At 37.4% G+C, this 144,179-nt stretch overlaps 1 protein-coding gene across 1 annotated transcript; it reads right to left on the bottom strand.

The window, feature by feature from the left end:
* Window positions 1–33,453: 33,453 nt before the first annotated feature.
* On the bottom strand, window positions 33,454–34,672 carry Pdia6l1 (protein disulfide isomerase family A, member 6 like 1). Its single transcript, NM_001109459.1, is given in 1 exon segment — window positions 33,454–34,672. A coding segment is annotated over 1 exon segment (420 nt). The 5' UTR covers window positions 34,556–34,672; the 3' UTR covers window positions 33,454–34,135.
* Between the last annotated feature and the right edge of the window lie 109,507 nt (window positions 34,673–144,179).

Raw genomic sequence — 144,179 nt, 5'->3', positions numbered from 1 at the left:
TCTTAGTGAGTGAATGCATTGTTTCTTGGTTCCTGTTGTCCTTTCTGGTTCTTTTGGCCTATGGTGGTTGGGTATTGACTGGCAGGAAATTCTTCTGCGATTCTGCTGGTGATAGACACTGGATTCTTTGTAAAATCTGATTCTAGGTATTGAAAGCTGATACTTGGTAGTGGGAGTGGGCTCAGAGGAGATCTTGAAGATGTCCACAGAAGGGACTAAAGAAAGATGTTTCAGTAGGATTCATTTAGGTTCCTCAGAATGGGAGCAAAGAGGGAAGAAAGGGCACAAGAGAGACTCTGCGACAGAGATGAGAATGAGACTAGGGGAGTAGAATTGGCAGAGGGTTGAGAATGAAGATCTGAAGCTTACCCATCTCTTACCTAACTGCTTGCTTCTCTAGTGGTCTTTTCTTCAAGAATCCTAGGAAATATCTCCTGGAGTTGGGTCATAGAATAATAGGATTGTAGGGGAAAGTTATGAGGAGAAGATCTGCATAATCCACTGGACATGGGGATAGGGAGGATGAGGAGGCTGTAGCAAATGGTCAGCTACAGTACTAGGGGTGAACATGGCATATATGTTTTGAGAAAAGGAGAGAGAGGTGAAGATCTGCCATTAGCCTACCCACTTCCTTGGCCAGAGTAGGTGATGTGTCCTCAGAAAATGCTTGCTGTAGCTGGGGATGAAGGAATGAGTGAGGAGAAGAAAGTTTGGAGGGGAAGAGCTATGTGAGGTGACCTACAGGTGTAGAGGATGTAGCAGCAAGTAATCTGACAAAGACCCAGGCATGAGCCTGGGGAACTGATTTTGAAGAAAGAAGATTGAGGTGAGGACAATCTACCTATTTTCCTGGCATGAGTCATGGGTTTTTGTTTTGGGTGGGGTGTGTGTGTGTGTGTGTGTGTGTGTGTGTGTGTGTGTGTGTTTTCCAGAATTTTTACTTTTAACTGCTATTTTTTTAAAAACCTACAATATTTCATTTCACTTTCATTTTCTGGAAAAGCAATATAAATTATAACTATATTCTACTAAAAATGGTTAGGTGATATCTCTGTGCATAAAATTTTACTAGAAATTTAGTGTATAGTCATTTGTTTTTGCTATAAAAGAGAACTGTAATCTTTGCTTTTTCATATAATGAATAGGTTCAATGTAGGTGTGAGAAGAGTGACCCAGGTTTCAATGATTTGAAATGCTAAGTTCACATTGCATTTCCAGTTCTATTTTGTGAGTAGGTCATTGTCAACTTGAACAAATTTTACTTAAAATGAATTGAATAACAGTATACCATATTTTACTCAGATTTCTGTCACTAAAAAATAAAGAGAAAACATACTTTAAAAGCAAAAATTTTACTTTACCTTTTGGGGATTTCCATCTATCACCCTTTGGCCCCAGTAATATCCCTCACAGATGGTGAGGTACAACATCTGTGGTAGAGAGAACAAAGCATTTGCTTCTCTACCAGAAAGCAAAGGGTAAAGAAGGAAGAGTTAGGGTAACAGGATTCTCTTCAAAATGCATTGCTGATAATCTGAAGACCTCCCAATGGACTCTTTATTAAATGTTTTTCCACATGCTAATAGAACTGTGCTGTGGATTGAAGACTGAATTGTGCAGAGTTCTAGAGTTCACTCTGCATTCAAACTATAGCAGTCATCCACATTTACCTATATACCTGCATCTGCAGCTGCATCCACACCTGCGTCATCTATAGCTGTGTCATACCTACTATAATACATCATCTACTATACATATACAAAATAATGTAATATAGATTTTATATATTTTCTAAATTAACTACATATTTCCTATGATAATAGTAGAGAGCTTCACTATGATTTGACATGTATGTATTCTATATGATTTGTTCAATTGTTGGCTTAAGTAAAAATATTTTGAAACTTTATCAGAAGAATTATTTAGGGGAGCCTATAAATTATTTAAAAATGAAATTCAGGCTTTCTACTAATTAAGTAAATATAAATTATAAACAATGTATTTTGTATGTTCTTGGTATTTAATGGCAAAATTTTATACTAGACATCTGTTAGGTGGTAGAAAATCAGAAATAAGGGAAGTGTGTTCATTAGTGTGGCTATTTTGTAGAGCAATTTGGTAAGACCTAGAAGAGTCAGAGGAGTGTACACTGCATTGCTGTCTAACTTGTTCAAAGCAATAATTATTCATAAAGGTAATCAAGCCCAAGTGGAATAGGAACAATAGGTGACAAATGAATGGAAATAGTACATTATGTTTATACAAGGAAATGTAGTGTATTTACATAATGAAGTGCAATGCACGGTGCAGTCATTAGCGGTTGTATGTGTTACCATGAATATATTGCATTAAAATAAATGAAAAACATCAAGTTGAAGAATGACAAAACCTAACAGCAATTCTAAGCTTTAAAATAATTCAAATGGTCCTTATTGTCATTTATATTAAAATACAGCCAACGTAGAAGAAAAGAAAGTATGGGGAGGAAGGATATACAGCAATGTGTGGACATGAGCTTTTCTACTCAAAATGATTTCAGATGATGGTGAATGGGCTCATATACATAATAAAGAACTTAACTTACCAAAAAACTGTTCATCTTTAAAATTACTGACTCAGAGGAAATACCTTAAAGCTTTATAATTATCAACTTGGAGATTAAGATTATTTGGCTCTAGATTAGCACTCGCTAATATTTGCATTGTTTTTTCTTAGAATAGAAAATAATATTAACTATGAAGATGCCATTTCTCTTTACAATGCAGTTTTAATTCCTTAACGTATTGCTTATTCCTTAACTTATTGTATGGTTTAAGTATCATCAGAGAGTATGATAGTGTGAGCTTTAACATTTTCTGTTTCATACATACATACATATATACATACATAAGTACATACATACATATATACATACATACGTACATACATACATACATACAATGGATCGTAATCATAATCACACATATTACCCTCTCATATCCTCTGCATACTCCTTTTCCCAAGTATCCCTACTACTAATTTCATCCACCCATGTGTTATGTATCTGTATGTATGTGAATATATGTGTGTGTGCTAATATGTGTGTATGTTAGTATGTGTGTGTATTTATATGTGTTTTATATGTATGTTTATGAATGGTATATGTTAGTGTGTACATATGTATGCATATATGCCTGTGTGCATATATATGTGTATGTTAGTATGTGTGTATGTATACTAATGTATTTGTATATATGTGTATGTGTACATATGTGTAGATATATGTGTTAGTATTTTCTTAGCTTTTCATGTCTGTTTATTAACATGTCTGTATTAATATGTGCGAATGTGTTTATGTGTGTGTTAGTGAGTGTGTACATGTATATGTATGTGTGCATGTGTGCACATTTCATGTGCAGATAATATAGTTGTGATGTGTTCATAATTTCAATGGTAATGTCCCACTGAGAAGGTAGCCTTTCATAGCTCTCTTCTTATCCACCAGTTCATACAATCTTTTTGTCCCCTCTTAAACACAGTCTATGTGACTTAGAGGATTGTTATTGATGTTCCCTTAAGGCTATGGACTTAAAACTTATTCTCAGCACTTGGACCAATTCAATTATGAGTATGAGCTTTAACCTTCACCCTCTGCAAAAAGAAACTTCTTTAATCAATGCTGAGAGCAGTGCAAATCTATGAATATAATCATATTAGAGGGCACTTTGATAACATGTTCATTTATCAAAACATCACTTCTAAATTTCCTCTCTATGACATGCATCACCAGTCATTAACTTTTGATTAGGTTTACAATACCAATTTACAGTACCAGATATATATTGTGTTATGTGTAGCAGGCCTCACATCTAATCAGAATGTGGGTTTTAACTCCCCAAACAACCATTCCCATGTTAAATACATTAGTACATTTTGCCTCCAGGACCTTCGGGTATGCACAATCCACAGTTAGGTAAAACTGCTAGCAAATTTTCTTCACCAGAATGCTACATAGTATATTCTGTTTCTATGAAATATAGCAAGCAGACATGAAGCTTCCAAGTCAAGACAAATTTAATTTCTGTGTTTCGTATTCAAAATGTATGACATCTTTAGCAACTGATCATTGCCTCAACTTTTAATGGACAACCAAGAGTGGGGGCAATAGCCTATATTGCTTTGAGAGCTCTGGAGGTTCCCTAGTCAATAACTCATAGGGAGGCAACCCATATTTACTACTAATATTTGTCTACCCATGCAGGAAATTTACATTCAAACTTTCTTAATTGCTGTTATATTTTAGTTATAAATTCATAGACTCCTAAGCTTGATACATCTTAAGTTTAGGCTAATCTTGTCCCTAGCCCTAATCTTTTTTGACTTATATTCACCCATCCCAGTTTATAATCTCACACTCCAGGTATGTCAGCATTCCACATCTGTCTACTTTCAATTATGGTTTTTCAATTGTAGACATAAGAGAAAGCAACAATCACTGGATATTAAAGCTCTTTTTTTCAGGGTTTAAAAATCTCTGATATGAATGATTTTGCTTTGGTGAGGAGAAATGAGTTGGGTATTAAAGAGAAACACATTTATCACTAATTTAGTCCATTTATTTTTCAACAAAACAAATTAAGATGTAAAGTGGTCACATGACTTCCCAAAGCCCTGTCATTTTACCCTGGGCTTTCTTCCCAGCACTCTCTTACATTTAATACCCTAGAATATTTCTACGACTTCGAATTTAGCTTCCTATATTTACATAATTAGTCTTCCATTTACATAATTGGTCAAATCAGCATTTTGTCTTTTGCTTTAACCAATATATTTACCTAGGTAGAAGTGTAGTTTAAGGTTCAATATTTGTGATTCTCATAGTAATGAATTTCCCTGTTTTTCAAATCTTTTCACAAGATAAAAGAGTTTGGTATTCCTTAACTTTCAATGTGGTTTCAATATAGGTTTGAAACTAGTGAGTTGTGTTCAAATTGTTTATATGTGTCACTTCTTAGTGTCCTTTAGGTAAATTATAATTATGTGTCACTGTCATCAGAAATCAATAGCAACTTCTTGGTGCAAGCTTCCTCATCCTGGTAGCATTTACATCAACTGTAGTAAAAGTCATGCCTTCTTTCAGTCTCTTTCCAAAGAAAACTATCACGTTAAAATTTTTGTGATTGTTCCTATATAATAACCTTTCCATGCAAGACACGGGCTATATACAAAGTAGAGTTTTACTATCTCCATGAATGTTATTTGATATTGTTGCACCGCCCTGTATAATAAAATATAGTGTCTAAATAATGAACAGACATAATTAAACATGTTTAAAATATTGTCCATTTTTTGCAAAAGCTAATCAAAGGTAAGAATGTTTTGTAGAATAAAGCTACACCATGTTTTCCTGGTGTCCGTTATAGGGAAAATAAGATAAAAATTAATGAAAGTATTATTAGAGGTTAAGTGGTCATTTTTTAGGTCATAGTATATTTTAAAAAATTAAAAGCATATATGTTCATATATTTATATATATGTATACATATTTATTCAAGAATTTAATATGTTTAATTTCTTACATTGTAACCTGTTGCTTAGCAACAACATGATATTGAGCTTTTAAAATAAATGTAACAGTAAAAGTTGATGTCAGTTACATTATTTCTCAACTATTAAATATCATCATATGCCATAAGCTCTAAAATATCACTCTAAGTGCCATTTGTTCATTCCTTTAAAAGTTAAAAGAAAGCATCTTAGAAGACTGCACTCACTAGTAATTGTTATTATTGTAGTATTACTATCTTATCCTATTGAAAACCAGGAGACAAGAAAAATGTGGTGCTTAGTAAACTGTTGATGAACTTATGAGTTTTCTGTGTGATTTATATGCAGTTTTAGCCACTGTGAATGTGGAGGATGGACTCAGAGAAGAAGAGAAAAAGAGAGCCTCGGGTGTGGCCCTTGGTCATAACATGATTTCAGCGCTCCTTAGCAACTCAGTTGGCTTTATGTCAAATAAATGCTTCATTTGGAGAGTTAGATATTTGTGTGTGTGTGTGTGTGTGTGTGTGTGTGTGTGTGTATGCACACACATGTGATTATGTTTCCTTCACGTATATTAAAACATAAAGCATAAGGGAAGTAAATAATTGACCTTGGTAGAGACAATCAAAGGATATTAAATGTTTTGTTTTGCTTCTTAGGAAGTAGCAAATCAGTTGTCAATAAATTTTAACTTAAAAAGACACCAGGCAAATAAGGCCCCATTAATCAATAGTGCAGAACTTATGTGAACTCACAGAGACAAAAACAGCAAGCACAGGGCCTGCTCAGGTCTACACCATCTTCTCAGTACGTATATTACAGCTTTCAGCGTAGGAGACATGTAGGGTATGAGTAAGAGGGTCTGATCCACGTGTCTGTTCTTAGGGCTGTTTTTCTAGGGTTGCCTTGTCCCGTTTGGATATGATGGGTTGTTTATCTTATGATATTTTATTTTTCATGGTTGGACATCTCTTAGAAGGCTATTCTTTTCTAGTGAGAGAAAGAGATGGAGTAGATCTAGAAGGGAGGGGAAGCAGGGAGGAACTAGAAGGAGTAGAGGGAGGGAAAATTTTAGTCAGGATATATCATAAGAGAATTTATTTTTTAATTAAAAAGTAGAAAAGAAAGTGGACAGTCAACTCCTACTCACCCCTAACATTATTGTGCAAAACAGCTCTAATATGAAAATTGAGTATTCATGGCTCTATATCAATAAAACTATTTACAAATGAAAAAATGGATTGTGTACATGTACAAACTTTTCAAGGAATAAATAAAAATAAATACTGGAACTTCATAACTCAGCATGTTAATATAGCAATTCTGAGACTATTAAATATTTGAAAACATGTGATCAAGCCTACTAAAAGAGGAAAAACATCCAGTAAGAAAAAAAATCAATAAACTGACGTTTTAAGGGAAATATAATCTTCATTTCGTATCTGAATTAACAATTGGAATTAGTGTACGGAAGCACAAAGCAAATGACTCTGCTGTAATCGGCAGAGTGACACGTGGGCTGTTCACCCCCAAAGGAAATTAGCGCACAAAATAAATTTGAAGAAGTAATTATCTTAAGTAAAAAATTCGATATTTCTTCGCATACTGAAACAAGGACATTTCCCTAGTAAATTCTGTTAACAGTGAGCAAATGAAATCCCCTACACTCTGTTATTTTTAAGGAAAATGTAGTTTCCTTACTCCATGCATTATAAAGAAAAAGAAAATGAAAAGGGAAGACACCCATAGCCATAAAATGGGAGGAAGGAAATCGTGTAAGGTCTCAACACTAACCAAGTAACTACAGGTAATTAAAGAATACTGAGAGGGAAATAGGCCTTCCCAAGACAGAACACACCAATAAAAAATTATAAAGTCTATAGAACTGGAAATCTACCACAGGTTACAGGACCTGAAACCCAATGGGCAAGTTGGACAATTAATGGTTACAAGAAAAAAATAAGTGAAATTATCCTTCTTAAAGTTATTTTGTTCAGGTGACTTTTCACAGGTTAAAAATGTTAAGAAATGGTGGTCAGATGCTGTCTTTAATCTGATTCTGCAAACCCTTAAAAGGCTGGTAAGTTTAGTCAGTTGAAATTCCAAATAACTATCTATCCATTATATTATTCTTGAAATTTTGTTTCCTTTTTTGGCATTAATTAATTAATTAAAATTAATTAATTAATTAATTTTACACTCCAGATTTTATTCCCTTCCCAGTCGAACCACCTGCTGATAGTCCTATACCCCATAACTCCTCCTGGACCCCCGCACTCCCGACTCACAGTCTCCACAAGGATGTCCCCAACCCATTCACCCATCAGACCTCTAAACTTCCTGGGGCCTCCATCTCTTGAGGTTTGGGTGAATCTTCTCTGAACCCAGACCCGGGAGTCCTCTGCTATATATGTATTGGAGGCCTCATCTCAGCTGCTGCATCCAGTCTCTTGAGGGTTAGGTGCATCTTCTTTGACTGAATCCAGACCCGGAGTCCTCGCTGTGTATATGTTGGAGGCCTCTTCTTAGCTGCTGCATGCTGCCTGGCTGGTGATCCAGTGTCTAAGAGATCTCAGGGGTCCAGGTTAATTGTGACTGCTGATCTTCTTACAGGGTTGCCCTCCTCCTTAGCTTTCTCCAGCTTTTCCCTAATTCATCCAGAGAAATCATCGGCTTCTGTTCGTTGGTTGGGAACAGTCTGCATCTGACTTCTTGAACTGCTTGTTGGGTCTTTTGGAGAGGAGCCATGGTAGAGGTCCCTTTTGGTGAATGCCCAACAGCTTCAGTAATAGCGTCAAGCCTTGGAGCTTTCCCCTTGAACTGGATCTCACTTTGGGCCTGTTGCTGGACCTCCTTTGCTTCAGGCTCTTCTCCATTTCCATCCCTGCAGTTCTTTCAGACAGGAAGAATTGTAGGTCAGAGATTTGGCTGTGGGATAGCAACCAGATCCCTCACTCGATGTCCTGCCTTTCTGCTGGAGGTGGGTTCAATAAGCTCCCTCTGCCCACTGTAGGGTCTCTCATCTGGTGCACCCCCACCCCTTTGAGTCCTGAAAGTCTCTCCCTAATATTTAATTAAAATTTTATACATCATGTCTATTATAACATGGAGTGCTTGAAAATACATGGCTTGAATGTCATACTTCAAAAAATTGACACGTATATGGATTAAGAGGAATTAATGCAAAAAAGGGCCATGACTTTGAAGTAGAGCAAGGAAAATTAAATTGAAGAAAAGTATAGCACAGGATTATGTAGTTATATTCTAATCTCAAACTATAAAAGAAATAATTTTAAATGTTTTAATAAGGCCTGGGAGCAAGGCTGTCTCTCTTAGCATACAGCATTTTGTGAGATCACATCTATTGGTGATTTAATAACTCCAATTCTTTCTATGAAGAATCCACTACTCACTGTGAGCCTTGTTACGTTTTCCCCTAAGAGTCTTACATCAGTGTGTTTATGAGCAACTAACTGTCACTATTGCCAAACTGTTTTAGCTTTGCTGTTTAGTTCTTCCAACAGCCTAACCAGGTCCCAGATGTGAGTCCTTTGCATTACACATCTATGGGCTCTTGTCTATCCTGAAGGACAAGAAACCTCAAGAACCACACTAAGACTTACGGAGGTATGGTAGAGCTTCTTTAGGGCATATTCCCAGGATCCGTATAGCTGGGTCTTTCTTAAGGTAGATCTATTACCAACTTTATGAGAAACCATCAAATTGATTTCCAACATGATAGTACAGGTTTGTACTCCCACTAAAAATAGAGGCGTGTTCCCTTGTGCCACATCTTCAGCATGATCCGTGTCATGAGTTTTTTTTTTTTATCTTAGCCATTCTGACTGCTGTAAGATGGGATTAAAGAGTTTTTTTGATTTACATTTCCCTGATGACTGAGGAATTTGGTTATTTGGTTTGTTGATCTCTAGTTCCTTGAATTCTTTATATAGTTTGGACATCGGCCCTCTGTCAGATGTGGAGTTGGTGAAGATCCTTTTCCATTCTGGAGGCTGCCTTTTTGCCCTTTTGATAGTGTCCTTTGCCTTACAGAAGCTTTTCATGGAAATGATTGGAACTAGAGAAGAACATCCTCAGTGAGGTAACCCAGACCTAGAAAGATAAACACGATATGTTCTCCCTTACAAGTGGATATTAGTCATAAAGCACAGCATAATCATGCTACAAACCACAGACCCAAAGAAGGTTACAGGGTGAGCCAAAGAAAGGAAGCGTGGTTCTCACTGGGAAAGGGAGATAGATTACACATCTGGGGAGGAAGGGAGGAGGAGTATTGGTGGGGAAGGGGGTGAGGATGGAAATAGAAAAGAAGCACTGGGAACCAGATGGAGGAAGACAGTATTGTAAAAGACAAGTGGATCGGGTGCAGGAGGCAGGGGCGGGGACTACGGAATGAGCTAAAAACTTAGGACAATGGAAATTCCCAGGAATCTGTGAAAATGGCCCTAACAGAGCCTTCTAGCTCTAGCCTCTAGAGTCTGAACCTGTCATCTCTTTAACCAGGCAAGACTTCCAATGTGGAGGGATTAGAACACCAACCCAGTCACAGAACATTAGACTCCACATTCTCCTGTATACACGTTGTGCCGTGGAAAAAATGGAGCAGAATTTGAGGGAATAGCTAGTCAATAACTGGCCCAGCTTCAGTCCCATATCTTGAAAGGAAGCCCACCCATGACACTATTAATGACATTCTGCTACACTTGAAGATGAAGCCTAGCATATCTGTTATCAAAGAGGCTTCACCCAGAAATGATGAAAACTGATAGAGACCCACAGACAAATATTACATAGAGCTTAATCCTGCAGAAGAGGTGGTAGGACAAAGACACCAAAAGAAAACCTTACAGAATCAACTAACATAGTCCCACAGTGGCTCATAGGGACTGGACTGCCTAAACGAGAGCATGAATGAGACTGACTTAGGCCCTCTGTATATATGTAGCAGTTGTGCTATTAGATCTTCATGTGAGATTCCTGAAGTGGGAGCAGGGGCTGTCTCTGACTCTATTGCCTGCTATGAATCACTTTCCCCTAACTGGGCTGCCATGTCTAGCCTCACTAGAAGAAGGTGTGCCTAGTATTACTGCGACTGATATGCCGAGGGAGGTTGGTATGCATGGGAGGTGATCCCTTTTCTGAGGTGAAGGAGAAAGGGATGGGCATGGCTAGAGGGAAGGTCAAAGGCAGGGACTAGGAGGAGAGAAGTAAGGGAAGCAGCAATCAGTATGTAAAGTAAATAAATAATAGGAAAAATTCAAAGAAAAAGTTTTTACTGAATATCTATACATAATGTAAAATATTTTGATGTGTTGGGAACATCTCAATATATCCATATTCTACATACTATCCTTGAATGGTAAAATCCAACATGAAGTACTCTTCCCACTTAAGTTACCCAGATCACTGCAGTCTATACATAAGCTAATAAGGTTATTGTTTCTTTGCTAGAAATGATATTCTTTTGCTGTTTCTAGAAGACCTATAGAAAAGCTGTAATACATACATGAAAAAAACTCTTAAGGTGCTTGACATAGTAGACGTTGAATGCATTTAAAATTAGAATTGCATGGGACAATTGGTGATCAAAGTTTTCATCTCTATCTGTCTAAGTAGCATGTAAAGCCTAGCCACCTAAAAGTTTACCTAACTAACTTTGACTTGGGTATATGAAAGTTGACTGTTGAAGCCTAAGAATTTTAAGTGTTATGAATAATGGGTAGCAGTATCTTATGCAAAAGAAGATATAGAAAAAAACATAGAGAAATGTATTGCATTAGGTTGTAACTTTGTCCTATGAGGAAGTCTAGTTGAAATAAAGGAAGTCAACAGAAACTAACTAAAACAAAGAATAAGACTTCTGCGCCTAGTGTTGAGATCTCTAAATGATAGCCTTAGTCACATATTAATATTTCATCTTTGTCAGAGATGTAAAGTATGTCACCCAAACTCTCAAAGAAGAAAATAGGTTTCTAAAAAAAAATCTTAACATTATTGCAAAATACAAATTCTAGAGGCTTCTCTCATGGCTAAAGGCAAACTGTGAGATAAGTGGTCTTAATTGGGGGAAAGGGTAGCTTATACCTCAAAGAGGTACCAATCCAGATGGAGAGAAGTTGTAACATTTGAGACAAGGAGTATACTTAATAAAATAGAATTGGGCATAGGTACTTGAGAAAAGAACTAAATCAGAAAGTTTGAGCTTAGAATTCACTGGTCTTAGAGGAAAATATCATATGTTTAATCTTTTGTTTTTCACATTTTATTTTTTTAATTTTATTTTTCTAGGATATTTTATGTATTTATATTTCAAAACAGGTTGAAATGCAGGTTTCTTTAAATTCCTCCAATGAACATGGCTAGGCAGTTATACATATAATCTCAGAAGAGAGCCCTGGGCAATTACTTAGCTTCCAGGCCTGACTTAGACCTCGTATACACAAATCACAATAAAGTTAGTATAGAGAAGATATCAGGATTCCAAAGAAAATCTCGCTCCCACCGTATGTAATGCAGGAACGATCTGTAAAAAAGACAGCTTAAAAACAAAAATCTAGATCAATGTAACATGAGAAAATGTAGTCACATACGCAATATAAGGGTTTTATGAATGAAGAGGAAGGAGAGGGTTGAAAGTGTCCCTGAGGTTTAATATCATAGGAACTTTTGGTTGGAGGTCTGTAAAGAAATGATGTGTGCACCAAGAGAACAAATGCACAGTGGGGTTTAGAAAGGTTTCAGAACTTGGGATATAGGTGGAAGACAAGAGAGAATTCCATAGGTAGAATGAGGTTTTGCAGTTAGGGAGAAATTTTCAGTTTAGTCTAGTTAGAATAGTGGATACAGTGAAGAAAGAAAAAAAACTGATAGTGTTCTTACAATGGCGAACACACGCACGTGCGCGCACACACACACACACACACACACACACACACAAAATTGAAATGTATTTATTTGCATGCATGTGAAGAAGCCACAGAGTTTGTGACATTTATAGGTGTTGAAAATATACGATACATCAATGTATGATGCATTTGAAGCAAGATAGAGCTTCAAATAGAGAGCAACATAATAAAATGTAGGAGATCGGGATGGCCTGAAATAAGCTGGAGATACTTTGAAAATAAAGAGCAAACGTTCTCTTTGTGATTCAGCATTCTTTAGGGAGAGTGACAGAAAGAGCATGTAGGTGGCTTTCAGCATTGAATTCAGTAATATGGCGTGACTGTTTTTACAGCACATTAAGACGTTGGGATACTTCTAGATGTGCCTCCATGCAGGCGCGGCTTCCTAACACACTGTCCTTTCTTCAAAGACTCACCCGCATCCATTGCCTGAGGAAGCCATCAAAATTAAAGGCTCTATTTCTTCTCTAGGGCATCAAAGTTTTTGATTTTTTTAGGAGTTCAAACTTTTGAATATAAAAAAAAATACTAGAAACCTTAGAACTAGCGTAATACATACTTCATTTGAGAGAATGATTTTATTATTCAAGCAGGCTTGGGGAGATTGTAAAAGAAAGGTAACCCAAAAGTCAGTTGCTTAAACATGGTGTATTTCACTTTTATAAGAACATAAAGCCACAGTACAGACTAACACAAACTTTGTGATTACCTGAGTCTTGACTTTTTGGTGTTTCTTTAAGTAGAATTTTGATTTGGAGTTAACAACCACTCAGTGTTTTCACCTTTGAGAGACCTCATATTATCTCTTCAAACTAGATGGCTGGCAATGGACAATGGGTAGTCTCATTTGTAAACATGTGCTCATTTCCATTTCCTCTTTGCCTTAAAGCTAAGTTGTGTCCTGATTTCTTAACTGAAGAACTGAAGATTTTTTAACTCTGCTAAATTTAAGTTTTATACCAATTTCATTAAGTTCCAAACATATCTTTTCGGATGCTGTCATGATATAAAAACATCCAAAAGAAAACAAAAACAGACAAACAAAAAAAGAGAACAGGAACATAACAGACAAATTACCTGGTTACAGACAAAACAAGTAGACATCTATCTTTCTTCCTTCCTTCCTTCCTTCCTTCCTTCCTTCCTTCCTTTCTTTCTTTCTTTCTTTCTTCTTGCCATCAATAATAAATTTACTTATTTTTTTAAAAAATCCAAATGCCGGCATTGTCCAGAAAATTTTAACACGTTTAATTGTTATAAAGTTGAACTGTTGAAATGTGTTAACTGAAACATTTTGCTTGCATTAATGCTTTACATCTTGCATTTATATTAAAAATCCACACACAAATGAACATGGAGAAACTGCCAAAACCTGATTCTGTCCCCTATGTTTCCACTCGTATTCATAGACTTAGGTACCTTTGACCTCATGGAAAAAATTATTTAACATTCAGAACTACTGATAGCAGGAAGAAGAAGAAGAAAAAAAAGTTTGGGAATGAAATGTTTCCCCTCATAGTGGATTTTTAAGCACGTTCTCTGCATTTGCGGCATGCTAGCTGGATAACTTGCTTGCTTGCTTATTTATTTATTTATTTATTTATTTATTTATTTATTTATATTTATTTATTTATTTATTTATTTTTCCATTTTTAAATTGGGTATTTCTTATTTACATTTTTGATGCCATAAGGAGCAAATGCCTATAGAGACATTGGAGATGTTCCGTAACCTCACTGTTGTTAATTGCACACTTGCTAAAGCAGTCTGGGAATTTACTAAAGCTATGGCCCTGTTTTCCATTGTGCTACTTCATATCTAACTAAATGATTTTACTGTAACATTTTCATTGGTAACTTGCCTACAAAGTCTTTGATCTTTTTGATGGTCTTTGAACTATTTCTAGCACCTTGCTTCTTGCCTTGTTAATAAGTATTTTCATTAAAATATTTAACTCACAGTTGCTCTAGTGCTATGATATTTTATCTTCTCAAAAATAACTTCTTGGCTAAGGATAAGCAATCTTATAATGTCACAATAAAAGAGTTGTTCAGATCATACCTCTTTGCATATCTTTGGTCACATACTATGGTACCTCAAAAAAGACTAAGAAACAGTTACTCTTTTATGAATGCTAAGCTCTACAATTAAGATTCAGATAATTTCATAACTGAGAAAGAGAAAATTGATATCAAGGGTCATCTACCAGTTTATAATTATAAAATATAACTCACTTCTCCCACTTAAGTAGAAATGGGATTTCTCTGGGTGACTTTAAAAGGTTGTTAAATGAAGGAAATGCTGAATTCTGGGCTTACCTTCCTGTAAGAAGCTCTAGTATAGCCAGGAGTGGATGTCACAAAGAAAGAGAAATGGCACAGTGGCATTAAGTTGGGTAAATCCAAGGATGGATTTTTGCACCTATGCCTTGAAGTCTGCTAGTGTTAGCCCATGTTTAAATTGTGTATTTATTGCAGAGCAGAGAGAACTTCATGAGGGATATGAAGAAACAAACGTGCACACACAAATACACACATATCTGAAATGACACAGTATTTTATCTAGGTCACAAATAATAATTACATACTCACCTGTTACTTATATTAATAAAAAAGAAGTTCTCAACCTGTATTAGGGTTAGCTAAATTAATCAGATCCTCGCTTGTGTATTACACATTAGGAGTTATTTAAGAATTAGCTTCTTAATTATTTGTTGGAAAACTTTACTTACAGCTTGATTTAAATACTTTTTATGTGACATATGCCATATACAATGGTAACTCAAAGTTCTAATAAACAGTCCTACTTCCAAAATAGTTAAACCAGAATATAATGAAGGGGCTGAAACTCATTTAATTGAAGTATTTTCTCAGTTTGGTTAATATTGCTCTAATGTCAGATAGAGTTATACACATTTTTCTTGCCAATTTTATTTTGAAATCAGCTACAGTAAAAGTTGAGGTACATCAAATTACTACCCTCACTTGTGAGTGTCTCAATTAACCTCTGTATGTCTGTCCACCTACAAATATTTTTTTTAATTTTTGGAATTTATGTATTCACCAGTGCAGTCAATACAGTATATATATGCCTCAAGTCATTTTTTTAAATTAAACACCATGATTTACTTAAGTTATTGAATTTAAATAGTCCTGAAATTTCAAAATTCTCCTGTAATTATCTTTAGACATTAGTGTAAATTAGGAATTCTTATATGGCTCACCTTCAACATACTTTGTGATGTTGACCTTAGAAATCATTACTGCACTTTATAGGTGAAGTTCACTTATGTGCAGTATACACTAATTTTAGAACTTTCTTTGGTATTTAATGACAAGATTTCTTATTTTATTCTTCATATTACAAATTAAAAATAATCTTCTAAATGTTCTTCTGTTAAAATAGCACTTTTTATTACTTAATGATGCTATCTCTTCTGAAACTCACTGAAAACAGATTTTGTAAAATAAGTATATTTTATACATATGTATGCTGACTGAGACAGATGCAGATACTTAAAGCCAACAATTGGACACAAGTGGGTGGCCCTTCTGGAACAGTTAGAAGAAAGACTCAAGGAGTTCAATGGATTGCATCCCCATAGGAAGAACATCAATCTTGACCCCCTCAGAACTCCCAGAGACTAAGCAACCAACCAAAGATCATACAAGGGCTGGTCCTTGGCCCCTGGCTCATACACAGCAGAGGTCTGTTTTGTGTGGACTCAGTGGAAGAGGATGAACATAATGCGCTAGGGAAAGGGGTTGCTGGCGGAGCTGAGGTAGGGATGGGAGGTTGGGTGCATAGGGGAGCATCCTCTCAGAAACCGAAGGAAAAAGAGAGGGATAAAGAATTCAGGGAAGAGGAAACCAGGAAAGTGGGACAACACTTGGAATATTAATTAATTAATTAATTAATTAAGGTGCCTAATTCAAATTAAAACTTTAAAAAAGAAAAAGAAAAAAGTCCATGCCACCATGCTTGGGTCTGATGGTCAATTCTTTAGTAGCATAGCTTCAATCCATTTTAATATTGCCTCCCTATCAGTAAGGTTTTTTTTATATTTATATTACCTAAATCTGAAAGGTTGTCTACTAAACATTTCTGTTGGGGGCATGAGTCCAATTTGCAACTCTATGGTGCTAATGGACTCAAAATAAAACACCAATATGTGAATAAACCAGGTACTTTGGTCATTGAAGTAAGAGAGTGCACTCACCAGCAGTTTCAACATGTGTATTGTTAACATTTTGGCAAAACTCCAGAAATATTACATTGTGGTTAATAGCAGTAGAAAAATTACAGTTCCAAGTTACAATGAAAGTAATTTTATGGCTAATGTTCACCACAACATGAGGAATTGTATTAAAGGATCACAGCATTAGGAAGGTTGAAAACCAATGCCAAAGAAGATACTAAAACTCTAAGTAAAACAGTTTCAAGATTTAGGTGACTGACATAATTTAACAAGCACTTAAACATGCGGGCACTCCATTTGAATACTTCAGTCAGCACACAGTGATCTTCTATGACTTGAATATTGAGAGACTGAATCAAGTAATAAGCTAAGGTGGGAGACTTCCAATAGAGATTCCAACTTGCAAACAACTACCAGAGATAGCAGAACAATGACTGTTTACTAAATAAAACAGTGCATGACCTTTAATCATTCTACACTTCTGATTCTGACTGCTCATTAATGACTTGATAAAAACTAGAATCATCTAGGATCCAAGACTGTGGACATGCCTGTGAATGATTATCTAGATTAGACTATGGGAATACCCATGTAGAATCATTTTGACATTATTGACAGCAACAGGATATCTACACAACATAGCATGTTTTGCTAACTCTAGAGAAAGTAAGGGGGTGAGAGAAAAAGAAGAGGAAGCACAAAGGGAACTTTGACTTATTATTCTCATAATTCTCTGATTATCTGAATATTTATCTTGATATTGGTAGAGAATTAACAAGAGGCTGAAATTTTTACATCAGATTAGATATGTTAATGTTTCAAAGCAGGTACTATTTCAAACATATTAAACTGAAAAATCATACTGTCTACTTCTAATAGGAAAATAGTTACAAAGAAAGTACAGAATATATATGATATAGGTATTGAATGTAAAGTTGGTAATATTTATTTCTCTCACACACTTCTTGATTCAGTGAGAGTATGGCATAGGTCTTCCTTTTATTTGTGAATATATTTCATATCATAAAAATAATATTTTAGCACAGCTTGCAAGTCAATAATATAATTTTAATTATTGCTAAACCATGTAAAATTTCCTCATAAATCAAAATATTCTTTGCTGTTGCCGAACATAAATATCGTTATTCTTTTGCTCAGTCCAGGCTGCAGAAAAATGTTAGATGGAAAACTTGTCTTAAGTATAGTTCTCTGGAGACATAAGTGCCAGCTAGATAGTATCTCTTGCTTTTGATACTTCTTTAGTTGTCCACATAAGGCTGATGATCAGATTGTTATATATTTTAATAGGCTGCAACATTCTTGAAATTAATGTTCAGACAATATTGACTCAGGGCATCATGTCAGAACATACCTCAGGTGATAAAGTCTTTTGTAATACACTGGCACACAGTTCTCTCTTCAATATTCCATCTGTATAAAAGGCCCCTTACCTTTTCTAATCTCATAGAGATTTAACATATATTTTCTAGTTGGGCCTGTCACTGAACCTCATTTTCCGCAGTCTGTTCTCCATTTTTGTCCCTGAAGTTTCTTTAAACAGGAACCATTCTGGATCAGAAATTTTGACTGTGGGGTAACAATGCTATCCCTCCACTTGATGACCTGTCTTTCTACTGGAGGTGGAGTCTATAAGCTTCATCTCCCCACTGTTGGGCATCTCAACTATGGCTGCTCCCTTTGAGTCCTGAAAGTCTCTCACCTCCAAGGACTCTGGTACTTTCTAGAGGGTTCCTTTACCTACAACCTCCTGAGGTCACTTATTTCTACTCATTCTGATGGACCTCAGGGCTTCTCTTCTGTCACCCACCAACACTTGACCCTGTTCCCCTTTTCCCCTTCCTCTCCTCTCTGTCAAATAGGTCCCTCCCTACCTTTCCCTCCCATGGTTGCTTTCTTCTCCCTCCCATGTGGGATTGAAGCACCCTTACTTGGGCCCTTCTCCTTGTTTACCTTCTTGAGTACTGTGGATTATATCCTAGGTATTCTATACTATTTTGGCTATTATCAACTTATTAGTGAGTACATACCATGCATGTAGTTTTAGGTCTGAGTTACCTCACTCAGGATGTTATTTTTTTTAGTTCCATTCATTTGCCCGCAAAACTCATATCCTCATTCTTTTTTTTTTTTTATTAACTTGAGTACTTCTTATATACATTTCGAGTGTTATTCCCTTTCCTGGTTTCCAGGGAAACATCCCCCTCCCCCCTCCCCTTCCTTATGGGTGTTCCCCTCCCAACCCTCCCCCCATTGCCGCCCTCCCCCCATAGACTAGTTCACTAGGGGTTCAGTCTTAGCAGGACCCAGGGCTTCCCCTTCCACTGGTGCTCTTACTAGGATATTCATTGCTACCTATGGGGTCAGAGTCCAGGGTCAGTCCATGTATAGTCTTTAGGTAGTGGCTTAGTCCCTGGAAGCCCTGGTTGCTTGGCATTGCTGTACTTTTGGGGTCTCGAGCCCCTTCAAGCTCTTCCAGTTCTTTCTCTGATTCCTTCAATAGGGGACCTATTCTCAGTTCAGTGGTTTGCTGCTGGCATTCGCCTCTATATTTGCTGTATTCTGGCTGTGTCTCTCAGGAGCGATCTACATCCGGCTCCTGTCGGTCTGCACTTCTTTGCTTCATCCATCTTGTCTAATTGGGTGGCTGTATATGTATGGGCCACATGTGGGGCAGGCTCTGAATGGGTGTTCCTTCAGTCTCTGTTTTAATCTTTGCCTCTCCCTTCCCTGCCAAGGGTATTCTTTTTCCTCATTTAAAGAAGGAGTGAAGCATTCACATTTTGATCATCCGTCTTGAGTTTCGTTTGTTCTAGGGATCTAGGGTAATTCAAGCATTTGGGCTAATAGCCACTTATCAATGAGTGCATACCATGTATGTCTTTCTGTGATTGGGTTAGCTCACTCAGGATGATATTTTCCAATTCCAACCATTTGCCTATGAATTTCATAAACTCGTTGTTTTTGATAGCTGAGTAATATTCCATTGTGTAGATGTACCACATTTTCTGTATCCATTCCTCTGTTGAAGGGCATCTGGGTTCTTTCCATTTTCTGGCTATTATAAATAAGGCTGCGATGAACATAGTGGAGCACGTGTCTTTTTTATATATTGAGGCATCTTTTGGGTATATGCCCAAGAGAGGTATAGCTGGATCCTCAGGCAGTTCAAAGTCCAATTTTCTGAGCAACCTCCAGATTGATTTCCAGAATGGTTTTACCAGTCTGCAATCCCACCAACAATGGAGGAGGAGTGTTCCTCTTTCTCCACATCCTTGCCAGCATCTGCTGTCACCTGAGTTTTTGATCTTAGCCAATCCCACTGGTGTGAGGTGAAATCTCAGGGTTGTTTTGATTTGCATTTCCCTTATGACTAAAGATGTTGAACATTTCTTTAGGTGTTTCTCAGCCATTCGGCATTGCTCAGCTGTGAATTCTTTGTTTAGCTCTGAACCCCATTTTTAATAGGGTTATTTGTTTCCCTGCAGTCTAACTTCTTGAGTTCTTTGTATATTTTGGATATAAGGCCTCTATCTGTTGTAGGATTGGTAAAGATTTTTCCCAATCTGTTGGTTGCCGTTTTGTCCTAACCACAGTGTCCTTTGCATTACAGAAGGTTTGCAGTTTTATGAGATCCCATTTGTCGATTCTTGATCTTAGAGCATAAGCCATTGGTGTTTTGTTCAGGAAATTTTTTCCAGTGCCCATGTGTTCCAGATGCTTCCCTAGTTTTTCTTCTATTAGTTTGAGTGTGTCTGGTTTGATGTGGAGGTCCTTGATCCACTTGGACTTAAGCTTTGTACAGGGTGATAAGCATGGATCGATCTGCATTCTTCTACCTGTTGCCCTCCAGTTGAACCAGCATCATTTGCTGAAAATGCTATCTTTTTTCCATTGGATGGTTTTGGCTCCTTTGTCAAAAATCAAGTGACCATAGGTGTGTGGGTTCATTTCTGGGTCTTCAATTCTATTCCATTGGTCTATCTGTCTGTCTCTGTACCAATACCATGCAGTTTTTATCACTATTGCTCTGTAATACTGCTTGAGTTCAGGGATAGTGATTCCCCCTGAAGTCCTTTTATTGTTGAGGATAACTTTAGCTATCCTGGGTTTTTTGTTATTCCAGATGAATTTGCAAATTGTTCTGTCTAACTCTTTGAAGAATTGGATTGGTATTTCGATGGGGATTGCATTGAATCTGTAGATTGCTTTTGGTAAAATGGCCATTTTTACTATATTAATCCTGCCAATCCATGAGCATGGGAGATCTTTCCATCTTCTGAGGTCTTCTTCAATTTCTTTCCTCAGTGTCTTGAAGTTCTTATTGTACAGATCTTTTACTTGCTTGGTTAAAGTCACACCGAGGTACTTTATATTATTTGGGTCTATTATGAAGGGTGTCCTTTCCCTAATTTCTTTCTCGGCTTGTTTCTCTTTTGTATAGAGGAAGGCAACTGATTTATTTGAGTTAATTTTATCCCCAGCCACTTTGCTGAAGTTGTTTATCAGCTTTAGTAGTTCTCTGGTGGAACTTTTGGGATCACTTAAATATACTATCATGTCATCTGCAAATAGTGATATTTTGACCTCTTCTGTTCCGATCTGTATCCCTTTGATCTCCTTTTGTTGTCTGATTGCTCTGGCTAGAACTTCAAGAACTATATTGAATAAGTAGGGAGAGAGTGGGCAGCCTTGTCTAGTCCCTGATTTTAGTGGGATTGCTTCAAGTTTCTCTCCATTTAGTTTAATGTTAGCAACTGGTTTGCTGTATATGGCTTTTACTATGTTTAGGTATGGGCCTTGAATTCCTATTCTTTTCAGGACTTTTATCATGAAGGGGTGTTGAATTTTGTCAAATGCTTTTTCAGCATCTAATGAAATGATCATGTGGTTCTGTTCTTTCAGTTTGTTTATATAATGGATCACGTTGATGGTTTTCCGTATATTAAACCATCCCTGCATGCCTGGGATGAAGCCTACTTGATCATGGTGGATGATTGTTTTGATGTGCTCTTGAATTCGGTTTGCCAGAATTTTATTGAGTATTTTTGCGTCGATATTCATAAGGGAAATTGGTCTGAAGTTCTCTTTCTTTGTTGTGTCTTTGTGTGGTTTAGGTATAAGAGTAATTGTGGCTTCGTAGAAGGAATTCGGTAGTGCTCCATCTGTTTCAATTTGTGGAATAGTTTGGATAATATTGGTATGAGGTCTTCTATGAAGGTTTGATAGAATTCTGCACTAAACCCGTCTGGAACTGGGCTCTTTTTGGTTGGGAGACCTTTAATGACTGCTTCTATTTCCTTAGGAGTTATGGGGTTGTTTAACTGGTTTATCTGTTCCTGATTTAACTTCGATACCTGGTATCTGTCTAGGAAATTGTCCATTTCCTGAAGATTTTCAAATTTTGTTGAATATAGGTTTTTATAGTAAGATCTGATGATTTTTTGAATTTCCTCCGAATCTGTAGTTATGTCTCCCTTTTCATTTCTGATTTTGTTAATTTGGACACACTCTCTGTGTCCTCTCGTTAGTCTGGCTAAGGGTTTATCTATCTTGTTGATTTTCTCAAAGAACCAACTTTTGGTTCTGTTGATTCTTTCTATGGTCCTTTTTGTTTCTAGTTGGTTGATTTCAGCTCTGAGTTTGATTATTTCCTGCCTTCTACTCCTCCTGGGTGTATTTGCTTCTTTTTGTTCTACAGCTTTTAGGTGTGCTGTCAAGCTGCTGACATATGCTCTTTCCTGTTTCTTTCTGCAGGCACTCAGCGCTATGAGTTTTCCTCTTAGCACAGCTTTCATTGTGTCCCATAAGTTTGAGTATGTTTTATCTTCATTTTCATTAAATTCTAAAAAGTTTTTAATTTCTTTCTTTATTTCTTCCTTGACCAGGTTATCATTGAGTAGAGCATTGTTCAATTTCCACATATATGTGGGCATTCTTCCCTTATTGTTATTGAAGACCAGTTTTAGGCCGTGGTGGTCCGATAGCACGCATGGGATTATTTCTATCTTTCTGTACCTGTTGAGGCCCGTTTTTTGACCAATTATATGGTCAATTTTGGAGAAAGTACCATGAGGAGCTGAGAAGAAGGTATATCCTTTTGCTTTAGGATAGAATGTTCTATAAAGATCCGTTAAGTCCATTTGGCTCATGACTTCTCTTAGTCTGTCTACATCTCTGTTTAATTTCTGTTTCCATGATCTGTCCATTGATGAGAGTGGGGTGTTGAAATCTCCCACTATTATTGTGTGAGGTGCAATGTGTGTTTTGAGCTTTAGTAAGGTTTCTTTTACGTATGTAGGTGCCCTTGTATTTGGGGCATAGATATTTAGGATTGAGAGTTCATCTTGGTGGATTTTTCCTTTGATGAATATGAAGTGTCCTTCCTTATCTTTTTTGATGACTTTTAGTTGGAAATTGATTTTATTTGATATTAGAATGGCTACTCCAGCTTGCTTCTTCTGACCATTTGCTTGGAAAGTTGTTTTCCAGCCTTTCACTCTGAGGTAGTGTCTGTCTTTGTCTCTGAGGTGTGTTTCCTGTAGGCAGCAGAATGCAGGGTCCTCGTTGCGTATCCAGTTTGTTAATCTATGTCTTTTTATTGGGGAGTTGAGGCCATTGATATTGAGAGATATTAAGGAATAGTGATTATTGCTTCCCGTTATATTCATATTTGGATGTGAGGTTATGTTTGTGTGCTTTCATTCTCTTTGTTTTGTTGCCAAGACGATTAGTTTCTTGCTTCTTCTAGGGTATAGCTTGCCTCCTTATGTTGGGCTTTACCATTTATTATTCTTTGTAGTGCTGGATTTGTAGAAAGATATTGTGTAAATTTGGTTTTGTCATGGAATATCTTGGTTTCTCCATCAATGTTAATTGAGAGTTTTGCTGGATACAGTAACCTGGGCTGGCATTTGTGTTCTCTTAGGGTCTGTATAACATCAGTCCAGGATCTTCTGGCCTTCATAGTTTCTGGCGAGAAGTCTGGTGTGATTCTGATAGGTCTGCCTTTATATGTTACTTGACATTTTTCCCTTACTGCTTTTAATATGCTTTCTTTATTTTGTGCGTTTGGTGTTTTGACAATTATGTGACGGGAGGTGTTTCTTTTCTGGTCCAATCTATTTGGAGTTCTGTAGGCTTCTTGTATGTCTATGGGTATCTCTTTTTTTAGGTTAGGGAAGTTTTCTTCTATGATTTTGTTGAAGATATTTACTGGTCCTTTGAGCTGGGAGTCTTCACTCTCTTCTATACCTATTATCCTTAGGTTTGATCTTCTCATTGAGTCCTGGATTTCCTGTATGTTTTGGAGCAGTAGCTTTTTCCGCTTTGCATTATCTTTGACAGTTGAGTCAATGATTTCTATGGAATCTTCTGCTCCTGAGATTCTCTCTTCCATCTCTTGTATTCTGTTGGTGAAGCTTGTATCTACAGCTCCTTGTCTCTTCTTTTGGTTTTCTATATCCAGGGTTGTTTCCATGTGTTCTTTCTTGATTGCTTCTATTTCCATTTTTAATTCCTTCAACTGTTTGATTGTGTTTTCCTGGAATTCTTTCAGGGATTTTTGTGATTCCTCTCTGTATGCTTTTACTTGTTTATTAATGTTTTCCTGTGCTTCCCTAAGTGTGTTCATGTCTTTCTTGAAGTCCTCCAGCATCATGATCAAATATGATTTTGAATCTAGATCTTGCTTTTCTGGTGTGTTTGGATATTCCATGTTTGTTTTGGTGGGAGAATTGGGCTCCGATGATGGCATGTAGTCTTGGTTTCTGTTGCTTGGGTTCCTGCGCTTGCCTCTCACCATCAGATTATCTCTAGTGTTACTTTGTTCTGCTATTTCTGACAGTGGCTATACTGTCCTATAAGCCTGTGTGTCAGGAGTGCTGTAGACCTGTTTTCCTCTCTTTCAGTCAGTTATGGGGACAGAGTGTTCTGCTTTCGGGCGTGTAGTTTTTCCTCTCTACAGGTCTTCAGCTGTTCCTGTGGGCCTGTGTCTTGAGTTCACCAGGCAGCTTTCTTACAGCAGAAAATTTGGTCTTACCTGTGGTCCCGAGGCTCAGGTTTGCTCGTGGGGTGCTGCCCAGGGGCTCTCTGCAGCGGCAGCAACCAGGAAGACCTGTGCCGCCATTTCCGGGAGCTTCAGTGCACCAGGGTTGCAGATGGTCTTTGGCTTTTTCCTCTGGCGTCCGAGATGTGTGTGCAGGGAGCAGTCTCTTCTGGTTTCCCAGGCTTGTCTGCCTCTCTGAAGGTTTAGCTCTCCCTCCCACGGGATTTGGGTGCAGAGAACTGTTTATCCGGTCTGTTTCCTTCAGGGTCCGGCGGTGTCTCTGCCATATCCTCATTCTTAATAGCTGAATAGTATTGTATTGTGTAGAGGAACCACAGTTTTTCTTTGTTTTTTGGTTTTTGGTTTTTTATCCATTCTTCCATTGTGGGACTTTTGCATTGAGTCCAGCTTTTGGCTATCACTGGTAAAGATGATATGAACATAGTGGAGCATGTGCCCCTATGGTATGGTGGGGCATCTTTCAGGCTTCTGCTGTGTCTGAAGACAGATGCAGTGTACACTACAGTGCATATACATTAAATAAATAAATCTTTAAAAAATTAAAAATAAGTCATTTTATACATATACAGGTACACAGATATATACATATACATTTCCAATGCTATCACTCCTTAAACAATAATTTGAGTTCCCAATTAATATAAATCTGCTAAAATGCTTGGGATTATGAAGGGTAGATCAAATTTCCAATCAGTGACTAAGAAGAAATTAAAGGTGTAGTACAGAAAGTGATGATGCAAAGTTCCAGTGTATACAAAGGTCTCAGAATGAAGCAAAGTGAATGTTTAAACTACTCCCTGTAGACTTGATATTTAGTAAAATATAACATAACCTATTAATTACATAAGTGTATACAGTCATATTATTCATTAGAATTTCAGCTAGAATAACTTTAAGGGATGTATATGTCACTTAAAATATTTCTTTAACATAAAACATCCTTTCAGTTGTCATGAATTTTATTTGCTATTACACTCAATATATATAGATAGATATATAGATAGATTTATTTAGATAGATAGATAAATAGATAGATTTATTTAGATAGATAAATAGATAGATTTATTTAGATAGAGAGATAAATAGATAGATAGTGTATGTATATAAATATAAATATTCTTAATACATAATTGGGCTCATTGAATGTACTGGATGGTAAATATTCAATATATTCACAAAGTAGTTTTTTGTTAGCTGTTCTTTTTTTTTCCTCATTATTAACTTGGGTATTTCTTATTTACATTTCGATTGTTATTCAAACATTTGGGCTAATATTCACTTATCAATGAATGAATACCATGTGTGTTTTTCTGTGATTGGGTTAGCTCACTCAGGATGATATTTTCCAGTTCCATCCATTTGCCTATGAATTTCATAAAGTCATTGTTTTTGATAGTTGAGTAATATTCCATTGTGTAGATGTACCACATTTTCTGTATCCATTCCTCTGTTGAAGGGCATCTGGGTTCTTTCCAGCTTCTGGCTATTATAAATAAGGCTGCTATGCACATAGTGGAGCATGTGACTTTGTTATATGTTGGGGCATATTTTGGGTATATGCCCAAGAGAGGTATAGCTGGTTCCAATGTCCAATTTTCTGAGGAACCTCCAGACTGATTTCCAGAATGGTTGTACCAGTCTGCAATCCCACCAACAATGGAAGAGTGTTCCTCTTTTTTCACATCCTCACCAGCATTTTTTGTCACCTGAGTTTTTGATCTTAGCCATTCTCACTGGTGTGAGGTGAAATCTCAGGGATGTTTTGATTTGCATTTCCCTTATGTCTAAAGATGTTGAACATTTTTTAGGTGTTTCTCAGCCATTCGGCATTCCTCAGCTGTGAATTCTTTGTTTAGCTCTGAACACCATTTTTAATAGGGTTATTTGTCTCCCTGTGGTCTAATTTCTTGAGTTCTTTGTATATTTTGGATATAAGCCCTCTATCAGTTGTAGGATTAGTAAAGATCTTTTCCAAATCTGTTTGTTGCCATTTTGTCCTAACAACAGTGTCCTTTGCCTTACAGAAGCTTTGCAGTTTTATGAGATCCTATTTGTCGATTCTTGGTCTTAGAGCATAAGCCATTGGTGTTTTGTTCAGGAAATTTTCTCCAGTGCACATGTGTTCGAGATTCTTCCCCACTTTTCCTTCTATTAGTTTGAGTGTATCTGGATTGATGTGGAGGTCCTTGATTCACTTGGACTTAAGCTTTGTACAGGGTGATCAGAATGGATCAATCTGCATTCTTCTACATTATAGCCAAGGTTAAATATAATCACACAACATTTCTCTCTGCTTGCTCTATTACTATCAAGATAGTGCATCTTCTAATTGCATAACATGTTTGAAGCCTTGAATCTATGCAGAATCTAAGCTTCAAAACAAAGGTTTGTATTTCTAACTTGCAGAGTATTTGATTTTAAAATTTGTTTAGAATGTTGTTTCATTGCTCTAAAAATTTCTTTATGCTTATAAATTAATATTGTAACCAAGCTCAAATTCATTCAGGCTGTACATCACATAACTGTATAATATTTTTATTAACATTTTCCTGTAACAAAAATATACATTATGTAGTAGTTCTTCTGTAAATTTATCATACTATCTGAATGTTAAACAGTTCACCAGCATGTTGCTCTGCCTTTTCATTGTAATAAAACAAAGAACCGTACAACCAGCACCACCATCCTGAAGGAGAGGGACGAAGGAATCCTTCCAGATAATTACCTTTATGGAAAAACTGGAAGCTTTCTATTTTCAGCTTTTTTGGCAAAAGACTCATCAAGCCTCCAACAACAGCAAACAATCACCTAAAATATATCCTCTTCCCCTGTGTTTCCTCATCTTCCCTTCCCTTCCCTTTCCCTCTGCTTACCTTCCTTTCTTCTCCTCTTTCTCCTCCTCGTTCTCTTCATCTTCCTCCTTCCTCTTCCGTTCCTCCATCTCTCTCTGTCTTTCTGTCTCTCTCTAGGTATATTCAATCTATCAACTGTCTTCTATTTCTGTCTCAGTCTCTGTCTCTCTGTCTCTCTGCCCGTCATCTCTCCGCTTCTCTCTCCCCTACCCATCTGTCAAAATCAGTATTGGCCTCAGGTGACTTTACTCAATAAATCCTTAATATAACTTTTTGTTTGTTTTTATGTATGATTTGTTTAATCCTAACCCCATTTTCAAAGTCCACTTTGCCTATGGACATAATCGTAGGTATAGCAGATTAAGAGGTGGACTATAATAAGAAGTAGTACATTATTCACATTTATGAAACAATAACAATTGTTCTTTACATGAGAAATAATGGTAAAATTTTAGTTTAGGGGCTAATGGGACGATGGATCATTCAGTAAAGAACTTGCCACAGAAATGTGAGGACTTGAGTTTAGATACCTTAAACCTACATACAAAACCAGGAAATGGGACTTATATCTGTAATCAGCACTAAAGACAAGATGGAGATAAATGGATACCTGAAGCTCCTTGGGCTATTAGCAGAGTCAAATTGTGGAGTTCCAGCCTCAACAGGAGGCAGTATCTCAAAAGGTATGGTGGAGATGGTCGATGCTGATATCTACCTCTGCTTTTACACATATTCAGGCGTGTGCTCGAACACACACACACGCGCACACACACACACACACATACACACACAGGCACACATGCACACACACATGCACTTGAGCACACACACATATACAAAGATGGGGGAGGGGCAGGGAGGGAAAGAGAGGATGGGAGAGGGGTGGGGAAGGGAAGGAGAAAAAAAAGAGACAGACAAAGAGACAGAGCAGGGGAGAAGGGAAACAAAATTTAGAACAGTAATTAGAAGATTTTACCATAATCAAGCTATTCAAATTAGAGTTTAGATTCACAGTATGAGACTTTGTATGCTAAAAATATTTGTTAGTAGTCTGAAACTGACATTTTTTAATTCATGAAAAATTAGGAAAATGGAAACCTTAAATCCATTATATTTCAGGCTATTGAGGACTAGCTGGAAGTTTGAGCAGCACTAAGTTCTCTAAAACATAATTTTTGAACACTGCCTCTGTGGAGCTCAGTACTACAGTAATACTCCTGGACTCTTGGAGAAACTAACTAAGGCTAAACATTACCCATAGGGCCATTTCAAAACTGATAAACAGATTTTATTTTGAAATAATGTCTTAAAGTATACCCATTGCCAGGTCTCTCTCTCTCTCTCTCTCTCTCTCTCTCTCTCTCTCTCTCTGTCTGTCTCTGTCTCTCTCTCTCTCTCTGTCTCTGTCTCTCTGTCTCTGTCTCTGTCTCTGTCTCTCTCTCTCTCTCTCTCTCTCTCTCTCTCTCTCTCTGTGTGTGTGTGTGTGTGTGTGTGTGTGTGTGTGTGTGTGTGTGTGTTTATCTGGAATTTTATCATGTTACTGTCACAGACTTTCTTATTTCTTGGCCTGATTTTTTAAACATTTGTTCCTGAAAATAAAAGAATTTGCTTGAGTGAGAAAAATGTCCATTTTTGGTTTATTGGATCAGTGATTTTCAAACATGCAGTTCCTGACCCCCTTTATGTGACCATAAATGAGCTTCTTAGGAGTGTAAGTGTATATGTAAGAAAGCATATGTCTGTGTGCATGCACATGTGTATGCTAGAGTCCAGGACAGTGGACAGTAATGAGTGTCTTTCCTCCCCAGGTGACATCTACATCATTTTGTGACACAGGGTCACTAACAGGGCCCTCTGGATCGAAAACCATGTTTTGAGATAAGTTATATATAAAAATAACATGTTGGCAATTTAAACTGACCATTTAAAAATATTTTGGTACATTCTATCTCCTTACCAGCACATTAAATTTAATGCCCACAGCATGAGTGGAAACTTATACTTGACAATGCTAAAATTGCAAGAATCTGAGATTTGATAGGTCTCCGGCCTACAGAAAACTTTACTACTACTCAGCTATCAAAAACAATGACTTTATGAAATTCATAGGCAAATGGATAGAACTGGAAAATATCATCTTGAGTGAGGTAACCCAATCACAGAAAAACACTCATGGTATGCACTCATTGATTAGTGGATATTAGTCCAAATGCTCAAATTACCCTAGATGCACAGAACACTTGAAACTCAAGAAGGATGACCAAAATGAGAATGCTTCACTCCTTCTTTAGAAGGGGAACAAGAATACCCTTGGGAGGGAATAGGGAGGCAAAGTTTAATCAGAGGCAGAAGGAACACCCATTCAGAGCCTGCCCCACATGTGGCCCACACATATACAGCCACCCAATTAGATAAAATGGATGAGCCAAAGAAGTGCAGGCCTACAGGAAACGGATGTAGATCTCTCCTGAGAGACACAACCAGAATTCCACAAATACATAGGCAAATGTCATCATTAAACCACCAATCTAGAACGGGAACCCCGTTGAAGGAATCTTAGAAAGGACTGAAAGAGCTTGAAGGGGCTCGAGACCCCATATTAACAACAATGCCAAACAAACAGAGCTTCCAGGGACTAAGCCACTACCCAAAGACTATACATGGACTGACTCTGGACTCCAACCTCATAGGTAGCAATGAATTGCCTAGTAAGGTCACCAGTGGAAGGGGAAGCCTTTGGTTCTGACAAGACTGAATCTCCAGTGATTGTTGGGGGGAGGGTGGTAATGGGAGGAGGATGGGGAGGGGAAGCTCATATAGAAGGGGAGGGGGAGGGGTTAGGTGGATGTTGGCCCAGAAACCGGGAAGGGAAATAACAATTGAAATGTAAATAAGAAATACTCAAGTTAATAAAGATAAAAAATTAAAAAAATTACTACTATTATTCTAGGAAAAGGACAATCAAATGACTCCTAAGGACATAGCACCAGTCCCATAGATAAGTGCATTACTCAGCCTTCATCAGACAAGTTCCTTCTTGCTTGGATGGAAATTAACAGAGAAATTCATAATTAAATAATGTGCAGGCAGTTGTTAATTAACGAACTCAGTCCCAAATGGGATGACTTTAACAAAGCACTCTTTTCAAGGTTCATGGATATATGCTGATTTGAAGACAGAGAGATTGTAGGATCCAGAAGTGGTGAGTGACTCTACTCCAAGAAAACAGATTCTTCTGGACACAACCATAGCAGTGCACATATAAGCTCCCAAGATTGTGGCAACATGCACAAAACTTAAACAGGTTCAAACCAGACAAAATTCCAGAGAAGGAAGAATGGATATAAAACACCACCCCTAACCTGGAAGCTATTTGCAATGGTTACCTTCTAGAAAGGAAATAGCAATTTTCTTGAATGAAGTGTCAGAGTATACCATCACACTTCAAGGTAACTCCCATGTCCAAGAACAGTTGGTTAATACAAAATGAACTCCTTGGTTTTGTGTGTGATTTATGTTCATTTTACTTTGGTATTTTTTGTTTGATTTTTTTTCTTTTGGTGTGTTTTGGTTTTGGTTTCTTATTGTTTTCTCTTTTGCTTTTGACAAAGATCATGAATTTGGGCAGAAAATAGGGAATATCTGGAAGAAGTTGAAGGAGGGGAAACATATTTTATGAAAAAGTTGAGTAAAAATATTTTTCTAACTAACTTTAAATAAGAGTAAACTCACCATGTTAATACAATTAGACTATAGTATAAGAAATATATTTTCTAACCCAAGAAAGTAATTTTATCAGGTTTGAAAAATCTATGCAGTAAATGAAAAAGTAGGTATGAGGAAATCACATGGTTTCTTGGAATATTCTGAAAACAAGAATTACATCACAAATCCTCTGGAAAAATCCTAATGACCACACTTTGGTAACTGCTGGGCTAGTGTATGAAAGGTAGTCGGTGTGTGAAGATACCGCATGATATCAAGGCCATGTTTGTGTTGTATTGTTGAAAGTACTATTACAGAAAGGAAGCTTTAAAATGCCTAGAGTGCATTTGCTAGTGGTAAGCCTTTGCTTTGACTAAATAATTCATGTTCCTTCTAGAAAACATGTGTTGAGAGGTAGGAATTTATAATAGAATAATTTTTGTAGAATATCAAATATGAGCCTTCCATTTATATTATCTCTACCATTTTTCTTTCTTCTAACTTTTTCTCTGTCCTATTCCTTCTTGAATTTATCACTTCTTTTTTAATTTGATATATATATGTATGTATACATATACAGATACATTAATATATATATATATACATACATACTAATGTATACTGTTGAGTCTCATTGATGTTGCTTATGTGTGTGTGTTTAAGCCTGACCACTGGGGACTGAATAACCTGTCAGGAGTTTTGTCTCTATTCCTCTCTCAATAGTCATTGACTGATTATAACTTCATCTAAACATAGGGCTTTGTCACATTTCTCCAGACATGTTGGTTCATCAAGTAGTGTTGCCATTTTGCAAATCTGCTTTAAGTGATGTTAATTTACATACACAAACTCTATGCTAGCCACTGTCAATGCCTTCCTTTGCCCTCCTACCCTCTCCCTTCTGCATGTAGTGAGCTGACAGGTGACAGGCATTTTGATTGTGGATTTTCTGCTCTCTAGAATGGCAAATTAATAAAGTTTATTCATTATAGACGCATCAGCTTCTCATATTCTGTTATGTCAGCAAGAAATAGACTCAGGCAATGAATAAAGAGAAAAAGACAAGTAATAATAATTCAAAATACAGAAATAAAAACCATTTGGAGAAAAGACCAATGAGATTGAGTAAAATGTCTCTCTCTGTCTCTCTGTCTCTGTCTCTGTCTCTGTCTCTCTCTTTCTCTCTCCCTCTTGTGTGTGTGTATGTGTGTGTGTGTGTGTGTGTGTGTGTGTGTGTGTGTGTGTTCATTCCAAAATCTTTTTAAAACACTTGGCATCTCCAAAAACAAGAAAAAATATATAAAGCAAAACAAAACAAAAAACTCACAGCAATACTGTAAAACTAAATGGTACACTTTAATTCATCAATGGAAAATGAGAGAGCCCTTGGTATCAGAACCTTGCATATGATAAATTGGATGTGGTACTTTATGCAGCACAAGTTGAAGTCATGGTTCTACCACTCTGTCAGTGATGATGGGCACAGAGATGGATTCCATGATCTTCCTTTTATTACCTATAAAAGATATTATCAAATAGGCAGCATACTTACAAGAAGAACCAAATACATGGTCTGCATTTGTTAACTAAAACCTTGAAGAAAAATGATACACTGAAAATTCATCCAATAAATTCCTTATTATAATTATAAATGTTGCAATATATTATAATATGTTTAAGTTACTTTTTAACTAATTCACTCTTATTTTTTGAAGATTAATTCATTTTGTGGCTAAATTTAAATTTTTATACATTTATTAGCATTGTCCAAAATATAATTTTATTATTTAATGGGAAAAGACATTATTTGTCAAAGGAATCACATTTTAAAAACCTTCCTTATTCATAAGAAACAGCCTCCAAGAACATTCAAGCAGCAGTCAGGAGGAAAAAAAAATCTTTCAATAGCCCAGTTTTCTTTATAATATGCCAGAGAATACAATCCAATTCACTGCTACAGTTCATTGAATTCTTCAGTGTTTTCTTGAGACTCTGTGGTTCAATGTTGGCAGTTTCTAGTGACTGCCGAGGGCTGCTGGGAAAGGCCAGTGACAGACAGCTGACCAGAAGAACTTTCCCTTCTGGAAAACTGCTCACTTTCAAGGAAAGACATTTGAAGGTTGGGGTGTGGCCCTCAGAATTCATCCTTCTACAGGTCATCGAGTTCCACATCATTGAGGTCAATGATACCCTCCACAAGAAGCTCACCATCCTTGCCATCCCAGGGCTCCCTGGTGATGATGGTAGGGAAAGAACCACACCTCACAGGTGCTGTGGAGCCATGACCATACGACAGTTCCCTGAGAAACTCATTGACGCCTTGTTCACTGAAAGACCCTTTGTGAAGAGCAAACTGTGTCTTGCATGCGTTGATGGCTATCATTACAGGATGTCCAAACCCTCCAACCTCTAGTGCGTTCTCCAGTTCATACTGGGCTCCAGCTTCTGTCCACAGCCACCCCCACATTTCCTTCTTGTACTTATCAGCCAGTTTCAGAAGAACCTCCAAGTAAGAGTTTCTGCCTGCAGCTCCGGTGCCCAGGATGTGAGGCAGCATGGCCACGACACAAAGCTAGTGCTCCTTGCATATCTTCTTGGCTATGTCTTTGTTGATTATCTCAAGCACCTCGGGAGGTGGAACATTATCAGAGAAAAAATTCAGGGTCCTTGACACTATGTCAGATATTGTCCGTCCACCATCACAGTCCACAGAAGACTTGATTTTCTAAAATATCTTGATTGTAGGAATTCTTTAATCCTGCATTGGCTGGCAAAAGACTGATTCATGGTAGCATCTATGGTTACCAGTTTCAGCGTTTCATTTGTTTGTTCCTTTACCACTTTACCACCATTCTGGCTCCAAGTTTATGTCCACACCATGGAACATAAAATCCAACCACACAAGCGTCTTCACCACAAGGACATTATAATCAAAGGTGTCATCTGTCAGCTCTACCATGTCCTTCTTACAAGAACTATCACCTTTGCCCTGCTTTCCAGAACAGTACACACTACTGTGCCTACCGAGGCAATCCTTCAGGAGCTGGTGCAAGGCACTGAGGGCCACATCTACAGTGGCTTCTCTAGTCCTGCCACCCTGGTAATATTCTGGTTTGGTTTTGCTAGCTCCAAAAATCTTGATCGTAGGAAATCCCTGGACACCATACTGATCTCCCAGGGACTGATGTCTACCTGCATCTACTGCCCTGACTTTAACATCTCTCAATACAGTTGCTGCTTTCTTCCATTCTGGTGTTAACATCTGGCAATGACCACATCATAGTGAATAAAATTCTACAAGCAGCGGCAGACTATCACTCTGAATATCATCTCTGCTGAAATTTTATGGTGTTTACTTGATGAAATCATCACTATAGGAATAAAGACCACTGACTGCTAGAAAGAAGGTACAGTTCACCAAACCAAGCACCAGGCAAGCCACGCAGATCACTCACATTCTGTCCGCGCGGCTAACACCTCACATCTATTTAATTTGAAGAGTCCATCTCTGATAATGATGAAATCCATGATGTCATAATAATCCCATTTCCAAAATAAGTTAAATTACTGGAGTAATCTTGCATACACATGCATGCTTGCCTGAACGCGTGCGTGGACACAAAACACACACACACACACACTCGCACGCACGCACCCACACACACGGGAAAAAGACATTCATATTCAAAGATCCATAGAGTTCCTCCCTGAAACCATATATATATATATATATACATATATATACATATATATATATGTTTACAAACAACAAAACTGGACTCATAAGGTTGTATTTATGTATTAATGCAGAGAGAGAAAGAGAGAAATAATATAGATGATAGATCGATAGATAGATAGATAGATAGATAGATAGATAGATAGATAGATACAGAGAGACAGGGAGACACAGAGAGGTATCAATAATATTTAAAGAAAACAAGGCTTGCTTGTTTTCTTGATTACTGAAATCACAACTATCTAAGGGCTCAGTTTTTTTCAAAGTTATTTGGACTATAATTCCTAGGGTATGTCTGTGTGTGTGTGTGTGTGTGTGTGTGTGTGTGTGTGTGTTACATAAACAAAAATACTAAGTAAAAGATGTGTGTATCATGAGAAAGTTGATAAGTGAACATCAAAAGGTTAGATGTTTAGATTGTGGATACTTTAGTATAAATATGTTGATTACTTTATAAAAAAAGATTGAGTCAAGATAAAAATTTCACTGATATATATTGTTTTATTTTTTACAAAAGAGATCCTGAATGTGAAGTAAATAACCACTTAAATGGTCAACATAACTGATTAATTCACACATAGCAAATGATTAGTGACCATGAACGAAGAAATTATTTTAAGTAGTTATCTGTGTGATGCAAGCAATATCGAGAAGAAAAGTACATACTATTAAGAATCTGCCAAGTGATTCAGTCTGTTTTTAATTAAATTATAAGAGAAGGAAGTCAATGCCAAAGATGGGATCTGAAAACGCAAAGATCTACCTGAAAAAATTATTTGAGTTTACAGAACAGCAGATTTAACTGAGATTCTACCTCACACCACTCAGAATGGCTAATATCAAAAACTCAAGGGACAGAATGTGGAGAAAGAGGAAGACTCTTCCATTGCTGGTAAGATTGCAAACTGGTACAACCACTCAGTAAATCAATCTGGAGATTAATCAGAAAACTGAAGATCCAGCTATACTACTCTTGGGTATATACCCAAAAGATGCCACACCATGCCACAAGGGCATGTGTTCCACTATGTTCGTAATGGACTTGTTTGAAAAAAGCCAGGAACTGGAAACAACCCAGATGTCCCACAACAGAAGAATGGATGCAGAAAATGTGATACATTTACACAATGCTATGAGAGTCAGGATATCATGAGTTTTATAGGCAAATGGATGGACCTAGAAAATATCATCCTGAATGAGGTAATGACTCCCAAAATGGCATGCCTAGTATGTACTCACTGGTATTTATTAGCCAAAAATTACAGAATACCTAGGATAAAACCCACAGACACTAAGAATAATAAGTAATAAGCAGGAAGCCCCAAGTGAGGATGCTTCAATCCCACTTAAAAAGGGGAAGAAAATAATCACAGGAGGCAGAGGGAGGGAAGGACCTGGGTGGGAGAGGGGAGGTGGGGAAAGGGAACAGGAAAGTCAGGGACGAGAGAAGCCCAGAGGGCCAGGAGAATGAATGGAAATAAGCAGCCTCTGGGTATGGGAGATGGGGAAGGGGCCTCTAGAAAGTACAAGAGACCTTGGATGTACTCTCAGGACTCAGTGAGGGGTGACCTTAGACAAAATGGTCTAAGGTCATTGAGGAAAGGGAACTTGAAGAGTCTACCTCCAGTAGATAGAGAGGGCCTCAAGTGGAGAGACAGGGTCACTAACCCACAGTCAAAATTTCTGACCCAGAATTATTCCTGCCTAAAAGAACTGCAGGTACAAAAATAGAGAAGAGACTGGAAGAAAGGTGGTTCAGTGACAGTGCAACTTGGGATCCATCCTGTGGGCGGGCACCAAGGCCTGACACTATGACTGATGATGTGACTTGCTTACAGCCAGGAGCATTGCTGTCTTCTCACAGGAGTAGCTGACTGAAACAGATGCTGTTACTTAAACACCCAACCATTGCACTGAAGTCAGGGCCTCCTATGGTTGGATTGGGGGAAGAATTGAAGAAGCTGAAGGGAAGAGTTACCCCATAGGAAGACCAAGAGTGTCAACTAACCCAAATCCCAAGCAGCTCCCAGAGAATGAGCCACTGACCAGGCAGCATACATGTGCTGGTCGGAGGCACCTCACACATATATAGCAGAGGTCTGCCTGGTCTGGCCTCACTGGGAGAAGTTGGGCTTAATTCTCCCAACAGTTGAGGCCCCAGGGAAGAGAGAGAGCCAGGGAGGAGGCAACATCCTCTAGGAGGCAAATGAAGGAGGAATGGGATGAGGAACTGTGGGAGGGAGGACCAATGACTGGAATGTAAATTAATAAAATGGAAAAGAAAATGAGTCAAATTTTCCTTGTAAAAATGAGATGGTCAATCATTTTTTAAATTTTTTATTAGATATATTTCTTTATTTACACTTCACATGTTATTCCCTTTCAATCTTAAAGAAATATCAGAGAAGCAGAAAGGGAAAGTAGCAGAAGAGAAATTAATAAAGATAAACACTGTACTGATTGCTTAGCAGTAACAAAGCACACACAAACACAGAAATTACCTGTTCATGCTGAAAATACAGGTAATAAAAACCAAACAAAATACAATTTTACATGAAAGATGAATTTGAAATGAAACCAAATGAAAGTCGATTTATGAGAAGCCTTTTTGTGAGCTCTCACATGTCACAAACAATCCTAAAATATGTTTTACAGATTAAAGGATATATTAGAAATTTAGAACTCCATCAGGAAGTTGGTTATTTATATAACTGTTTTATATTTTCTTGGTATGTACATATAACACACATAAGCATAGCATAAACAAAATGAGATCGTTAAGAGCTAAAACCTGGATCATTTCATCATTGAAGGGTCAATATTAAATACACCAAGTAAAAGTGGTCTCAAGAATGCAATAAAACAAACGTGATGTATGAATTAAAAATTGATGACACTGACAATTCAAAATAAAACATGATTAAATGTATATAAAACAATTTATACACATAGTTGTAAACTTGACATTTTCCTATAGTGATTCACAAAACAAATGGGAAAAGGCAAAAGATAAAGTTTTACAAAACATTTCAGTTAGTAAATGCAATAAATAAACAAACAAATAAATAAATAACCTCAGAGCTCCTAGAGTCTAAGTCACCAACCAAAGAGCAGGCATAGGCTGATCTGCACATAGGTAGCAGGGATCTGCCTTGCCTGGCCTCAGTAGAAGAAGATGCGTCTACTCCTGTAGAAACTGGATGCCCAGGAAAGGGCATGACATGGGGTGAGGGGGTGGTGTGGGAAGAACACAGTCTTAGAGACAAAGGGGAGGAGGTGAAGAAATCTAGGGGCAGGGACAGGGAAGAAGGGCAACATTTAGAATGTAAATAAATAAAGGAATTTAATAAAAATAAACAAAGGTTATTAAAGCCTAGGATATGTCATAGAGATGTCTCATAAACTTCAAATAAAATATATTTGAATAAATTAACAGCCTACATACATTACCTCTAGTCAAGATACTAGCAAATCCAGGATCAAATCTGACTTTGATATATAACTTGTATAAATAGTTTAAATGTAGTAAAAGGCACATAGCTAATTGAATAATTCAAAATAAATGGCCTACCTATTTTAATTATTGATAATAAAATCTGACTTGCAGAAATTAGAGTGGTCATACTAGTTATCAAGTAAATGGAAACCATCAATATACAGAATTAAAACCAGCATTCATCATCAGAATAGATTTTAAAAGGAAACTACATAACTTTGATTGGAAGTAAATTTTTAATACAATATATAATGATAATGGTTTGCTCCTTCCAACCTCCTCTCAGATCCCCCTCAATTTTCTACTCAGCAAAATCCAAACCTTTTCTATCTCTTTATCATTAAAATACAAGGTGGGCATCTTAAAAAAAATAATAATGAAATGAAATTATATACAAATAAAAAGCAAAGCAGTATAGGTCAAAACAAGCAAACAGCAACAACATCCAAAAAAAAAATGAAAATCAAACAACAACAAAAAGAAAAATGGACCAAAGAAAAAGCTTGAGAAACACATACACAGAGAGACACAGTGTCAGAAATTCTGTGAAAACACAAAGCTGTAATATATATATGCAAAGCACCTGCAAGGTTGAAATCAAGAATCATCCCTGGCAAAGCATATGAGAGAACATGAGACAAAGAACCTTTCAAAATGCCACTGAGTTCATTTTGTGCTAAGCATCCACTACCGGACATGGGGCCTGGCTTTTAAAATGGTTTGTAAACTCAGAGAGACTCCACTGGAGAAAAATCAATTTTTCATCTGTGATCAGTAATCAGTTGGATATACTTTCTCAGTTAGAGATGTGGGTTTGTGTTCATTTCTTTGCTCAGTGCTGGGACCCATCAGGACCTGACCTGTGCAAGCCTTGTGCATGCTGCCTCCATCTCTGAGAGTGCATGTGTGCATCGGTCCTGCTGTGTTTAGAAACCTTTGTTTCCTTGGGATTCTTCATCCCTCCTGGCACTTACAACTTTTCCATTTCCTCTTTTGCAGGGTTCCCTTAGCCCTGGGGGAGACATCCCATTCAGGGTTGAGTGTCTCACATTCTGCATTTTGTCTGTCTATGGGTCTCAGTATTTATTCCCCTCTACTATGGGAGGAGGTTTCTCTGGTCATAGCTGAGTAAGACTGACTCTTTATGAGATAGCAGAATGTCAGTTTAGGAGTATTGTATGTTCCTTTATAAAACCACTAGTAGTTGTTTGTTTTCTGCAGGCTCATGGCCTAGTTAATCTCAAGTTCTTGACCACCTCAACAGTGTCACCCTTCCGGTTCCATCTCGTGAAATAGGCCTGTCTTTGTCAGTGTTTCTATTGCTATAAAGAGATACTATGTATGCGATAACTTTTATAAAGGAATACATTTAATCGGGGCTGACTTACAGTATCAGAGGTTTAGTCCATTACCTTCTCAGGAAGCATGACAGACATGGCATTGGAGAAGTAGAGGCAGCGGGAAGTAAATGAGGCACTGGACCTTGCTTGAGGTTCTAAAACGTCAAGCCCACCCCCAGCAACACGCTTCCTCCAATAAGACCATGCCTCCTCCAATAAGGCCACACTTTCTAATAGTACCACTCCCTATGGACCTGGAGGGGTCATTTTTATTGAAATCACTGCAGGGTCTTAAATCAAATCAGATATTAGTTGGTTCTTCCCACAAGTCTTGTGCCAATATTGCGATAACATATCTTGTAGATGGGTTATCACTGAAGATCGAAGGTTTTGTTGCTTGATTGGTGTTTGTTTCTCTTTGGGTAGCATTCAGAGTAACTTCCAGTACCATGCAGAGAATGTATGTAGACCCCACCTCACTTTTCCATATTCAGGGAGTTGTGCAGGCGTTGTCTTCAGCAATAGGGACTTCTAGTCAGTTGGTGGAGGGCAAAGAGCAGACTTGGCAACAGCCCCTTTGGAAAACAAATGATAGAATTCCCTTCTCACCACTGGAAGATTCCTTTAGTGACACATGATACCCAGCTAGGGCTCCATGTCCTTCATTAATCAAAGATTCCTCTTAGATCACCTTCATGTACATGTATATTTTAGAAAGCTTTTTTCCAAGAGGAAAGCCATTATTTTCTCTTGGCTTTGTACATCAGATTGCCAGCAGGGTTTTTCTGTCTTTGGCACTAGGATTTTCATCAGTGGCCCTGTAGTTTCTTAGGCCTTTTCCTTTAGAATTGGAGTTTATCATTGTGTGTGGCTTTAAAATAGCCCTCCATTTTTTTTTCAGGAGCTCTACACAGACTCATATTTATTTCAATAAGTTTCCCTACTAAATTTCTCTCATGTTTAGTTTCTGGTACATACTCTGTTATCGCTGTTATCCTCAAAAAGCCAGACCAACACAACTATGCAACTTTCAATATTATAAAATGCCCCTACACTGTAGACCTTACAGTGGCCCACTTCTGTTTCCCACTCGGCTCTTAAGTCATTTTGTCAAAATTGCCTCCTACATGTTATTAGCAGTTTCATTCGCAAAAGATTCTGCTTCTCATATAAAATGTCAGCTGTTGCTCTGGACTTACCTATCAATTGTATTTTTAGAACGTGTTTTTTTCCCCTGTGACTTACATCCTCTGATAGGTTAAAAACAAAAGTCACTGGCGGTACAGAATTTTCTCATTATAAAGCTTCAGCAGACATACAAATCTTCATGTGTTGGATAAAATCAAAAATCCCACAACCTGTTTTTGAACCGAAAATGATCTTTTAAGTGTGGGAATCTGTGAATAATAATTTTGGTTTTATGATAATAAAATGTATGCTGTTTCATAATGAATTCATCACATTCATTCTTTAATGTACATTTTCATCAAAGCGAGCTGCAGATGAGCAAAGGTCTAATTATAAGTGGTTCTAAAGTAGATAAACATAATGCATTTTTCAGTGCGTTTTTCATATTTTTAAACTCATTTTAGTCTGTGGCATAATTTCCATTTGAAATTGGAAAAAAACAGGTCCAATAACCATAACAAAGGAAGGCTGATGTGTTTCTCATCCTTAACATGGTGTTTACTTCTTTCTGAACAAATCAGGCCCAGAAGATTTGCATAGCACAGCCAAGAATTACTCCTTGGATCACTGTCACAGAAAGGAAATTTAAAAATATACCTAGGGATTTCTCCACAGAAATATGCTTTTAGGGAAAAGGAACTTTATGAAATCTTAGGCCAGAGAACAATGTTGTTTATCAGAATTTTATTCCTTCTAGGTCCTCATGCTGTGGGAATAAAGTCTAAGAACTCCCTCTCAAGCCACATGTAGGCATCTGCGAAACTTTCTGCTGCTCCTTGCCACCAAGCTTTGCGAGATTTGACTTCTGTTTATCTCTCCAAATTAATTTTATAGACTTTGCTTAAATTCATTTCCCTCTACTCAGGAACGGAATAGAGTTCAAGGTACTTTTGAACACCTTTAGGTGATGGAAGAACCGAGTCAATATCAGTCATGACTCAGGTAGTCTTTGAAATGTCCCGACCTGAAGAACTCTGGGTAAGATGTCAGATTAAATCCTTTACCTTGGTATCTGGATGAAGCAAAGACAAAAGCACCACAGATTTATTCACAGAAGAAAAACAACTGAAGAAAACAGAACTAAGGCAAGATTGACATTTCTTCAATGAGAGCATACATGTTGACCTTGACGCTTACTTAGCATAGATGCTTACCCCACCGGCCAGCAGCAGCAATGCTTGACAGCAAAGTGCTTCCAAGGGCTGTGCAGCAAATCAAGAAAGACAAGGTCAGTGCTTTGGGAAAGACACAGGCTGAATAAGGCATGTTTAAACATAGAGTGTAGATGCTGAAGTGGGTAATAGATGAAGTGAGGAGCTCAGGAAATAGAACCTGAGACCAGGAGATATTCACCAGAAAGAAAAACTGTGTGTGTGCCTGCATGTACACACACACACACACACACACACACACACACACACACACACACAGAGATCTTTACCACTGCTAGGGACAGCTACATGGCATTAATCATTGCCTGAAGGTCTAAGAGCCAAGTTTCTACTGTCTGAATCTTATGGATACACAGTAGCCTCCTACTGCTTGTCTCCTGCTGCTGTTACAATTTTATATCTGGTAACAGATCTACCTTTCCCTAAATATAAGTAGGAAACACAATTCCAGCAAAGACAATGCACCCGGGGGAATTATGTGAAATAAAACAAATTTTGAATGTGTGAAAAAGAAAGCAGACAAGAGAACTGATCTATCCCCAACACTTAAACAAAACAGAAACAAAAAATAAACTGTGAGACAACAACATATCAAGGCAACCCCAGTATACAACTCCTCAATTCTAGGAAGCAAAGACAATATGATCCTGGGTCTTAAGCCTGTAACATTTTCAAACTTATAATAGGAAGGGAAGAGATATATTGTGGAAGGCTCCATAAAACCTCTCTCTCTCTCTCTCTCTCTCTCTCTCTCTCTCTCTCTCTCTCTCCCTCCCTCCCTCCCTCTCTCTCTCTCTCTCTCTCTCTCTCTCTCTCTCTCTCTCTCTCTCCCCCTCCCCCTCTCTGAGAGTAGAGTTGTATTCCTTTTGAAACTTCTTGAGAATAATGTTTCATATATATGGAAATAGTGTATGTATGTATGATTATAGTAAGATTTTTTGAGTGAATATTAATGGGGAAAAGTTATCACAAACTGTTTTGCTCTCAGCTCAAAACGTAGAACATTTTTAAGTGTAGATGTATGGGTTTTACCTTAGAAGGCAAAGAGTTTAATGTTGTAGCATAAACTTTTCATTAAATAAAACAAGCATTTGGTGCAGTATTTCCTCTAAGAAGTTGTAAAATCGTTATCTACCTGAAAATTTCATGAAGAGGGTTTTAATTGAATCACATATATCATTTTCTAAGATGTAATAGTTTTACAATGATAGTTAAATGGCACTCCTGAATTTTGTAATTACATGGCAACTCAGATCTCATTTCAAACTGTAGTAATTGATGCAATAGTGAGATTTAGCCCATGGTTAAGGAAGACAATAGCATTTACAACTAGAATAAATGAAAGCAAATGAAAAGGAAAATCTTATTCTGTGTAATATTGAATTCATTATAGTCCTTAGTGACTATACTAAGTCATGCTTCTAAAGGAGTATAAGGTATAGGGAAAATTGTGAATTAAAAATTTTATCACCAAAAACATAACCTATGTTTTACAGGCAGAAAAACTGTTATAACCTTTGTGAATTTCTCAAGAACGTTAAGTATTTAAAACTATGAATTGCAGACCTGGGGAGACAAGTCACTGGTTAAAAACACTTTCTATGTAGCCATGAAGAATTGGATTTAAATCACCAACAACCACTTGACTAAAGGCCAGGTGTGGTCACATCACCTTAACTATTGAGATGTGGGGTATGGAGACAAAAGGATTACCTGAGCTTGCTGGCAACCATCCTATGTCCAGATCCAGTGATTGCCAAAATCCACGTAAATAAAAAAAACTTAAGGTGGGGAATGTCCTTGTAATCCAATTGCTAGGGAGGCAGAATAAGGGTGATCTTTGGGAGCCTGCTAGGCACCCCGTCTAGCCTATTGGATGAATGCCCCACCAGTCAGAAATCTTATCTCAAAAAAGTAGATAAATAAATGTGAACAGCTTCTGAAGAAAAATACTTGAGAACAGCATCTGGCCTTCACATACAATTGTACACACGTACATGCAAGCACACATAGGAACAAACAGAGAATCACTATTCCCAAACATTCTTGTTAGCCTTTAGTCAATGTTCTGGATTTTTGTTATTCTTTTAGATGTATAGACAGAGCTAATTATTTTAATTTGCATTATGCTAACTTTGTTTTCCATATGTAGTTCTTTTTTGATTATCTATTAAAGACCTATTTATGAATTAAGTTGTTTACTTTCTTCTTGTTAAGTTTAAAGTACTAGTTTTATAACTTTGGCAGTGACCTATTCTCAGAAGTACCTCTTTAATTATTTCCTTCAAATCTGTAATTTGTCTTCTTATTCTTTTGCTAGCATGCTTAAAATGGTATAACTTTACATGTAGAAAAAGCGGGATACAAGAAAGATAACTATGCTTACTAAGCAATATCTTGAGGATTATTACTTTGGAGTTATCAAGTAGTTGCATATAATAACTATTGAGCAATGGTTACACAGATTTATATCATCAGTAAAATTAGATTAACACATGCAATGAATACATACAAATGCACACAGTAAGTTTATAATGATAAATAATTTTAAGGAACTATAAATCAAGTACAGTATTATACATATCTGTTTTTATGATTTTGATACTCTATTGGTTATATAAAGAATTGCCATTGAGAGAAACAGAACCAATAAACAGGACTCACTAAGTACATAGATGGGTTTTCTTATAAGAATGAATAATTTGAAGTTACTAGTGTTACAAAGAAATTATTGTCACTCCAAACCCTAAATACTTATGCATAAAAGAATGCAACCAACAATTTCTATAATCAGATATTTTTTATCAAAAAAAAATTCATTACATATAATATCATCTAATGGTGTTCACAACTGAGTAAAATATGACCAGTTCTCAGATCAGAAAGACTGGAGTTAGGTCAGGTTACAATACTAGAATGTCGATGATTGGGTGACTTAAACAACAAATGCTAGTTCCTTAACATTCTCGGGATGGGTCCTCTGAAAAAGTAAGTCCCTAGCCTTTCCGCTGTCTGGTGAAGCTCTGCTTCTTGTTTTAGAGATGTCTTATTTTTTCTGTAAATTCACTGAAAGCAGAGAAATAGTAAACCTTCTTCCAATTTTGTCTTCATGAACCTCCATGTACTATTTATTTCCACAAATCTGATTTCCCAGTGCTTCCCCATTAAAGTTTAAGATTTCAGAGAATAAATTTGAGAGATGTGCAAACAGCCCATCATACAAACAACTTAAAGAGAGCGGTATCTCACCCCAACTCCTGAGGGTTTTTTTATTGTCCTCCCCCAAAAGCACTGTATAATAGGGGAATTAAAGATCTAATAGTTTTAATAAAACTGTATTTAAGTATTGTTACACAATCATTTTTCTATGCATTGATTCTTTTGTTGGTTTGAATATGCTTGGCCCAGAGAGTGGAATTATTTGGAGGTATAGACTTGTTGGAGTATGTGTAGCCTTGCTGTGGGAAGTGTGTCATTGTGGGGGTGGGCAGTGAGATCCTCCCCTAATCATGTTGTGAGAGTCAGTCTTTTTTCCTAGCAGCCTTCAGACCACGATGTAGAACTTTCAGCTTCTACTGTACCATGCCTGCCTGGTAACCCAGCGCAAATTACAGGTTGTCCTTATAAGAGTTGTATTGATCAACTTGGCTCTTCATCACAATGGAAACAATAACTAAGACAATTCCTTACTACATAGTTACTGAGCAATACTATGTGGTTAATTGAAGCATGACCTAACAAATGTACTGAAAGAAATTCCTATTGCTAGAAAGATGTTAAACATATAATCAATTCAGTTACTCCCAGTGTGAACAATAAAAAAATATAATACATAAACCAATACTAAGCAGTATCTTACAGGTATGAAAGAAAGAAAGTCAACTGAAGGTATGGGGAATCAGGGAACAATGAGGCAACAACATCCTTGGGTTGATTTTTGTTTGTTTTTGTTATTGTTACATACCATGATCCAAAACAAATACTAGAGAAACTGACACTATTGAACTATCATCAGGTAAAGAAAAGACACCCCTTAAACAAATCCCAAAATCATGTTTTCTAAGCAGAGATACCATGAAACAACCTATTCAGTAAGAAAGAAAACTTAATGAGAAACAAGTTCATGCTAGTCAGAAACCATGGACTCACCCACGCCAGATGCTCAATGGGAGCCTTAAACTTTGAATCTTGTGGGCTGTAATGGAGCATGCTTATTTCCTCCAAATGGAATAAAGTCTTCGAGGCCTAATAATGAGGGAACTACTGGAAGAATACTTCAGTGACCCTGGAGGCTGAGTGGGAACAGCCACTTACTGCCTCTCCTCCATCTGCCAAAGAAGGAAATGAAAGGACTTAATGGGCATTGTAATTGTTACCACCAAGCAATAAGAAGGAGTCCCTGAACCAACCCTGGGCCAACAAAGACTGAATCTAGGCTACTGCCCACTGCTAGCATGAATGACGCATTTCCCATTTTTTCCTGTAACATTATCACATACACAGAAATAAAAATGGAAGCCTGTTGAAATCCAAGATTTAAAAAGACCTAAGTTTTACATTAAATACTCAACTGTCCAGGGTCAGTCAAAAGCCTTTCATCACATCAAGAACCAGAGGTTTAGTTAACATAAGCAAAAGCAATCCGAAGATACCAACAACACATTGGCACCGCTGTTAAAATAATCTTACGCGATTCTGAAGTGGTGATCATAAATATTCTTCAATAAAAATGTCTAAGCCCCCAAAGGAATAAGCCTACTGAATTGCATATGAAGACATCATAGTGAGACTTCTGAAAATAAAATCAAAGAAATAAATTTGAAAGAAACAGAGAAGAGAGAAATGACATTTTATCCCCCAGGGAAAAACATCACAAATGGCATGAGATTTTAAATCAGATACCACAGAACACAGAAGAAGTTGACGTAATCCTGTTTTCAAATGTTGAAAACAAACAACAACAACAACAACGACAACAAAAAGGTCAGTGCAGAAGTCCACATCCAGTAACAATATCTTTCCTGCACAATGATTGTAAATATCATTCAACAGGGATAAAGAAGGAGAGTGAAAAATGAGAGGCTATCAATCATAATTTGTTACACCTATTTGAAAGATTTTATGGGAAAGTTCTTCAAATAGAAAGAAATTAATAAAACAAAGCACCCAGGAGCATGGAAATGAAACAGCACATGAAGCAATAAGGCTTTGAAATAGAGAGCTTTTTTATCAATTTTATTCCATAAATTCCAAGTTATCTAAAGCTGAACATATAGTATCATGACTGCAATTGTAAATGCATGTAAAAGAAATCCTTCAGATATTTACAGTATAAAGAACATAAAGGTAAAACTTAGAATTTACTGTAGCTCAAGGAAAGAGTGGCACTATGGATAGAGTTCTGTGTACATACATGCACGGTTCAGTGTAGAGATTTAGAATGTGCGTATAAAGCACAGGGAAACATAAAGAACCATATGGTTTGAATTCTTCTTAAAAATTCTTTTTGAAAATAAGTAATCCATCAGACTTTCAGTCTTAAAAGCAAGTGATTAACTGAATCACAAACCAGTTCTTCACGCTGCTTCCTCAAATCCTGAAACACTCTGCTTCACTTCGCTCAGTAAATTTGTTGAAATTGGTTAATGTATATCATCACAGGGAAGAAGAAATTGAGTAAGTGAGAGGGGATGTTAAATGATTACTAGAAAACTTGAATTATTTATTTTTTAAGTTGTGATTACTTAACTCAGGAGTTGGCTCCACAGACTAGTCACAGAAACACAACTTCTGTATTTCTAAGCATACACAGGGTATATTCTAACACTTTCATCCTAGGAATAAGGTCAATTTACTTTATTTCTAAAATAGACATGTATATTCTATCTCGTTAAATATTAACCAGTCTGAGATAAGGTAGCCTTAATCCAAAATAATTTTCTGTTATGTGACTCATTGCTTAGATTTCTCTGAATATTTTCTTCTTTTCTTACTTTTCAATTTAGTCAACTGAAAGGTTTACGTCAGGTTTCCAACTTCTGATGATAATTACAGGTATTGATTTCTTCTGTTTTACATATTCAGAGTGGATTATAAGGCAGGATAAGGTTCTGGACTCCTAAGTCCAATGAGTTCATAGGTCTAAATATCATGTAATGAGCCTATTTTTTTTAACAAAATTAATTTGGAAACTTCACCATATAAACTACATAGATACAACTCTTTAATGGAAAACAGTAGTGATATAGTGTTCATTATTTACTTTATTTCTAAATTTTAATTACAAACGGGACAGGAACAGAAAAGTAGGATCTTATGCATGGAGACCTGTCAGGTATTTGGTGTTTTTCTTCTTGCACTAAAATATAATTAGAACACAGTCCTAGGTAATACAACTAAAGCTACCATTGGCCACAAATCAAAAAATAATTGACAAAAAAAAAACCCTCTGGAAAGAAGAAGACCCTAGAATAGAATGAAATGCAGTAATTACTGGTAGAATCCAAGAGAGATAATAATATCGGAAATAAATGGGCAAAAAGGATGCCAAAAGGTACAGGTGAAAAAAATATGAACTACAAGTTTAAAATTAGCTCCAAATTAAATATGTTTAATTATTACATGTCAGTTTAAACATATACTTAATATCTGGATTTCTTTTGTTTTGAAACGAGGTCTCGTGCATCTCGGACTGGCTTTCAAGTCTCTAGGTACCTGAGGCTGATTCTGAACTTCTGCTCCTCCAGCCTGTGCATGGTGAGGGCTACAGTGACCAGCCTGTGCACTGCGCTCAATTTGATGCAGTACTAATGATCAAACCTACAGCTACGTGCTTACAGGGCAATGACACAACAAATGAACTGCATTCACAACCCTGTCTAAATATATTTAAAAACTGAAATGATAAGAAAAAGACAGAGCATCCTAAAGTTAAGTTACTAATATTTCCCACATATATCATGTAGATTCTTCTCTTTTCACGTATTTCTAGTCTATTTCTAGTGACACATGGTGTCTTATCTAAAGGTTATTTTTAAATATTTTTCTTGTTTGCTGCTATCATTTCCCTTTATTTTTAATTTTGTACTATTTTGCAAATATAACGCAATGGTCACTTCTCCCTTCCCTTTCTTTCCTCAAAACCCTCCCATTTACCTGTCCTTGCTTCTTTTCAAGTTCATCATCTCATTTTTCAAAACGTGTATGTGTGTGTGTGTGTGTGTGTGAGAGAGAGAGAGAGAGAGAGAGAGAGAGAGAGAGAGAGAATGTATGTTTCTTCTAGTGTTTATATTTTATGAAGCAAAGATTGTGGTTTTCATTTAAAGATAATTGTACACTTCCGGTCTCTCTATGATTTGATTAGGTATTATGCTATTATGTCTAAGAGTATCTAGATCTTGCCACAAGTTGTATTGATCTGGTGTTGTTAGTTAGGTCAAAGTCTGTATGTATAGTTAGTTCACAGACTGTATGTATCACAGTTTTAACTTGAGTACATCAAAAATCTGTTTTTATCTTCTTGGTTGAACATTCCTTATAATTCATTCAGATTCTTCCTATTCAAAACAGAGCAAAGATGCTAAATTGAACTTTAAAACTATTTCTAATTATACATAACAATCAATAAGACAAAAATAACAAAGCAAATAATAATATAAATAAATCATGTAGGAAAAGAAAAAGACAAAAATCATGGAGTCTTCACTGGACTGTGGTTGACTCACCAAAACTCCATTGGAGAAAACTGGCTTTCCCTCTCCCAGATATCTACTGAAACCTGCTTGGTCACATAAGTGACAGTGTGCCATGGCTTCCTGTCCCTGGAACAGGAATGTGGACAGTTGCTTGGTCTAAACTCTTTGTATATTTTACTTTAGGCTCCTACTTAGGGGAATGTCCTCTCTGCCAAGGTTAATGACTCCATGATAATCAGAGACGTACAGTTTGAGTTCCAGAGGTGAGGGTGTGGCTAATGCCTCAGCCTCGGCAAGGTGGTAAAAGCTGAGACTCCAGGACAGTCCTCAAGGCTGTCAGAAAGAACTCTGAAAACGAGTTCAAAAATACATAATTTCTCAACTATGTAAAACATAAAGACGTAATATGAATTGTATAAAGAGCTTTACAGATCTAAAAGAATAGAGACAGCTGCACTATGAACCAGCTTTGTCAGACAGATGCTAAGACAGGCAAGGAAGTGATTAAGGAAGTAGTGATCCCACCCAGCTAAAATTTTTGTCTGTGCTTTACAGATCTCTGAATTCTTTTGCAATGTTAAAAAAAAAAGAAAGAAAAGAAAAGAAAGAAAGAAATGCTGTCTCTTTCTAAGAACAAAGGGTTGGGGTCTTGGGATGCTGATTCATGGGCTAATTGCTATGTAAACAAAAGACTGTGCTTTTGATAGGCAAAAGATGAGATATCCAGAGAGTTTTTAGAATTCAAGGGAAAGCTGTCTGTAGTAGAACATAGGCCATCAATTTGATAGCCAGGATTTGACTTGGCTACTCTCAAACACCCCTTCCTCAGTCCTTGGCAGATATCAATTGCAAATAGCTTCTTAGTTATTGGTGGGATTTTGTAGTCACTACACCTTCTTTGTGCTGGGATTTTGTTGGTTCGTTCCTGTTCAGATATGTGCATGTGGTCTTGGCTTTTTGTACATTTTGTGCTATATTATTTGTTTGTTTTGAGAAAGAGAGAGAGAGAAAGAAAAAGAAAGAGAGAGAAATTGTGAAGGTAGCTGGATAGACATCTGGGAGGAACTGAGAGGAGTGAAGGGAGAAAAAATATTATCAAAGAATATTTTTTAGAAAAATTTTAAATAAAAAGGAAATTCTTGAAACTATTACAAAAATTAAAATTATATAAAGACAAAAATGAAATATAAATGGTGGAATATTGGGGAAACATTGAGGGAAACATGAGGAAGAGGAGAGTTGATTTGATCATATTTCATTTTATATATATATATATATATGTGCAATAAGTTCTCAAGAATAAAGAAAATTATAATTTAAAATTGTTAGAGACATAGTATTTCTTATTATATTTTTAGAATACATTCTCCACAATAAGTTCAGACCTGCATCTCTAAATCAAAATTTATGGAGTCATTATCCTCCATGTTCTAAGGATACTATCCAGTGTATACTGAAAAAAATTCAAAAATAATCAAGATGCAGTAGATTTTAACTCTGTGATGTTGACTATTGTAATGATACTTTTCAATAAATATATCTCTGTAAATGGCAATGGATCAGCTGAGCTAAAATTTGTTTATAATTTGGAAGATAATAGTGAAGTAGTTTCTGAGAAGTATAGCACTGACTATTGTTTCTTTTGAAGTATGTAATAGACAGACATACACAGAAGAAATAGAAACTGTAGTCTGTCCTTCCTTCTGCATCTATACTTGCCTTCATCATGATTTTCACTAATAACACTGGAGTATAAGGGATATTTTCCAATAAATTCCCCTTCACTGTGTATATGCATATGTTGTGTGATATGTGTATGAATGCTGGTATGTGTACTGCCCAAATGTGGAAGTCATAGGACAACATGGATACCTGCCACCATCTACGACATTGCTTGAGACACGGTCTCTGATGGTGTGCCCCAATATATATAGTTAGCCAAGAATTCTTGGTTTTCTGCCTAGAATCTTCCTGTAGAGAACACTGGGAATGCAGTCACTTGTGAGTCCTGCTTTTATATAGATCCTGGGCATCCAATCACATTTTGTGAGGATTGTATGGTAAGTGCTTCACCAACTGCGCAATCCCCCAGTACCAAAGATGAACATCCTTATCTTTTCAGATCATCTGGGAATTCTGACATGTCCATAGATTTGCAAGCTTCAAGACAACTTGACAGGAAGACTCCATTGCTGAAGAGACCACACCACATACTTGACTAAGAATATGGAGATATCAATATCTTGTGTTGATGTGGAAGCTTACTCACTTTATGTTCAACCAGAGGGAAAGAAAGCAATCATTGGTCTTACTCAACCATAAACACTTGGAGCTACTAAAATGACTGGACTTGAAAACATTCTACTGGGACAAATATAATAGGAGTAAGTGACCTTCAACCTAGATTTACGCCCTGCTCTACAAGATGTAGCCCATACCTGGCATTATTGGAGATAAGAACCAGAGAAGAGACATGCTATAGACCCTAGGGCAGGACCTTTTATTCTTTTATTCTGCTTACCCTTTGTAATCATAAATCATCTCTTAACAACTTGTCATTAGACTCCTAGATTGTCGCATCTCTCAACCCTCATCAGAGAAGATTTTATTTGCAGTGGATGGTGATCAAAGCAAGACTCCCAACTAGTCAAATTATAGAAAATAAAAGACTGCAGAATGCACATCCTTAAATATGACGTTTATATCCCATTCCCTCCTCCAAAGGCTTGGGGATTGTTTTCAGAAGACAAGGAAAGAGAATAACAAATAAAGCGGTGGCCAAAAGGAAAAGGTGTCTTTAGACAAAACAAAATAGTATTACAGATGCACATATATACTCATAGCACAGAATACACAAGAGCTTCAAAAGCTCAAGCCAGACAGAATCCCAATAAAAGGATGGGAAGTAGGAATGATATCCCACACATATGTGAAGAGATGTTGTAATTGATAGCTACTGAGAGAGGGAGAGGGAGTTATGGAGTTATCCATTATACCATGGTAAGGTGAGCATGATCCATTGGAAAACCACATATCTCAAGGTATATGGGTAACAGAAGTTAAAAGAAGAGTTGGGAGAGGGGTGTATATTATCAAAATTCTTTTCAGATAATTCTTACGGAATTAATCTAAAAAAATTAAAGAGTAAAGATAAATAAAGTGCATGACTTTTCTCAAAAGTTTCATTTCTTGTCTTAGTAATCCTCCACCCAAAGCTCTCTTTTAACCAAGTACAACATATTACTTACAAGATATGCCTCAGTCCTCTAAATAGGACAACTTTCCAAACAGATCCCAAAATATTCAGATGGATTTTAGTCTCTTTGTCCCTATAATACTTTTCAATTTCATAAGCTATTTTTATTGAGTTCGTTTATTTACTTCCTTAGAAGGAAGCAGGTGTACCACATGTGCTAGCAGAGGTTGGGAACAATTACCTGGAGTGAATTCACTCCTTCCTCAGTGTGAACTCAAATACCAGGCTTGGCAAGTACCTATATTCACTGAGCTATCTCACTAACCTACGAGTTTTTATTTATACCTGTGGTGAAAATATAATTTCCTTAACAAATACATTTGTTCAGTAAATTATTTCTTTCATTAAAATATTCTCTACCAATATAAATACTATATAACTATTAGACGTCCTCTGTATAATATCTGTCATGTCTTCTCCTCTCCTCCATCTATAATTGCCCTGGGGAAAAATGGAATATATACCAGAGACACTTTTGTCATTCTCTTTGGCTATCAGACTGCTGTAACAATAGAGCCCCCAAAATTTCAATTTCCTCAGAAATCTCATGCTGGGAGAAAGAAAACGCTGAAGCTTTGTCTGAGCCAAAGAAGAAACTTGTCTCCCAGAAAGAAAATAACAGTTTATGTTACCTCATAAAAGAGGCTGGAGCAGAGACAACAATGCTAGACAATGCTGGAGGAAAATTACATCTTGACCAGGACCACTTACTTATACATTCTGCCTTCTATTTAAATCTTAACCTTATTTTAAGACACCGAACATATACATGGGATGGGGTTGAGAGGATCTCCTCCTCTTTCTAATATGCCCATTAAAATACTTTCTTCTGGTTATCAGTATTAATTTTATTTAATTGTTCTGTTAAGGATGAAGTTGAGCCCACCTTTATACAGCAGTCAGGGACTAAGTTCAGATGCCATCGCTTCAACATGTCTAATTTGTAGACTCTACTTGCTGTTCCAAGACAAAGTTTATGTTTCCATAGACTCTCTAAACATCTGTCATCAATGATATTGATCTTCCTACCTCTCACCTCTCTCTCTCTCTCTCTCTCTCTCTCTCTCTCTCTCTCTCTCTCTCTCTGTGTGTGTGTGTGTGTGTGTGTGTGTGTGTATGTGTGTGTGTGCATGTGTGTGAACAATGAAACATACCAAGAAAAATCTTAATGCAGTTTTAGATACACAGACCTTAAGCAAAGGGTAGAGGGATATGTAAGAGCAGACCAGTAATATCCTAGAATGAGCACAGGCTTCTCAAAAGACAGAGTCAATATTTGGTTTTACTTTGTTTTTCTATTCACTTAATTTTTCAAACAAGACACTAGCCTCTAACACAGAAAGTCCACAAGCTCTTACTGAAAACTCCACAAGTTCTGAGATTACAAGATTCATTCTACTTCCATTTGTCCTTTTTTTTTAGTAAGGATTCTTTATTGATAAAATGATAGCTACTTCAGTGAAGTGCTGAGTAGTTCATGCTTTAAAAAAAGTGCTAGGGGTCTTCTCTGATGTGTTTCATCACCCAAAAGTACAGATAGTATATTGAAAATATCGTACAATTTACTTGGGGCTTTTAGAAATGAAACTAAAATTCATCTAGAAGACTTATTGGAGGACTAGTTCTTAGTATCCAAAGTACTGTTTCCCAGCCTAGTAGGAATGAAATAATTAGACATACCCAGCTGAAATTCATATGAATCACAACAATGACACCCTGGCAAGATGTACACAATCTTATAGTAGTGGTGCTATTATATTGGGGTAACCAAGAGCTTTGTAACTGGACTTGAGGATAGCGTAATAGGATTACATGTCTGATGTTGTAATCCTAGAGAACTACTAATGTCTGGAGACATTGCAGATGTCTAAAGGAGAGCCTACTTAGGCATTTCATGAATAAACATAATTTGAAACTATACTTTTAATATGTATCCCTTTTCCCTTTTACTAATTCTTCTCTCATATATTACATCCTGACTGCAGTTTCCCCACCCTATCCTGCCCCAGTCTCTCCAACCCACCTTAACCTTCCCTTGGATCCAGTCCCACTTCAATTCCTCTCAGAAAAGATCAGGCCTTCCAAGGACATCAACCAAATATGACATCACAGTCTACAATATGGCCATGGATATATTCCCACTTCAAAGCTAGTCTAGGCATCCTAGTAGGAGGAAGTGTCCCAAAGGCAAGCAAAAGAGCTGGAGACAGTCCCTAGTCCTACTGCTAGGAATCCCACAAGAACATTGTGTTATTCAATGATCAAAGATATTCCAAGTACTTCTCTCAACTGTGCTCATAATAGCTTTTTTCATTATTGCCAGAAACTGAAAACAATTTAGATGGTCCTCAACCAAAAATTTGACTTAAAAAAAAGTAGTACACTTATCAATGAAGTGTTGCTTAGCTTAGCTGTTAAAAATTCAAACTATGAAATTTGTTGACAAATAGATGGAACTAGCAACAGTCCTGAGTGAGGTAATACAAACACAGAAAGACAAAGATGTACTTACTTATAAGTACATATTAGCTGTAAACCACAGACCCAGAGAAATTAAGTAACAAAGTGAGCTTAAAGGGGAGAGGGGACACAAGGATCTTCCTGGGGAGGGGAAATAAAATAGATTGTTTTGTGAGTAGACTGAGGACAGGGGGGAGTTGGAATAGGAGGAGTAAGGTGGGGGCCAGATAGAGGAAGATGAAAGTTACATTACCCTTACTTTGCAGTTTATCTGCAGACAAACGTGGTTATAGCTGACCTTGAAAAAGCACTTCCACAAGGGTACATAAGCAAATTCTGTTCAATGGTTTAGGTTGGTGGCACAGTTTATACTGATGTTCTATCTTTGACAGTTTCACACATGTATATATACAATCTATTTGAATTATATTGAGTCCATTTTCCTCTCTAGGTCCTCTCCCACCTCTGATAACTCCTTCTTCTTCTTCCCAGTCAGCTCTTCTACTCTTGTGTCTTTTCTTTGCATGTAAATCTTCTACAGGCATCACCTTTCAACTTGAAACTTGATAAAAATCAAGCTATAAGTCTTGTAAGGTAAGCCTAAAACTACACTATCTAAAAATGAGAGACAATAGTATTAAATTGGGAGAGAGAAAAAGGAAGAGAGAGAGAGACAGAGAGGAAGAGAGAGAGACAGAGACAGAGACAGAAAGACACAGAGACAGAGAGACACAAAGACAGAGAGACACAGAGAGACAGAGACAAAGAGAGACAAGGAGACAGAGAGGACACAATAAAATAAGTCAGTTGATGTCATCACAATGGCTCCTCATTCATGATGCTTAAGGAACCCAGAGAATTTTTGAGTTGTCTATTAAAACAAGGAATTGATTATACTCCATTAGATATTTCATAAGTACACATGGTTTTGCTGAAGAATAAAAATATATTGATTAATAATATGCAAATTAATTTATAATATTTAAAAGAAATCCATTTGAGAGTTTTCTTAACAAAAGTTTTTCAGTAGATGCTTTATAAAAATAACAATTTCATAGTATTCCTTTGCATAAATGTATGTTGTACTGCTGGTATTAATAAATGTGGTACATTTGCTAGAGTTTACTTTTTTAGGCAAGCTATATTTTATAGTCTATTATCCAATATTGTTTTGAAATTATATAAAGCTAAGATATCTTCTATTGTTTATCAAATTCTAATGTATATTCAAATAATATATACATACTTATATATAATTCAGTATATATAGAATGCTATATAATATATATTAAGATATACAAATTATATCTTCACAACTAATTTTTGTTTCCCAGATATTAGACCATGTGTTTCTGTATAGGAGGGTTAATTAGCATTTCTACATGAAGTACTAAATAGGTTATAAAGGTTGGGATTCAAGTTAGGAATTAAAACAGGAGCAAATGATGGTTTTGCTGCAGCCTTTCATTCCTTATCTATTACTGCTTATACTTCACTCTGTACTCAAACATCCAACGTAACTGATGCAGTGTGCTGTGTTTCTACAATATGTTTATCCCAAAAGAGTCTGGCATTTTGGTGCTACAGCGTCCCAGACACTCAACGGACCTATCTGCTAAGATTTCAATTTGCTTAGAAAGGTGTTTATAATACAAATTGTAAAATGCTATTTTAATCAGAGCAGCATAGCATGTTTAAAAAGTTTGACCTCTAAAATTCTATTCAAGTAATTTTCATTCTTTTAAATAGAAAATATTCACATTTCTCAGAGACAGATAATATGCGTATAAGTAACCTAAAAAGAATTTGCTGAAAAAACTTTGCAGTGAAACTTGTGACATGCTCTGAACAAATGACCACACCTGCATTTGCAAAGGTCATTCAAGCTCTAAGGAGCAATTCATCTCTTGCACCCATCTGGCTCCAGTTTCTCAAAGTTCTGTCTTCTTGCAAAATTTAACTAAGTAATTAGTGGCACAGAACTCTGAAAGATGAGATATATTTTGCCATTTACTTTTCTAAAAGTAATTTTAGATATTAATTTCAAACAATGGTGCATGATTTTTTTTTTTTGTATCTTTCTCTCCCAGGTCCTTCAATTAATATAGTTTTACATTTAAGTGTTCTCTATTTGAGTTTTCATGTAAAGATCTACATATGAAAGGAAATCATAATTCTCTTCATCAATCCTCTAGTTTAGTAAATTTCAGAGGGAAATTCCACTGTTTAAAGTTTTGAAATATAAATGTGAAACCTTGTTTGGAGTAAATGTGAAATATTGTCAGGAAATGTCATTGGACAAACATAAATGAGAATGGAAGCACGCGCTGTATTGAGGGATTAGCAGGTGACAAATGTGCCGATTCAAAATGTGCAAAAGAATCTGGCCAGCAAATTGTGTAGAAACTATTTGATCTACCTGGAAAAATAAAATTAGAAGAATATCTAGTGTAGATTGGTACATGAAATAGAAAATAGACAATATCATTAGAAGACTGCAATAGTAGACTTTTCAATGAGCTTAAACTTAGAAAGACAAAAGTTATTTCTAAAGTAAAATCAAATTAAATAAAGTGCTTTTCTAGCATGCACAAAGCCCTGAGTTCTATCCTCGGCACTGTACGAAACCATATATTTTAGTCCATCTGTGTTATTCTAGACCTCCTTAGGTAGATTCAAGGAAATCAGAAGTTCTAGCAGACACAGAGCATGTTGGAGTCTAGTTTGCACTACAACAGTGTTTTAAAAATAGACTCATTCACGGGTCCAGAACAACTAGAGCAGAGGCTATTCTAGCTGGGCTGCCTTACCTGGACTCACTGGGAGAGTAAGCACCTAGCATTGCAAAGAGTTGATGTGCTAGGGTGTGGAGATACCCAGAGCAGTCTCTACCTGCTCAAAGGAGAAGGGTAGGGGGAATGCGGAAAAGGACTGTGGGAGGATGTGACTGGGAATGAGTGGGATGTACAGTGAATAAGTAATAAGTAAATAAATATATTTTTAAAATAAATAAAGTGTTTCTCTGTGTCTGTATCTGTTCTTCTCTGACTCTCGCTCTCTGTCACTCTCTCTGTCTCTCTCTCTCTCTGTCTCTCTGTGTCTCTCTCTGTCTCTCTGTGTGTGTCTGTGTGTGTGTGTGTGTGGTATGTGTGTGTATGGTGTGTGTATGTGTGTGCGCGTGTGTGCGCGTGTGTGGGGGGGGTGGGTGGGTGAGTGGGTGCATGTAATGGAAAAATAAACTGACTCCTTATGCTAGCTCTGGAATAACTGTACACACACACACACACACACACACACACACACACACACACACACAGAGAGAGAGAGAGAGAGAGAGAGAGAGAGAGAGAGAGAGAGAGGGTCATGAATAAGAATTTAGTAATAAGTACTTCAGCCAATCTAGTAATCAATTTTATATATTAAAATGACACGATCTTTAAATTAGTCCTCTATATGCCTTACTGATTCAATTCAGGATAACAGATCTTGATCTTTCTAGGTGAGTGACATTCCTCAGACAGCAGGGAAGGAATAGACATGGCCACTACATTTCTTCTGTTTCTCTTAAGGAACAGCTATTCTTTGATAATGAAAATGATATTTTATCACCTAATGTTCATTCATTTGTGTAATAAATTATATTTTAAGAAGCAATTTATTTTTCTAATCCTGGATTGTATTCAATAAATTAGATTGTTCTCTAACATTTCCAAATTTGGGGAAAGAAAGCAGATAAGAGGGATTTTGGTAAGCATAGCTGGTATCAGCGATTGGACAGAGTCTTCCAATGTGGTTCTGTAACTGTGGGTCAAGAATATCTGTTAAAGCCTGTCATCACTCATCACATTTCCTGTATTGTATGTGTCCCAGGATAAAAGAAACAATAATATTACCAATGATAATATTAGACTGCTTTTTAAATTATTCCCATTTATTTAATTTGAAATGTCAGTTTTGAAAAATCTCTACTATTTTCAAAGCTTGAAAGCATCACTTCCACATACTTGTATATGTGAATAATATTTACATCATATATATACAATAATAATTATTTCAAAGTGATTGAAATAATTCACATATATTCAAATAATATTCAAATAATTCAAAGTGATTGAAATAATTCAAATAATATTCACTTTTGATTTCAAAGTGAAAGAGTGTTGCTTCTGTTGATGTCCTAGTGGCGGGGTCCTCTAAAGAATTATTGTGTCTTTTCTTTGTTATTGTTAAAGAAAAATTCTCTTTGGTATATCAAGCTGTAGTAAGACTAAGCACATCATCTCCTATTGAAGTTAGATAAGGCAGACGAGTAGGCAAAAAGTCCAAAAGGCAGGGTACAGAGTCAGAGAAGGACCCTGTTCCCACTAATAGGACTCCCCCATGAAGACCAAGTTGCCCAACTGTTACATATCTGTAGAGAGTCAAAGCCAATCTCATGCATGCTTCTTGATTGGTGGTTCAGTTTCTGTGAGCCCCTATGAACTCAGGCTAGTTGATTCTGTAGATTTTCTCATGATGTCCTTGACACCTGGAGCCTTCCTTTCCCTCTTCTCCAGGATTTCCCAAGCTATGCTTAATGTTTGGTTCTGGGTCTCTGCATGTTCCCAGCAGTAGGTTTTCTGAAGAGACAAGAAAGAGAAGTCTGTGGGAGCAGGGGAGATTGGAGGAAAGGACTGGAAGGAGAAGAGACTGTGGCCAGGATAGAAATTTAATTAATTAAACAATTAATTAATTTAAAAAGAATATAGAGAAACATGAAAATGTTCTGGTAGTCTTTAAATCAGGCAAAATAAAATGGTCTAACCACAACAAAAAGAATCTGCTTCGTGAGGCCAGGAGCTATGACATCAGGGTCCTGAAAGAATGAGGTCTCCATACCAATGAGGAAGATTCTTTTGTGTAAATGGTAAAAATCATAGAACTAAAATTTCTTTAATGCCAACTCAATTCCAACGTTTCATAATTTCATTTATAAAATTGTTTGTGTTCACACATTTGTATGTGTGTGTGCTGATGCAGAAGTATTTGCGTGCATATGGAAGCCAGAGGAAAAACTTCAATTAGGTGTACCTTTGTTTGAAGAAAGACTGTGTCACAGGGTTGGTACTCTTTGAATAGGTTAGGCTGGTGCCTGGAATACCCTGTCTTGCCCTCTTAGTTGTGGAATTACAAGAGCATGGAATTACATACAGCTTTTTGATGTGAGTAATGAGGACTAAATTATAGCTCTTACTTTACTGACTGAGTTCTTAAGGGTCAGCAATTATAAGAAGAGACCTCATGAAACTAAAGCTTCTGTACAGCAAATGACACCATCATTCAAGTAAAAGTACAGCTTACAGAATGGGAAAAACATCTTTTGCATCCAAATATAATTCAGAGTCTTAGTATCTTGAATATTTTTAAAAACTCAAAAGACTAAACTTCAAGAAAATAACCCATTTTAAAAGTGGTGCACAGAACTAAACACTTCTCAGAAGATGAAATACAAACTATTGAGAAACAATTTTTAAAGTGTTCAAAATATTTAACCATCAAGAAAACACAAGTTAAAATTACTTACAGTGAAATTTTATCTTAACTCTCTCTGAATGGTTAAGATGAATGAGAAGGAAGAGAGGAGAAGGGGGGGAGGAAAAAGAGAAGGAGGAAGGAAAACCACTATTAATGATAAATGCTGACACACTGTGGCAAAATCAGAACTCTTGGTAGAGGTAAAAACTGGTACAACTGCTATGAAAATTAATCTAGAGGTTCTGCTGAGAGATCGGGATTTAAACTAGCTCAAAACTCAGCAACAGGATCTGACTCAGGAAGACAGATGGTTAAAAATGCAGGAGGACTGGTGCTGACTCACTGACCCTCCGGATGTCACCAGACTTGAGTAAATGAATAATGGGTTCTGTTCTGCCCTTGTGATGTTTGTTCAAGCCCCCATCATGCTCTACAGATAATGTTCCAGCCATTGTGTCCTGCAGATAGTATTTCAGGGCCAAAGCCTAACCAGATGTATATCAGATGAAGATGCTTCGTCAACTCTGACAAACATTTACCCTAAAGGATAGGAATCAAGATCTGTTCTCAGGAGAATGAGGGCTTGACCATTCCCCTGATTTAAACCCTAGCGTCTTAAGAACAAGACTGTGACTTTGAGAGTTTCCCCTTGTGACATTTTTGGTATTTCCTTTTGACATCCCTTCATCTCCTGGGGCTTGTGGCTTCTTCCTTTAAATAGCCCTTCTCCCAGCCATTCAGGGTCGACTCCTCTGTCTCCAGCGTGGGATATGTGTCGACCCGGAGCTCCGAAATTATCCTTGCCTCTGCATATTGCATCAAGATTGGTCTCTCATGTGTCTGGGGTCTGCAACTTCCCGAGACTTGAGTGAAGGTCTCCCTTCGGGGATCTTTCACTTCAAAACTCTAAAACTAGAACTTTGGTATGATCCAGATATACCACTTTTGACACAACCAAGGATTCTATATTACTACTCACCCATGTCCATTGCCACACTATTCAAAAGAGTCAGGAAATGGAAGCAACCTAGATATCCATCAACTAATGAGTGGAAGATGCAAATATGGTATACTGGCACAATAGAATATCATTCATCTCTCAGTAAAAGCAAGAATAAGCATGTGAAATCTGCAAGTGCATGCAGCAGAAACAATGATTCTGAGTGAAGTAACCTAGATACAGAAAGATTAAGGTTGCATATTTTCTCTCACTTGTGAAATTCTCTTTGAATCTTGAGCTATTTATGTTGTGGTTTGCCCTGTATTTTAATGCTAATTCCACTGGCCCAAGGACAGCTGCCTAGTCCCATACTCAGGAATCAGGTGACTTTACCAGAAACTTCTCCCCATTGAATTTGTAAAATACAGGTGAGGGGCAGGTACAGGATAGAAGGAGGCCTGTCATTGGAGGAGAAGGAAGGGTAGGAGAGAAGTTGGACAGAAGAGAAGGAGACCAGAACTGAAAGGAGGAGAGGAGAGAGACAAAGAGAGAAAGAGAGAAAGAGAGAAAGAGAGAGAGAGAGAGAGAGAGAGAGAGAGAGAGAGAGAGAGACCATGGCAGGACAATATGGCGGGTGATGTTAAGATTACACGCTGTACCTTTACAAGTTGTTACAAATGTTCTTAAGGGATGGATGGTACTGGGCTTCATATGTCTAGGTGGGCAATTATATCTTACCAATTGGGTCAAAGATTATTGTGTTGTGTGTTCTTTTATGTGACGATTTGAGTGTAGCAAAGTATGTGGCAGCAGAAGACACTGGGACACTGAGGAGTTGGGATATGTTTCTGCCAAGATATCTAGCAGATATCTTGGGTCACCCTGGTGCCAGACCAAGTGGGATAAAAGACAACCGTACTTTTTTTAATTTTTATATCTTTACAACAACATATTTATGCTTCGTTTAGAATAGAAACAGATGTGAGGGGTTTAGTAAGGGGCCACAGTGCAGAAACTTTCCATAGAGAGGAGACAGAACCATGTATACAGATTGTGTTTCATGGCTTAAATAGTTTATTGAATGGACCACTTTGATCTAACATTCAACAACAACAACAAAAAAATCTACAGAAGTGCTTAGACTTTTATTCCCACAAATACACTTCCTATATGGTAACTGATCCTTCCTTAAAGTATGATCAAATATGTGTATTATCATCCTCTAAATGTCTTGAATTCTGGGAGCAACAATGTAACCCATTACTGAGTAAATCAGAGATAATCATTAATTTGCACCAACTTTTCCCCAAAACACTTCTGTTTTTTTCAGGAATTAAATAAAGAAATGGTGGTAAATCGGTGCAAAACAACTTTACATGACCATGTAATAAAACATTTCATTATTAGATCTAATCCATTGTACAAACTTCAACATTTATTAATCCTTTAGCTTCTCGATTTTGCATATGAAGAAACAGATATTTTGATGTAAAATTACAACAAATGCCTGAAATGACACCTTAAAATTTACACTTGTTTTCATTTTAACTTACGTGGGAAATTATATCACTAGTTCTATTACTACTATGTAAACAAAACAAAACAAAACAAAACAAAACTGCCCCACTCAGCATGAGTATAGTATCTGTTGGGTATCAAGCTTTCGGGGTTTACTGATCACCAAATTGCTTTTCAAAAACTGACATGGATATAATTAATGATGAAAGCAATCTTGATTTATTCCATCATTAAACAATATTGCTACATTTATAATTCTGCTCTGGATGTCTACATAGTATCGAGTTATATAAATTGTCCCCACTTACAACTTTACTGTTAAACTAGTCATTGACTCAGAGAGACATTGAGTGCTTTTACACCAAGTGAATGAAGCTCCAATATGTTATCTTAAAATGTTTCTACTGCCCTGGACATAATTGGAGGTTTATGACTTCATGACAAAATTGTCAAACCCATTAACATACCTGCCAAAGAAATGCACAGTTCATACTATTTTCCTTATTTGTTTTTTCATTTCATGTAAGAATTCAATTTTATATCTGCATTTGTTGCCTTCCAGCAAAGCTGATGAAACCACTCGTTGGTCTTCTCTGGATTCTTTTTAGCATGTCACCTCTGCTCTCCCAATTTATATTATCTCCTCGGGTATATTGGAAAGCCAAAAGAGGCAGCAACCTAAAACATTTGAAAAATGGAATGTTCAGATATGAAAAATTGGCACGTGAACAAAATATTGCCTATTTAGACATATTTCATCAGCTGTCATATGTCACAATTATAAATGCAAGACAATTTGAAAATCTTTTCAAGCATGTCAGTATAAAAATCCAGAGTTTTGAATTGGATATATTTTAAGTCTGAAGGAAGTTATTAGAAATTGCATTTAGTCATCTGTGAGCAAGACTGACAGCTGATTTTGTTAACAAATACTGTTTTGTCTCGTTGAGGTTATAAAGATCCAAGGTGAAAAGCAAAGCTTCTAAGCAAAGTATTTTAATTTCTAGTTAAAAACAAAAGGAAACAAGATTTATTTAATTTAAGGCAATCAAACATGGGCAGAGGAGATCATTCAGGAAGTAAAGGCACTCATTTCCAAGACTGTAAAGTTGAGCCTGATCCCTGAAACTCACAATGTTTAGGAACAGACCAATTCTAGCAGTAGTTATCTGATGACCACAGGCATGATATGAATCTTTGAGCAAGAATTTTGCTGCATAACATGATTAGAAAAGGGTGAAGAAAGTAAGAGCAAAGAGTAAGAGTTAAAGCAACTTTGAGATTAATGAAAAAGAGAGGTTTACTTTCAAATACTTTTGAATATTAAAGTTTTCAATAGAGTTTAATCTGAAGTAATCTAAGGTGCAAAAATTAGATAAATCTGTATCTATATGCATATCCATATCTAAAAAACAGAAATAAAGTACACATATATATATATGTATATCTATAGATGTACTCATAACATATTTTTATATATTGTATATATACAATATATTTAAGTATAAATACGTGGTTTCTAAGCTGGTGCCCAAACCTCACTGATCTCAGCCCACAGCTCCCTGCTCCCAAACCCCATGGGAGAGAGAGCCCATCTGCCAAACGTATAGGCGCTACTGAGACTGCATGCCAGGAGAGACCGTCACTTCTGTCCACATCCCTAGCCCAAGAGGAAACTTATAGGCCCTCTGGGAACAGGAAGACAGGGGCAGTCAAGCTGCAGGAGCCCTGCAGTCCAGATTGTGCCCGGATCTGAAGGGACCCAGTCGAACAGCTCCTGCACACAAATCCCATGGGAGGGAGAGCTATACATTCAGAGGGGGAGACACACCTGGGAAAACAGAGGAAAATACCTAGCGCCATCAGGGCCAAATGAGCACAGGGACCCAGAAGTAGGGGCAGGCCCTTCTGGTTGCTGCCCTCACAAACAGCTGAAACCCAGCCCCGAGGAGCTACTTCAGGCCTGAGACCAGAGGTAAGACCAACTTTTCTGCTCCAAGTGACCTGCCTGGTAGACTCAGGACACATGCCCTCAGGAACAGCTGAAAGCCAGTGGACAGGAATGACTACACGCCTGAAATCAGAACACTTCGTTCCCGTAACTGGCTGAAAGAAAACAGGAAAACAGGTCTACATAACTCCTGACACACATGCCTAAAGGATGGTCAAGCCCCTTTCAGAAATAGCAGAACAAGGTAACCACAGAAACAGAAACAACCTGATGGAGAGAGGCAAGCACAGGAACTCAAGCAAAAGAAACCAATTCTGGCATCATCGGGGTCCAATTCTCCCACCAAAGCAAACACTGAATATTCAAATATACCAGAAAAGCAAGATCTAGATTTAAAATCACATTTGATCATGATGATGGAGGACTTTAAGAAAGACATCAAGAACTCCCTTACAGAAATGCAGGAAAACACATTAAACAAGTAAAACACAAGTAAGCAAGAAGCCTTTAGAGAGGAAACACAAAAATACCTGAAAGAATTACAGGAAAACACAATCAAACAGGTGAAGGAATTGAAAATGGAAATAGAAACAATAAAGAAAGCACAAAGGTAGACAACCCTGGATATAGAAAACCAAAGGAAGAGACAAGGAGCCGTAGATACAAGCATCACCAACAGAATACAAGAGATAGGAGAGAGAATCTCAGGAGCAGAAGATTCCATACAAATAATCAACACAACCGTCAAAGACAGTGTAAAACAGAAAAAGCTAGTGGCCAAAACAGACACGAAATCTAGGACACAATGAGAAGGTCAAACCTAAAGATAATAGGTGTAGAATATAGTGAAGACACCCAAATCAAAGGACCAGTAAATTTCTTCAACAAAATCATAGAAGAAAACATCCCTATCCTAAAGAAAGAGATGCCCATAAACATACAAGAAGCCTGTAGAACTCCAAATAGATTGGACTAGAAAAGAAACTCCTCCCGTCACATTATAGTGAAAACACAAAATGCACAAAACAAAGAAAGAATATTAAAACGAGTAAAGGAAAAAGAACAAGTAACATATAAAGGCAGACCTATCAAAATTACACCAGGCTTCTCACCACAGATTATGAAAGCCAAAAGATCCTGGGCAGATGTCAAACAGAACCTGGGAGAACACAAATGCTAGCCCAGGTTACTGTATCCAGCAAAACTCTCAATTAACGTAGATGGAGAAACCAAAATATTCCATGACAAAACCAAATTTACACAATATCTTTCTACAAAGGATAATAAATGGTAAAGCCCAACAAAAGGAGGCAAGCTACACCCTAGAAAAAGCAAGAAACTAATCGTTTTGAAACAAAACAAAGAGAAGACAAGCACACAAACATAATCTCACCTCGAAACATGAAGATAACAGGAAGCAACAATCACTATTCCTTAATATCTCTCAATATCAATGGAATCAACTCCCCAATTAAAAGACACAGATTAACGAACTGGATACACAATGAAGACCCAGCATTTTGCTGCCTACAGGAAACACACCTCAGAGACAAAGACAGATACTACGTCAGAGTAAAAGGCTCGAAAACAATTTGCCAAGCAAATGGTCTGAAAAAGCAAGCTGGAGGGGTTGGGCATTTAGCTCAGTGGTAGAGCGCTTGCCTAGGAAGCTCAAGGCCCTGGGTTCGGTCCCCAGCTCCGAAAAAAAGAACCAAAAAAAAAAAAAAACAAAACAAAGCAAAACAAAACAAAACAAAAAAGCAAGCTGGAGTAGCCATTCTAATATCGAATAAAATCGATTTTCAACCAAAAGTCATCAAAAAAGATAAGGAAGGACACTTCATATTCATCAAAGAAAAAATCCACCAAGATGAACTCTCAATCCTAAATATCTATGTTCCAAATAAATGAGCACCTACATACATAAAAGAAACCTTACAAAAGCTCAAAGCACACATTGCAACTCATGCAATAAGAGTAGGAAATTTCAACACCCCACTCTCATCAATGGACAGATCATCAAAACAGACATTAAACAAAGACATAGAGGGACTAACAGAAGTTATGAACCAAATGAACTTAACAAATGTTTATAGAACATTCTATCACAAAACAAAAGAATATACCTTGTTCTCACCACCTCAAGGTACTTTCTCCAAAACTGACCACATAATCGGGCACAAAACAGGCCTCAACAGATACAGAAAGATAGAAACAATCCCATGCATCCTATCAGACCACCACAGGCTAAAGCTGGCCTTCAAGAACAATAAGGAAAAAACTCCCACATATACATGGAAGTTGAACAAGGCTCTATTCAATAATAACCTGGTAAATGAAGAAATAAAGAAAGAAATTAAAGACTTCTTAGAATTTAATGAAAATGAAGGTACAACAAACACAAACTTATGTGACGCAATGAAAGCTGTGCTAAGAGGAAAACTCATAGCTCTGAATGCTTGCAGGAAGAAACAGGAGAGAGCATATATCAGCAGCTTGACAGCACACCTTCAAGATTTAGAGCACAAAGAAGCAAATACACCCAGGAGGAGTACAGGGCAGGAAATAAGCAAACTCAGAGCTGAAATCAAACAAGAAGAAACAAAAAGGACTATACAGAGAATCAACGGAACCAAAAGCTGGTTCTTTGAGAAAATCAACAAGATAGATAAACATTTAGCCAGACTAAACAGAGGACACAGAGAGTGTGTCCAAATTGACAAAATCAGAAATGAACAGAGAGACATAACAACAGAATCAGAGGAAATTAAAAAAAAAACCATCATATCCTACTACAAAAGGATATATTTCACAAAACTTGAGAATCTGGAAGAAATGGACAATTTCCTACACAGATACCACATATCGAAGTTAAATCAGGAACAGATAAACCATTTAAACAACCCCATAACTCCTAAAGAAATAGAAGCAGTCATTAAAAGTCTCCCAACCAAAAAGAGCTCAGGTCCAGATAGGTTCAGTGCAGAATTCTATCAGACCTCCATAGAAGACCTCATACCAATACTATCCAAACTATTCCACAAAATTTAAACAGATGGAGCACTACCGAATTCCTTCTATGAAGCCACAATTATTCTTATACCTAAACCACACAAAGACCCAACAAAGAAAGAGAATTTCAGACCAATTTCCCTTATGAATATCGACGCAAAAATACTCAATGAAATTCCTGCAAAGTGAATCCAAGAACACATCAAAACAATCACCCATCATGATCAAGTAAGCTTCATCCCATGTATGCGTGCATGGTTTAATATATGGGAAACCATCAACATAATCCACTATATAAACAAAAGGAAAGATAAAATCTACATGATCATTCCATTAGATGCTTAGAAAAAATTTAACAAAATTCAACACCTCTTCATAATAAAAGTCCTGAAAAGAATAGGAATTCAAGGCCCATAGATAAACATAGTAAAAGCCATATTCCAGTAACCAGTAGCTAACATTAAACTAAATGTAGGGAAACCTGAAGAAATCCCATGAAAAATCAAGAACTCGACAAGGCTGCTCACTCTCTCCCTACTTATTCAATATAGTTCTCAAAGTCCTAGCCAGAGCAATCACAAAACAAAAGGAGATCAAAGAGATACAGTTTGGAAAGGAAACAGTCAAAAAAATCACTATTTGCAGATGATATGATAGTATATTAACATGATCACAGAAGTTCCACCAGAGAACTACTTAACCTGATAAACACCTTCAGCAAAGTAGCTGGGTATAAAATTAACTCAAATAAATCATTAACATTCCTCTACACAAGAGAAACAAGCGGAGAAAGAAAGAAGGGACCCCTGATAGTAGTCCCAAATAATATAAAATACCTCAGTGCGATTTTACCCAAGCAAGTGAAAGATCTGTATGATAAGAACTTCAAGCCTCTGAAGAAGAAATTGAAGATCTCAGAAGATAGAAAGATCTCCCATGCTCATGGATTGGCAGGATTCATATTGTAAAAATGGCCATATTACCAAAAGCGATCTATAGATTCAATGCAATCCCCACAAAAATTCCAATCGAATTCTTCATAGAGTTAGACAAAACAATTTGCATATTCATCTGGAATAACAAAAAACCCAGGATAGATGAAACCATCCTCAACAATAAAAGGACTTCCAGGGGAATCACTATCCCTGAACTCAAGCAGTATTACAGAGCAATAGTGAAAAAACTGCATGGTATTGGTACAGAGACAGGCAGATAGAACAATGGAATAGAAGTGAAGACCCAGAAATGAATCCACACAACTATGGCCACCTGATTTCTGACAAAGAAGCCAAAACCATCCAAGGGAAAACAGAGAGCATTTTCAGCAAATGGTTCTGGTTCAACTGGAGGTCAGCATGTAGAAGAATGCAGATCGATTCATTCTTATCACCCTGTACAAAGCTTAAGTCCAAGTGGATCAAGGACTCCACATCAAAGCAGATACACTCAAACTAATAGAAGAAAAAGTAGGGAAGCATCTCGAACACATGGGTACCGGAGAAAATTTCCTGCACAAAACACCAATGGCTTATGCTCTAAGATCAAGAATTGACAAATGGGATCTCATAAAACTACAAAGTTTTGTAAGGCAAAAAACACTGTTGTTAGGACAAAATGGCAATGAACAGATTGGGAAAAGATCTTTAACAATCCTACAACTGATAGAGGTCTTATATGGAAAATATACAAAGAACTCATGAAGTTAGACTGCAGGGAAACAAATAACCCTATTAAAAATGGGGTTCAGAGCTTAACAAAGAATTCACAGCTGACGAATGTTGAATGGCTGAGAAGCACCTAAAAAAATGTTCAACAACTTTGGTCATAAGGGAAATGAAAATCAAAAAATCCTGAGATTCTACCTCACACCAGTCAGAATGGCTAAGATCAAAAACTCTGGCGACAGCAGATGCTGGCTAGGATGTGGAGAAAGAGGAACACTCCTCCATTGTTGGTGGGATTGCAGACTGGTACAACCATTCTGGAAATCAATCTGGAGGTTCCTCAGAACATTGGACATTGCACTACCTGAGGACCCAATTTTACCTCTCTTGTGCATATACCCAAAAGATGCTCCAACATATAACAAAGACACATGCTCAACTATGTTCATAGTAACCTTATTTATAGTAACCAGAAGCTTGAAAGTACCCAAATGACCTTCAACAGTGGAATGAATACAGAAAATGTGGTACATCTACACAATGGAATACTACTCAGCTATCAAAAACAATGACTTTATGAAATTCATAGGCAAATGGATGGAACTGGAAAATATCATCCTGAGTGAGCTAACCCAATCACAGAAAAACACACATGGTATGCGTTCATGGCTAAGTGGATATTAGCCCAAATGCTCGAATTACCCTAGATGCACAGAGCACATGAAACTCAAGAAGGATGACCAAAATGTGAATGCTTCACTCATTCTTTAAAAGAGGAGCAAGAATACCCTTGGGAAGGAATAGGGAGGCAAAGTTTAGAACAGAGGCTGAAGGAACGCCCATTCAGAGCCTGTCCCACATGTGGCCCATAAATATACAGCCACCAAACTAGATAAGATGGATGAAGCAAAGAATTACAGCCTGACAGGAACTGGATGTAGATCTCTCCTGAGAGACACAGCCAGAATACGGAAAATACATAGGTGAATGCCAGCTGCAAACCACTGAACTGAGAACAGGACCCCTGTTGAAAGAATCAGAGAAAGGAGTGAAAGAGCTTGAAGGGGCTCAAGACCCCATATGAACAACAATGTCAAGCAACCAGAGCTTCCAGGGACTAAGCCACTACCCAAAGACTATACATGAACTGACCCTGGGCTCCAACTGCATAGGTAGCAACAAATAGCCTAGTAAAGGTACCAGAGGAAGGGGAAGCCCTTGGACTTGCCAAGCCTGGTCCCCCAGTGAACAGGATTCTTGGGGGGAGGGCAGTAACGGGGGGATGGTGGGGAGGGGAACACCCACATATAAGGGGAGGGGGAGGGACTAGGGGGATGTTGGCATGGAAACCGGGAAAGGAAATAACATTTGAAATGTAAATAAGAAATACCCAATTTAATAAATTTGGGGGAAAAAAGGAAAAAAGAAAACAAAAGAAAAGGAACATATATTTGCCACTTATTTTATATTAATCTTTGTTTACACATTGGGGGCAATAAAATATGATTGATGCCTTGTAAAACAAAAGATTAAAAATGTATAAATACATATTAAGAATATATTTTAAGTATGTACATATAAATATATGTTTATATATACTTATTTATCTATACCTTGTATATTTTATGTATGATACATAAAGAAATATTTATATGTATATATTTAATATGCTATATAGGGATATTACCTTAATCTATATATGTAATGTTTCCTAAACATTTTCTGTATCGTCCTTGACAATGAATATTACTATGTTTATAAAGAAATGCAGAAATTAAAGATTTCAAATTTGCATTCACCCATAGCTTATCAATATGGCATCTTATGTGTTAAAAATTTAAGAGATCCCAAGAATCAGTACAATAATTCTTCTGCTAGGAAATTTCAGTAAATCTCAAAAGACCTATAACTCCATTACATTTTTAATACCCAGAAATAAACATAGTGGAAATGCAGCTAAAATGTCTGTTAATGAAAAAGTATTCCAACATTGAACAGAAAACTCACGTGGAGCCAATAGTTTTCTTACTACTTTTGTTCATCCCAATCTTATAGCCCAACCAATGCATATAAATAACTTGTACAGGCATATCACTGCTAATTAAAAATGCCTAGTAAAATCTGTAAATTGATTTTCTCAGTTTTATAATCGTACAATTATTTTCAAGATGAAAATCCAAATACCCTTGCTATATTTTGAAAAGATTTTAAATTTCACATATGTAATGGAAATCTCTAGAAGTATCCATCTCACAAAAATGGAAACATAATGCTTGCATTGCTAATTCTCCATGTAAAAAATAATGATCCTCTAACACAAATCCTGATTAACTTTTGGGTGGACTTCTGAGGTCATAGTCAGCTCTCATAATGCTCCTTGGGGCAGTCATTGGTTGGCTAAGTTCATTGTATATCTCAAGTTCGAAACATTTCCAAGAAGAGAAAGACTCTATTCATTCTATAGACATTAAACTCTCCTTTGGGGAGAGTCTCCTTTGGGACCACACACACACACCTTCTGAAGTCTTCTTCTTTCCCAGATTGTCTCTTTTTCTCTAAACTCCTGTACTTGATGTCTATTTAAAACATCTTTTAACAAACTGTAACTCTTGTTTGGGAAGACCACATTCACTTATCTCTGTTGAAGCTACTAATGTTAGCTTTGTCTCAATTGGAGATTTTTAAAGTTAAGGGGAGCTCTCAGGCTGGGGCTGTGGAGCTGTGCCTCTGGTTCTTCACTGAAGACAAATTTCACACCTCAGTTTTCAGAGTTCCCTTTTGAGACCCTTCTTGTCTACTCTGATATCAGTAAACAGATTTCCTTCTCAGAGGGTCTGCTGGGATTGTCCATAGCATCTACAGGCTTGAGTTTTCTATCTTTCTCTCTCCTGTTTATGGACAAAAGTTACATCCTGTTCGTAATATTGGGAATCAATAGTATATTTCGCAAGCCAGATTTCTTTAGATTGTTCTTAACCAAAGTCCTGCCAAAAGATAGTACTTCCTTCTCTTCTCCCTTTAATTGGGTGACTAAATGATGCAGTTAACGAGGCCTAGTATAAGAAGGGACAGGCAGTGAAGGGATACCAATGCTACAGTAAGAGGTATGTGAGAATGTAAGCCATCAAAAGAGAAATCTTGCTATTGTGTACCATATGCTGGCAATCTGAACTCAGAGAGCCCCACATTTATTTTCAAATGCATTGATTTTTACCTACAGCTCTTGGTGAGAAAGCTTACACACACTCATACAAAAGCCTTGTTTAAAAGTGTCTCAAAGGAAAAAAGTAGAAAGAGTAGCCTTGACTTAATATCTGTGTATAATGAAAATTTCATCTTTCCTACCCATCCAACATCATGAAAAGTGAGCATGGCATTCTCTCCTGAGTTGCAGACTCTGTTCTCTTTCATGGTTAAAACCTGAAACTGAATTCTTGGACACCAAACTGAGGATAATTAGAACCAACTTTCCCTATAATATTCGAGACAGACCATATGGCCTACCAGACCAAAGCACTGATTATGTGCTTACCCTAACTTGTTGAAAAAGCATCTTAATCAGGCCCTTAATCTAGCCAAGCATGTTTATGGCAAGTCTAACACCACATTTGCATTTCAATTATTTCAGGCACATATAGCAGTCCATGGCCCATAAAGTATACAGAGCAGGCAATAGGCAGCAGCCCCCCAGTTGCCAAGTCTTCCAAAGTTACCTCATTCTTGATATATGCATTCTTCCCTTTTACTAATAAAATCACTTCTAGGAGAAAAACAAACAATATTTTCACAAGAAAGAATTGAACTGGCAATTCAGATGCTCTGGATTTTATGAGAGTATTTTAACTGTACATCTGCATGACAGAGGTAAATGAACGGGTGACTTCTTTGTAACATCAGAAGGATTTTGCAGATACATGTGGGAACTCAAGAATATCATCCTGAGTGAGGTAACCCAGGACTAGAAAGACACATATGGTATGTAGTCACTTAAAAGTGGACACCAGCAGTAAAGTACAGGACAAACATGCTATAATCTACACACACAAAGAAACTGGAAAACACGGAGGTAGCAAAGGAGGCTCTGAGAATCTCAGAAGCGGAAATTAAATAGTCATTGGAGGTGGGTAAAGAGAGGGAACTGGGTAGAAAAGATGCTGAGGAGGGCTGCAGGGAGGTGATCATATGTAGGGAGAGCAGGGGTGAGACAGGGCTGGGGTAAGACTGGAAATCTGTTCAGGGATGGGCATCTCTGGTGACCAGCTAGAGGTCTGGCAAGGAAGAGGTTACAAGGAATCTATGGACGTCAACCTAGTAGATATTCCTCCCAGAGGGGGATATAGAGACTACTGAAGTGACTACTTCCTATTGCCAGGAAGGACTTCCAGAGGAAGGAGGTTACATCAACCCACACCAAACCTTCAATCCTAAATTTGTCTTGTCTATAAGGTGTACAGGAATACAGATGGAGCAGAGACTAAGGGAACAGCCAATCACTGCCCCAACTTTAGACCCATCCCACATGAAAGAGCCAACCCTTGACACTATTATGATACTCTGCTATGCTTGCAGACAGGAACCTAGCATAACTCTCTCCTGAGATGTTTCATCTAGCAGTAGATGGTGGCAGATGCAGAGACTCGCAGGCAAAACATCAGGGAGAGCTCAGGGAGTCTTTTACAAGAGTGGCAAATAGAAGTGAGCAAGGTAGATGGGTCAAGAGTTCCACAAGAACCCAAAGTCAACTAAGCTGATACCATGGAGGCGTAGAGAGGCTGGGCCACCAACCAGGGAGCATGCAGGGACTAGACCTAGACCACCTACATATTTGTAACAAATATGCAGCTTTGACTTCATGTGGGTCCCTAAAAAGCACATCAGAGGCTGTCTTAATCTGTTTCTTGCCTTTGGATTCCCCTCCCCCTACCTGAACTTCATGATTGGGCCTCAGTGGGAGAGGATGTGCCTAGTCCTGCTGGAATTAGATGTCCCAGGGTAGAGTGGTATGGTGTTGGGGGATACTCCCCTTCTCTGAGCTGTTGAGAAGAAGGTAATGGAACGAGGGATATGTAAGAGTGAGACTGAGAAGAGAGAACGATGAATGACTGTGATTGGGAGGTAAATTGAATTTTAAATAGGGGGGATTAATGAATTTTAGGGAAGTAGAAAGAACTGGAGATTATCATGCTAAGCAAAATAAGTCAGATACAGAAAGGCAAATATCAAGTTTCCGTTCACATTGAAAATCTTAATTTACAAAACAAAAAAAAGAAATGTAGGAGGACTTTGGAGAAGAAGAGGGGGCTAGTGGTAAGTGGGTTAGGCAGACAAGAGAAGGTAGTGGGGAAAGTATATTGTAGTAAGTATACAGTATACATTATATACTGGCATGTAAATACCACAATAAAGCATGTTCTTTCCAAGAAAGAAAAAATGTCTTATTGGTTCAATGTGATATATTTTTTCAAGTTGTTGAGATTTCTATCTGATGAAATCTACCAGTAACTTGCTGAAATAGTTGTCTGACCTTTAGTAGCTGTAGCATGCAGAGCATGTTGGAACTATTCCATCCATGACTCTTGTGATTATCATTCATATGCAATAAAATTAAATAAACAAAAGTGCCTGCCAATGAAATCAATGTTTTTTAGTCAATTAACACAAAGGTATTTTTAATATATTCACTTCAACAAATCATGATCATTTCTTAAGAACACAACTATAAACAGTTTTTATTTAAAAATAACATTTGTGGGCTAGTGACGGATCATGTGATAAAGGAACTACTTGCTGAACTCAATTACTTTAATTCAATCTGCAAACAACATGAAGAAGGAGAAGAAAACCAGAGTGTGTGTGTGTGTGTGTGTGTGTGTGTGTGTGTGTGTCATACATATGTATCTACACACTTATAAACTTTAAAAAGTAAAATTAATATTCATATATATGAAACAAATCCATACTGACCATCCCCGTGACAATGAAGTATAGAAAAAAGTTATTCTTGAAAAACTTGTGGTTCTAGGTGAAGAAGAAAGACAGAAGGGCAAAGGGAAAGAAAAGGGTGGAAGTAAGAAGAGAAAAACAAAAGGAATGCAGTCTGCACAAATATGTCAATATTTCTAAAGGCATGTAAGTCCTGATGCTCCTATTCATGTCTGAGGAAAACTAAACCTAGACTCAGTATGTAATTTTGATGAAGCAATACATTGTTCTTTTACATAGGCATTTTAATATAGTATATTATATAGTATATTGTGGAATATTTAATATGGTATATTAAACATTATTTAAGTGCTCAGAAAAAAAGGAAAGTGGGTATAGGTCCACATGCTGTCTCACTGCTGGGGTCTGTGAATGCTGCTCAGGCAGATGCAGGACTAGGCTACATTCTATGCTCTCCACCATGGTGATCCTGGGCTAGTAGAATGCCTACACCCGCTCAGGGGTGGCAGAATAAAGACTAGGATGGAGTTCCCATTCTGGGTGATAAACAATGCAGACTAGGGCTAAAGCTGTGGTTCCCTAACTCCCAAACACCCAGGCGCCTCTGGGAACTGAGAGGAGTCAGAACAGAGGGAGCCTGCACATTGAGCCAAAGTTGGGGGTCGGGGAATCAGGCTTAGCTCAGGGGAGATTGTGTAGAGAGCAGAGGGTCCTTAGGTGGGAGACTTAATCAGACCCACTATATATAAAGAAGCCCCTCCCACGCCCCATGGCCTTTCTTAATGAGAAAGATAGCCCTTGCTTGTCCAAATGGTTTATTTATAGTTTATTTATAGATAGATGAATGTAATTGACTCAAGATAGACCAGAGATTAGACACCTTTTACAGGAGGGAATGTCGGGGAAGAGTTTATCAGCTAAACCCTCAGGAACCATCTATATACCTCATTAGCATGGAGAAGTCTGCCCCACGTGACTAGTTACCACGATTCTCAGGTAGGGTGTCCTGGTCATACAAACCCGGTTGGGAATAGATGAAAGGTCTACCACTCTCAGCTATGAGAATTACTGTCTTTCTGAATCTGCTCAACCTTCCCAATTTTTGTCTGGTAACACAGACAAAAACTTACAATTAGGGGTTGTGCCTTCAAGCCTATCAGAGAGCTGATTTCTACAGACACCATCTTTTGATATTACAAGTTAAGGACAAGTATTCTTTTCATTATAACTTTGAGACCATTTTACTTCATACTTTGTTTTTAATGCATTTTAAATTAAAATATATTTCTATCACTTTCCCTTTCCTTTTGTTATTTCAGTCCCTCCCAAATATTCTCCCTGTGAATCTGTCATTTGCCCCGACTCTCAATTTGATAGACCCTTTTTATTTGATTATTATTGTTACATATATCTATATACTTGCATCTATAGTAGCTGTAAGTATGCAGAAATTGTGCATGTATAGTTTCAGGGCTGGCCATTTTGTATTGGGTGACCAGATAGGAGGCTCATCCCTGGGAGGCTAATTCTCTGACTCTTAGCAGGCATTAATCATGGGTAGTTCTTTGTCTAGGCTGGGAACCCGTGAGATTTTTCCTCCTTATTGACTCACAGAAATTAACTTGAGGCTTTACATTTTAGCTTCTAAAATTCTAAAGTAACTGAACAGCTAATTAGTTTTATGGAAAGATAACACTGAGTCTTTCAGTAATATTTTATACTGTATGCTGAAGCAAGGAACTAATAGGTCAATATGCTTAAGGTTCTAAAAGAGCCAAATTTGTTAAAGGCAAGACTACATAATTATCGTTTAAATGCTGAAGAAATATAAAAAAGATCCCACTCCTCTTGGCAAACTTATAACTCAATCAGAAACATTAACTATCCATTTTATCATCACATGCAGAATAATTAGGCATTGACTAGAGGGCATCAGCAGCACAGATCTTAAGAATGGTACAAATTTTTGTTAGTTTAAGTCCTCTGGGCACCTGTCTGATAAAAAGACCTTGCACTATGAACAACTTTCAAAAGACTAAAAAGAACTTTATGACACAGGGGACTTAGGAAGAAACAATCATTTAATCTAAATTTTGAACACTAGCTGGCCTGATGATACTCCACATCTAAAGATTTGAATTGTCACTACTCGATTTTGCTCATTATTGTTAAAGAAAATATAATTAGGGTCTCAGGATATTCCCCAACATTTACAACACTTACCAAAGCAACCTAAGCTCTTAATTAATACAATTTTGTAGTGCTTTCAATTTCATGCTTACTGTTTCTGCCTACACTAAAATTTAAACACACACACACACATATAGAGTCAATCTATCCTGGGCATATAAGCATATAAACAATCTATATGAGTAGATACTGAATTGTACATTATATCACAATTATTTACCTTATATAATGGAAACTTTATACTTATATACCTATACTTATATATACAATATATATAATTCCTTGGTACCTGATAGACATGATTTCTTCTATGAGTCTTGCCATTTTGAATACCTGATCTAAGTGAAATCATGAAATATCTGTTGTCTTGACTAGCTTATTTACTTAGCATACATACTTCATATGCATCTATACTGTTTAAATGATATTCTCCCTTTATTTAAAAGGCTGACTAGCATTCGGCAGCATTTACATACCACACATTCTTTATTCCTCCACCAATAGACGTTTGGGTTGTTCCTCACTCTTTGTATTATGGGTAAAACATCGATGAACATGGGGTTATGAAATAAGGATTTCCATTATTTTTTGCTAAATACCCCTAAGTAGAGTCAGTTCCTATGATGGTTATTTTTCTGGACTCTATACTGCTTGCATAGCGATTGCACCATTCTACATTTCCAAGAAAAACAAATAATGGTACAACTTGCAGATACAATTTCTTGAGGTCAGTCCTTTAGTCCTATGAGAGCAGACCACTGATGCTTTAAAAAGAACTGAGACTGTGAGATGTTCAGCAGAGCAAACTTGTGAAGACCTGAATGGCAATTCAATACTTTTTCACATGTATAAATGATCAGACCTACTGAGACCAACCTCATTTGTGCATTTTCCTTAGATTATTTTTTAATGATATGGGGAGAGAGGTCATAGGGAATATATTGTTCCTCACTAGGAAAAATGTGCACTCAATTACATACCTATCTTCAGTAATCCCAGTAATCCATCTTGCCTCCATCAGAAATGTTTTTCAAACTCGACATTGTAAATTACTAACATTAATGCAAAATAACTCTTGCCTTTGAAGCCATAGACAAATTCTGTCAACCAAAACAAAAGTGGACACTTAACTTGAGCAAAATTCATAAATATATACATTTTTAAATTCATCTTTGAAGGGGACTGTCATTTTAAGTTAAATGAAATCTTTAATAGATGCCTATTTTATATTTGTATGGAAGTCATGTTTTTTGCCCTTTTCTGAAAGCTATCTTTTAGCAAATGCATTAGTGTTCCTGCTGTGCTCAAACACTGAAGGAGAGTGGCTCAGAGAAAGTGTATCTTAGGCACTAGTACAATGTGGAGACCATCAGCCAATTATAGTTCTGGCAGGAAAAGATTTGAGTATTACATTTCAGTGGCCACCTAGGTCATATAAATGCATTGTAGATAATGAATTTCATTGAGTATAAAACACATGTAATGTGTCTTTTTTCCCAAGCTAAGTTCAAATCTTAATGTTTGTTATTAACCCCAAAAACACTAGAAACATTAGCAGAAAAACTAATTGTCATAATAGATAGTTCACTTATTGAGGTGCTAGTATATGTTTATTACATATACTAAGTAAGTACATCATACTTCTTCTGTCCAAAAGATGAGATTTTATGATCCTGGTAAATAATCTGAAACAATTAAAATCAAAACACCACACACAGACACACACACACACACACACACACACACACACACACACACGTGCATGCCACTATCCAAGTTTCTTTTACTAAAAAATAAACAAACATTGCATTGTGATGCAGAATATAGTTTGCAACGTTTTCCAAATCTGAAGGACATTTGTTAATACAATTTCCATAAATCTGTCACAATATTTTAAGAGCATGACATTAAATTTGATAGGATTGTTGTTGCTTATTAATGTACACCATAACAAATTTCTTTTTTGTTTGTTTGTTTTTCTTCTAGATACAAAGTTCTGGCTTACACAAAATTAATCATGAGCATGGCTTGCTTATGATGAATTAGTGGATTCTATTAATTTTGTGCTTTTCTTTGATGGAAAAGATCAAAGTTTTCAGAAGAATGAAAATAGCAAGTGAGGTTAGGGAGTAGAAGAAAATGAAATGCTGCTCTAGGAAATGAAATGCAGTATTACAAAGTGGATTATCTGCCTATGAATACACAGTATCTAAAAACAGCAAAGTTAATTTTCCAACATTAACATTTTCTGTAATCTTTATTTTATAAAAGAAAGAAAATAATACATTTTTATTAACATTTTAATTTATTCTTCTCCCAAGCACAGTTTCCCCTCCATCTACTCCTCCCTGTTTTTCCCCTCTCCCCTCTGCCCAACATCCACCACTCCTCAGTTTCCAGTCAGAAAAAAGCAGACCTCCTAGGGATATAAACCAAACATGTTGTAACATAAGACAATAAGACTAAGCAACAAACCCTCATGTTATGGCAGGGTGAGGTAACTCAACAGGAAGAAAATTGTCTCAAGAACATAAGAAATAGTCACAGGCACCCCAACTGCCATGGTCAGAGAAGTTCTGCAAACATACCAAGCTAACATCCATAACATAGACGCACAGGACCTGTGGCAGACCCATGCAGGCTCTGTGATTAGTGCTTCAATTTCTGTTACCTCTTGGAGCCCTGCTTAGTTGATTTTGTGGGACCTGTTCTCCTGGAGTCCTAGACCCCTCTGACTATTATGATTCTTCCCCATCACCAGTTCCCCTGAGTTTTCTAAGCTCCAAGGGGAGTGAACCCATGGATATCTCTAATTTGGTTCCTCTTTCTGCCTAATACTTGGCTGTGTCTCTGCATCTGCTCCTGTAGGCTGCCAGAGGAAGCCTCCCTAATGGTAATTGGGCTAGACACTGATCACTGAGTGTAGCAGAATAACATTAGAAATCATTTTATTGATTTCTTATCATAGGTCTCTGGGCTATCTAGCTTCTGGTTTCTAGTCATCCAGACAGTGTTGGGTATAAATGCCCTTTCATGGCATGGGACTCAAAACAGGCCAGTCATTGCTTGGTCCCTTCCAAGTTCTGCAACTCCATTGCTCCAACAATTTGCCAGCAAGATAGATTTTAGGTTGAAGGTGTTGTGTCCCTGTGTGAAGGTTAGGTGGATTGATGTCCCTGACCCATCACTGGAAGTTGCCTGGTTATGGAAGATGCATTGTTTCAGGAATCATTAGAAGTCCTCCGTAGGGTCACCCTTTTACGATTCTGGGAGTTTTACACTGCACTAGGTTTTCCCTTCACCTCCAATTCAGTCCTATCTCCATTAACCCCCATACTTGATCCCTCCTGGTCCCATTCTCACCCACACCAGTACATCTGCAGAATCTATTCTATTTTCCATCCACAAGGAGATCCATGCATCCCCCTGAGCTCTCCTTGTTACTTAGCCTTTCTGGATCTCTGGCTTGTCACCTTATTATCCTTCATTTAACAGCTAGTATCAAGTTATAAATGATTATACACCATGTTTGTCTTTCTGGATCTGTGTTACCTCACTTCAAATGAACATTTTTCTAGTTCCATCTGTTTTTCTGCAAATGTCATGACGGTATTGTTTTTAAAAGCTGAGTAATACTCCATTGTACAAACATACCATATTTTGTTTATCCATTCTTCTGCTGAGGGATATCTAGGTTGTTTCTAGGTTCTGAATATTATGAATAAAGCTGTCATGAACGCAGTTGATCAAGTGTCCTTGCGTTAGGTAGAGTATCCTTTGTGTATATCTCTAAGAGCTATTTACCAGAGTTAAATAGCTGAGTGTTGAGGTAGATTGATTCCCAGTTCTCTGAGAAACTACCAAATTGATTTTCAAAGTGGTTGTACAAGTTCGTACTCCCACCAGCAATGGAGGAGTGGTCCCCTTGCTCCCCATCCTTGTCAGCATGAGCTGTGACTTGTATTATTGATCTTAGCCATACTGCAATTCTGACAGGTGGAATCTCAAAGTACTTTTTATTTACACTTCCCTGATAACTAAAGATTCTGAATAATTATTTGTTTCTCAGCCAATACAACTTCCTCTATTGAGAATTCTCTGTTTAGATCTATACCCCACTTTGAATTGAATTATATCATTTGTTGATGTCTCGTTTCTTGAGGTCCCATTTGTTAGCTACTGATCTTGTGAGTGTTCGGTTGAGGAAATTATCTCCTGTGCCAATGCATTCAAGGCTAGTCCCTACTTTCTCTTCTGCAAGTTCATTATGCCTGGTTATATGTCAAGGGTTTTGATCCTCTTGAATTTTGTTCAGTGTAATAAATATGGATCTATTTTCATTCTTCTACATGCAGACATCTAGTTAGACCAACATGATTTGTTGAAGATAGTTTCATTTTTCCTTTGTGTTGTTCTGGCTCCCTTATCAAAAGCCATGTGTCCATAGCTGTGAGGATTTACATGTAGACCATTGGTGTCAGTTTGATTCCATTGATCAATGTGTCTGTATATATGTCAATACCATGTGGGTTTTTATATTGACCTTTTTTCTAGAGTATCTTGAATTTTATCCATATCAAATCCACATGTTCTCCATTCCCTTGCCCATTCTCCTTGCCCCTCCTCCCCTTCCTTCCTGCATACACACTAACTTGCCTTTCATACCTATAACAGTTATATCCAATTTAGGATTTACAAATGAGATAAAATATGCAATGCTGATCTTTCTGAAACTGACTTATTTCACCCATTATAATATGATGATTAGTGTTTGCATCCCTTTTACAGTCAACTATATTATCCATTCTTCATTATGTCTGAATGAAGCTCCTCTGGGCATGTGTGCCAAATGCTTTTTATCCACCTCTTTATAGGACCCTAAAATAATTTCATAAAGTGGGGATTTTAAATAGTCCTACAATAAATATAGGTGTACGACATACTAACTTGGAGTCCTTTGGGTATACAATAAGAGTTAGTATAGCTAGATCTAATGGTAACTCTATTTTAGCCATGTTGTAAGGGTATGTAGCCATATGTAAGGGGTCACCTTTCTGCTGATTTTTTGGCTAGTGTCCAATGCCCTTGATAGCCATTCTAACTTGTGGATTCTCGAAGTAGATATGATAAACACTTCTCTGATGATGACTAAGGATGTTGACTATTTTTCATGTGTTTATTAAAAATGTATCCTCCATGTTCTGAGGAACATCTAGTTCATAAGCATGTTTAGAAACTGCTTTGTGTATTTGAGATCTTTTTAGGTAGTTAGCTGAATTAATGTTTAGCTATCCTAAATATTAATCCTTTATCTGATCTATAGTTAACAATACATTTTCCCTTTTTCTGCAGGCTATCTCTTTCCTAAATTTTTTCCTTTGCTGTATAGACTTTTGAGAAATAAAAACAGAAGCACCAAGGTAAAATGTCAACATTGAAAATACTGACTCCTGGAACTTCACAGAAAGCAGATTTGCAGATGACATTCAGTGGCAAGAGTGTTTATTAAAGAATTCCCTTGGTACTCACAACTATGGAAGAGATGGAGAGACAAGTTGATCTGAGTAAGAGGTCTGTTGTAATGCATGCCAGGCAACTCCACAGGGAATTCATAAGCTAAAACTACCTGTCAGAGTAGCCATGAGAAGCTCAAATGGGCTATCTTCAATTCAGTCTTAGAAGTAGGTTACTCTAAGAAGAATGTGACCTTGAGTTGGGCAGCTCTCCATGTTAAGAAGATCCCTGGAGGCTGCCTGCAGGTAGCTCACACATCAGCTTGGACTAATTTCTTTTATGTGATTCTGGAAGGCATCTGTGAACCAAATAAAACTTAAGGTCTCAGGTACAACATATTTTATACAACCAGGTATATGTTCCAAGAGAATACAACATTTTTCATAGATAAATGATAGTTTTAAATTAACGTTATCGATAGTTGATATTATTTTATTTAAGTTTATTCATTTTTTGTTTGTTACTGGGAGAGATAAGCTTTTTTGTATGCTTTGCTCATGAAACAGAATGTTTTCCTAATATGCAAAATTGAAATTGGTATTGCATTCTGGAAATAGAAAACTTTGCATCAAGATATCTAAGGAACATATTCAACCTGATTTTAGTTTTTTTTTTTTGTTTTTTTTTTGTTTTTCCGGAGCTGGGGACCGAACCCAGGGCCTTGCGCCTGCGAGGCAAGCGCTCTACCGCTGAGCTAAATCCCCAAACTCAACGTGATTTTAAATTACTTTAAAATCAAACTTTTAAAGAATTATATAAGGATAATATTAACTATAGTTTCTATGTTATGTTCACATATTAGTATTAAAATATCAGTGAATTTTAATTGGAAGTTTTCTGTTAGAGTTCTCATAAGAAACTTTGATTTAGCCCAGAACAATTTAGGAATGATTAAATTGACAAGCATGAGGCTACTGTTGGTCTATACCAGTTTCTTCTAATAAAAGAATTTGATGTCTAATTCTGGTTGAAAAAAAAAATCAGGAAACTGACCATGGCCACCCAAAACTTAGGGCTGCCACCAAGTAGCATGTATAAATTTACCATACCTGTTACTCCGTTTTTGTTTGTCTGTTTATGATCCTCAGTTATGAACAGAAATCATGAGGGTTAAACATTGACTGGCAGGAAAAATGTACTAATAAGTGGATATTAGCCCAAAAGCTTGGATTACCCAAGATACAACCCAAAGACCACATGAAGCTCATGAAGAACGATGGCCAGAGTGCAGATGCTTCAGTCCTTCTTAGGGGGAACAAAAATATTCACAGGAGGAGATATGGAACAAAGTTTGGAGCAGAGACTGAAGGAATGGACATTCAGACCCTTCCCCACCTGGGGATCCAGCCTGTATATGTACAGCCACCAAACCCAGACAATATTGCTGATACCAAGAAGTGCATGCTGACAGGATATAGCAGTCTCCTGAGAGGCTCTTCCACAGCACAACAAATACAAAGACAAATGCTCACAGCCAACCACTGAACTAGAACAGGATCCCCAAAGGAGGAGTTAGAGAAATGATTGAAGGAGATGAAGGGGTTTACCACCCCATAAAAACAACAATACCAACCAACCAGAGGTCCCAGGGACTAAACCACCATCCGAAGAGTACACATGGACAGACCCATGCCTCCAGCTGCATATGTAGCAGAGGTTGGGCACCAGTGGAAGGAGAAGTCCTTGGTCTTGCCAAGGCTGAATCCCCCAGTGTAGGGGAATGTCAGGGTGGGGAGGTGGGAAGGGGTGGGTGGGTGGAGTGTTAGAAAGGGGATAACATTTGAAGTGTAAATTTAAAAATATCCAATAAAAAATAAGTAACTGAATCTTACAAGAAAACAATTTCACATCCCCACTGTTCTTAGCTCTGTGGCAGCAATCCAAATGCAGAAAGTCCAAGTATTTATACAAGTACTGAGTATAAGTACTGAACAAAGCAGGCACCACATTTTAACGATATAGAAACCTGTGACTATATAAAGGATAAATACTATCTTCAGCAAATGGCTACTAGACTTTCCTTAAATGAGTCCCTAACAGAAACTTTGATGCAAAACTTCTATGGTAAAAAAAAGACTAAACCCATCACTTCTTAGTACTGATTGTCTTTCAACAGTTTTAAGATTCAATGATTCCACTGCTTTATTTTAATTTCCCCCAAAGAAGTTTTCACAGCTTCTTGAACTTTCCACACACATGGATCCTCGAAATCTAAGGGAGATCTACTGAGTCAATGAAGGTTCTCAATTACCTCACAGTGTTGTAACTACAACTGCATTTAAGCTATCACTTCCAGAATCATAAATACAAATTCACCACAGGAAAGCCCATTTCCCAGCATTCTATAAATATTGCTGAAAGACTTCGTCAAAATAGCACATCTTTTATTTCTTCATTGTTTTCAACACCAGGATCACCAGAAATTACTCCTTCTAAATCAAGTTTCATATCTTTTTAAAATTATGCCTAGTGTTTAAAATTTTAATATACTATTCTTGGATTCAGAACATCGTTGTAACTCCACCGTTACACCGTTGTGCTTTCCACTGTCTTAGCATTCAGGAAATCGTCATATATTAAAGAACATGGAAATATCTCCTACCCCTACTCCACAAAGCCTTTTCATTTCTTGCAGAAGCCCCTGCATCCCATCTTAATTCCCTTCTTAGTCACACTTTTATTCTTATCACATTTTTTTTACTTATTCTTTTTTAACAAATAAAGCTAGATTTGTTTGTGATGGACAACATAATATTACGATATGAAGAGTCTTCAGTTCTGACTTTAAAGATAGCTCTGGAGGACTGGTACTTACAATGGAGTCATGTCAGTTGTGTTTTCTTGCATAGTATATTACTCTATAACACCAACATTGGCAGGGAGCTCCATGATTCTAGGCAACATGTATCTTTCTTTCTCCCTGTGGCAAGTAACAGAAGATCAAAAGGTAGTAGGGAATTGACATGTCTCAACTAAGCAGGGTGTCAGTATGGAACCTGGATTTACTATACAACAGTTAGCAAACACTCTCTGCTGCCAGTCATGCATCTCTGCAGTAGAATTGAAGACAAAAGCATTTCAAAGTAGAGAGAAAGAGAAGAAGCGAGATATGGACTGTCTAGAAGACTTCCTTAAGTTTATGACCATGTTGTAGTTATAAGGTGATTCTCCTCACCTGTTTTCTCTAAAAGAATAACCTAACATATTTCCAAAAGTAAGCAATTATATTCTAATTAACGTATAATAAAATGCTTATAAACCTTAGGATCACTTAACTTTTATTAGCTGCATAATCTTGAAGTACTTATAATTTCTTATTCTGAAAATGGAAACTGCTAAAATGTAGAGGAATTAATATATTGTAATAATATATTAAAAATTTTCATGTCCATTACCTCCTTGATAAAGCCAGTGTTAAGGAAACTACTTAGTTTAGTTTCTTCCAAGAATTAAAATGTATATTATTTATGAATATTAAATTACCACCCAAATACTAGCAACAACAACAAAAAATAGTTCAAGCTAGTAGTGGTGGCATACCCCTTTCACTCCAGCACTTGGGAGGCAGAGGAAATCAGATCTCTGAATTCATGTCCATCCTAGTCTTCAGAGCTAGGTGTAGGTCAGCCAAGACTACAGAGGAAAACCCTGTCTCAAAAAACAAACAAATAAACAAATGAAACAAAACCAAAACAGAAATAACAACAAAAAATTAAAGAAACTGTGACCTTCCCAGATTCCTTATTTCTCTTCCTGTTTTTGCTGTCGGAGTTCCATCATGTATGCAACAACAGCAAGATTTCCAGCACCATAAAAACAATTAACTTTACTTGAGACTTCAAACTAATTTTAAAACTGTGAGTTACCCTCACATTTTTCCTTTGTGATATATTGATAGTCCCCCCATTTAACTTTGATCTGTTTTGAAGGAAAAAAACTATTGAAGTTCTGCCATAATTTCAAAAATATTATCAGATAGTGATGCTGAACTGTCTGTTGTGGGGACCTGATGAAAGCCTACGTGAATGTTTGAGAAGAGAAGAGAACTTTTCATGAAAGTTTGTTATTGTCAAGGACTGATACCTCTGACCCACAGAAATTAGCAAAGTCTTCCCTGGTTAGTGTGGTCATGTCGGTAGTATATGAATAAACTTATCAACCTTATCTTCCTTCTCCAGCATGACCACACCTAGACTGTTCCCTCTAAGGTACCAGCTAAGTCCTCTCCCCAGCTGTTCTATTCATAATAAACAAGCTGAGTTTCCTGTTGAATGTTTGATGCTGATTTATCAGAGCAAGAACATCCTTGCTGATCCCAACTTTAATGCACATAAATGTCTGTGTCTGTCCATGTTTCTTTGCCCCCTCACCCCAGTCATGTCTCCAGACCCAGCCATGATGGACACAGTTCATCTGCAATAGGATGAAAGTTCTCTTTATCTTATTTCTACTACACCTATGAACATACTTTCTACTACAAGAATTTTTCATAATATTCACTTTGTTCCTCGGACTTCTTTATATCTAGAGACACATAATCAATCAAAATGGATAAATAAATAAATGTAACTTCTCTTCCTATTTATATGCCTTTGTAGTTAATATGAACCCTTATTTTCACTGTTTGGCTTCAACAAGGTGGTTTCTATAATCTGATAATCTTTTGTTTTGTTTTGTTTTGATTTACCATTCTGGGGACTGAGTACATGACCTACCTGGTCTTCTAGTGATTGACAGCTTCACCCTCTAATAATAGTGTCACTAGATGATCATTTTTCTCTCTGGAACTTTAAAAACTTCACTTTGTATTATATTTGAAAAATCCTAATGTTCATCTATAATTTTTTTCTCAAGTATTTGGCCAGAGTTCGTGTAAATGTGTGAATTTTACCTATAAAAATTATGGGTGAAGTGTATATAAAATTTGTTAAAGTCATAGAAATATTAGTTCAACAAATTCTCACTAAGCAAATTCATTGATATAATGAGTATAAACATAACTTTTATTCTCTTGATGTAATTGTCATCTTGGAAGCTATTTGTTGAATAAATTCACCCTTTCTAGCTCTTTCTGAACGCTGGCTATCTAGTTCAATTTAGCAGTTTTGGCTCAAACTTCTTTCCAAGATGGCTGATTCAACCTGCCTTCTCTAAGTTTCTCATTGAATTGCGTTTCTTGCCCTCAAAATTAACTCTAGCAAACTGTTCTAATCATTTGATTCCTTCTCATTCTGTGGATCACTCTGACTTCACCTGTGTTAGGCTTATTCTCTCTGTAACCTGTCTGAAACTGTCTCAGTAAAAACTGCCTCTTCTCCAAGAGGAACTGCCACCAACTGAACTGACATGACCTCAACTCCATTGTATTGCTTCTCCACTTACTCCCAACAAACTGACTCAACTCCTCTACACTGAACTCAACTCACTGAAAAGTACTGACTCTCTCTTCTTGCATTGCTCTTAAATAGCCTCCCTTTCCTGCCTCTTCTGAAAATTGGACAGATCCTATCTCTGACTCATTCTGTCAGATCATTCTCTGACCTATCAGTTTGTCTGCCCCTCAGTTAGACATCACTTTCAAACATGCCTGCTTCTATCTACAAACTAACCATACCTGCATTGTTTAGAATTAATAATGTGCTCTACAAGTGTGTCCCTTGTTGAGGTTTGGTCTTGTTGTCTATTATAATTTTAAATGTACACCCCAAGACTGGAGTCTACACACAGACCTAAGTAACCCTGCATCCAAATTATTTCTAATTGGTAAATAGATATCAACAACTAATAGCTGGGCAGAGGAGGCATAGGTGGGGTTTAGGTTTTCTAAGCTTGGGGTCAGAAGAGAACCAGAGTAGAGAAGAAGAAGGTGCAGGAGGAGAAAGGAGAAGCTCTATGAGTTAGAAGAGTCATAAAATATGGCCCTGAGGGCTGGCCAATTGGGGTGAAGCAGCTCAGATGAAATATAATAAATACCAAGTAATAACTCAGAGAAATCAGTAGGAATGCAGATTCTAGCAACATAGAGGGTAGGTATCTGCTGTTCAATGTTTATTATAAATATAAAGGTTGTGTATGTCTTTTATCCAAGAATGAAATGATCAAAGCTGGGTAGAAATCTCAGGTCAAGGTTAAATAATTTCCACTACAGTCTATATTCTAACCAGAGCTGCTATGCTGTGGGATTTAAATTCCTCTACAAATGAGCTCCTCATCTTAGTAGCAGAAGTAGACTTCAAATACTAGACTTCAGCTCTTAACTCTTCCTCCCAACTAAAGTAAGCAATAACATTATTCCTCCATGTTTTTGTGCTTTGGGTTAGTGACATTAACTTCCAGTTTAGGTGTCATTCCACAAACTACTAGTAAAGAAAACAACATGCATATTTTTACTGGACATTTTATGTATTTAAACATCAAATGTTATCCCATTTCCCGGTTTCCCCTCAAGAATTCCCTTATCTTATCCCCCTCCCCATGCTCTTAAGAGGGTGCTTCCCCTGTCACCCACCACTCCCACCTCACCACTCTCATATTCCCCTTCACTGGGGAATAGAGTCTTCACAGGACCAAGGGCCTCTCCACCTACTGATGCCAGATAATGCCATCCTCTGCTACATATGTGTCTAGAGGCATAGGTCGCTCCATGTTTACTCTTTGGTTCCTGGTTTAGATCCTGGGAGCTCTGGGGGAGGGAGTCTGGTTGGTTGGAATTGTAGTTCTTCCTATGGGGTTCAGTCCTTTCTCTAACTTCTCCATTGCAGTCCCCATGCTCAGTCCAATGGTTGGCTGTGAGCATCTGACTATGTATTTGCTGGGCTCTGGCAAAGTCACTCAGGAAACAGCTATAAGGGCAACTGTCACAAGCACTTCTTGGCATCAGCAATAGGGACATCTGGGTTGTTTCCAGTTTCTGACGACTATAAATATGGCTGCTATGGACATAATAGAGCATGTGTCCTTTTTACATATTGGACCATCATTTGAGCATATGTCCAGGAGTGGTATAGCTGGGTCCTCAGGTAGTACATGTCCAAATTTCTGAGGAAGAACCACAGAGATTTGCAGAGTGGTTGTACCAGTTTGAAATCCCACCAACAATGGAGAAGTGTTCCTCTTTCTCCACATTCTCATCAGCATTTCTTGTCACCTGAGTTTTTGATCTTAACCATTCTGACTTGTGTAAGGTGGAATCACAAGGCTGTTTTGATTTGCATTTCCCTGATGACTAAGGATGTTGAACATTTCTTTAGGTGCTTCACAGCCATTCAATATTCCTCAGTAGAGAATTCTTTGTTTAGCTCTGTATTCCATTTTAATGGGGTAATTTGGTTCTCTGGAGTCTAACATCTTAAGTTCATTGTTTATATTGGATAATAGTCCTCTATAGAATGGAGAATTGGTAAAGATTCTTTCCTAATCTGTTGGTTGGCATTTTGTCCTGTTGAGAGTGTTCTTTGCCTTTCAGAAGCTTTGCAGTTTTACAAGGTCCCATTTGTCAATTGTTCTTAGAGCATAAGCCATTGGTCTTCTGCTCAGGAAATTTTCTTCTGTGCCCATGAATTCAAGGCTCTTCCCTACTTTCTCTTCTCTTACTTTGAGTGTATCTGGTTTTATGTAGAGGTCCTTGATTCACTTGGACATGAGCTTTGTACAAGGCAATAAGAATGGATCAATTTGCACTCTTCTACCTGCTGACCTCCAGTTGAACCAGCACCATTTGTTGAAAATGCTGTCTTTTTTCCATTGGATGTTTTTAGCTCCTTCAGGAAAGAACAAGTGACCATAGGTGTGTGGGTTCATTTCTAGGTCATCAGTTCTCTTCCATTAATCTACCTTCCGGTACCAATACCATGCAGTTTTTATCATGATTGCTCTGTAATACAGCTTAAGGTCAAGAATGTTGATTCCCCCAGAAGTACTTTTATTGTTAAGAATACTTTTTGCTATCCTGGGTTTTTTATTATTCCACATAAATCTGCAAATTGCTCTTTCTAGCCCTATAAAAATAAAGAATTGGGCAGGAAATTTGATGGGGATTGCGTTGAATCTGTAGATTGCTTTCAGAAGATTTTTACTCTATTAATCCTGCCAATCAACGACCATGAAAAATTTTCTATCTATTGAGATCTTCTTTGATTTCTTTCCTCACTTGAAATTCTTGTCATACAGATCTTTCACTTTCTTGGTTAAACTCACCCCAAGGTATTTTATATTATTTGCAACTATTGTGAAGAGTGTCATTTCCCTAATTTCTTTCTTAGCCTGTTTATCCTTTGAATAGATGAAGGCTACTGATATGTTTGAATTAATTTTATATCTAGCCGCTGGACTGAAGTTGTTTATCAGGTTTAAGTGTTCTCTAGTGGAAATGTTTGGGTCACTTACGTATACTATCATATCATCTGCAAATAGTGATTTTTGACTTCTTCCTTTACAATTTGTATCCCTTTGACTTTCTTTTTTTTCTTTTTTTTTTATTAACTTGAGTATTTCTTATATACATTTCGAGTGTTATTCCCTTTCCCAGTATCCGGGCAAACATCCCCCTCCCCCTTCCCCTTCCTTATGGGTGTTCCCCTCCCAACCCTCCCCCCATTGCCGCCCTCCCCCCACCAGTCTAGTTCACTGGGGGTTCAGTCTTAGCAGGACCCAGGGCTTCTCCTTCCACTGGTGCTCTTACTAGGATATTCATTGCTACCTATGAGATCAGAGTCCAGGGTCAGTCCATGTATAGTCTTTAGGTAGTGGCTTTCTTCTAATGAGATAATCACGTGTTTTTTCCTTTGAGCTTATTTATATAGTGGATTATTTTGACAGATTTCCATATACTGAATCATCCCTGCAACCCTGAGTTGAAACATACTTAATCATGGAGAATAATTGTTTTTATGTGTCTTGGATTCGGTTTGCAAGAATTTTATTGAAGATTTTTGCAATGATATTTATAAAGGAAATTGATCTGTAATTCTCTTTCTTTGTTGAGTTTTTTTTGTTGTTTGGGTAGACACTTCATACTCATCAAAGGAAAAATCTACCGAGATGAACTTCAATTCTGAACATAAAAGCACCAACATTCATAAAAGAAACTCTACTAAAGTTTGAAGCACACAATTGCACCTCACACAATAAGAGTAGGAGAGTTCAACACCCCACTCTCAGCAATGGACAGATCATGGAAACAGAAACTAAACAGAGACATGGTGAAACTCAGGAAGTTATGAGCCAAATGGATTTAACAGATATCAATAGAACATTTCATCCTAAAACAAAAGAATATACCTTCTTCTCAACATCTAATGGCACCTTCTCCAAAACTGACCATATATTCAGCCACAAAACAGGACTCAATAGATACAAGAAGATAGAAAAATCTATGCAACCTATCAGATCACCACAAACTAATGCTGGTCTTCAATAAGAAACAAACAAAAAAAAACCCAGAAAGCCCACATATATGTGGAAACTAAACAACACTCTACTCAGTGATAACTTGGTCAAGGAAGTAATAAAGAAAGAAATTAAAAACTACTTAGAATTTAATGAAAATAAAGACACAACCTACTCATAATTATGAACACAATGAAAGCAGTGCTAAGAGGAAAAAAAATCATAGCTCTGAGTGCCTCCAAAAAGACACTGGAGAGAGCATACACTAGAAGCTTGAAAGCACAACTGTAAGTTCTAGACAAAATGAATCAAATGCACCCAACAGGAGTAGACAGCAGGAAATAATCAAACTCGGGACTGAAATCAACCAAGTACAATCAAAACAGAACTACACAAAGAATCAACAAAACCAGGAGCTGCTTCTTTGAGAAAATCAACAAGATAGATCAAGCCTTAGCCAGACTAACCATAGGGCACAGAGACAGTATCCAAATTAACAAAATCAGAAATGAAAAGTGAGACAAACAAGAGAAACCAAGAAAATTCGAAAAATGGTCAGATCTTACTACAAAAACCTATACTCAACAAAGCTGGAAAATTTGAATAAAATGGACAATTTTCTAGACAAATACCAGGTACCAAAGTTAAATCAGGATGAGATAAACCATCTAAATAATACCATAACTCCTAAAGATATAGAAGCAGACATTAAAAGTCTCCCAAACAAAACAAGTACAGGATCAAATGGGTTTAGTGCAGAATTCTATTAGACCTTCAAAGAAGACATAATACCAAGACTATTCAAACTATTCCACAAAATAGAAACAGAATGAATCCTACCCATATTTGTAGGCACAATTACACTTATACATAAACATGTGTTTTTGAGAATAAATTATAAAAGAAATCTTTTGCAAATATGCCAATGAAAGTAATATGTGTATGACAGGTTCTACTCATGTTCAGATGTTCCTCTCTATCATATATGTAATACTACCAAAGTATTTTTAAATGTAATTGTATCATTTTGCACATTTAAGGTACAATGACTAATCAGTGCTAATAAGCTATGGCTTTCTCAACCCTTTTAACTCTGGGGTTTGTTGCTGATATTGTTGTTGTTATTGCCATTATTGTTGATGTTGGTGCTGCTTTAATCTTTGACATGGTTGTGTGTTCAGTTTTCTTTTTGTATAATTTTATTTTTTTGAATATAGATTTATTTCATACAATACATTTTGATAATAGTTTCTCATCTTCAAATTCCTTCTAGAGCCTCACCTCATCCCCAATGACCCAAATCTACACCCTTTCTTTCTCTTTCCCATTAAAGAGCAAAAAGCTACTTGATGCCCTGTCTTTCTACTGGAGGTAGACTCTATAAGCTCCCTTTCCCCCATACCTAATCATGTTTGCCTTTTCCCCTTCCCCTCCTTTCTCCCACTGCATCTTGTGGTTGCTTTCTTCTTCCTCCCAAGTAAGATTGAAGCATCCTTTCTTGGGCCCCTCTGCTGTTTAACTTTCTTGAGTTCTATGGATTTTATCCTAGGTATTCTGTACTTTTTTTTTTACTAATATCCACATATTAGTGTCAGTACATAACATGCCTTTTCTTTTGGGTCTAAAATACCTCACTCAGGGTGATATTTTCTAATTCATTCACTTGCCTGCAAAACTCCTGATATATTCACTCTTAATAGCTGAATAATATTCTGTTGCATAAATGAGCCACATTTTCTATATCCATTCTTTCATTCTGGGACATCTGAATTGTTTCCAACTTCTGGCTGTCTTGGATAAGGCAACTATTAACATAGTTGAGCATGTGCTCCTTTTGGGTATATGCCCAAGAATGTTATAGCTGGATCTTAGTGGAGGGATGGGGTTGACATTCTACTGTCAAAAACTCTGATGCAGAATTGTTTCTGTCTAAAAGAACTGGAGGAACAATAATGGAGAAGAGACTGCAGGAAAGGAGGTTCAATTTTGAATCTATCTCAACAGGAGGCTCTAAGACTTGACACTACTGCTGATCTATGGTATGCTTACATACAGGAGCCTAATATGTCAATCGTCTGAGAGGCCCAACAAACAGCTGACTGAGACAGATGTAGATACTTAGACACAACCATTGGGCTGAAGTTAGGGAGCTCTGTGGTTGATTTAGGGAAAGACTAAAGGAAACTGAGGATGAGGGCTACCCCTAGAAAGACCAGCAGTCTCAACTAACCTGGACCCTTAACATTTCTCATACACTGAGCCACCAACCAAGCAGTATACAAAATCTGGTTCAAGGTCCCCAACACATATATAGCAGAGGACTGCCTGGTCTGACCTCAGTGGGAGAAGATAGGCCCCAGGAGTGGGGAGGCCTTGCAGGGTATGCTCTTGGAGACAGGAGGGAGGAGGAATGAGATGAGGAACTGTGGGAGAGCAGATCAGGAGGCAGACAAGTATTGAATTGAAAAAATTAAGGTAATAAAATAAAAAAGCCAAATATACAGACACACAACAGAGTAGGGCAATACAAGCAAGTAATCTAGAAGAACCTAAGGTAAAGCACAAAAAACATAGAGAGATGCTGAGAATGCGTTAGCATGGGTAGAAATTCCATAAACAACACAAAGAATGCCATTGAGTTGATCCTGTATTGGCCATCTACTGTGGGGAATGGGAACCTGCCATTACATGGAAGCAATACTCTGAAGTAAGCTTTTTTATTTTGTGAGCTGCTGTCAACTGGAAATGGTTTCTGGTTAAAAGGTGTGGTGAATATCCACTTCTTTTAGCTCTGGGACCCCACCTGGCTTAGACCTATGGCAGCCCTATGCATGCTGTCCCAATCTCTGTACGTTTATCTATGTCAGCCATGTTGAGTCTAGAAAGCCTTGTCGATTCTGAGGGACATCAATTTCCATTGTTTCTTACAGTCCTTTTTCTTTTTAACAAAGTTTCATAGACCGTAAGGTTAGGGATTTGAGGGAAGTATCCCATTTAGGACTGACATTTTCAAGGTCTCTCAGTTTTCCTGCATGTTTTTCAATAGTATGACTCTTTTTTTTCCAATCTACTACAGATGAGAGATTCTCTGATGAAAGCTGAGAAAGGCAATGGTGTATAAGTATGTATAAAGTCATTAGGAGCCATTTTATTGCTTTATCCCTTTGGTAGATGAAAGTGTGTGGTTTTCCTCTAGGTCCCTGGCCTATCTAATTTTAGGTTCATGGCCACAGAGGAGTATCCAACATAGGTTAACACCAATAAAACAGTGGTTGGCCAACACATTTGGTTTTAATTCAATTATCACTATACAGAAAGAGATTTTCTTAGTTATAAATACAGTTAAATATTCTTAGTTTTTAAATGATTGCTGTGAAACCATCTGCTTTTAAAGGTGATTAGATTAATCACACCTTAGTGACTTAGTTTTGTCTTTTCTATATATATAACCATTCTGTTTACTGTCATTCTTATCTTTATGTCCTTGTCACTTTTGTTTGTTTACATAAGTGCTTTGTGTCTCCATCCTTTCCATATTCTTCTAGCATCTCATTTTTGAGGATTAGCATATGTCTTATAGTTTCTTAGATACATTTATAACTAGTTAAAAGCTACTTTCAAACATTTCCATTTTTTGGAAATGTTATACTCTGTACGAGAACATTTCTCCTTCCTGTTTGATATCATAATGATATAACTCTTTTCACTTATCACACATGGCCATTACTGCTGCTACTATTCTAAAGAATCAAATGATAATATTTACCATCTCCAACACTTTCTTCTTTACATCCACCTTTTCACTGAAGAATTTATTTTAGTAATCCTCAATATGCAGGAGAACTCACCACAAAGTTATGCTGTCATTCTTTATTAGAAGTAAGTCAAGTACAAAGTGGGTAAGTAGCATGCTCAAGGCTACAGCCATACAAGTACAAATTAGCAAGAGAGTACATGGAAGAAGCAGAAAACTGTTTTTTGCTTATGAAGACCAATTAGTTTATGGGATACTTATATAAAATCATACACCAAAGTATTTCCATAGAAACAAGGTACTGTGATAAAATATTTTATTGTTAATAAAAAATGAAGACCATGATTGTTGTATGTTAAGATGAAATACTCATAATATGTATGCAAAGAATCTTTAACAGTCATTACTATCCTTACTTTGTGTGGGGACCATAAGCTAGAAAAAATGACTTCTTGTACATCCAGAGTCTGTGGTTAAATTTCATGTTTTTCTGAACACCTGGATTCAATGGCACTACCTTCTTTTACTTCCTAGTGTGTGCAATGAAAAAGTTAATGGCATATGACTAATGTTACCATAAATTTCCTGCCTCTGCTTAGTTATTTGCAAACTGCTTTCCACTGCATACTCCTTTGCTCACCCCTGCTTCCTACCTTATTACCCACTATCATCCATTTCTTTATGATTTTCCAGATTCAGGAGAGAAGCAGTGCAAACAGAAAGGAGTTGTGGGAATGTGCTCTTGTACACCAGATGGCTGATGTGTGTCAGATTTGAGAAATCCAGTAAATCAGGGGAAGCATGCTGTTAAGGATCCTCTCAACCCTTCCACTACACAATGACCTTGAGAGTTTAATCTAGAAACTAGTTACTTACAATAAACATATTACTCATCAAAGAGAAGCTTCATCCTACCAATTAGAGTTTATGTTGCAAAGCTAAATCATGAGCATAGCATCTCTAGAATAAAATGACAACATCTGGTTGGTTTCTGTCATTATGTCGATTGGCCTCAGCAGTTGGGAACAACAGCAGTACCCTTTTAGCTATTCAGAAGTTTCATTTAATAGTCCTGTTGTCAAAGAGATATTTGAAACATGTTGGGTTTTTTTTTTTTTTGAATTATTTCATTTAGCTTAGAAACTGAATTTCTGTCAAATAAAAGGTGTTTTTTAAGTACAAGAAATCTAAAAGTATTATGAGAAGTTAATGAAAGAAATAAGAGATTGATTATAAAAGTGATTTTTTAACTTTGCAGGTCACTGTCACTTCTTTATGTCCTTCTAAACTATGAGCCTCTTCCGTGCTTTCCTTCTGTGTTGAGCCCTCACCCTCCTGTCTCCACCAGCAAGAACTGTTCCATCCTGTCTTTAATTGTGCTTCATACTCCTTTCTACCCTGAGACTCAGGGTACCCTATTATGCGGTTCTGTGAAAGTCTGAGTTTAATTATATCCGAGAAGAGCTTAATGACATCTTCACTTTTCAGGAAGAGAAATACATAATATGTATTTTTACATATAGGATCTGATAAAAACTTTTGGCCTTAGATACATGTTATAATTAGATGAAAGAAATAATTCATTATTAGCATTAGGAATGAAGAAACCTCCCTTCTGTTTCTCTATCGTGTCTTTTAACCTATGAGCATAAAACAATTAAGTTGCTAGTTTTGGCAGATAAAATACAAAGTATCCAGTTGAATATAAATTTCAGATGAATATAAATAATTTAGGTCCTATTCATGTTTCAAATGTATTATGGTCATCATGTGTTTCAACTGACAAGCCTAAAATTTCAAAGATTTCAGCTCATAGTGAGAAATAGTACAATAATGTGTAAGTGAACAAATTTTTAAGGATGCAGATTGTCTGCAATGGTCATCTATGGATAGTGGAGGGCAGAAAATCTTTTTTCATTTATTCTTACAATTGGCAGGTCCTTGTCTTTTTATTATAGAGTCATGAATTCTGGTAAAATTTTCATGCTAAACAATTAGGAAAAACTATTTTCCATATCTAAATTCACATGTCACATTCATGCAATGTTTAATAGCATTTTATAGGTCATGTCTTCAACATGTTCTTTTTCAATGCTAAATTAAAATAAAAGACAATGCTGTAAATATAAAACATTTAAGTTTGAGTTGATTAAATTATTCTGTAATTCTAACACTGTTTATTGTTATTCTTATCTTTCCTAAATGAAGATATTTTCCTAAGATGTTTTTATTTAGTATAGTACTATACAGCATTCTATTTCCTGGCATGCCATGTAATCTATAAATCAGTGGGATCGATATATTAAGAGCACTGCTACATAAAATGGAAATGTTAGGGTTATTGTATTCTTGTTAGAATTGACATTCTTGCTACAAATTGACTTTTCTTGTCTTACCTTTGCCTTTAAGCCAATTATGACCTCTAAAGGCGTTAACAATAACAAATCAGAAACAAAAAGAAAATTATCTAACCATACATCTTTGCCCAAATGATTCTTGTCACCATTTTACAATCATATCGTTCTAAATCCCTTATCACATACCTAAATACTCACCTACAGACCATGAATCAATATGCAGTTCACAAATGGTCAATTCCCTCTAGCAAAGTGTACAGTCAGATTCAACAACTTAAGTTTCATGTACTGGGATTTTCTTTCATAATTCTTCCTCGGAGAATTGGATGACAGTGCAACAGTGCTATGTCTGTTTACATTCACAAGTTCCTACACACTACACATCTATACACTGCCACCTTGACATCCTTTCCTCTCATCAACTGATCATAAATAATTCCACATAAATGTAGGATGAAAGAAAGAAGACAGTGTAACAGGAGTAGGCACCATGCACCTTTAGGTCAATTGGTCAATTGTTTTACTTTTTCTTTCAGAATCTGTGTGTGTGTGTGTGTGTGTGTGTGTGTGTGTGTGTGTGTGTGTGTGTGATATGCTATAATCCACAGATCCAAAGAATCTAAGTAACACGTGTGCTTAAGAAGGGGCACATGAACAAAGCTTAAGTCCAAGTGGATCAAGAACCTCCACATCAAACCAGACACACTCAAACTAATAGAAGAAAAACTAGGGAAGCATCTGGAACACATGGGCACTGGAAAAAATTTCCTGAACAAAACACCAATGGCTTATGCTCTAAGATCAAGAATCGACAAATGGGATCTCATAAAACTGCAAAGCTTATGTAAGGCAAAGGACACTGTGGTTAGGACAAAACGGCAACCAACAGATTGGGAAAAGATCTTTACCAATCCTACAACAGATAGAGGCCTTATATCCAAAATATACAAAGAACTCAAGAAGTTAGACCGCAGGGAAACAAATAACCCTATTAAAAATGGGGTTCAGAGACCCTGTGAGAGAGAGACCCAACCGCCTGGTCAGGTGGGCACTCCTGAGGCTGCAGAGCAGAAGAGAGCACCAACACTGCTCACCCCTGCCCACATCCCTGGCCCAAGAGGAAACTGTATAAGGCCTCTGGGCTCCCGTGGGGGAGGGCCCAGGAGCGGCAGGACCCCTGTGCCTGAGACACCACCAGAACCAGAAGGAAACAGACTGGATAAACAGTTCTCTGCACCCAAATCCCGTGGGAGGGAGAGCTGAACCTTCAGAGAGGCAGACAAGCCTGGGAAACCAGAAGAGACTGCTCTCTGCACACACATCTCGGACGCCAGAGGAAAAAGCCCAAGACCATCTGGAACCCTGGTGCACTGAAGCTCCCGGAAACGGCGGCACAGGTCTACCTGGTTGCTGCCGCTGCAGAGAGCCCGTGGGTAGCACCCCACGAGCGAACTTGAGCCTTGGGACCACAGGTAAGACCAACTTTTCTGCTGCAAGAAAGCTGCCTGGTGAACTCAAGACACAGGCCCATAGGAACAGCTGAGGACCTGTAGAGAGGAAAAACCACACGCCGGAAAGCAGAACACTCTGTCCCCATAACTGACTGAAAGAGAGGAAAACAGGTCTACAGCACTCCTGACACACAGGCTTATAGGACAGTCTAGCCACTGTCAGAAATAGCAGAACAAAGTAACACTAGAGATAATCTGATGGCGAGAGGCAAGCGCAGGAACCCAAGCAACAGAAACCAAGACTACATGGCACCATCGGAGCCCAATTCTCCCATCAAAACAAACATGGAATATCCAAACACACCAGAAAAGCAAGATCTAGTTCCAAAATCATTTTTGATCATGATGCTTGAGGACTTCAAGAAAGACGTGAAGAACTCCCTTAGAGAACAAGTAGAAGCCTACAGAGAGGAATCACAAAAATGCCTGAAAGAATTCCAGGAAAACAAAAATAAACAAGTAGAAGCCCATAGAGAGGAGACACAAAAATCCCTGAAAGAATTCCAGGAAAACACAATCAAACAGTTGAAGGAATTAAAAATGGAAATAGAAGCAATCAAGAAAGAACACATGGAAACAACCCTGGATATAGAAAACCAAAAGAAGAGACAAGGAGCTGTAGATACAAGCTTCACCAACAGAATACAAGAGATGGAAGAGAGAATCTCAGGAGCAGAAGATTCCATAGAAATCATTGACTCAACTGTCAAAGATAATGTAAAGCAGAAAAAGCTACTGGTCCAAAACATACAGGAAATCCAGGACTCAATGAGAAGATCAAACCTAAGGATAATAGGTATAGAAGAGAGTGAAGACTACCAGCTCAAAGGACCAGTAAATATCTTCAACAAAATCATAGAAGAAAACTTCCCTAACCTAAAAAAAGAAATACCCATAGACATACAAGAAGCCTACAGAACTCCAAATAGATTGGACCAGAAAAGAAACACCTCCCGTCACATAATTGTCAAAACACCAAACGCACAAAATAAAGAAAGAATATTAAAAGCAGTAAGGGAAAAAGGTCAAGTAACATATAAAGGCAGACCTATCAGAATCACACCAGACTTCTCGCCAGAAATTATGAAGGCCAGAAGATCCTGGACTGATGTAATACAGACCCTAAGAGAACACAAATGACAGCCCAGGTTACTGTATCCAGCAAAACTCTCAATTAACATTGATGGAGAAACCAAGATATTCCATGACAAAACCAAATTTACACAATATCTTTCCACAAATCCAGCACTACAAAGGATAATAAATGGTAAAGCCCAACATAAGGAGGCAAGCTATACCCTAGAAGAAGCAAGAAACTAATCGTCTTGGCAACAAAACAAAGAGAATGAAAGCACACAAACATAACCTCACATCCAAATATGAATATAACTGGAAGCAATAATCACTATTCCTTAATATCTCTCAATATCAATGGCCTCAACTCCCCAATAAAAAGACATAGATTAACAAACTGGATATGCAACGAGGACCCTGCATTCTGCTGCCTACAGGAAACACACCTCAGAGACAAAGACAGACACTACCTCAGAGTGAAAGGCTGGAAAACAACTTTCCAAGCAAATGGTCAGAAGAAGCAAGCTGGAGTAGCCATTCTAATATCAAATAAAATCAATTTCCAACTAAAAGTCATCAAAAAAGATAAGGAAGGACACTTCATATTCATCAAAGGAAAAATCCACCAAGATGAACTCTCAATCCTAAATATCTATGCCCCAAATACAAGGGCACCGACATATGTAAAAGAAACCTTACTAAAGCTCAAAGCACACATTGCACCTCACACAATAATAGTGGGAGATTTCAACACACCACTCTCATCAATGGACAGATCATGGAAACAGAAATTAAACAGTGATGTCGACAGACTAAGAGAAGTCATGAGCCAAATGGACTTAACGGATATTTATAGAACATTCTATCCTAAAGCAAAAGGATATACGTTCTTCTCAGCTCCTCATGGTACTTTCTCCAAAATTGACCATATAATTGGTCAAAAAACGGGCCTCGAGAGGAACAGAAAGATAGAAATAATCCCATGCGTGCTATCAGACCACCACGGCCTAAAACTGGTCTTCAATAACAATAAGGGAAGAATGCCCACATATACGTGGAAATTGAACAATGCTCTACTCAATGATAACCTGGTCAAGGAAGAAATAAAGAAAGAAATTAAAAACTTTTTAGAATTTAATGAAAATGAAGATACAACATACCCAAACTTATGGGACACAATGAAGCTGTGCTAAGAGGAAAACTGATAGCGCTGAGTGCCTGCAGAAAGAAACAGCAAAGAGCATATGTCAGCAGCTTGACAGCACACCTAAGAGCTCTAGAACAAAAAGAAGCAAATACACCCAGGAGGAGTAGAAGGCAGGAAATAATCAAACTCAGAGCTGAAATCAACCAAGTAGAAACAAAAAGGACCATAGAAAGAATCAACAGAACCAAAAGTTGGTTCTTTGAGAAAATCAACAAGATAGATAAACCCTTAGCCAGACTAACGAGAGGACACAGAGAGTGTGTCCAAATTAACAAGATCAGAAATGAAAAGGGAGACATAACTACAGATTCAGAGGAAATTCAAAAAATCATCAGATCTTACTATAAAAACCTATATTCAACAAAACTTGAAAATCTTCAGGAAATGGACAAATTCCTAGACAGATACCAGGTATCGAAGTTAAATCAGGAACAGATAAACCAGTTAAACAACCCCATAACACCTAAGGAAAAAGAAGCAGTCATTAAAGGTCTCCCAACCAAAAAGAGCCCAGGTCCAGACGGGTTTAGTGCAGAATTCTATCAAACCTTCATAGAAGACCTCATACCAATATTATCCAAACTATTCCACAAAATTGAAACAGATGGAGCACAACCGAATTCCTTCTACGAAGCCACAATTACTCTTATACCTAAACCACACAAAGACACAACAAAGAAAGAGAACTTCAGACCAATTTCCCTTATGAATATCGACGCAAAAATACTCAATAAAATTCTGGCAAACCGAATTCAAGAGCACATCAAAACAATCATCCACCATGATCAAGTAGGCTTCATCCCAGGCATGCAGGGATGGTTTAATATACGGAAAACCATCAACATGATCCATTATATAAACAAACTGAGAGAACAGAACCACATGATCATTTCATTAGATGCTGAGAAAGCATTTGACAAAATTCAACACCCCTTCATGATAAAAGTCCTGGAAAGAATAGGAATTCAAGGCCCATACCTAAACATAGTAAAAGCCATATACAGCAAACCAGTTGCTAACATTAAACTAAATGGAGAGAAATTTGAAGCAATCCCACTAAAATCAGGGACTAGACAAGGCTGCCCACTCTCTCCCTACTTATTCAATATAGTTCTTGAAGTTCTAGCCAGAGCAATAAGACAACAAAAGGAGATCAAGGGGATACAGATCGGAAAAGAAGAGGTCAAAATATCACTATTTGCAGATGACATGATAGTATATTTAAGTGATCCCAAAAGTTCCACCAGAGAACTACTAAAGCTGATAAACAACTTCAGCAAAGTGGCTGGGTATAAAATTAACTCAAATAAATCAGTTGCCTTCCTCTATACAAAAGAGAAACAAGCCGAGAAAGAAATTAGGGAAACGACACCCTTCATAATAGACCCAAATAATATAAAGTACCTCGGTGTGACTTTAACCAAGCAAGTAAAAGATCTGTACCATAAGAACTTCAAGACACTGAGGAAAGAAATTGAAGAAGACCTCAGAAGATGGAAAGATCTCCCATGCTCATGGATTGGCAGGATTAATATAGTAAAAATGGCCATTTTACCAAAAGCAATCTACAGATTCAATGCAATCCCCATAAAAATACCAATCCAATTCTTCAAAGAGTTAGACAGAACAATTTGCAAACTCATCTGGGATAACAAAAAAACTCAGGATAGCTAAAGCTATCCTCAACAACAAAAGGACTTCAGGGGGAATCACTATCCCTGAACTCAAGCAGTATTACAGAGCAATAGTGATAAAAACTGCATGATATTGGTACAGAGACAGACAGATAGACCAATGGAATAGAATTGAAGACCCAGAAATGAACCCACACACCTATGGTCACTTGATTTTTTACAAAGGAGCCAAAACCATCCAATGGAAAAAAGATAGCATTTTCAGCAAATGGTGCTGGTTCAACTGGAGGGCAACATGTAGAAGAATGCAGATCGATCCATGCTTATCAGCCTGTACAAAGCTTAAGTCCAAGTGGATCAAGGACCTCCACATCAAACCAGACACACTCAAACTAATAGAAGAAAAACTAGGGAAGCATCTGGAACACATGGGCACTGGAAAAAATTTCCTGAACAAAACACCAATGGCTTATGCTCTAAGATCAAGAATCAACAAATGGGATCTCATAAAACTGCAAAGCTTCTGTAAGGCAAAGGACACTGTGGTTAGGACAAAACGGCAACCAACTGATTGGGAAAAGATCTTTACCAATCCTACAACAGATAGAGGCCTTATATCCAAAATATACAAAGAACACAAGAAGTTAGACCGCAGGGAAACAAATAACCCTATTAAAAAATGGGGTTCAGAGCTAAACAAAGAATTCACAGCTGAGGAATGCCAAATGGCTGAGAAACACCTAAAGAAATGTTCAACATCTTTAGTCATAAGGGAAATGCTAATCAAAACAACCCTGAGATTTCACCTCACACCAGTGAGAATGGCTAAGATCAAAAACTCAGGTGACAGCAGATGCTGGCGAGGATGTGGAGAAAGAGGAACACTCCTCCATTGTTGGTGGGATTGCAGACTGGTAAAAACCATTCTGGAAATCATTCTGGAGGTTCCTCAGAAAATTGGACATTGAACTGCCTGAGGATCCAGCTATACCTCTCTTGGGCATATACCCAAAAGATGCCTCAACATATAAAAGAGACACGTGCTCCACTATGTTCATCGCAGCCTTATTTATAATAGCCAGAAACTGGAAAGAACCCAGATGCCCTTCAACAGAGGAATGGATACAGAAAATGTGGTACATCTACACAATGGAATATTACTCAGCTATCAAAAACAACGAGTTTATGAAATTCATAGGCAAATGGTTGGAACTGGAAAATATCATCCTGAGTGAGCTAACCCAATCACAGAAAGACATACATGGTATGCACTCATTTGTAAGTGGCTATTAGCCCAAATGCTTGAATTACCCTAGATCCCTAGAACAAACGAAACTCAAGACAGATGATCAAAATGTGAATGCTTCACTCCTTCTTTAAATGAGGAAAAAGAATACCCTTGGCAGGGAAGGGAGAGGCAAAGATTAAAACAGAGACTGAAGGAACACCCATTCAGAGCCTGCCCCACAGGTGGCCCATGCATATACAGCCACCCAATTAGACAAGATGGATGAAGCAAAGAAGTGCAGACCGACAGGAGCCGGATATAGATCGCTCCTGAGAGACACAGCCAGAATACAGCAAATACAGAGGCAAATGCCAGCAGCAAACCACTGAACTGAGAATAGGTCCCCCGTTGAAGGAATCAGAGAAAGAACTCGAAGAGCTTGAAGGGGCTCGAGACCCCAAAAGTACAACAATGTCAAGCAACCAGAGTTTCCAGGGACTAAGCCACTACCTAAATACTATACATGGACTGACCCTGGACTCTGACCCCATAGGTAGCAGTGAATATCCTAGTAAGAGCACCAGTGGAAGGGGAAGCCCTGGGTCCTGCTAAGACTGAACCCCCAGTGAACTAGACTATGGGGGGAGGGCGGCAATGGGGGGAGGGTTGGGAGGGGGACACCCATAAGGAAGGGGTGGGGGGGAGGGAGATGTTTGCCCGGAAACCGGGAAAGGGAATAACACTTGAAATGTATATAAGAAATACTCAAGTTAATAAAAAAAATGGGGTTCAGAGCTAAACAAAGAATTCACAGCTGAGGAATACCAAATGGCTGAGAAACACCTAAAGAAATGTTCAACATCTTTAGTCATAAGGGAAATGCAAATCAAAACAACCCTGAGATTTCACCTCACACCAGTGAGAATGGCTAAGATCAAAAACTCAGGTGACAGCAGATGCTGGCGAGGATGTGGAGAAAGAGGAACACTCCTCCATTGTTGGTGGGATTGCAGACTGGTAAAAACCATTCTGGAAATCATTCTGGAGGTTCCTCAGAAAATTGGACATTGAACTGCCTGAGGATCCAGCTATACCTCTCTTGGGCATATACCCAAAAGATGCCTCAACATATAAAAGAGACACATGCTCCACTATGTTCATCGCAGCCTTATTTATAATAGCCAGAAACTGGAAAGAACCCAGATGCCCTTCAACAGAGGAATGGATACAGAAAATGTGGTACATCTACACAATGGAATATTACTCAGCTATCAAAAACAACGAGTTTATGAAATTCATAGGCAAATGGTTGGAACTGGAAAATATCATCCTGAGTGAGCTAACCCAATCACAGAAAGACATACATGGTATGCACTCATTGATAAGTGGCTTTTAGCCCAAATGCTTGAATTACCCTAGATCCCTAGAACAAACGAAACTCAAGACGGATGATCAAAATGTGAATGCTTCACTCCTTCTTTAAATGAGGAAAAAGAATACCCTTGGCTGGGAAGGGAGAGGCAAAGATTAAAACAGAGACTGAAGGAACACCCATTCAGAGCCTGCCCCACAGGTGGCCCATACATATACAGCCACCCAATTGGACAAGATGGATGAAGCAAAGAAGTGCAGACCGACAGGAGCCGGATGTAGATCGCTCCTGAGAGACACAGCCAGAATACAGCAAATACAGAGGTGAATGCCAGCAGCAAACCACTGAACTGAGAATAGGTCCCCCGTTGAAGGAATCAGAGAAAGAACTCGAAGAGCTTGAAGGGGCTCGAGACCCCAAAAGTACAACAATGTCAAGCAACCAGAGGAATAACACTTGAAATGTATATAAGAAATACTCAAGTTAATAAAAAAACAAAACAAAAACAAAAAAAAAAGAAGGGGCACATGAAACTCACTGTGAAGAGAAAATAGAACAGACATCATGAGTGGATGGGATGGAGGGGTTTCTGGACAGGGAAGGATAGGGACTCAGAAGGATGAAAGAGAGAGCACTAGGAGAAACGACTGGAATTGGAAATCATTTCTGGGTGGAGCTAGAAATCTAGGAGAAGTTTATAACTAAAATCTCAGAATGTATTGTCTCAAAAAATTGATTATTAGACTAAGAATAGTATCCAGTTTATTATGGCTACGGTTTGCTTCAAAATCACACAGGCTTATGTTCTTCTTAATCTATGTGTTATAAATGGAATCCTTACCTGGGACACCACTGTATCTATTGGATTAAGTTGGAAACACCCCCTATCAATTACATTATTAATCTCTATTCAGATGTTACTTAAAACTAGTAGCCATTTCAAGTCATTGTACAAAAGGGTCAGAGTAACCCCCTTTTGGAGTAATGAACTATCTCTAAATCTCAAATATACCCACTTAATAATTTTATACCTAATTCTTGTTTGGAGGAGGAGTCAGAAGAATAAATTTAGTCATTAAAAGGGAATATCTTAATATGTCCCATACTCTCTGAGGTAAAAGGTTACTTTAGTAGAAGATACTTTAGTCAGATTTATCTCCTATCTTTGACAATCTGAAAGCTGGCAATAAGCCAAAACTATTAAGCTAACTGTTAAATGTTGTCATAAATGAATGCAATATCACGTGAAAGGGTAAAGCAATCAAAGTTCCCATGAACTAAATGTTGTATAAGGGCAAAGAGGTTACATGTCTTTGTGGGAGATTACTGAGAAGTTCTCTGCTTGCTAGCTAGAAGTAAACTCTTTGTGAATAGGTATGAGGAAAGGAGACTCAGTGCCTCAACAGATGCTTACAGAATATTATATGTGTTATTTGCTCAAGCAATAAAACCCCCAGTATAACAACTACAATTGAAAATGTATCATAGTTAAGCTTTCAGTCATCTGTACAAATAGAAGCATTGGATGATGATATGATAAAACTCCTCAGCATATACCCAAAGGTGCTCCACCATACCAAAGCTGTCCATGGTAGCTTTATTATTTGTAGTAACCAGAAACTGGAAACAACCTCGCTGTCCCTCAACTGAAGAATAGATAAAGAAAACGAGGTACATTTACACAATGGAGTATTATTCAGCTGTCAAAAACAATGACTCGGGGCTGGGGATTTAGCTCAGTGGTAGAGCACTTACCTAGGAAGCGCAAGGCCCTGGGTTCTGTCCCCAGCTCCGGAAAAAAAAAAAGAACCAAAAAAAAAAAAAACAACAAAAACAATGACTCATGAAATTTGCCAGCAAATGGGTGGAACTAGAAAAGATCATCCTGAGTGATGTGACCCAGACCCAGAAAGACAAACATGGTATGTACATACTTATAAGTGGATATTAGCCATAAAGTAAAGGATAACCATGCTATAATCCACAGATCCAAAGAATCTAGGTTAACAAGTGGGCTTAAGAAGAGCACATGAATCTCACTGTGAAGAGGAAATAGAACAGGCATCGTGGGTGAATGGGATGGAGGGGTTCTGGATAGAGGAGCATGGGAACTTAAAATACCAAGTAGAGGATGGATGAATGGAGAAAATACTAGGAAACAAAACTGGAACCGGAAATCATTTCTGGGTGGAGCTAGAAATCTAGGGAAATGTAAACTCCCAGGAATCTATGAGGCTGACCTTAGCTAAGGCTCTTAGCAATGGGGTTGTGGAGCCTGAATCAGCCCTCTCCTGTAACCAGGAAAGACTTCCAATGGAGGGATTTGGACATCAACCAAGCCACCAAACCACTCACCTACAATTTGTTCTGTTATAAGATATGCTGGGGCAAATGTGGCACAGAAATTATGGGAGGAGCCAACCAAGTGACCAGCTTGAGATCTATGATATGAGAGGGAGCCCACCCCAGACTCTGCCTAGAGTAGCAGGATCCAAAGACTGGATAAGCCAGCAACTTTGGACCGAACCAAACAGCACTGGAAAAGAAAAACAGCCAATGAAATTATTCCTAATGATAGTCTGAGATACACATAGATTGGTGCCGAACCCAGTGGTCATCAGAGAAGGTTCACTCTGCAATTGATGGAAACACATGAAGACACATACAGTTGTACATTAGGTGGAGCCTAGAGAATACTGTAGAACAGGGAAGAGAGGATTGTAAGAGCCAGAGTGGTCAAAAGCATCATAAGAAAACATGTAGGATCAACTACCCTGGGCGTACAGGGGCTCACAGTGACAACAAACCATGAAGCCTGAATGAGCTGGAGCTAGACCTCACCAGATATGTTATAGTGACATGGCTTAGTCTTTTTATGGAACTTCTAACATCAGAAACAGGAGCTATATCTTACTCTGTTGCTTGCTTATATGATGCACTCCTCCTACCAGGTTGCATTGCCCAGCCTAAATAAGAAAGGAGGTGACTAATCTTACAGCAACTTGATATGTTATGGCTGGTTGAATCCATGGTAGGCCTGCCACTTTCTTAAAATAAATGGAGGAGGAATGGATTAGGAGTGGAGTAGGAGTAAAGAGGAAAGGCAGTGGTGAGGGACTGAGAGGAGAGTAGGGAGGAAAATCTGAGGTTGGAATGTAAGAATAATATTTAAAAGAAAATAAAAGTAATGAAAGAAAGAAAGAAAAAAACCATCACTCTTGCATCTTTCAAGACCTTAATGGTGGTACTAATCTACAGAGGAGACGGGTGCTCAGGAGAAAGACTACAGAAGTAAAAATACCAATCCTATTACATGGGACCAAATGCTACTAATAGCACTTATAATAAGTTTTATGTTAGTGTTTATTATATTTCTCTACTGTGCAGTAGTTTTTACTCATTCCAAACTGTACTTATTAAAAGACAATTGCAGAGTGTACTGCACAATGAGTTAAGTGGTATATATAAATCAGTAGCTTGGATTCGTCTCTGGAAAGAGTTTATACACCATACAAACAAACTCCAGGATGGAGAACAGATAATTATTCTGTGAAGGGATTTGACAAAATTCAAAATGCCTTTATGATATATGTTCTAGAAATGATAGAGATAGATGAAATGTCCCTCAAAATGATAAAGAATACAAACAACAAACCCATAAGCAATATTATATTAAATGAAGGCATACTAAAAGTATTCTTCTACAGTACAAATAAATTATTCTAAAGTACAAATAAAGCATTCCTGTAGAACAGGAATGATACAAGGCAGGCCACGCACCACTCTCTTATTTCATGTAGTGCTTAAAGTCTTAGCTATAACAATTAGACAAGAATAAAAATAAAGTGACAAAAATATGATGGAAGAAGTCAAATATTCCTCTGTGCAGATAACATGAGTCTTCATTTTTAAAAGACTATTAAGTACACTAGAAAACTCTCAGACATAATAAACACTTGCAGTAAAGTTTCAGAATACAAAATCAGTATGAAAAACATAGCTACATTTATATTATTACAGTATACTCTCTGAAAATTAAATTTGGGGAAACATTTTCTATTCAATATAAATCCCTGCAAACACACGCAAAATTATGTACTTAGGAATATATCTAAACTAAGCTGTGAATGACTTCTACATTTACATTTTCAATATATGGAAATTACAGGAGATACTAGATTCTGAAAAAAATAATCCAAGTGCCCAAATAGACAGGATTAATATTGAGAAAATATCTATGCTTACGAAAGTTCACCCACAAAATTAAAGCAAAATCTAACACAATCTCAATGTCATATTTCATAGGTTTAGGAAAAATTATATAAGGATTTATGTGGAGATACCCAGATGCCAGGGACAGCTTGATGTCCCCCAGACCTCATTTCATTAGAAAAGGCAAATAGAATGTATAATTATTGTTAGATGGCTGGGGTAGGATGGGTAGACTAAGTGTGGAAGATAGAGGAGGAAATAAGAGGGATAGAATACGGTTATAGGCAGCTGAAATTAAGGGTCAATTGAGAGTAGTATGGAATCCTAATACTGTAGAAATTCTCTAAAGTGCATACATCATCCAAATGAAATCAGCAAATAATAGGGAAGACAAGGCTCCAACTGGCCTTTGTCACTAAATGAAGCTTTCAGTACCAGGATTGGGTTATAGCTAATTGATAGTCAAAGAGGTCTCATTGGAATCCCCAAACAACCCAGATTGCTATCAAGACTACAGGTACTCTCCAGAAACTGATGAACAGTCCTCATTACCAAAAACAATACCTACTCAATTCATGGAACATGGAGAGTTTGAACTGTTGCCTATATAGAACCATCACTACTTTATTCCAGCATCTTTAGTATAGGAACATAATCTGCATGTTATCAAAAATGAGAAAAATATGTACCTAAACAGCCACAAACCCTTTTTCTAGTGTGGTGTCCTACATGAAAGCCATGCTAGTGCAATGGTAGCATATAGCTGTAGGAGTGACATCCAATATCTGATTTGACTTAAGGCCAACTCCATGATTTGGAATTCATACCCTACACTGCTTGGGTGACCATATAGTTCAATGACCTAGAGAAAACCAAATAGTACTATTCTAAATATAGATAAGATGATCTCTAATGGCATTCTGAATATTAAAAAATCAATGCCTTGTTTAGCTGTAAACAAAGACACTTCCTCCTTCAGCAAATAAGAACAAATACAAAGATTCACAGCCAGACATTATGCAAAGAATGAATGAGACATCCTGAAACACTCAGCCTGAAATAGGTGTTCTCCATTAAAATCTCTGCTTCAAGGCTTAAGGAACCCTGTAGAAGTAGAGGCAGAAGAAATATAAGAGTCAGAGGGGGTAGAGGACACCAAGAAAACAAGGCCTTCTAAATCAACATGACCAAAACACATGTAAACTCACAGACATGGAAACAGCATGCACAAGGCCTACATAGATCTGCACAAGGTCCTTTATTATATGACTTGATGTCCAGTTTAGTGTTTTTAAAAAATCCCGCATGTTAAGACAAATAGGTCTCTATTTTTTGTGCCTTCCCTTGAGCTCCTTTCCTTCTGTCAATTTTTCCAATTACATTGTGTTGTTTTGGTTTTATATTCTTATATTTTACTTCTTTTTTATTATTCCTTAGAAGGCTGCTTGTTTACTAATGAGTGGCAAAAGGTTGGGGGTGGTGATCTGGGTCAGAGGAGAGGTGGTGAGGTAGTAGGAGGACTACAAAGAGGGAAACTGTAATCAGTATATATAATGTGAAAAAAATCTATTTTCAATAAAAGGACAAAATTTAAATTAACAAAAGAATTCATATGGAGCAAAAATGCATGGAAAACCTTCAACTGCTAAAGCAACTCTAAAGAGTAAGAACATGGCAGGAAGTACTCGAAGTCAGATCACTATGGCAGATCAAATTCTACTTTAGAGTTTAATGAAAAGTCAGATTGATGCTGTCATAAAATACACAAAGTGACCAATGGGAGAGAATTGAGGACCCAGAAATAAAATAGAAAAGGTGTCTGCACTTAAGTTTTTGACAAAGGAGGCAAAAATAAACTTTGAGGAAAAAGTAATGCCAATTCAACCAATACTGTTGGCAAAGCTGGATTTCTTCCTATAGTCGTACTTATATAAAGAAATCAATTAAAATGAATCAAAACCTTAATTTAAAACCAGAAACTAAAACCTTTAAAGGAAACACAAGGGATACTCTTCAGGATCTTAAGGTAGGCAACACCTTTTAAAGTAGAACAATGATAACACAGGAACTAACCCCCAGAATCAACAGAAGGAACCTTGTAAATGTCAAGTACTTCTACATAGCAAAGGAAACAGTCAGCAGAGTCAACAAACAATAAATATCAAGGGCAAAAATCTATGCTTCAAAGAAAAAGGCTCATATCCAAAAATTCCAAAGAATTGCTCACATGAAATACAAAGGTTTGGTTTCCCAATTAAAAAGAAAACTACCATATCAGCCAGCTATTTCAGTCTTGGGCATATTCCAGAGAGCTCCACATTATACCATAGAGATCTTTACTCAACATTAATGTAAAGTATCAGGTTCCAGTCTCATGCTGCATTCTCTGACTAGCCCTTGTAAAAGTCATTTCTCTAAGGAGAGATGGTACTACCTTGCACTTGGAAATAGCATTAGGAATTAAGATCTGGTGCTGGGTGTTCTTAGTGTTCTGATGAGGTATTACTTGTAGTGAATCTCAAGAATAGAGATTTGCAGCCAGGTAGTATTGGTGTATGCCTTTAATCCCAACCAGAGACAGGTGGTTCTCTGTGAGTTTGATACGCTTTAAATGAACAAAATATCATCCTGTTTATTTATTACCCATTTATAAGATTAATGCCCAACAGTATATCTGTTTAATGGAGGCTAATACTCAAAAAAAAAATCTTGTCATAGTTAATAATTTTATTGAAGACAGAATTTTCGGTGATGGTGGCTATTAGTTTGCAATAGAATTAAGAAATCTGTGAAATCACATAAGAAAGCATGCCTACATTTCCATTTGAAGAAAGTATATCTGAAATGGAATTGTTATAAAGAGCATCCAGACTAAGATGTATCAATGCAAAGCCTCAGCAACATCGAATATGTACCTCAGTTTTTACGAGTTAGACACTGTGAATTTGTAATAATCAAAAAATGCCTCTCAAGTCTAATTCTCCCATGTAAGATTACTCATACACCCCTTACTGTTAATTAAGGGAGTGAATGACACTCTTGAACCAGTTGGAAAGTCTGAATGCCTGAAGATGGTTGGGTGTGTACTTAGTACTGTAGGTGAGCCTTTTGTAAACCACCCGTGTCTGTGTGGTTATAGACAATACTTAAAATACTTTCTCCTTTAATGCCTTATATTATGTAGTCTTAATAATTTGGAATTATTATGAAATCACAATATGTATCACAACTTTTATATTCAGACATATGACAGCAACTTTATTAAAAGGTAAACCAATGAAACTATAATTTAAAAGTCATTCATGGTTGGAGCTCCATCTTTCCTCTGGTCCATACCTACTTATGCAGCAGTCATAGATCACTGCTATGTACCCCACCTGGGAGCTTTGCCTGCCTCCCAGGAAGATGGCACTAAGCCAACATGCACACATACACACACACACACACACACACACTCAGAGAGAGAGAGAGAGAGAGAGAGAGAGAGAGAGAGAGAGAGAAAGAGAGGAGTGACACACTGTGGGGCAGTGAACCGTGCCAGGAAACTTAGTAAGGTTGACTGGGTCTGAGACCCCATGCCTAGGTACCCACCTAAGACAGTAAGTACCTTCTTGCTCCCTGTTAGAGTCCTGGCCTGGAACACATGCTGTACTTCCAACATAGGAAACATGGCCTGTGGTCACATAGATCAGAACAGAGTTCTACAGGCTAATAAAATATCTAGAGGCTATGAGAGTTGAGCCAGTAAGTTTCTACTCCTAGACATTCCTTTCTGCAAAAGGTATTTAATCTCTGGTCCACCCTGAAGAGGTAATATGCAACCATTTTCCATGATGAATAATTAATCAATAAACAGTTTAGAACCAAGGACTGTCTCTTCCATGATGAACTGCCATAGGGAGTATGCAAAATGGTGAACATAATCAATACAAGTCAGTACAATATGGCCCCATCAGAACCCAGCTCTCCTACTACAGCAAGCCCTGGATACCCTAACACACCTGAAGAGCAAGACTTCAACCTTAAATCTCATCTCATGATGACAATAGAGGCCTTTAAAGAGGATATAAATAATTCCCTTAAATATATACAGGAAAACACAATCTAACAGCTAGAAGCCCTTAAAGAAGAAAAATAAATAAATGCCTTAAAGAAATACAGGAAAATACAATAAAACAAGCCAAGGAAATAAAACAGCCCAAGTCTTAAAAAATAGAAATAGAAACAGTAAAGTAAACACAAATGGAAGCAACCCTGAAGATGGAAAACTTAGGAAAGATAACAGGAACTACAAATGTAAGCATCACCAACATAATAGAAGAAATGGACGAGTCTCAGATGTAGAAGATAGCGTAGAAGAAGTGAATCCATCAGTCAAAGAAAATGCCAAATATAAAAAGTTCCTCACTCAAAGCATCCAGCAAATTTGGGACACTATGAAAAGAACAAATCTAAGAAAAAGGAATAGAAGAGGGTAAAGATTCTGAGTTCAGAGGCCCAAAAAACAACTACAACAAAATCATAGAAGAAAACTTCCTTAACCTAAATAAATGTACAAGAAACTTAGAGAACACCAAATATATGGGCTCAGAGTAGAAAATACTCCCACCACATAATAATCAAAGTTCTAAATGTTCAGAACAAAAATTGTTAAGAGCTACAACGGGAAAAGGCCAACTAACATATTAATGCAGACTATTACACCTGACTTCTCAACAGAGACTGTAAAAGACAGAAGATCCTGGTCAGATGTTTTGCACACCTTGAGACCACAAGATGCCATTCCAAACTACTATACCGAGCAAAACTATGAATCACCATCGGTGGAGAAAACAAGATATTTCATGACAAAACCAAATTTAAAAAATATCTTTCTACTTCTCTGCAGAGGATACTAGAACTCTAACACAAGAAGCATAACTACACCAAGAAAACACAAGAATATAATTATCTCACAGCAAAATGAAGAGAATCCCACACAGTAACACCTCCAACAACAAAGTAACAGGACCTTACAAACATTGGTCATTAATATCTCTCAGCATCAATAGACTGAATTCACCAATAAAAAGAATCAGGCTAACAGACTAGATATGTAAATAGAATCCATCATTCTGTTGCATACAAGAAAGACTCCTCAGTAACAAAAATAGACACTACCTCAGAATAAAAAACTGGAAAGGTTTTGCAAGTAAGCAAACCCAGGAAACAAGCTGGAGTACCCATTCTAATATCTAATAAAATATAATTTGAACCAAATTTATCTAAAGAGATGGGAAAGAAAATATCATACATATCAAAATAAAAAAAACCCAAGATAATATCTCAATTATGAATATCTATGGCCCAAAAGCAAGGGCAACCACAAGCATAAAAGAAACTTTACTAAAGTTCAAATCACACATTGAACTGATAATAGTGGAGGACTTCAATCGCCCAATTTCACCAATGGTAGGTCATTGAAACAGGACGTAAACAAAGAAACAATAAAACAAACATATGCTCTGAACCAAATTCTTATTTACAGAACCTTTCACTCCAAAATAAAAAACTATATACCTTTTCCTCTGTATCTCAAAGAATGTTCTCCAAATCTGACAATATAGTCAGGCACAAAGCAAGCCTCAGCAAATGCAAAAGATTGAAATAACACCTTGCATTCTATCAGATCACCATGGACTAAGGCTTCAACAACATAAACAACAGAAAGCCTCATAATCATGGATACTGATCAACTCTCTACTCAATGATCTCTTGGTCAGGGAAAAAATAAAGAGAGAAATTAAAGACTTGTTAGAATTCAATGAAAATGAAGTCATAACCTATCTATATGTATAAGACACAATGAAAGCCATGCTAAGAGGAAAACTCATAGCATTAACTGCCTTCATAAAGAAATTGGAGAGAGCTCATATGAGAAACTTAACTACACAGCTGAAAGATCAAGAAAAAAAAGAAGCAAACACACCCAAGAGGAATAGAAGGCAGAAGATAATCAAAGTTCAGGGTGAAACCAATCAATTAGACAACATAGAGAAGTATACAAAGAGTCATCAAAACTAAGAGCTGGTTAGAAATACAAGTTAATCGGGATTTTTTAAAGGAGATTTAGAGTCCTATTAGGACATAAGAGCAATGTTATAAGAATATGAAAGATCACATACTAAAAATAAAATATAGTCAAGAGCAAATACGTGACGTGTACGGAATTTGAAAGGAGCTTTCCTGCTTGGTGGGCAATTCTGCTTCCAAGAAAACATAAGTTATTAAATGAAAATCTCAGGGCCAGGCAGGGGTTATTGGTCACAGAAGCCCCAGAGGCACTTAGAGCAATGCAACTTATTGGCCTTGCTCTTGGTTATCTGCCTGAATTGGGTGGTCAAACCGCATTGCTGAGGACACCACATACTTTAATTATAAACATATAGATATCAAGTTGGAGCTGACCTGGAAGCTTCAGCTCTTACAGCAAAGTAAATTAACCCATGCAAATTAATTATAATTTTTCCATTTAATTGCTACACATTAAAATATATGTCATAAAATTTAGCTGTGGCTAGCATTCATAAGGCTGGAAGGTGTTATGCTCACTACCGGAGGATAAAACCAATCATAATTCTCACAAAGCTGTGAACACTTTGAGCTACAGTAAATGCAATCCTGGCAAGATATGTCTCCTGGTGCTATCATAGCATGACAGTGATGACAGTAGCGACTCACTTTCTGATGGGATTTAAAACATACTGCACAAGATGGAACCAACACCCTTCACCAATATCACCTCCAAGAACTTGTGACTAGAGAGGTCATAGGCTGTAATGGGGAAAATACTATTATACTGCTAGACAGATATAGCAATAAAATTCCTCTTATTGGCTTAATTTTCACCTAATCTTTAGTGCATTTTTCAACCTCATTAAAGAAGCTTCTAGCAGTAGATGGCAATTATCAGAGAGACTCACAACAGGTCCATGTGCAAAGAGTAGAAGTCTGTATAGTTCTCAGCTCTCAATGGGGCATCTATATCACATCCCTTCTCCCAAGGCTCAGCAAATACATCTAGAAGGGTTCAGAAAGATTATAAAAGTCAAAGGTGGTAGATGACTACAAGAAAACTGTTTTCTTGCCACAAGAGGACAGATATACAAATGTGAAATCAATTGTGAGAGCTTTCACAAGACCTGCACATGCTCAATCAAGACAAAATCACAATATATAAGTGGGGAAGTGGGCATAAAGTCCTGCACCTAGCTGAGGAGCTCTTAGCATTTGATGGATACTAGGAGAGAGTCTAGTTTTTTTTAAAGAATCTACCTTTGGTAGATTAACTATACTCCAGGGCAGACTGCACATCCAAAAAATATTATAATGGGCTAAAAAAAATACATAGAACTAGAAATTGGATAATTGATAGGGCATAGGTGAACCTGAGTGGATTCAAATATGACAAAAATACATTTTATGACATTCTCAAAGAATGTATTAAAACATTTAAAATCAAAAATTATAAAAAGAATTGTAAAAAAACATTTAAACCATATATCTTGAGGAAAAAATTTAAATATTCCTGCTGAATTATAGCTGATGATTATAGCTCAATGTTTTGCTTATTAAAATTTTTGCATGCAGCTCCATCTCCATGTGTGTTCCATAATAACTACAGCAGTAATTGTCCCTAAATCTGCTGCCTGACTGTGGACTCTGTTCACCAACATGGCTGCCTTGTCTGGTCTCAGTAGGATAAGATGCACCTATATCTCTGTAGAGACTTGATGTGCCAGGGGGAAGATATTGGGAGGAGCACTGTCACAGAGAAGAGGAAGAGGAGGGTTGGGGAAGGGACTCTGTGAAGAGGGATGGGGTAAAGCCAGTGTCTGGAATATTAATTAATTAATTAATTAATTAAATCTCACAATCAAAATTTACTTAAGGAAAATTTATATACAACCGGTTAAATTATTTATAATTTGGCATTCTAATATGAAGACCAATATTTGATGAATGGAGTACACAAAATAATAAATAAATCTAATAATATCAACATTCAAGGCCCAATTTGTTTTTTAATATATAGATGAGCACTGAAACTGTATATAGGTATGTGTATTAAAGATACATAGAACAGGAAGAACAGTATGCCAGTTGCTGTATGTATCTTTAAGATAAGACACATACCTATGTACAGTTGGTCCTCCTTATATGTGAGTTACACACCTGTAAATTCAACCAACTATATGCTAAAATACTAAAAAACTAAAATTATTTGTGACTTTACTAAATGTATATGGATGTTTTCTTTGTTATTTTTACAGAAAGAATCATGCATTACAATATATATTGGTAAATTACTCATAACCTACTAGGTACTAACACTAGTCCAGAGATGATTTTAAAAATATGGCTGTGTTAGAGTTATATGATTTTATGTACAGAGTGTAATTTTATATAAAACTATAGATTTTGGAATCCTGAAATGATTGTCTTTTAGGTACCAAGAGATAATGATATGATGATATATACATAATCACATAATTCATATAAAATGTTATGAATATAATGATACATATTCAAGGGTAAGTAGCAAAATGATTTAATAAGTCAGATACGGAAGATGATGGTAGATGACACTCTTATTCTAAGAAAGGTCAATATAGGTTAAAGAGAAAAGACTTGGGGAGTCCCACACCCGCGGATCCCGGCCCGCAGCAGCTCTCTGCTCCCAGACCCCATGGGAGAGAGACCTCACCGCCTGGTCAGGTGGGCACTCCTGAGGCTGCAGAGCGGAAGAGACACCAACACTGCCCACCCCTGCCCACATCCCTGGCCCAAGAGGAAACTGTATAAGTCCTCTGGGTTCCCGTGGGGGAGGGCCCAGGAGCGGCAGGACCCCTGCGGCTGAGACACCACCAGAACCTGAAGGAACAGACTGGATAACAGTTCTCTGCACGCAAACCCCATTGGAGGGAGAGCTACACCTTCAGAGAGGCAGACACGCCTGGGAAACCAGAAGAGACTGCACTCTGCACACATCTCATACGCCAGAGGAAAACACCAAACGCCATCTGGAACCCTGGTGCACTGAAGCTTCCGGAAACGGCGGCGCAGATCTTCCTGGTTGCTGCCAACGCAGAGAGCTCGAGGGCAGCACCCCGCGAGCGAACTTGAGCCTCGGGACCACAGGTAAGACCAACTTTTCTGCTGCAAGTGACCTGCCTGGTGAACTCAAGACACAGGCCCACAGGAACAGCTGAAGACCTGTAGAGAGGAAAAACCACACGCCGGAAAGCAGAACACTCTGTCCCCATAACTGACTGAAAGAAAACAGGAAAACAGGTCTACAGCACTCCTGACACACAGGCTTATAGGACAGTCTAGCCACTGTCAGAAATAGCAGAACAAAGTAACACTAGAGATAATCTGATGGCGAGAGGCAAGCGCAGGAACACAAGCAACAGAAACCAAGACTACATGGCACCATCAGAGCCCAATTCTCCCATCAAAACAAACATGGAATATCCAAACACACCAGAAAAGCAAGATCTAGTTTCAAAATCATATTTGATCATGATGCTGGAGGACTTCAAGAAAGACGTGAAGAACTCCCTTAGAGAACAAATAGAAGCCTACAGAGAGGAATCGCAAAAATCCCTGAAAGAATTCCAGGAAATCATAAATAAACAAGTAGAAGCCCATAGAGAGGAGTCACAAAAATCCCTGAAAGAATTCCAGGAAATCATAAATAAACAAGTAGAAGCCCATAGAGAGGAGTCACAAAAAGCCCTGAAAGAATTCCAGGAAAACACAATCAAACAGCTGAAGGAATTAAAAATGGAAATAGAAGCAATCAAGAAAGAACACATGGAAACAACCCTGGATATAGAAAACCAAAAGAAGAGACAAGGAGCTGTAGATACGAGCTTCACCAACAGAATACAAGAGATGGAAGAGAGAATCTCAGGAGCAGAAGATTTCATAGAAATCATTGACTCAACTGTCAAAGATAATGTAAAGCGGAAAAAGCTACTGGTCCAAAACATACAGGAAATCCAGGACTCAATGAGAAGATCAAACCTAAGGATAATAGGTATAGAAGAGAGTGAAGACTACCAGCTCAAAGGACCAGTAAATATCTTCAACAAAATCATAGAAGAAAACTTCCCTAACCTAAAAAAAGAGATACCCATAGGCATACAAGAAGCCTACAGAACTCCAAATAGATTGGACCAGAAAAGAAACACCTCCCATCACATAAAAGTCAAAACACCAAACGTACAAAATAAATAAAGAATATTAAAAGCAGTAAGGGAAAAAGTCAAGTAACATATAAAGGCAGACCTATCAGAATCACACCAGACTTCTCGCCAGAAACTATGAAGGCCAGAAGATCCTGGACTGATGTCATACAGACCCTAAGAGAACACAAATGCCAGCCCAGGTTACTGTATCCTGCAAAACTCTCAATTAACATAGATGGAGAAACCAAGATATTCCATGACAAAACCAAATTTACACAATATGTTTCTACAAATCCAGCACTACAAAGGATAATAAAGGGTAAAGCCCAACATAAGGAGGCAAACTATACCCTAGAAGAAGCAAGAAACTAATCGTCTTGGCAACAAAACAAAGAGAAGAAAAGCACACAAACATAACCTCCATCCAAATATGAATATAACAGGAAGCAATAATCACTATTCCTTAATATCTCTCAACATCAATGGCCTCAACTCCCCAATAAAAAGGCATAGATTAACAAACTGGATATGCAATGAGGACCCTGTATTCTGCTGCCTACAGGAAACACACCTCAGAGACAAAGACAGACGCTACCTCAGAGTGAAAGGCTGGAAAACAACTTTCCAAGCAAATGGTCAGAAGAAGCAAGCTGGAGTAGCCATTCTAATATCAAATAAAATCAATTTTCAACTAAAAGTCATCAAAAAAGATAAGGAAGGACACTTCATATTCATCAAAGGAAAAATCCACCAAGATGAACTCTCAATCCTAAATATATATGCCCCAAATACAAGGGCACCTACATATGTAAAAGAAACCTTACTAAAGCTCAAAACACACATTGGACCTCACACAATAATAGTGGGAGATTTCAACACCACACTCATCAATGGACAGATCATGGAAACAGAAATTAAACAGAGATGTAGACAGACTAAGAAGTCATGAACCAAATGGACTTAACGGATATTTATAGAACATTCTATCCTAAAGCAAAAGGATATACCTTCTTCTCAGCTCCTCATGGTACTTTCTCCAAAATTGACCATATAAATGGTCAAAAAACGGGCCTCACCAGGTAAAGAAAGATAGAAATAATCCCATGTGTGCTACCGGACCACCACGGCCTAAAACTGGTCTTCAATAACAATCAAGGAAGAATGCCCACATATACTTGGAAATTGAACAATGCTCTACTCAATGATAACCTGGTCAAGGAAGAAATAAAGAAAGAAATTAAAAACTTTTTAGAATTTAATGAAAATGAAGGTACAACATACCCAAACTTATGGGACACAATGAAAGCTGTGCTAAGAGGAAAACTCATAGTGCTGAGTGCCTATAGAAAGAAACAGAAAAGAGCATATGTCAGCAGCTTGACAGCACACCTAAAAGCTCTAGAACAAAAAGAAGCAAATACACCCAGGAGGAGTAGAAGGCAGGAAATAATCAAACTCAGAGCTGAAATCAACCAAGTAGAAACAAAAAGGACCATAGAAAGAATCAACAGTACAAAAAGTTGGTTCTTTGAGAAAATCAACAAGATAGATAAACTGTTAGCCAGACTAACGAGAGGACACAGAGAGTGTGTCCAAATTAACAAAATCTGAAATGAAAAGGGAGACATAACTACAGATTCAGAGGTATTCAAAAAATCATCAGATCTTACTATAAAAACCTATATTCAACAAAACTTGAAAATCTGCAGGAAATGGACAATTTCCTAGACAGATACCAGGTACCGAAGATAAACCAGTTAAACAACCCCATAACTACTAAGGAAATAGAAGCAGTCATTAAAGGTCTCCCAACCAAAAAGAGCCCAGGTCCAGACGGGTTTAGTGCAGAATTCTATCAGACTTTCATATAAGACCTCATACCAATATTATCCAACCTATTCCACAAAATTGAAACAGATGGAGCACTACTGAATTCCTTATATGAAGCCACAATTACTCTTATACCTCAACCACAAAAAGACCCACCAAAGAAAGAGAACTTCAGAACAATTTCCCTTATGAATATCGACGCAAAAATACTCAATAAAATTCTGGCAAACCGAATCCAAGAGCACATCAAAACAATCATCCACCATGATCAAGTAGGCTTCATTCCAGGCATGCAGGGATGGTTCATTATACGGAAAACCATCAATGTGATCCATTATATAAACAAACTGAAAGAACAAAACCACATGATCATTTCATTAGATGCTGAGAAAGCATTTGACAAAATTCAACACCCCTTCATGATAAAAGTCCTGGAAAGAATAGGAATTCAAGGCCCATACCTAAACATACTAAAAGCCATATACAGCAAACCAGTTGCTAACACTAAACTAAATGGAGAGAAACTTGAAGCAATCCCACTAAAATCAGGGACTAGACAAGGCTGCCCACTCTCTCCCTACTTATTCAATATAGTTCTTGAAGTTCTAGCCAGAGCAAACAGACAACAAAAGGAGGTCCAGGGGATACAGATCGGAAAAGAAGAAGTCAAAATATCACTATTTGCAGATGATATGATAGTATATTTAAGTGATCCCAAAAGTTCCACAAGAGAACTACTAAAGCTGATAAACAACTTCAGCAAAGTGGCTGGGTATAAAATTAACTTAAATAAATCAGTAGCCTTCCTCTACACAAAAGAGAAACAAGCTGAGAAAGAAATTAGGGAAACGACACCCTTCATAATAGACCCAAATAATATAAAATACCTCGGTGTGACTTTAACCAAGCAAGTAAAAGATTTGTACAATAAGAACTTCAAGACTCTGAAGAAAGAAATTGAAGAAGACCTCAGAAGATGGAAAGATCTCCCATGCTCATGGATTGGCAGGATCAATATAGTAAAAATGGCCATTTTACCAAAAGCGATCTACAGATTCAATGCAATCCCCATCAAAATACCAATCCAATTCTTCAAAGAGTTAGACAGAACAATTTGCAAATTCATCTGGAATAACAATAAACCCAGGATAGCTAAAACTATCCTCAACAATAAAAGGACTTCAGGGGGAATCACTATCCCTGAACTCAAGCAGTATTACAGAGCAATAGTGATAAAAACTGCATGGTATTGGTACAGAGACAGACAGATAGACCAATGGAATAGAATTGAAGACCCAGAAATGAACCCACACACCTATGGTCACTTGATTTTTGACAAAGGAGCCAAAACCATCCAATGGAAAAAGATAGCATTTTCAGCAAATGGTGCTGGTTCAACTGGAGGGCAACATGTAGAAGAATGCAGATCGATCCATCCTTATCACACTGTACAAAGCTTAAGTCCAAGTGGATCAAGGACCTCCACATCAAACCAGACACACTCAAACTAATAGAAGAAAAACTAGGGAAGCATCTGGAACACATGGGCACTGGAAAAAATTTCCTGAACAAAACAATGACTTATGCTCTAAGATCAAGAATCAACAAATGGGATCTCATAAAACTGCAAAGCTTCTGTAAGGCAAAGGACACTGTGGTTAGGACAAAACGGCAACCAACAGATTGGGAAAAGATCTTTACCAATCCTACAACAGATAGAGGCCTTATATCCAAAATATACAAAGAACTCAAGAAGTTAGACCGCAGGGAGACAAATAACCCTATTAAAAAATGGGGTTCAGAGCTAAACGAACAATTCACAGCTGAGGAATGCCGAATGGTGAGAAACACCTAAAGAAATGTTCAACATCTTTAGTCATAAGGGAAATGCATATCAAAACAACCCTGAGATTTCACCTCACACCAGTGAGAATGGCTAAGATCAAAAACTCAGGTGACAGCAGATGCTGGCGAGGATGCGGAGAAAGAGGAACACTCCTCCATTGTTGGTGGGGTTGCAGACTGGTACAACCATTCTGGAAATCAGTCTGGAGGTTCCTCAGAAAACTGGACATTGAACTGCCTGAGGATCCAGCTATACCTCTCTTGGGCATATACCCAAAAGATGCCCCAACATATAAAAAAGACACGTGCTCCACTATGTTCATCGCAGCCTTATTTATAATACCCAGAAGCTGGAAAGAACCCAGATGCCCTTCAACAGAGGAATGGATACAGAAAATGTGGTACATCTACACAATGGAATATTACTCAGCTATCAAAAACAACGAGTTTATGAAATTCGTGGACAAATGGTTGAACCTGGAAAATATCATCCTGAGTGAGCTAACCCAATCACAGAAAGACATAAATGGTATGCACTCATTGATAAGTGGCTATTAGCCCAAATGCTTGAATTACCCTAGATGCCTAGAACAAATGAAGCTCAAGACGGATGATCAAAATGTGAATGCTTCACTCCTTCTTTAAAAGGGGAACAAGAATACCCTTGGCAGGGAAGTGAGAGGCAAAGATTAAAACAGAGACTGAAGGAACACCCATTCAGAGCCTGCCCCACATGTGGCCCATACATATACAGCCATCCAATTAGACAAGTTGGATGAAGCAAAGAAGTGCAGGCAGACAGGAGCTGGATGTAGATCGCTCCTGAGAGACACAGCCAGAATACAGCAAATACAGAGGCGAATGCCAGCAGCAAACCACTGAACTGAGAATAGGACCCCCGTTGAAGGAATCAGAGAAAGAACTGGAAGAGCTTGAAGGGGCTCGAGACCCCATATGTACAACAATGCCAAGCAACCAGAGCTTCCAGGGACTAAGCCACTACCTAAAGACTATACATGGACTGACCCTGGACTCTGACCTCATAGGTAGCAATGAATATCCTAGTAAGAGCACCAGTGGAAGGGGAAGCCCTGGGTCCTGCTAAGACTGAACCCCCAGTGAACTAGACTGTTGGGGGAAGGGCGGCAATGGGGGGAGGGTTGGGAGGGGAACACCCATAGGGAAGGGGAGGGTGGAGGGGTATGTTTGCCCAGAAACCGGGAAAGGGAATAACACTCCAAATGTATATAAGAAATACTCAAGTTAATAATAAAAAAAGAAAGAAAAAAATATAAACCAAAAAAAAAAAGAGAGAAAAGACTTATTTGTAGTCCTGGGTTACTTCTCAAGAACAGTAGGTGATTTTTGAGGTAAATATTTAGGGACATTTTTATTCAGCTTTTAGATGAAATCATCACTAAATTAGAACAAAGAAAAGAGAAATCTGTTCTTTATCAATCACTGTAAATCAGCTATTAAACACTGATAAGTACAGTACAAGATAACTAAGCAGGACGTAAAGGGCAATTAAAATAAATAAACAAATGTGACAGTTCCACATGCTGATAGGGCAATTTTACCACAGCATATCTGTGTAACAGTTGGGCGCCAATATTAGCAAGCACAATTTATGCATGTAGAAATATTTTTAAAGGACATGTTTTACTAAAATCACTAATAAATAACAGAATTTGACAGCATATCTATTCACTAAGAAGTTAGAACATTATTACAGATGAAATGTATTGGGAAACAATGCAATAAAATTCATTTTCCATATATGAAAAATTTAAAGGTACACAGATTGCTTATAGCAGATGAGTAAAATAGTTGTATATTAAACACCAACTCTTGCAATATATAGAATTTGTTGATGAACCTAGTTGGTTTTTGCTTTGTAGGCAATCATGTCAACATTATTCTTAATTCCTGCTGACTAGTTTTATTTGTACCTATAAAATTTTATTTATTAAAATGTTATATAGGACAAGAGAGATGGCTTAGTGAATAAAGGAATTTCTACAAAAGTCTAAGCATCTTGAGAGCTTGTTTGGAAGTTCTAGCAGGGAAACTGAGCTATCCATATACTCTTTTTTTCCCATCTTTATTAAACTGGGTATTTCTTATCTACATTTCAAATGTTATCCTCTCCCTGTTTCTATGCTAACATCCCCCTAACTCCTCCCTCTCCCTTCTATGTGGGTGTTCCCTCCCAGTCCTCCCCCCATTACCGCCCTCCCCCCAACAATCACATTCACTGGGGGTCCAGTCTTAGCAGGACCCAGGGCTTCCTCTTCCACTGGTGCCCTTACTAGGCTATTCATTGCTACCTATGAGGTTGGAGCCCAGGGTCAGTCCGTGTATAGTCTTTAGGTAGTGGCTTAGTCCCTGGAAGCTCTGGTTGGTAGGCATTGTTGTACATATAGGGTCTCAAGCCCCTTCAAGCTCTTCCAGTCCTTTCTCTGATTCCTTCAACGGGGGTCCCATTCTCAGTTCAGTGGTTTGCTGCAGCATTCGCCTATGTATTTGCTGTATTCTGGCTGTGTCTTTCAGGACAGATCTACATTCGGTTCCTGTCAGCCTGCACTTCTTTGTTTCATCCATCTTATCTAGTTTGGTGGCTGTATATGTATGGGCCACACGTGGGGCAGGCTCTGAATGGGCGTTCCTTCTGCCTCTGTTCTAAACTTTGCCTCCCTATCCCCTCCTAAGGATATTCTTATTCCCCTTTTAAAGAAGGAGTGAAGCATCCGCATTTTGGTCATCCTTCTTGAGTTTCATGTGTTCTGTGCATCTAGGGTAATTCGAGCATTTGGGCTAATATCCACTTATCAATGAGTTCATACCATGTGTGGTTTTTTTGTGATTTATTTCTTAAATGAAGACCAGTCCTCCTCTTTTCAGGGAAGGTTGTCCTGTTAGACTGAGCATGCACCTTCAGAAAGAACACGCATGGAACTTTAAGGGAAAAAGGAACACTGCCTAGCCAGCCAGATCAGTCAAATTAATCCTAGCAATCAATGGGATGACATGTCACTGCCAGAGTCAACTAACCTGGACCTTTGGGAACTCTCAGAAACTGAGCCACCAAGCAAAGAACATGCACAGGCTAAAAAGAGGACCCCCAGCAAATGGCACATATGTAGCAGGCAAGCGGCTCAATCTCCATGGCTACCTTATCTGACCTCAGTGGAAGAGGATGTACCTAATGCAGCAGAGACTTGATGTGTCAGGGTGGGAGGGCTATGGAGGGGGACCCATCCTCTCAGAGCAGAAAGGGAGTGGGGATGAATGGAGGGAAGGAGATGGAGAGCAGTGTTTGGGATGCTAATTAATTAACATCTAAGGACCTATGTTCAGATGCCTAATACCTACATAAGAGTCTGAGCATGGCAAAATGTACCCGCAATCTCAGAACTAAGGGACAAGACAGGCAGAGCCTGCAGGTTCGTGGGCCATTCAGCTTAACCTAAAATGGCAAGTTCTAGATTCCTTGATATGCCCTGACTCAAAAGAAAGGTATGAATAGACAAAGGAAGATACCTGAAGTCAACTTCTGGTTAATACAGGTGCAAAACATACAAGTGAGTGAATGCACCCATTCTGTATTTCCACATGTATACATTACACACACAAACACACACACACACACACACACAGACAGACACACACACACACACACAAGCACATTCACAGTGTAGCAAGTGATCATATAACTGTATCTATACAGCTGAGAAAAATGAATATCTGCTTTTATTACTTAACTACATTTTCTATGCTGAGCACAGACTTCATAGATATATATCCCTTCAAACATTTATACCACTTAGGAATATCATATTATACAAATATAATATATATTCATATACATATATACTTATATATAGATACACATATCTTATGTATTGATGTACATTTAGCTCATTTGTAGTTTCTGGCCATCTTATTTAAATACTATAGAATATAGACATGTAAATTTTGTGGAGTTCTATGTTTTTATTGCTCTTACTTTTCCATTACTAATTTATCCAGATTTATTTGTGTAACCAAGAAGATATTATTTCAATCCATCCCATGTTTTTCTAACTGAAGAGTCTGGTACATTCAGTATCATTCCAACTCACAGTCACAAGCAGAACAGACTAGGCCAGTAAATGTGAGTTTGAGATCATCCACCAAATTATTAGATGTTTGCACGATCTAGTTCCTTCCAATATATGGTTAAGGACTTCATTTACCTGGATGCAATAGGGAACTTTCTTGTATTTTCCAATTTTATAGTGAGACTTCATGAGGGACTTATGTTCCCATCACCTTTATGACCCAATGCAAACCAATTAAAGCACTGGTTATGCTGGACTGCGTCAATTTAAAAGGAGAAAATCAAACAGACTATTTGCATTCTCTCTAACATATGCACCACAACAAACTTTATAAATAGCCTAGGGTATTAAATCTCTAAAATAAAAATAATGAGGGACTAAAATGCTCATCCTTAACCTGCCCTTTCTTAGTAGCTCATATGAATATATTTGTAAATTTTAATCTTTTGATAGGGCACACTATAGGAAGTATCACAAAAATATTTTGTTTCTGAAGGCAGAAACAAAGATAACTGAGAAATCCTGAGAATGTCCAGAGGTAAATATAAACATCATGCAGATTAAAGGCAGACAATGCCTTACTGTCAGTGATTGACAATCCAGGACCAAGAGTGATTAGTTAGCCTTGTGACAGATTAGATAGACTTCATGTACTTTGAGAATATATATTTACCCAGAGAGTTATACAAGTTAGCCAGGATATAACAGATTTTAAGCTTTTCTTAAGCTGAAATAGAGAACTAATTGTTCTGTTTAACTGATAAAATGCTGGACCAAGTATTGGGTTTATTTTATACCTTTAAATTACGAAATGATAATAGTTGTGCTCAGCTTATATTTGAGAGAAAAGTTTTTTTTTAATTAGACAGAAAGGGAAAAGTGTAGGTTGATAGCAATATGCAGGTAAGGGCTGGCACTAGTTCGGTGAAAGCCATGATTGGACAGTTAAAAAACAAAGCAGGGACAAAGTTTTTGTAAGGTGGGAGAGAAGGAGAAAGGAGGAGAATCAAGATGGAGACAGGAAAATGACCCAGATCTTAGCGGTCTTGAATTGCCAAGGTAGCTGGGATGAATTTCTGTAGGCAAATTTATTTTGTCTAGGTGGTTGGTTTATATCTTTATCAATTGGTTTTAACTTTACTGTGTGGCTATACTGTGGATTGAAAATTTAACATATAAATCTGATCATTGGGTTGCAGTTTGTTGAGCCTTGATTTTAACAGGTTGTTGGGAGTTTATACCATAACTATTAGGGGCAGATGTTGGGAATGTATACAGAGCAGTGGCAGAGAGTTACCAGAGGGTAGCCATAGCTGGGACCAGGGGGTAGACGCTGGAAATGTAAGCAGAGACCACAGTAAGAAAGCCAAGGGACAGGTGGTCTCTCAATGAAACTGGCATGGCAGCAACCCGCCTGGGTCAGAGAGCACCTTGGGGGGCTGTATGGAGCTGCTGAGATAAATTAGTGCTAGTTCCAATGCCACACTGGAGCCAGAACTGTGAGAGTGAGACCGCGAGGGTACGCACAGGAACCAGTTCTGCCCTTTTAGATTTTTACCACAACAGTACTGTAGATCAATAATCAGAACATGGCTGCAGATAAAGTAATAATTACATAAGGAATAAACAAAACATGGATCAGACATCGCATCAAACTTCTTCAATTTTACAAAAGAGTGACTACAAGATGATTCCTGAGTCTAAAGTCTGTCTTTCTGTCTATCTATTCTCTATACTCTATTTATTATCTTGAGACTTGCCAACAATCTGTAATCATAAATAAACACAATTTCTTAGTATGTGCTTATTACCCACCCTATCTAGTTCCCACAGGTTCTCCAAGTAGACAAACCGAGGTTTGTTTGTCTCCATTTTTTTAAACAATAAATAAAATCCTTGAAAAACAATTAGTAGCCTATGTTGTGGTTTCTATAAAAAGACTGGCTATAAAAATCTGGTTCATAATTTTACTAAAGATTGGGTGAATTCACAGAGGAATTGGGTCACAGACTACAAAGCCCTCTCAGGACTAGCTTCTCTTCTGAATTTTGGATGCATATAAAGAGGTTATATCCTCCCTATTCTGTCCCAACCCCTAGCAAAATGTACACACATCCTTCTCTACCCACTATTCTCTGTTCCACTGTTTTCCCCCATGAATTCCCTATCTTTTTAGTGTTCTTCCATGTGAGATAATTACCTATTTGCAAAAGTCAGAACTATTTTTGCACATGAATATCTTATAAAGGCCTCTGCAAGAAATAAATTCACAAATGTCCAATTTTCCAGCTTAAGTGGTTTTTCTGAGCAATGTTTTCCTTCCTAACAAGTTAAATAAACGTTGACTCTTGTTTGTGACAGATGGTTCACCTCTAAGATCCCACAATAGTGATTTAGATGCTTAAAATGTTCGTGGAAAATAAGTACCAAGAGATATGGCTACTCCTTTCCTAGATCATTATGTAAACGTACATTTGTATCTCAATGAAGCAAAATAACACTGAACCATCATAAATGATACTCTACAAGACTCCTCACCAGAGAATAGAACTCTCTCTGAATGTAATTTGTGTTGCTACTGAGGCTAACGCTCAAACCTCTCATATTTTATTAAATAGCCGAACATTGTATACATGTTAAGACTAGCACATTTCTATTAGATTGCTCCCTAAATTGTTATTAAATGGAAATAATCTAGGAAAGTGTTGCATTATTTACTTTTCAAAAGAATCACCTGCTGTTTCTCAGTTGATAATGCTATCTGTTATGTCTGCCCACTATAGCAATTCACCAACATCTCATTTGGTGTTCTTCATTTCCAGCACAAATGATTCTTTTGGGACAAAGTTTTTTCTTTAAAAAAAAAAAAAGAAGGGAAGCATTTTTCATAAATAGCTGGCCATAACTATCCATTAGCTCAGCAAATCTCTTCACTAGAAGCAAAATAGAGATAAGCGGAAAAGAATGTGCACACATCTGAGGTTTGATTTCCTTATACAATGAATTTCTTACTCAGAAATAATTATAGGAACAACTGTTTGTGGGCTCCGTGTACATTTCTATCTGTTCTTTTCTCTATAGAGATTTCTTTAGAACCTTTGTGCATCTTTTCTCATACAATAATCCAACTTGGGAGCTAGACAACCTAAGGACAATGACTCCAGGGTGAAACTAGAGAGGAAATAGTTAGGACTAGGGATATGGCAGTATATATTGGAGTAAAGCTAGATGAACAATGCATTTATCATCCCAAATTTAAATTTTAACTTAAATGTCATTGAATCATTTCAGATCAGCTGAAAACATGTCCTTCAGATTTATTTAGCTGAAACATTTTTGACTTTTAAGCTGCTGTACTTAAACTTGCTAAAAATTCAAAATATTATTTTAGATAACTGGAAACTTGTTCTTCTTTATGTGACAATAGAAAGAATAAGAAGAAATATTTTCAAATCAATTTTAGGATATAAATGTTACCAGGCATGATACCATGATGAACTCTTTCCTGTCACTTTGATCTTACATCCTGAGTGATGTAACTCAGACCCAGAAAAACAAACAAATATGGTATGCATTTGCTTACATATGGCTGTTAGCCCTCCAGTCATTGATATGCAAGCTACATTCCATAGAAACATAGAGGTTAGACAGAGGGTGGAGGACTAGAGGAGGGATGGATATCCCAAAGGAGGAAAAATATAAGGTATTGGACTTTTGGGGTGTAAAACTGGAAGATCATACATGGACGGGGAGTGACAAGGGGTCAAGGGAGGGAATAGAGTGAGGGAAAATCTGTATTTAAGTGTGTGCGTGAGTGTGTGTGTGTGTGTGTGTGTGTGTGTGTGTGTGTGATTTAAATGAATTTGCTAATTAAGAGAAAACAGAACTTCAACTGCATATCTTGTGTCAACAAAGGAAGCTTTCTGTTCTGGATATGACTTGTATTTAACTGAGTTTTTGGCCAAAGGGGCCCAGTTGGAATGCCCCCCCCTCCAAACCCAGGCTATTTCTAAGGTTTTTGGTGGCTCTCCACAAACTGACAGTAAGGGCATACTACCGAAGACAATGCCTATAGAGCTCATTGAACAAACAGAAATCAAGCTAGTGCCTAAATAGAGCTGTCAGCTCTATAGACTTGTATTATATATAATGAAAGGTACTTGCAACTACAGAAAGAGAAAGATAAATACCAACCCAGAAATAATTTCTTTGAACCTCAAGAGTGATCTGTCTACAAGTTTTATTGGTGCGATACTGGCAGAAATCTTGAATGAAGTAACCAGCCAATATCTGGTCTGAGTTAAGGTCCACTACATGAGATGGAACCCCTTCCCAACACTGCTTGGCTGACCTAAAACCTGAGACTAGATATGCCAGGGACTTAGCGGGAAAGCAAACACTACTCTTCAACAAAAGAAATGTAGCAAAAGAAAGCTCACCAACTCCTAACAACATAATGCTATGCTGATAGACCAGTGCCTTGCTCAGCCATCATCGGAAAAAACTTCCTCCTGTAGCAGTTGAGCCAGAAAATGTGAAGCTTGCAATATAATAGCTGGCAATACTCGGCCCTCAAAAAAATGTCCATCAAATCTATCCCCTGTGTCTCAGGCCTGCAAAAGAGGAGGTAGAAAGAGGATAAGTCAGAGGCGATGGTAAACGCCAAAGGAAAAAAGTCTTCTGAGCATAAGAGGGCTGACACACAAATAAACTCACATATAAACATGGTGGATCTACATAAGTCTCCTAAGGATAAAGGAGAAGTGAACAGGTGCCCCCCACACTTGACTCAGGAGCCATCTCTAATTAATAGCCACTAACAAGTGAAATTTTAATTTTCTTCAAGGGAGTCTCACTAAAGAAACAAATCACTCTTAAGGGTAGATCATATAGCGAGCTGTAGACAGTCAAAACAAAATAGTTAACTGCACCTTTGAAGGTTCTTTGTCTCCTAATATTATGCCAGAGAGCCTGTCTGTCTGTCTGTCTGTTTTTTCTTTAAATGTCCATTGTGTATATTTTATGGATTCCAACCTGGATTTTTATGGGATTCCTAGGTATAAGAAGATGTGTGTCTATAGATCTACATACATTTCTTGTGCTTTTTCTTTGGCTTTTCCTTATTTGGCTGGTGTATATATTCTGATTTGTTTGTTTTTCATTCATTTTATTTTATTGCTATTCCTAACATGTCTCTTTGATTTCTAAGAAGTGAAAGAAAAACAGCATATCAGGATAGGAAATGATTTTAGGTGCAACTTAGAGGAGTACAGGGAGGGTGAACCATAATTTATGTTGCGTGAAAATTGTATTTTTCAAGAAAGCATTAAAGAAGATAAAGGAAAGTTCTATCACACCCAACAGAAGAAAGAAAGATAAGGAAGGAAGGAAAGAAGGAAGGGAGGGAGGGAGGGAGGGAGGGAGGGAGGGAGGGAGGAAGGAAGGAAGGAAGGAAGGAAGGAAGGAAGGAAGGAAGGAAGGAAGGAAGGTAGTGTGAGCAAGCCAAGGGAAGCAAGCCAGCAAACACAATTCTCCATGGGTTCTGCTCCAAGTCCTGCCTTCAGGTTCCTGCTTTGAGTTTTTTCCCTGGCTTCCCACAGTGACGAAGTGTGACCTAAGAGTTGTAAAGTGAAATAAACTTTTTCTATCCCATGTTCTGCATGTTTCTCCTGGTCATGGTGTTTTGTCACAACTGTAGAAAACATAAATAAGACAGGAGGGCAGCAAAACAAAAATAAATACATTTCACTTTTTTCTTTTCTCTGAGTGAGTGAAGTCCGTTATTAGTCACTAAAACCAGACTGTCCTTGAAGAGATCCTGTTAGACTATCCTCACAATCATTTGGCAATTTTTATTGATTAAAGGATTCTAGAATTGTTCTTAGATCCAAAATATACAAGGAAACACTGAGAGGATGTTTTCCAGATGGCCTTTTGGGAGTGCAACATAAATTCTTCATGGAAAATATGCTCTGTCATTAATCAACTCTCCCTGAATATAAGAACATCCTTCCGCCTGCCCCAATTGTTCTATTAATTATTTTCTGCCATGTCCATAAATTCTCTTAGTAAATGTTGTTTTTCTAATTTGATGTGATTTATGACTGGAAAAGGCAGTTTATAATACACTAGCAAGTGTATTAAAACACCTGGAACGTTGGGGGCATACGGTGTTCCTAACCCATATATCATAGGAACAAACATATGAATAGAGTAAGGAAAACACAATGTATAAATTGCCATGTTCTGAAAACAAGTCTAAGCTAATATGCCAAACAGACCATGCAGTGCCACATCTGACTATGAAGGGAGCACATGAAGTGGTCTGGAACCAGTATAAGCATCATTTCTTGAGGAGATAGAGGTTTGGAGAAAAGCAAGCTCCATCATTTCTTCTAGGTAACTACAGGATTCTTAGAATGTGAAGAAAGTCTTCAAGAAAGTAAGTAACCCTTAATGTGACCAGAATAACTTGGATACTTGAGGCAATATTTTTAGAGTTTGAGTCTCTTGTTCCAGTATTATTAAGAGCAATGTACATCTCTATGGATCCTCCTGAGACTCAGATTTGAAAGGACCATCTGGTCCAAAATCTCGACTTGCAATTCCTCTATATATGGACAGATTTTTTCTTTTTTTTTTTTCAGAGCTGGGGACCGAACCCACGGCCTTGCGCTTGCTGGGCATGTACGGACAGTTTTAAGAACTTGCCAAGGTATCTGTTCAGTGCTAAGAAGTAGGATGAGAGAGAGGGTATATAAGGAAGTGACTATGATTTATTTCAGATTTCTGGATTATTTCTGGGAGTCTATTAACTGATGATATTTCTGTTCAGTCATGAAATTAGGTATCAATCTCCTTTTGTATTTCTTCAAACCTAGGAACCTTAAGGAGTGTGTGTGTGTGTGTGTGTGTGTGTGTGTGTGTGTGTGTGTGTGTGTGTGTGTGAAGTTCTAATAAATATATGAAAGAGAGCCAGAATAGGACCTACAATAAATAAACTCAAACAACTGGAAAAAACGCTTTCAATGTTAAAGTTACAACCACTCCATTACAGAATTTTGTTCTTTTCACTGATCCTATTCTTCCACTGAGAATTCTGACTTTTCCTCAATTCAATGACTTCTATCCCTCTCTATGTCAAACTCCTTATCCTTACTTTCCATTTTCTAGAACCACAAATGATTCTGAAGTCACTGCTTTGAAATTCAGTGCAAGACTTACATTTGTGCATTCCAATTCATCAAAGGACTCAGTAGAAGAGAAATTAATTGACTGGTCTTCATTCTCTCTATACAGCATCTGGTTTAGATAGCCATTTCTGGACATCAATAGCATGATAAATTTGCCTGTCTGCTTGAGCTGGGTCAATTTTAACAGTTTTAAGTTCACAATTATATAACTCTTTCCACAAAACCAATATGGTTATCAAATTGTCTTATTTCTATAATTCTTGAGCAAAACTTTACTTTCAATTCTGTACTTAGCAGATGGGGTATGTCAATTTCAATTTCAATTAGTAAAATTACTGTCTTATACTATGTATTTATTAAGTATCCCTACCTTCAAATATATAGGATACTTCCAAGTCATAGAAAACAGCATTGGATATCAGAATACTTTGAAGAAATACATTAATTAAAAATTACCATAAATATTCAGCAAATAAACATAGTATCATTAAATTGTATGCTTCTTGAAGACTTTTTAAGCAGATTTTCTGTAATACTGTTCATTATATGTTCATTTAGTAGTATTTTTTCTATAAAGGCAGAAATGTACATTTCTAGTGTAAATTACCATATTACCTAAATTACAGTGTTCTATACAGAAAAGATACATTCATATATGAATAGGGATAATTAGTATTTCTAAACATTGATTTCCTCAACCAAATACTCCAAGATTTCTCATTTGAAATGTTCCTGTATATCTAATATATCTATTTTAAGCAGTGTAGATATTTTCTGACTAAGTCAGTCAAAGACTTTCTACACAAATCTCAAAGTCACAACTTGTGAAAACAACAATAAGTCAGTGTGAATTACATCAAATTATACAGATTTTTGCACACACAGGAGACAATCCCTATCCCCTTAAAATATATCAAGTATCATACAAATAGTTTTGAAACTACAGTTTTCCTTTTCTTATAAGCACAAAGATGTGGGTTCTTTTTTTAATTAATGCATTAGCTCAACTTCAATATAGGTGACTCGGACACAGATATATTCTGACCCTGACAGTGGAAGTAGGAGATGGAAACATCAAAGAATTACTAAGCAGGAATTCTTCCAAGACATAAATGTGTGTTAGATCTTTGACTTTACCCTTTTTGGTTAACACAGATAGATGAGAAAGTGCAATAAGTTGCTTGTTTTCCCTTTGAACTGAGAATGGATCAGTAATTTGACTCTACACTGAACAATTATCTATTGTTCTTTTTTATCTACTGTGTTTTTAAGCCCTCAAAATGCCTAGGAAATATCTCCTGTGTAAGGGACATTACAGCATTCATTTCTCCTAGTACAAACTCTACATTATCATTTATGTCAAGAACTAAATAAATGGCCAGGAAAATAATAGTTTAAGACAAAACACATATACTTAGAATCAATAAGATAATGACTGTCACAACAAAAGAATGCATTTCCCCTAGAGTCTCTTTCCTCATAATGTATATCACATTCGGGCCACAAATGCATAATTTTCCCTTAAAGACTGAAAGTAATTTCCATCAAGAAATTTCCAATTTCCAGTGTATGAACATTAGTAAAAGATTTGCAAACCAATGCACAGAATATGAAAACTTTTCAGAAATATTGATGCTCACAAATATGGCTTAAAGAATGAATTCAATATTCATCTATGGTGAAAGGATTAACTGATAACATTTAAATATTAGCTGCTTCAAGGTCTGCCTTGGATTTTCAGCCTAGAGAAAGCCCTCACAATTGAATTATAGTAAAAACAAATTAAAGCTAAATAAAAATCATCGTCCCCAACTCAACCTTCTTTCAAGATAAATTATGCTTGAGAAACCCCTTTAGCCCAACAGAGTCACATAGCTCAGTGGTGCATGTTACTAAACCATCTCTTCCTCACACATATTGGTAATCGAAAGTTGTTAGATTAAGCCACGAGACAATGGGAAAATGAACAGAATAAACGATATGAGTGAGAATATCAGTTGCTTAACCACTGTAGAAGTCAATATGGAGGCTCTTCAGAAAACTAGAAATGCCCGTCAGCTCTTCTTGACTAACATACTGAGGGACGATAAGTCAACACACCATCAAAATGAGTTTCTGTCCGTGTTTCTGTGTTCTTGCTACACCATTCACAATAACAAGAAAATGAGATCAGACTAGATATTTATCAGTAGAGCAATTGACAAAGAAAATGTGTTACATAGAAGCAGTAAAATTTTAGGCAGCCATAAGTAAAAGAATAATGAGAAATGCAGGAAAATAAATGCCAATCAAAGTACTGAATTTAAGTAAAATAACATGAAAGATGAATGGCATATTTTATCTCATATGTAGAACTGAGATATAAGTGTGTGCTTGTGTAAATCTCCCATTGGTACATAACCAAAATTAGCCCAAATGCTTGAATTACCCTAGATGCCTAGAACAAATGAAACTCAAGACGGATGATCAAAATGTGAATGCTTCACTCCTTCTTTAAAAGGGGAACAAGAATACCCTTGGCAGGGAAGAGAGAGGCAAAGATTAAAACAGACACAGAAGGAACACCCATTCAGAGCCTGCCCCACATGTGGCCCATACATACACAGCCATCCAATTAGACAAGATGGATGAAGCAAAGAAGTGCAGGCAGACAGGAGCCGGATGTAGATCGCTCCTGAGAGACACAGCCAGAATACAGCAAATACAGAGGCGAATGCCAGCAGCAAACCACTGAACTGAGAATAGGTCCCCTATTGAAGGAATCAGAGAAAGAACTGGAAGAGCTTGAAGGGGCTCGAGACCCCATATGTACAACAATGCCAAGCAACCAGAGCTTCCAGGGACTAAGCCACTACCTAAAGACTATACATGGACTGACCCTGGACTCTGACCTCATAGGTAGCAATGAATATCCTAGTAAGAGCACCAGTGGAAGGGGAAGCCCTGGGTCCTGCTAAGACTGAACCCCCAGTGAACTAGATTGTTGGGGGGAGGGCGGCAATGGGGGGAGGATGGGGAGGGGAAACACCCATAAAGAAGGGGAGAGGGAGGGATTAGGGGGATGTTTGCCCGGAAACCGGGAAAGGGAATAACACTCGAAATGTAAATAAGAAACACTCAAGTTAATAAAAAAAAGAAAGAAAAAGAAAAAAAGGAAAAGAAAAATATCCCTTTAAAAAAAAAGTCAAGAATACTATCTAAGCAAGTTACTAAATTTAAAGATGATATGTTTTAAAGCAGAACTCTCATGATGAAACTGAGTACTTGCTTGATAAGGGTTACAATGTTGTCACAACGTAAAGAAGCAGATTGCTTGGATAATCCTGAGGGATTCCCCTCCATATGGGTTTCTGATCTTAATGATCAGACTGTTCCTAATACCTCTAAGCATTACATTACTGCAATGTAGGAAATATTAAACTGAAATTGTCTAACTCTTCTCAGTAAAGCAACAGGTGCCTTCTTTGAAACTTCTTTGAACGCTTCCCTTACCCAAGAGACCTACATTTAATGTTGAGACAAAACAAGTCAAGAATGAGAGAGAGAAATCAGTAAGGAAATAGAATGTTCCCCAGAAAGAATGTAGTTGGTACATAGAAAGCATGTACAATAGAGCCAAGAAAGAATGTTTCGACATGTTCAAAGGAAGAGTGCTGTAACACTGGAAAAGAAATGGCTTGGTGCCATGCTCTCCAGATAAAAGATATAACATCCTTGCAAACATTGCAGAGATAGAACAAATTACTACTAGGATTTCCAGGAAAAGCCTAAGAGTGTCACAGCTCAGGGTGAATGTGTTTTTAATGTCCAAATTGTAGTAGCAGACAGTATTGGAAGCGTTTTATAGGCTCAGAAGTTTGGACCTGATAAAAAACAGCTGTGGTACGTGAAGTCAGAATGACTCAAAGAGGATTATCTTCCTGGAGAATGACTGTAGGACATAGTGCTTACCAAGGCCATGGGAAATATTAGTGATGGCTCTTCTCTGTGTAGTTACAGTGAGGTTATTACAGAAATCAGCTTGCTGTTAACAAAAAGACTGCTTGCAGTGCTCTAAAAGCAACAGGGGTCAGGTTCTGTGTTTCAACTTCTGAAAATAAGAAGGCTGAAGTTTTTTCTCATAAGCACCAAAATCTAAGATCCTAGGAGTTAGCAAGATGATCATAACATGGCACCCCTAGAGACAAAATGGGTTGATTGCCATTGAACATACCTTTCTTACATACAGAATCAAGTATGAACAACAGATATTAAGTTTAAATAATGATTAGTAATTTCCCAATGTACAGTTATGCTGAGGAGTACACAGTTTACATTTGTAATGATGAGATGCTTGGAGCATGGGTACAATGTTCATTGTAGAACATCATCGTGAATGTGTTTCATGCCAATAACGTACACTTTAAAAGAATTCAAGTGTCTCATAATTTACTTTCTGTTACACTAGATGATGTAAAGGAGGGAAGATTCCAACAGATAAGCACAATAATAAAATGTTTAGTTGAATAAAATTTTATGGCTATTTGCCCAGTTACTCTGCCTGAGTCAGGTTTCTGAAACCCGACCTACAGAGTGAGGAGTGAACTGACATCCAGAGTAAAGCCTGTCACAAACACCAAACACAGAGTGAAATGTGCTCTCTTTTCTCCCCAGACAGATCTATAGCCAGTTTCTCAAGCAATTGTGCACCAGGGAGAGAACTCATAGGTATTTTAAATATGTAAGAGTTCAAATGATATTGATACAAATTATCATCATAAACTCCAGGTTAGAGCAGGAGGAGCACGTAGGAGAAAGGTAACCGATGACTTTCTAATCAGTCTGGCTTGTATCGCAATACCCAGCGCCAAAGTTCTCTGTCCTCAAAACTATAATTGAGATGAAAATATCTGACACGTAAAGACAACAAGTAACAATTGTTTGGTTTGTGAAGTAAGAACTATAATATTGGAGAGCCAAATAAAGGCTTCTGAAATGAACTCCCACATTACAGCCAAGAAAATCAATCAAAACCCATAATACATTATCAAATGTATTGTAAGGATTTATACCACATGTACTAATTTTTAAAATGTGGAAGTAAGGAATTCCAGACATAGATTAAATGGACCATACGTATATAATTCACCAAGTTGCCCTCACAACAGCTACAAGAATGATAAAGAATATAAATTGTATCAAATTCAGGCAAATTGTATCCTTACCACAACAGTCTTGGGGTGGGGGGATCCCTAGAACAGAAAGATTTACATTTGGGTATATGATAGATAGACACTGCACTGATTTTAAGATGGACTTTGTCTATTCCAGTCACAGAAAATGAGAAATACAGCTCACTCCTAATGGGTAACAACACCTCTAGATCTTACCACAGTGCTAGGTTGTGCCTGCTATCACAACTGGAAAAAGAAACCATCTAAACACTACATGAAACATCACATTGATCATTTGAGCACATCGAGCTGATTAAAAGCAAGTGGCTCAAACACTGGAAAGGCTTGACAAAACATAGACAACAGAAGCAGAAGGCACTGACTTTGAAGTTTCAAGCAACTACAGCTTTAGCACTCCATTGGTCATGGGTAATGAGAGTTCATACCTCCCAAGTAAAAGAACATGGAAGTTACATTTGCACATTATATGAAGAGGAGAATATAATGTTTGTTCCTTGGACTTTTAGGAAGAATACTCATTGACTGTCTCACAGTGGCATATGGACTATGTTGCTAGGTGACACAGAAGCTCTCTGTTTTCAGCTGGGTCTGTAGCATGAACTGGATCTATGGGAGAGCCAAGAAAAGCTGATGCCTCAATATGTACCAGTGACCTAGAGCTTTGTAAGAGTCCAAGATAAAGGACAAAACAAAGCAATGCAATGCCATCAAAAAAAGATATGCAGTGTTCATTTTATGAGTAACCCTAGTAGGAAACTGAAAGTGTTAGCCTGTAAATGTACACCTATGTTTTAAAACAGCCCATTCTTATAACCAATAGTATGTTTCGCCACAGAAAACCATGTGACATTTTCCACTGATTGTTCAGTATGACTCAAGTTCTACAAGACTCACTGAGTTAGCAAGTATAAAGCATCATAATAGTACATCGGAGACAAAGTATAAGCAAGACAAAAGGGAAAGGCAAGCAAGTATATAGGACCCCTCTCATTAATCCCAGATATCCTGGCTCTCTCCACAGCTCAAATGTGTGGCTATGTACAACTTCCCATGTTACTAGCAAAAGGAAGACAGATAAAATTGAGTTTCTATTAAAAAGATTTAAGTCATTTTATGAGTGTAAGCCAAGAAGAGACCCGAACTGCATTACAGATGAAGTAAAACTCATAAAACCCAGTGACACTGAAGAAGGTAAGGAAAATTCACCTTATTAATTTATTTGGTGATAGGAAGAGTACCAGGAAAATACATACATACATACATATATATATACATATATATATATGCTCTCATTAGAAATAATAAGTCAGTATTTCCTTATGCTTGGAAAATATCCTATGAACTGATCAGAAGTGCAAGACAGAAGAGCTTGAAAGTTCAGAAGTGTCTTTTTCTGGGCCATGTGTACATGAATATACACATTAGAAGGACTATATATGATAATCTACCAGGTCTTTTAATAGCATTGTAAACAATGCCCAGCTAAAGTTATCCAGTACATTTGATGACTCCTCAATCATTGCAGATGGTGTCTGTCTGTCTGTCTGTCTGTCTGTCTGTTTGTCTATCTCTCTCTCTCTCTCTCTCTCTCTCTCTCTCTCTCTCTCTCTCACACACACACACACACACACACACACGTGTGTGCATAGCCTAGTCAAGATTGCTGTCTATGATCCTAGTTACACAGACATATTAGATACTACTGCATAAATATCGAAATAACAAAACCATTCTTTGCAACAAGTATGGCATTATTCCCTCACAAGCCAGCCAACATCTGTACTGTATTAACTGTTAGGTCTTTATTTCCTGAAAGAGCAAGTAGTTTGTCCCAGGTACAAATATCTATTCTAGTAGCTTGGCCTTTTCTTCTCCAGTGCAACAACTAGAACCATTTCTTTTTAGACTGCCAAATGCCTGAGTCCATATAACACGGCTCCCATTCTAACAGGGAGCCTACTTTACAGTATAAGGATGCAATAGCATTCCTAAAGTGAGAAATAAAAGAAAATACAATAGTTGCAGCCCATGTTACTCTGAAGCTGCCTTTCTAAGACAGCACTGGCCCGGACTGACGAAGCTTAGCAAACACAACCACTCTAAGACAATTTTTTGTGAGCCTGAAGCATCTTCCCCTAACATCGCTTTAATCAGAGAACATGGTATTTTGCTTGTCTCATAG

The sequence above is a fragment of the Rattus norvegicus genome, chromosome 4 (assembly GCF_021556685.1).
Source record: "Rattus norvegicus strain SHRSP/BbbUtx chromosome 4, alternate assembly SHRSP_T2T, whole genome shotgun sequence".
Classification (NCBI taxonomy): Eukaryota; Metazoa; Chordata; class Mammalia; order Rodentia; family Muridae; genus Rattus; species Rattus norvegicus.
The sequence above is the reverse complement of the archived record's forward strand: the minus strand, read 5'-3'. Positions and strand labels throughout refer to the sequence as shown.